At 48.6% G+C, this 103,683-nt stretch overlaps 1 protein-coding gene across 6 annotated transcripts; it reads left to right on the forward strand.

Moving 5' to 3' along the window:
* The first annotated feature begins 7,290 nt into the window (after positions 1-7,290).
* On the forward strand, positions 7,291-102,387 carry Sv (paired box protein shaven). Of its 6 annotated transcripts, none has more exons than XM_076772793.1 (11): positions 7,291-7,510; positions 13,086-13,115; positions 74,550-74,715; positions 79,060-79,257; positions 90,373-90,629; positions 94,276-94,361; positions 94,750-95,080; positions 96,373-96,471; positions 97,162-97,392; positions 97,760-97,855; positions 98,795-102,387. In XM_076772793.1, the coding sequence occupies exons 1-11, from the start codon at positions 7,291-7,293 to the stop codon at positions 99,022-99,024; spliced, it is 1,944 nt and encodes a 647-aa protein (XP_076628908.1). In that variant the 3' UTR covers positions 99,025-102,387. The 6 variants fall into 6 exon arrangements, with proteins under 6 accessions (XP_076628908.1, XP_076628909.1, XP_076628913.1 ...); XM_076772794.1 differs by having other exon boundaries at positions 97,165-97,392; XM_076772798.1 differs by having other exon boundaries at positions 97,760-97,866; positions 98,795-98,930.
* The last annotated feature ends 1,296 nt before the right edge of the window (positions 102,388-103,683 follow it).

The following is a 103,683-nucleotide window of genomic DNA, read 5'->3' on the forward strand; positions in this document are numbered from 1 at the left end:
ATCCAAGTCTCAACCGACTACAATGAATTTGTACCGTACGATTCCCGTTAATGTACGCGAAACGCCAAGAAACGCGACAAAAATCCGCCTCGCGGAACTTGTGTTTTCAGAAGAATCAACTTTTTCGTTTGGTAGAAAAGACACAGTTTTACTCTTCTCGATAGAGTATAAGTCCTTGTATAATAAATAGGACGAAAGACGTCGCGATTAATTGGATCGGTACAACAAGTTTCTGGCCCCGACGTCGCTTTCTATGCCCACAGAAAACGTCGAGCTTGAAAAATTTGTCGACGAGGAATGCGTTACGCGAACACGACCGGGCGATCGCGGCGAATTAATAACCCGTTAAACGTGCACGTAACACGGGCGCGAGCGAAAGTTCGAATTAGCAGAATCAACGTTGCTCTGACATGTCACTTAACATTACCAGGAACGGGTTACGCTAATGGAACAATAATTAATGCAACCTGTACGGTCGATTAAGCGGCTGGCCTCTCTATCTCTGGGAGTCGCGGAAACGATTTTCCACTCGCGAAGCGCGCGTTCGATGCTCGGAAGCTCGATAGTTTGCGATTTCAGTCCATTAGAGGTGTTGATAGAGGAAAAAGTGGGCCGCGATCGATCGAACGGTCGCTTAATCGGCCACCGTTCGATAATTACAAAGTCGATCGTCTATCGAATCGGCGATCAACGCCGGTAATAGCTGGTTCGGTCACCCGTTCGAACGAGATCGGGGGAAAGGCGTTTACGAGACGTTCGTGACCGGAGGTGGTACTATGACAAATCCGTCGGGGCTACCGGAAATTAATATTGACTTTTTGCTCGCTGCCAGAATCGGGACTAAAGTCGAAACCGCGAGCGTTTGGTCACGGAACGCGTTCGGACCGATTTTTCTCTTCTTCTTCCCTTCCACCCCTCGTTCGAACCGGAACGACGACTCAAGGTGAACCGAAACACGACGTCTACAAAAATCGGGCCCCACGGTTAATAGAGAAGATCGATCTTTCTCCCAAATATACAGCTTATTCGGGGCACGATAATGTTGCTCGTTTTCTTGTAAACAATCATCGAAACAAGTTCCTTCGAAACCTAGCAATTTCTGGGCTTCAAGGGCAGAGGTAATTTAATTAAACGGAATGCGATTAGCGCTTCGCAACGAAATATACTTAGCGGCTATTGGATAGCAAGTGATAAGTAAGTTGATTGCGCGGGTTTCGCAGGAATCCGCGCGATTAATCATCGCGTAATATTTAATGATCGAATCGCGCACCGAATATCAGTTTGTACGATGTATTCGTAGGGTTCGTTTGAAAAGTCGTTTCCGTACATCTGGAATGAAAATCGCATACGTTTCGCGGATGCGCGGCGTAACAAGCGGCGCGCGGCCAGTTCATTACACGGGACTCTTCTTCGTCGAGGCTCCGTCTTCTTATTTCCTTGGAAGTTGCCCCCGCGAGCGGAAAACCGGAATCAGAAGGCCGATTTCTTCGACGAGCCAATCAAGCGGCCGAGAAGCTCTCGTGCTCGAAGAAATAAGGGACCCCTACGAGGAGGCGGCATTATTACATACCATTTTATTTTATACCGTTATATCGTTACGTAATCGAAAGGTGGCCGATCGGACAAGTCCGGCTCGAGGAGGCGCGCGCTTATAAATTTTCTATTCCCGTGTAATGCGTTCGAATCTTCGTTTTCTCGAGGCACGCGTCATCGCAGTAGTACTTGCGTACAAAAAACTACTCGAGGAATTTAATATTTCTTCGCGGCAATGCACGTTAGTTAATTTACGATATATCCGAAACGTGTCCAGACACTTTCTTCTTCTAACAGTTTCTTATTAAAAATAGGGAGGCTCACGGACCATTTTAGTTTTATAATATATCGAATACTTATTTCCAATGTTTCTTTGAATATCTTTCCATGAAATTGGAAGAAGCAACATCTCTGTAATGGTTAGAGATACAGCAAAGTGTCATAAAGTAAAATGAAGGGAGCTGTCGGAGGGAACCAACCAGCTAGTGGGGCTCGTTGTATCGCTAATGTTTCGAATAGGATTCTCAGCGGTCGCGCAAGAATGGCTGCGAACGGTACGTGCCACAGGTGGCTGGGCTCATCGAAATCGTGTCTTTTCCCCTTTACTCGGTCCGTTGATCGATAGAAAAGGCCCGTCTAGACTGATGATGGACAATTGTTCAGGAACAGTGTGTCCCAGAATGGGAATTCCTGGGACCAGCCTGTCGCGAACTGCGACAGAGTCCGACGGATACGCCGCGCCGCGAATACCATCGGCGCGAACGCGTATCTTACGTGGGTTGCTCTCGCCATGCTCCAGTAGGCTCGCGGATTTTTGTTCATTAACAAGACACCACGCGCGCCGTTGGATTGTCGAGCGGTAAGCCGCGCTGGGATCAACGTGCACGCGCGTACACCAACCGATAACGATGCTCAGGATTTACGAGCCGATCTCTGATAAAGCCGCGAACGTGGCGGATTGCCGAACGATATCAGCGCTCGTGTCAATTGGACAACGTTTGCGGAAAATCAGTTGCAAAGTGGATCTCGTTATTTACGTTGTCTTTCGTCTATGATCCGATCGCGATCGTGGATCTTGTATCGCCAAGGAGGAGTTTGCTCCGACTAATTGCCGAGGCCCAGGCGATTCGATCCTTTTTCATTTCTTCTACTTTATACGACGGAAGATAAAAAATTATTAGTCTGGTATTATCGAACTTTGTGTCTCGTAGAATCTACGCTGGATGAGCCGGAGAACCAACTCTTTCGACTTCTCTTTCACCAGAAGGATTTTGGAACCGATTCATTGTCGGTATCAGCTATTCTGTTTTTAAATTGGGGTGATCGGAGAATGTTCATTTCTTACACGGCAACGATTCGAATCGAAAGTTTAAAAGAATAGAATCAATCCGATTGAAGAAGGAACCGTAAGTATGTTGGGAACGTATGATGCGGTGCCACTGCGGGCGTTCAAGTCTCCGAGTTTACACCGGCCACTGTACCCGCTATTAATGTAGATATATGCATTTGTGAATTGCTCGCGTACCGGTACCACGTGCGCTCCCGCGGTGGCCAAGTACGGGTAATGGGGTTAATGAGCACCAGAGAGATCTTTTTGTTGGCTGAAAGCTCTCGATCGAGCGCCGATGCTAATCCCCTCGTTCGCAGATTGCGTCGACGAGGAGGAGGCTACGCGACGGCTGAATATTCATGCCCGGCCGGGCAGGATCCGAACACCGCGCGAAACCTAAGCCGATCGGCGTCGCGTCGCTTCGATACGCCTGCGATAATTGCCCGACCGACGACGGGCCGGCCCGCGGACAAAAAACTCGACTCGTCCGCGAATCTGTCGATTATTATGAATTATTTATTTCTTCGATCTCGCCTACTCCTGCGTCCAAACGAACGGATCCGCGATAAAACGTACTTCTAATTAATATTCGCGTACGAACATTGGCGAAAAGAAACTAGTGCCGGGGAAAACAGACGACGAGGATCGGAAGGCAGCTTTTCGACGTCTGTTACTAAACGATCGACTACCTTGGTGTCCCGTGGCGAACTCCTCGCTTCTGCTAGCCCTAAACCGAGAAGATCGAAGATCAACCGCGATATTTAAAAGGTAAACTCGCTGCACGATGCAGCGCATTAAGAACCGTTCGCAGTTTCCGTGTTTACGATCGAACCAGCTACGTGAGAAAGAATGCAACACGGAAGTTGGAAAATCCTCGTAATGCTCCTCCCGTATTGATCATCGCGGGGATGCCGTGCATTCCACCGAGCGATTCGAATAAATTAATAAACATGACCAAGGGGGAGGGTGAGTAAGAGGCGCCGGTGCGAGTTGCCGGATTCTTTCCAACTTCGAAATCCCACGGGACGAGGGCCGAGAGGGGTAGGGGAGACGCACCGTCGGTGACCGGGGGAGCGAATCCTTTTCCAGGATCCCATCAGAAATACCGAAGGCTCGCGTTCGTTTATGGATCGACCGATTGCATAATGTATCGAGGGTTTTCGCGTGAGACTCGCCGCGATTCGGTTTCGAGTGTTATCCTCGCGAACGGCCCTGTGCGTTCGTGTACCGTGAACGCGAGGACCAATTCCATTGTAGAGACGAGCGTTCGGAAAGCGTGTGCGCGTTCAGCAACGCGTCGGGAGCACCGCGGCCAGAGTTGTTCCTCGGTCGAGCAATTTCTTGATGCATATTGTCACGCGTTGTTAAGCCCCGAGAGCACCGCCATTACGGGTTGGCTGGCCGGGGGATCCGACGGCTGCCGGAGAAAGATGAGGTGGAAGAAGGTAGCTGCACGTTCTGCCGGCTACCGGCCACTTGCTACCGCATCGGCTGGCTGACTAGTTAAACTGCCAGCATCGCCGCCGACTATTACTGTTTACGTAAGGGGACGATGATCGTTGCATTCCCGCGGAAATCGGAGTATAGTACTTCTAGCTACGCCGTTACTCTTCCACTCTTCCCATGAAGATGCCGGTACGGAATGGGAATAATTGAGAGATTTCGCGATTTCCAGTCTCGCGTTCCCGCCTAAGTCTCGAAATTCTTAAGCATATCGATTCCACCACGAGGTTTTCACATTCGCTTGACCTCAACATTTACCTCGACTGGTTTCCACCATTTTTACTTGGGAACTTGTTACGACCGTGGACGAGCTATTTTATTTTAAAACAAAATATTTTATTCCTATACCTAGAATTACAATAATAATATATTCTTCATGTCGATGCACAACCTGCTGTTTCCATTTCGAGTACGAGTCGGCTCGTTCTAGATTTACCAATAGACTTCTGAAACTATCGAGGGTACCAAACGAGTTCCGAGAATCGTTATATATGTACATCGACGTTAATACAAATGCGGTTCGGACCATAATACGTACCGGACATTCTTTACGAAGAAAGGAAGAATAGATAGATAAATGTATGTAATGCGAGCGATGAGACGTTGTCCGCGTTTTTGGGATAAATAGCCCGCCCTGTTCGTCGGGAGGAACGATCGTCCCGACCACACGCGAGAATCCTAGCTGGTTCCCTCTACGCAAACATAGTTCCCGCGCTCGTTCCCGCCTCGAAGTTTGCCCATCCAGCTCCGAGTAGTGTTTAGAGAATGGTCGAACTAGCGGGGGCTAGTTAGCAAAGCGCGCGGCAGTTGCGAGCTGCCGTAAACAATAGTTTTAGCGAGTGCGTAGACAGAGCGCGGGCCCGACTCCCACGGTTGCACAGGGAATCGGAGTCTCCTCCGAACGACTACGAGCAGCCTGGTCTTTACGTGTACTTTGCCCGTCGACGACTCACCCACTTTGCTTTACTTAAGGCCGTTCGAGTCTTGCACCGACCGCGCGCGTTGCACTCTCCTCTCGCCTCCCTCTGCCGAACGATCCACGTCCAGCTTTTACTCCTGACGTTTACTCGGCGTTCTAGCTACATTCCAGGGTCCATTAGGAGGGCCCCGGGTTGCCAGCACGAACCCCTCTGCCCCCGACCACGGACTACACTACACAGAGAGAGAAAGAGAGAGAGAACGTTAGCCGATCTTCGGGGCTACGAGCTAAACAATCATCCTCGTCCTCATTTCCGATAAGTTCTCCGACTTTTTGCTACCCCTCGAGAGCGGCTTCGGCTTCGCTGACGCTTTCCTTTCTTGCCAGCCAGCTCTCCGCGTCGTTTCGACGTGCTCTCATTTTCTTTTCTTTCTGGACGCGAACGGAGAAAATACAACGGCGCGGCGCACAAACGCCGAACGTCTTTTCCGGCGAACGAATCGGCGAACCACCTCTCCGGTCCGCGATCGGATTCGCGAAAGCGGAGGAGCAGTTTCGAATTTCACGGATGACCGCCGCGAACGCCCAATGACAATTCGCTCGTCCGTTACCGATGGACCGGAAGACTTTAACGCCATTCCTGTCGCGGATAACGAAGAACGCGCTTGTTCCAATTTCGCTTCGGCAGTTTTAGTAGCAGAACATCTCGAAGATTAAATTCGATTTTACGACCGAGTTGGGAATGGAATTAATTCGAGACGATTAAAAGGATGCATTTCTTTAACCTTAGGCATTAAATTACTCTCTTGATGCGTCACTTTTCATCGTGATTGTCGGATACAGCTAGAAAAGGTAATTTTGCACGTGTGCATCTGGGTCGGTAAGTTGGTCGACTATCGCAGCCCGAAATAACGCTCCATTCACCCTTTCATTCATCCGGGAATCACTGGGGACTAGCGGGCCTCTCAGCGGCGGCCTTCTCGGGCGTAATAAGCAAAAAAGATCAGCCCGTCGGGCCATTACGTAGAAAGGAACGAAGAAATCATCTACCGCGAGGGCGTAAAAACCGTGGCAAAGGCAATTCTACCGCGGTCGGACCACCGAGACTTATTTTTCTGCCACTCTGCACGCCCGCGACACGGTGCCTTTCGTCGATCGCTACTTAGACGGCGAGGAAGCATTGTCTACGGTATTCTTGCGGCGCTCGTCCGGCCAGGCGGGGAGGAGTCGATCGAAATTGCGTTACCATTTTCTCAAAGGAATTTGCCGGACACCTTTCACCTGTTCTACACAGTCTGTTAAAACTTTCAAAACCTGACCAAACGATACAAAACGTTAAAAACTTTTATCGAGGCTCTCTAGGCTTTATGAACACTTTAATCGCGAATCTAATCTTTTCGATCAATCTTTTAACACTGTTTCTATCCTGGTTTTATGCATATCTATTCAAACCAACCAAGTTTCATCATCATCGAATAAAAATATTTCCTGCTATAAAGGAATTACTTTCTACTTCCATGTTAAGAACCGCGCAAACTTTTTGGCCAGCTTAATATCGGCATACTAGAATTCGTACAAACAATGTTCGTTATTTAGAAAAATTGCTTCTATTTTTGGCTAGCTCGTGAGAGTTTTAGTATACTGTGCTGCGATGTTCGTAATCGAGGTGAAAAATAAAACGTCGGCTTCGCATTTTCTTCACGGCTGTTTTGTTTCTCAGCGTTCCAGAATCTTTATTCTTTCCGCGCAAGCGATCGCCGCGCCGTCGGAATTTCGTATTCTACGATCGAATTTATTATGACGCGTTGAATGGACGGGGAAAGCTTCCTTCTCGAGTAGGAGCGTGTGACTGTATTTTTAAGAACGAAACACGACAATATCGTTTAACTTGGATGTTCCAGAAGGAGACGAGGGGTTGATCAGACGCCTCGTCCAAATCGACGGCGTGCTGTCCGAGGCAGAAGAAGGTGGCGTCAGACGAGGGTTGGAAGGAGGGTGGCGTGCTATGATCAGCATGGAGCTTCCGGCGCACACCACGCAGCATGGTGCTCTTCACCTGGGGGTCGGTGTCGGGGTCGGGGTCGGGGTCGGGGTCAACCCAGGTGACCCAGCCGGAAGTGCCCTGACCGCCATTCATCCGCATCCTCAGGACCCTCTAGCCCTCCACCACCATAATCATGGAGCTGCAACACCCGGAGGTATGAACGAGGACTCCAAGAAAAAACGTATGTTTCTTCTTTCGAATCCATTGTCCTTTATCTTATCCTAGAATAACAACGTCGCAGGGAACGATCGCGTAGAAATACAAATGAAATATTTTAAAATACTTTGCATTTGGAGATGTCGTCGGTCGAGTTTACGATATCCGGATAAAAATGTGTCCCTGCGATATCCTGGATTTATCCAAATAATATACAATTTCCTATTTCGAACGTCAGAAATCTCACTGATCGAACATCGTCTTTTTTATTACGAGTTCGGATCTATCGACATCGATTTATTTCAGATCCCACGGGACGGTAAAATCGTCGATCGATGTAATTGAAATTCTACATACTTGTGGTAATTTCGTTTCCCTAGTTGCCGGAACAAACGAGTTTCGGCGGAGGACGCGCGATCGATGTTTTGTCACCCGTAATTGGTCTTCTTCTTGTCCGCGTTGTCGAGTCGATGTCCACCCTGTAAAAACGATCCACGGAAGATGCCGACACTTGTATACTGGTTCTTCTCTCGCCGGCATGTATCAGCACACTTCTGGACATTTTTCAAATTCTTCTTTCGCTTCTTTCTTCCCTCTCGAAGTTAGGTACTCGATCGACGGAATTTCAAACTTGTCTCTGCAGACTGATGCACCATTCAGGAATTTCTAATAGTCCTTCACTCAAACGCGAGATGCTTCTCTTGTATTGTTGCAATTTCACGCGTAATTTTATCGGCTTTTCTAACTGTTTTCAGAGCCGCTATCGATATCGTAACAGTTTCAAAACCTCGCTGCTGTTCCATATTATTATACGTAAATACATACGTGTTCCAACGCACCTGCAACGAGTCTCTTTTTAGAAACAAAGACGCGAAGAAAGCGAAAAATAAAATCGAAATCTCGGCCGTTAGCGAAAGCATAGCCTATGCGAGTCCATGTAAATTAAGTTTATAGAAAACAGAATACCATGATCGATCGAATCTCCGGCGTTCAACGATAATTAGAAACAGCCGTTAGTATAATCAGAAGCACGGCGATGAATTTTTCGCCGAGCACGAACGACTTAGCGACAGCTAATAACGCGGTTGTATTTCTCGTGTAATCTCGAGCCAATAGGAATGTTGCACCGACAAAAAGCATCAGGCACGTGCTTCGCCAGAAAGCCTCGATAAATCTTCGTCCAGGCCGCGCCGGCCGATGCTTCTATTACGATCTCGAGCGACGATGGTGCATCACGCTCGCTGAAGCAGCGCGGAATTACAAGAATACGTTTCGATTTCATTCGTTCCGACCAAATTTTACTTCCAATTGGCAACGAATACCCAAACTGACTTTCATTTTGATAAATTTTAAGTAGGCTCGTAGACCAACAAAAATTAAGTAGATTCTAAAAACGCGATCCATTCGTAAAAGAGACTATCTTCCGAAAACTACTCGATTGTTTTCGTTAGAAAGGAAATGCACGATCCGTTCGCCAGGTACCGGCAAATTATATTTCGTAAAATGTCACCCATAAATTTAACTGTCTGAAAATATCAGATCGGAAAAAGGGAATTGACATCCTGGAATCCGGTTATCGGAACACAAGCTCGCATTATCGGAACTGGAAATCGTCGCTAGTGGGAGAACCAGTGAACTCCTATTATAGGGACGTATATATGTTCCAGTTATCTGAACTGTCTTGTTCGCCGACAGGTTCGGATAAATGGAGTTCTATTTGCACGTACTTGGAACCTCCGGTGTCTAGAGTCCCGGAGTCTTCCACGTAACAATCGTCGGTCCTCTTTTCCGCGTTGCGGAGGAGTTGAACAGAGGAAATTTTACGATCGGTATTATCCATCTTCTCCGAGACGAATGGATCTGCTTTCAGACGGGATTTGTCAATTAGACGGAAATTGAAGATGATTTACGGCGCAATTGGCCGTTGAATAGTTCAGCGCTGTTCGCGAGTGGAACTTTGCTGCACGGTCGAGCATACGGCGCTATTAATTATGCGAACGACGTCCCGTTTCTTTCCCGCTTTCCGCGATTCAGGCCGATTGATTTTTAATCTCTTGCGCAACGATAATCTATTCGGGTTCGAGTAAATGCTGTCTCTTACGAACCGAGGACTTTCATTGTGATTCGGAATAAAAGTTCTTTGTAAGTTCTTCTTTCGAGAGCCAGAACCGACCGATGTTATAACTGTTTTCAACCCCTGATTGGGAGTTTGTCGTCTATCGGCGCGTATCGCCGTGCTGCGCCGCGCCGCATCGATATCGGGTTAATTGAATCTTATCCTCGCGGGACATCAAGCCAGGCGATACGTGCCGATCCTTCATCAAAGACCGTCAGAACGAGAACCGCGTGAAAGACCTCCTTGTTCCCTACGGAACAATCGAGTTAGCTAAAGTTTGCCCCGAGTTCCTCGACAACGATCTTTTCGAACACACGAACATCTATATACGGTGTTCGAGCATCGTTCGTTCATTTTAGATCGATATATTTATATCTTGCTGGACGGTCCTTGATCGTCGCTCAACAATTTTAAGAAGAACGAGTAAACTGTTTGAAATAAAACTTATACAGTTTCTGGCGGGACATGGTAAGAAATTGTAAAAATTAAAGAAATTCCAACACCGCAGGTCTCCCGTAAATGTAAAAAACATCCTTTAGAGGGTTGGTCGAATATCGGTCGGTCAAAGAGTGATCTCGTTAAGCAGCCACGCGTTCTGTCGCTTGTACGAGCCACCCTGTATACACGTAGAAGCTCGCACACAAAGGGGGGGCCAGGCTTGGGCGGTAGTTCTCCGGAACCAGTGCACTGGTCGCACTCTGGTCGTGGTCGAGTCCTGTACACGTATATAGTCGTTCCGGACGCTGGAAGAGAGTGGCGCTGGTTAAGGAAGATGAAAGGCCGCCGCCGTGCCGTGCCATGCCGTGGCAGTAACCACTTGCGCGGCATCGGACGCGGTAAACGGAGGAAAGGGAGAAAGGGAGAAAGGGAGAAAGCCGGAGAAAGAGCCAGGGATCCAGAAGGGGTCGTTAAATCTAATGATATCAACTATTTGACAGAAAGAGCCGCGATCAGTTCGGAGACCACACGGCCGTGCGACAACTCGACGCGCCCCCAACCAAACGTTTTCCCTCCTTTCTCTCTCTGTCCTTTTGAACGTTTGCTACTTAACCCTTTATTACCGCAAATCCTCTCGTTCGAAACTCTATTTGCGATGCTCGACGTGACTTTACGCTCGATAGATCGTTATCGATCGATGCCAATTACGCGTCCGTTTATTACAACTAGCTAATAATTCATGTAATAACGTTTACTTTTTCTCGTGCTAGCTGAACTCATTCAGGCGCTCCTTCAGTCTGCCATCTCAGATATCTAGATAGATTAATTTATGCACGTGCAATCTGTTCTTACTGGTACACCGTATTTGTCGTTTCCAATGTCAAATTGGGCAAATATTATGAACTTGCATATCTGAAACCAATGGCTGGTGAACGTCTTTCCTACGCTCGGAGAAAAAAATCTGACCGCATACAAGTACTGCATTCCGTTTATATAAAAAGAAGAGTACGGATTCCAGTCGAGTGATTTATATTCCAGCGATCGTACATCCGCACTAGAGCGACCAGATTCTTTTCCCGATTTTAAATCGATTATGGTTAAACGGAAAAGCAGAGCCGATCTTCGTCTCGATGTATAACGATACGGTTATTTTTAGCGGCGACTATTAAATTATTATACGAGTTAGGATTACGATCCTTGCGTCGTCGTCGTCGTTTCTGTTGAAGCTTTCCGTTCGATCGATTATTTATTTATTTAACAATAATCAGTTCTCATCAACCGGTCGATATATCAGGCAATTGTATCGTGGACGATACTAATTGCATTTGCTGACGCTAACGTTAATCAAACCTAAGCCATTGTTAATGCAATTCTAAATATTTGTCGTCTCACGCTGAGCGACGTCCGGCTATTCGAATTAAATTGATCGCGCAGGACCACCTCGGGGCATTCTGCCTACATCTCGATCGTCAGAGATCGATATCGTCGAACCCGCGTGGTCAATGACGAGAGTCGAAGATGATCGACTCGATAGCAACGAACAAAGTCCATATTTCACTGTCAATCGGCAAGTGACAATCCGCCTTAGTTTCTTATTTTTCCAATTTAGCCTCCAGTTTTCCAAGAGAATTTCTGCATCGAAACAGTAACCGTATTTGCCGTGAAACAACCCGAGGACTAAAATTTACCTAAAGCATAATAAATAAAGGACGTAGACAAATTAATAATCCGTGAGGTTTTTCGACGTCTACGGATGTTTTCCATCGGTGCAATTACTAGGGAAGATTCGTACGTGCGTGAAACGAAACGTATTCAGCGAGCGTTAACGAGCGGACAACGCGCTTAATTAACCGAAACGAAAGAGAAACGAAAGTCTCGGGGTAAAAGGCGGCTGTCGATAGTTGTAAATTGGGTTCCTATGCTTTGGCTAATTTTTCGATCTTTCGATTTTCTCGCATCGACCACCGTGCGACAATGTTTTAATTGCGAATCGAGAGTACGTCGGCCGATTGCGCCGACATCGACAACGGCCGATCGGGCCTCGATTATCTCTAATGGCGCGTGATTATCTAGTCGCATTAATTTGTAATTAATACCTGGCTGGACGCAGTGACCGCCGTCCATGGCTCGCTTAATGCCGCCGAGAATTATATGCTTTACTAACCTCGCGATGCTATCATTCCGCCTCGCGGAGACCGCCAAACAGTTTTACCTCGATTTTGTAATCATCGACCGATCTATCGGCGTTCCCCAACCACTCTGGAAAACGTTCAACGTCCAAATAAACATTGATCGAATTACCAGGGTTCGCTCGTGCTATCCAGTTTCCGTCGACAGAGCCATTCCGTATAATAAAATGCCTTTTCTGGTAAAGGGTCCAGTCTGGATGGAAACCGGTAAGCCACGGTCAAAAGCAGAGTTTGAATCGAACGGAGGCGAAACTCGTATTCTTGTAAAAAAAGAATGGCCGTTGTTCTTTCCGTTGGGTGCCCGCGCGGATTGCTGGTGGGGATTCCCATCGTAGCATCCCCAGAGTAACAACAGAGTGACTGGCAGCACGTAATATTTCGCTCCGCGCGTCTGTGTTTGTCTTCGGTAGGAAAACGTTCGGGGTGAGATAGCGACGGGTTATTTATGGGGTTAAATAAAGGAACACAGCGCGATGCTGCGATACCAGGCACCGGTACAAATAGGTTGCAGCTCGCCGCTACGGCCCGTTATCGTTCCCTCTTGCAACTCGTCATGATCTGCAACGTGCAACATTAGAACTCGAATCTTTTGCGAACACGAATATGCCCGCGAGACGACTTCGAATATCGATGCTCGATCGACCGCTCGAAACGAGAATATCTTTGGCTCTCCTTTCGGAAGACACTTTAAGCCAGTATCATCTGGTTCCGTGCAACACAATTATTTATTTCAGAGTCGCGAACCTCTGGATTTTAATAATGATTTCTTAAAATTCGTATGATTAAAGAAAATCGATCAAAGCTAACCCCCGATTCTGAATCCTAACGTAAAATTTTGTTTTCTTTCTTTTGAACAGATGATGGCGGCCACGGGATGAACCAGGACGGTGAGTGAAACTACATATTTGATTATGATCGTTGGTTAAGCCGCGCGAACGGAGGACGCCGATTACGAACTAATAGTCGGATTAAAATCTGTTAGCCGCTCGAGGGCATAGGACATTCTGTATAATAACAGAGAATAGTGCGACAGGAGCTTATCTTGTATGAGTCGGTTATGGCTAAACCACAGGACGATGCAATTATAGTGCGTTGCTAAAATGCATCGAATAAGTTTGGACGTTAATACCGTTATCGATGTTCCCGTTATAATTAAATGCGCGGAGAAACTTGCGAGGGTTATTCGACGCGTCGATTGCTTTATCAGCCTCGGCGATCGATCGTGAGAAATAACCAATTATCCTAACACCCGTTCTTATCGGCGCTTACGCGCTAGGACGCACAGCTTCCGCGGCGATCTAATTGGACCAACATCCAGAATAAACTTTATTTTCAATCCGCGTACGCGGCCGGCGTCGATAAATTATCGCTACGCTTCGATTCGACGAAGACAGAAGTTATTAATCGTGGCACGATAATGATATTTTTTCTACGGGTCGGTCGTCGAGATCGCGTCACTGTGGGGCAAATACATATATCTTCCGTGAATCTGTCGCGAGCGTATCGGCTCGCGAGATCGATACAAAGTTACGTTTCAACGGTGGAACAATTAATCGAGCCGCTGGGAGCACGGTAGTGTCGAGTAGGAGCGATAACATCTGGAATGTTTGCGATGTTTTTGTCGACGACGGTCGGCGAAACCGTTGCAGCAATTTTTTTTCTTTCTAAATACACGATTGATAAATTCAATGTTTCGTAGTTGTATCTATCGATTGTTCGATCAGCTACTTACGGCGAATGATCCGTTTGCCGTCAGGCGTGAAGCAGGGATGATCGCGATTCGGAGGTTGAGAGGCGTTTGCTCGTCCCCGAAAAGTGAGGACCGTGCGAACCGGGAAACCGTGCAGGGATAGTTTAAGGCGGGAATAGGGTCCTGGTAGCATCGGGATTTTAAAGGAGGGATCTTCAGTTTATCGAGGCTCTCGATAGGCCGCGGTTGGTTGTGAATCTGGAGACGCGTGAGCTGGACGGATAGCTCTGGGATATGTGTCGGCCAACAGGCTGCGGATCCACCGTGGCAGCACAATGTTCACGTAATTTATGCCAAATGACGTAGACAACGACTCCGGTGTGTGTACACGTGGTTCGCCGCGGTAGGTGGAAGGTGGAAGGTGGAAGGTGGAAGGTGGTGGATGTAATCAGAAGTTTAAAGGGTAAACGGTCGTAAGGTGCGAGGCTAGCGCGAGGCCCCTCGAGGTTTCGCCGCGCTCAATATTCAACAGGTATTTACATTCGCAAATTGTTTACGTCAGCCCACGATGAAATCTGTCAGGATTTCGTTCCCTCGGCAGCTTAACAGCCTCTACCTCCTCCGTGTTCTTCTCCTTCTCGATCCACCTCTTCTCCTCGATCCGTCTTCTTCTCGCGACCCTCGTCGCGTTCTTCGTTGTTGGTCGTTTCGCGCCAACTGCCCTCTTCTCTCTTGCCTGCACCCTTTCCCCGGCCAGTAATTACATCTGGGTATTAATCAACCGTACGTCGAGAACGAGAACCGCGAGATCTTGATTTTCGCGGGCTCGCAAGCATCGCGTGGAACCGAGGCTGACGTAATCCCGAGATTCGCGTTATTAATTTATCGGAGATGCCTGGTTAGCGCCAAGCGTTTTGATTTACCGAACCACGAACGCGTGGCGTCGATTTTCTTTCGACACAGATCCGTTTCATCCCCTTATTCTCCTACTTTTTCAGCAGGCACGATATATTATTACCATTAAATTATTCGATGCTGATGTTTTTTGATATTTTATATTATATGAAGCCCCGTATCGTTCCACTTAAAACAAAAAAGGAACGACAGAAGTTTGAAGGAATGCAAAGTTATGATTTTTGTTCGGAACAGCCATGTTGAGGAAAGATCGTGGGTCGGTGGAAAGTAAAAGCACACGACGTAGCGCGGCGTGGCGTAGCGTTTCGCGTGGAGCGACGTTAAGGATCGATCAAAACCCGCGCCCTTTCACCGGCGCTGGCACTCGCGCGCAGTATCTCGAGCGACTCGCTCGTTTTTGTACGCCTGTTCAGAGGACCCATCCTCGGTTCAGGTTTATCGTTGGTCGTTAATACGGACGCGGATTACACGCCGGGCGTATTTGCTTGGCGGTGGCGGCGGCGGCGTGGTTATGCCAGGCCAGTCCTAATTATAGCGTAACACAAGCGTACCGTATGCCGCGCTTACGTAATCTCGCGATAATGCGGCTCCAGGCTCTCGCATGCCTCGCCTGCCGATCCGAGCTATTCGCGCGGCCGCCGTGCCGGTATTATCTGCTGGCCTAGGATAATGACATCGGCCACGACGATTCGCGCGCGGTTATAAAAATCGCGTCGTCGATACCGCGAGATCCTGCCTCCGATTAGGCGATTCTGACCGTGAACGGACGAGCAAACTCGCGAACGGACGATAACGGACCCCGCGGAAGTCACTGACACCGCCACTTTATGCCAACAACAGGGGATTAGGGTTCGATTCTAAGCCACTACCGTTTCTTCGTGCCAACTTTTGTTTCGAAACAGTTACAGAATAACTTTGTTTAAATCGAATCGTACAGAGCGATTCTTCCGCCAGTAGACCCGAAAGGAACGTCGTCGCAATCCCATGTATGTTTACAATCTGTTTCTCTCTTAGACGTACAAGCTAGAAAGGTTCTATCCGTAATAAATGTCGCATTTTGTACAAATGGTACACTTACGACCGTTAGGTATTGCAATCATCCTGTAGAACCTCGGTACTTGTATCTCATAGTAATTACGTACATTGCATTCAGAACCGAAGTTTAACGTGCATATTTTTACCGTTTAAAGTTGTAATAGCGGATATTAGAATACTTTGGTGCATCACCGTAGGTAACTATCGTTCGATCCGAGAAAGACGTTGAACGCGCGCGGCATCGACTATGCCCGGTCGTTGATAGCAGTCCGGGGTAAATGATGATCGCGCGAAGAGACTAATGACCGGCGATTATTTCCAACGTATTCCGGGTCAAGCAACAAAACCGCGGAAACTGTGTGGTGCGGCGCGGCGTGGCTCGGGCCTCGGACGAGATGCTTCGCGAGGACTCGGGAGATACGTTCATGGTTGATTTCATCGAGATTAACTATTTTGTTGCACGAATACGAGTCGGACGAAGTAACGCTGCCTACTATCCGTCGAACGATGCCACCGCCCCGCACGATTCAGGAAGCGAGCCTGTTCCACGTCGATCCGCGTTCTTCCCTTTCGCTCGCGCTGATTAGCAGCAGCCACCGTGATAACATCGATCCGACCGACGACCTTTGCGATAAAGCGTTATCGGAGGATCTGCCGGCCACGATGAGTCATCGAACGAGCCCGGAGGATCGTAATGTCCGGACGCGTCTCTATTGCAAACGATCATCCTCGCGTACGCGGAAAAGAGATCGAACCGGTGTTCGAACGCGCTGGCTCGTTTGCAGTTTCGTGTCTCGATATCAGTTTATATTTCGTCCCTTTGCTTACTTATTTATATCTACATTTTGTGAAAATGAACGCCCAACTTTTGCGCTACGAGCAGTCTTTGGGACAATGTAATATTCCCGTATGCGAGGCAGAGGCCATTTTTATTATATGTATATTTACTAGTAGGTAGTAAGGTAGTAATACATTTTCGTTTTTTTATTTTTGTATTCGTTTGTAAAAGAAACGATACTAAAAATTGATCGGGTAGATACGCGTGCAACCAAGTATGACTTGGGCATCGGCTCAAGTAGAAATAGCTAGTAATGGACAGACGCAATGGCACGCGTAGTGGACACATTCCGGCAATTATTCCGTCAGGTGCAATATATTTCTTTTGTTGTACAACATTACGTCATAGGACCTCTTCTTTTGGAAAATTCGAATTATTTTCCAGTGTACATATGTCAGGTGCATATGGTAATTCAGCAACACCGCTAATGTATTAACAAACGAATAGCTTTCCCATAGAGTGTCGAAAAGGTAAAAGGCGCGAGGAGGACAATTTGGTCCCCCGAAGAGTAATTTGTCCGGAACGATTTCATTTGTCGGCAAGAACGTTTCCAACGACAGGCAAACAACGAGCATGGTGTTTTTTTTCTGGGTCGCGAGCGAAACACGCCGCTCGAGCCGGCTAGAAATTTGCTACGGCGCTCAAAGCGGACACCGCTCTTGGAGCCTTGTCTCTGATTCTAAAGCGCAGCGCGTAGTCGAGCCGATAAAGCGGAGACACGGCCGAGGATATTTAAGCCCCCGATCCGCCATAACTCTCGGTAGGGAGCATTTCTGCGATTCGACAAAGTAATACAGCCGGTTCAACGAGCTCGCTAATCAACAAAACTGTTTCTCCGTTCGGCTCTATCTGATGCACACAGCCTCAGAGCAGTTGCACGCGCGCGATTCGCGTGTTTGTGCGGCGTGTACGCGCGTTCCGTTCGCCTCTCGCGCCGTAAGTGGTACGTACCACGCCCGCGCACGCGAGAACCCGCTCGGATACACTGGCTGGAACGAGAGGGACAGACGAGCACAGGAGATAGAGCTCGCGCACAGAATGATTTGTATTGCTAAATAATCAGCGCCAGTTGTCTAGGATACTGGTTTAATGACGCGCGGCCGTGGAGGGAGGTTGTAACGCGTTCAGCAATCCTTGTGTCGGTGGCCGGCCGCCACCGAGTACACTCGAGATAGGTTCGCCAGCCGTGCCAACTTCGATCCAATAGTCGCGCCTAACTTTTTACGATCGAACGGTCGGCCATCCTCGATGCCAGCGACTTTTACTCCTCGGCGTACGTACTTTGCATAGCTGGGATGAATCACTGTTCCGGACCGGCCGGGATTTCGCCGATTTCCGCCGTCGCGTCGACGCGATCCGAGAGAACATTCCCCGATGAAATTAGAATGTTTCGCCGAGACGGAGGAATTCGTAGATTCGCCGTTGAACGGCACCGTTGCGTCGAGTCGCGTCGCGTCGAAGGATCGGTGGTTTTGCTTCAAATTCCACGCGACTCTTCCCTTTTCCACGGCTCTAGCGCGTTTGGACGCCGAGATACAATCGGTACAACTGCTGGTGTACACATAGTCGCGTGTATCTGCCGCGCTGCGCCGCGCCGGTTCCATCGCGCGTGTATAGATGCCCGTGTGTACGAGCAAGGGTGTGGCTCACGGTTCGCAACGGTATCATCGTAGGCGCATACCTGCTCTCCGAACACTAATTTTTCACGGATTTCGGCGGCTACCGTTCGAACTGTTGACGCGCAAGCCACATCCTTTTTCGAAAACATTTTCTCGGACGTCCGATAAAGTTACTTGCAATATCGACCTGTCTATCGACGAACGCCTGAATGTTTTCCGGCGAAAACACAGATTGCGAAAGCTTCGAGAACATTACCGTGTTAACCTTTTCGGTACTAATTAATAAGGTGGTGAAAGTTGAGCCGGTTTTGTTACTAGAGAAATAATACCCCAACTTGTATTCGTATTTGTTCGATTAATCACTGTTTGAATTTTTTTAAATTTAAATTAGCTTACGCTTATCGAGGAGAGTTTCTTAACACCGAATCGTACTCGAATGCGTGTTGGAACGCGCGGTAAAAAGTCTCCGGAGCGTTTGTTAGTCGCGCCATATGGTACGCTCCGGGGTTAAGGGGCTGAACAGATTTTCAAAGTACCCTCGACGGAGGCAAGTTTGAAGGTGCCCGAAGGTGGATACGGTGGTAGCCAGCGACTCGGAGCAGTTGCGAGAGACAGAAAAATCGGCCTTCCGACTCGGTCGTTGCTGCAACTGCGCTTCGTCCGACTCGTTGTTTGCGCAAGTATCTCTGCGTAGTACTCGAGCGTAGCTTACGTAGCGAGGTTTACATTGGCAGAAAAGCAGGTACCTTCGAGGTTGTTATCCGTGTGTACACACTGGTCGCGGGCATGCGCGCGCGCGCGCGCCAACGCAGCAGTTAAGCGGGGAATTCTGCAAGACCGCGGGCTTCGAATTAAGTGGGACTCGTTGTCGATCGGACGCAACGCGCGTGGGAGGTAGTGGTATAGATTTCGAGGAAGCTAGCACGGATGTAAACGACACGTGCAACATTGTTGGGTGAATCGTATCGAGCTGTTTCGATCGACGATAGTTGATCGTAGAAAATTTGTTCCGTCGTACTGGAAGCGTGTTAGGTTCGTTAATTACAGAACGCATCGCGAATGGATTTTTAATCGGGATCATCGTTCCAGCGAATCTCGCTCGCCTTGAAGCGCGTCCCGTTACGAGCACGAGCCTAGAAAGCCCGGCTCGTACGAGTAATATGATTAACACCAGGCAAATCGATGACACACGGTGTGTCGTTGCCCATCGCGATTACCAGCCGTGCAATTATTCCCTCCTATCTTGTCGTTACAGCAACGGTGCAACCTATGCCCTCTCTTTTATTTTTAGAAAGGCTAGAACGGCTAGATGAATTTTCGTATTGAAACAGGTTCGTTTGCAGCGAGTAGCGTTGTAAAAAGCTTATTTTGGTTTCCAAGATCACGGTACATCCCTTGTACCGTTCATTACCACAGAGTCTAAAGGGTTCCATTGACTCGCGTTCGCAGCAGGCATTGCTTGTCGGCTCGAGAGTAGTCTGCGGGGCGCCAGAGCATGACGCCATTAACGTAACGAGGCCACACGTTGCACCCTCGCGAGCACTGAACTATATCAGCCCCGAGTGCTTAGGCTCGCAATAGATTCCTAGACCTAGACCTCCGTCTAGTGGCCGATATCTCGCAATTCTACCCTGACCAAGGACCACGGGGTATTTAGCTGCGAGCGTTACAGCAATTGCCAAACAACCTCTCGTAACCTAATCTTAATTTGGTATGTTATTATTCGAAGCATCATCGTGTACTCGATTTTCTTCGAATTTTCCACGCGACACGCGAGATGTTTACGCGGACGTCCGCGCACGTGCACGGTCCACGTGAAACGTAAGGACTCCCTCCTTTCGCGTGCCAGTTTTCCGGTTGAACTGATTACGAACTGGTTCTTGATCATCGAACCGTTCGATCAATGGCCGACGCGTTTCTTCCGCAGTTGGATTATTTTGTCCGCTCTCAGATTAACAGACTCGACCGCCAGGAACGGACGCCGGACCGTGTGTACCGTCGCGTCACAGTATCGAGTATCACCAAGTTCGATGGTGTGTTTGCTTGCGGTTATTCGGGTTCGGAATGAGTTGGAAATTCGTCGAGGTCAAGGCAGACGGAATTTCGAGTGAAACGGGGCATAAAGTGTTAGGATATGAGTCGAACGATTCTTGAAACGTCCTCAAGATCGGTCCGTCAAAGTACCTACTCTCGATGGATAAAGTTCTCCAGTGTAAATTGCTGCCAGGTTACCGAGACTGCTGTGATTTCAACAACGTCGCTGTACCGGAAGAGTGTTTGCACACGTATCGACGCGTAAACGACGCTCGTCAGAAGTCATTAGCCTAACGACAGATCGGTCGCGCGATCGCTCCGGGATCGATCCTATGCAAATTGACTGATATTCGAGCACGGTGCGTCTAACATGCGCATCCACATTGTTTAGATTTCACGTGGTACGTTCGTTGGGCTATTTACATTTATATTTGCTTCTAATCTTTCTCTTTGCGTGTGCTGGTTGTTTTAATTTTAGGCGTCGAAACGTTATCGCGGTATTGGAATCAGGAAGAGAACCCGAGAGCAATCGTCACCGTCGGTGTATACAGGAGAAATCAGCCGCACTGCGGACTCCTTCGGGAACGATGATTTCGCGTCTCTGACAATGCTCGTTTCATATTCGTTGAACTATGTAATGCAGGAACAGAGATTAATAATTTGCAGTTCCCACCCCGGTATTATCGGGGCACGAGGCAGGCGGATTGCGAACATGATGCGCCGAGAGAGCGAGCGGTGTGTTCAGCAGCCGCGGCTGCAGGGTCGACCGGTCACGATGGCTCGGGTAATGATAGCCTGCCCTCGCCTCATAATCAGTCCCCCATCTTAATTTATGTTTGCCCCCGCCCGTCCGTCCATCCGTCCGTCCGACTCTTCTCTTCGATGTAGGTACCTGCTGCTGCTGCTCACCGTTGCCTCTTTACTACCGCTAATCTACCGTAATTCGACCGCGGGACAGCCAACGTACTTTTGATTCTGTCGCTGATTTGTTACGGCAGCGTCCAACGACCCAACTGACCCCTCCGATAGACCACGAGATTCTTGCTTCCGGTGATCGAGCGCCCGCCCGACCCGGCTATACTATCTCTGCTTTCCGTTCCCAGGATTTTAATCTCTTCCAAAGGACTTTGTTCCTGCGCGTCCGGATCTGTCCTGCTTCGGAATACAAGTTACTTTACACGTTGCTCCGAAAATCTTGTTCGATTCGAGGACCGGTCCGTACCGAATAAACCTGCTCTTTGCTATTATACGTTCAACGGGTTAGGTTCGAAATATTCATCGTTTCTCCGAGTCCAAGCGCAAAGTGTTTGTAAACATTCGCTAATACGACCAAAGTAAATGAATACTGGTTTTAACGGTAGAAGCGAACGTATCAAGTAACCGTAACGATAAAGTTTAGTAATAGTGAAAAGCGAGATATCCATCTCGTCCTATGGTGTGCGCAATTTTGTTGTTTGTACGCGGGAAACGATCTAAAGTTTAGTAAACGGCTGTAGATACTTGGGTGTTCTTGTTGCTCGGAAGACGGCGAATAGGTATCTCGGGTTTCGTAAATTAATCACGCTTATTATCGAATGGTGGAAAAAATACGGCACGATGAGATCTAGTTTACAAGTGGCAGCGAGGGAAAGCAGCTCGAGTTATCGTCGCGTTATCCTCCGGTTGCGCGGAGAACCGGGCGTTCGTCTATCCTCGAAATCGCGATCTCGATCGCGCGAAACGAGCGTGGCCGCGCAGCCGGTTACGGAATCGCGATCTAAAAGTGAATTCCAGTTGGTGGCATTTGGGAATTCTGGAGAAAGGCACGTCACGGTTACGGGGAGCTGATTATTGCGCGGCAGGTGCGAGCACGCCTACGGGACGAGGTCGCGACGAGGACGATCGGAAAAGGACTCGGTGGTGGCGTGGCGCGATTCGGAACGACGCTCAGCTCAGCTCGGCTCGGCTTTGCTCGGAGAAAGTTCGCGACACGATCGGTGACTGCTCGGCTTTTCCCTCGCCAACGGTCAAATCGTGTCGAGCGGGTTCTCTAAGCCGTCCAGGTGGCAACGGGGTCCGACGAGGGGGCCCCGAGGAGCGGGCCGAGGCCGATAAGGTCCGCGAGCCCACGCAATTTCTACGCGCCAACTGTTGCTCGTTTTTCGTTGGCTCCGGTGCCGTGGCAGCGCCTCCCCCCCCGCGGCTACCAAGTAGGCCGCTGCTTCCACGTCTGGTCGCGGCTAACGCTGCCCGTGTAATTTCCGGTGAAACCCAATTACCAGATAGTTTGCACCTGATCTGCTTCGGCGGCGGAGGTGATGATAATTGGAAAACGCGGAGGATGCGACGCGACGGGGACAAGTTTACCGAGACTCTTCTCCTCGGAGCACGGAACACATCTCGCTTCGGCGATATCGTCCAATCGTCGCGACGCCTCGATCCGGAATGCGTCTCCGATGCAAATCCTTATTGGGGAACTGGGCCGTTGCGGACACATCCTATTGGACGACTAACTGTACGCATAGTTTATCTCGCTTGTTTTAGCGATCGAAGCGTCCGTCCCAAGATGCTTCTTGATATTTACCTTCCTTCGGAATCTGGTTGGCGTTCCTTTGACCGGTTCGCTCGTCGACTATTTCACTCGAACGAACAAGTTTGTCGACCATGTTATTATCTATTTAGTCACGGGATGGATCCTTTGATAAAGAGCCACCAACGGCTGTTGTGGAGAACAAGTAAATGTACACGGTAGATCGCCGTATAATAAACCCCGGTGCTCGGGATTCCCTTTGCCAATGTTCTATTTTACGCTGCGCCGCGCCGATACGTATGCAGAATCGAAAATAGAACGGGGAACGAATTAATTGTCAACGTATCGATATACTCGTTCCTTCCGAAATATTGGAGAATCATATGCGTTTGCGTTACTATAATCGCATCAAATCGCTACATCGACCATTTTGAATTTACGTAATTCCACTCTGCGAGCAACCAGCCAGCGATCGTTACCAAACTGGATTACGATTAACTCGATAGCGGACAAATTTGTTTCAAAAGACTGGCATGGCGTTAACGAATTTTATGGCTGGAGGCAGTTCCATGGAGGCCTGGAGTTACTATAAGCGACGTAAGAATCCAGCCGGTCGGGACAGGCAATACCAGGCCACGTTACTTTTACAAACAACAAGAAAGAACGTTTCAATCGACATTCAAAGATCGACAAAGCGATCGATCGATAGCGGCGCTCGACAGACCCGTAACGACCGTGCGTGCTCGCGATTCGCACAGACATACGCGCGCACACACAGGTTCGTTTGCATACGGACTGAAACGTTGCGCTACGACAGCAGCCGGTCTCTGATTATTGCGAAACAAAGTACGCCCTCCCGTCGCGACGCGTCGAGTAGCTTTTCCAAGCAGTTCTTCGATGGTAGCTCCAGCAGTGACCTTTCACCTCGCGCGCACCGTGGGCCTCGCCTCCGATAGCAAAATCGTATCCAGGCCCACCGTTTTCGACTGCAAATTTTATTCGCGACAAACAGATAACAACAGGTTTAGCTTCCTTGCGTGGATTAACTTATTTAGTTTACAGTCGCGGTATGTGCTTTTCAAAATCCGCGTAAATTAATTAAATACCACCTTGCATGTTTATGTTTACATTTCGCAGAATAGTATTTCGCGGAATGCGGTTCGAGCAGCCTTCTTTAACGTCGTTTTTCGTTTCTCTTTTGTCGGCTCGTTCCTACGAGGCTAAAGTCGTTGTTTTAATGTCTACAAAAAACATATTCTTTACCTGTTGCTCGTACTCCAACTACATTTCTGCTTCCTTCTATCGAACGAAGGCATACTACGATATTATCGTACGAACGTCTTAGGACTCGTTAAACAAACCCAAAAGTCCTTTGACGATGTTAAATGGTCTTTAATCAAATTATTTCGGAAAAGGAGCACGGAGAATTACAGGAACGCCTAAAATAACGCCAGAGGCAGAGATTCTGGAATTCGCGTACGAAGTTCGGGTTTTATAGACGCGATAAAATTTATCGATGCTCGATGATGCCCCGAGCCGTGGCAATTAACTGCATTACACCGAGAACGATTCATTCGGCTTTAATACGCAACTAAATCTCCGGGGCTGTCCATAAATTACATAATGCACGACTATTAGCCGCGAATCGGTTTGCTTCGGATGACAATGCGAGTATGTCGTTCGTTCAGGATGCATCGAACGAATTAAAGCACGACGACGCGAGGCGACGCGACGCACGGAGGAGCACCTTCTCTTAAGCGTCCATCGTAACGGGACAACGTATATCCGAACTCGGTCATTCCGTTTGAACCAACGGGTCCCGGTTCGAGCGGCAACGGAATCCCATCAAATTTTTTATTATCCATTAACATTGAGCTAATAACTATAATCGAGGATGTAATGTGCAAATAAATGTCGCTGGCTACTCCGGACAAGAGTCGTTCATTGTAAATCGTGGCTGACGCGACCAGTCAGTCGCCGAAAAATTCGCTACGCCGGTCCAACGACGGGAATCGTCGTTCTTTATTAGATTTTACGCGTCACGCCTCGGCTACTGTGCAAGCGTGTTTCTCAGGCACAATAAAACGCGACACGAGACGGTTCGCTTTCATAATACTGGAGAGCAGCGGATAAAGAAATCGAGTTCCTCCCTTATGGCTGTATAATCTGAATATAAAACTCGAGAACGGTACCGGTAGCACTAACCTCTCTCGACCATTAAGCCCGTTTCGCGGAATCCCAATTACTCGTTCTTTAACGGAAATTTACGACTCCCGGCGTAATTAGCGAATTCGAGGATCGTCTTATCCTTTATTGTTCAGTAGCAGTATTTCAAATTGGAGTACGATGTACGCTTGCGATCGAAATAAAAGAATTGAAGCCTAACTATTCTCGAACAGCTTAATTTCGAATCGAAAAAGTCAGGGTCCATTAACCGGTATCGGCACGTTCGATTATACGATAAAAATCGTCGCGAGCGTTTTATCGCTGGCGTCGATCGAATCAGATTCGCGGCATTGATATATCGATAGATAGGACGGGAGAAAATTTTCGTCCACGCTGCACACGGACGCCGGAAATTATCATAATCTTGTCGCGCTTGCGGATAATGCGGCTGATTTGCTTGAAAGCCGGGGGCAATCGAGCGGCTCTGCGCAAGAATATTCCGTAGGCGGCCGGTGGTGTTTGAAAAAAATTCCACGAGCCCGTTACAAGATTACGTTAGACCAGCGATGTTAAACATTTTTTTTATTTTGCGACGCGTCTACGTTAATCACTAAATTTCTACGGCTCAACAAAAAGTATACTAAATCCTTTTACTACTTTTACCTACTCGACCGACGGAACTTACGAAACAAAACAAGACGCGTAGAGCGGAACTAAAACTAGCGTAAAGAGATAACATACGATCGATGAAAAATAGGTAAAGTTAATAAAAGAGGGTACAACAATATCAGAGTAATCGCGAGATGCGCGCGAATTTTAGTTGACGAGGCTTCAGCATCGTTGCCATACGTTAAAACGAGACTGGTTGGCAGAGGCGTTCGCCAGAAGGGACTTACGGTAAGGTCCAGCCACGCCGTGAATGTTTTCTCTGTAAAAAGAATACACAAGCGGTCGAGGAGGAAAAGAGAATGAGCTAAGGCAGCGAGGAGAAAGAGAGAGAAAGAGGTCTATTTGCATAACCGCCTCGACTCACAAAAGTCTATGATAAGTTGGCCCGATAAAGACGGCCACTTGTAATCCTTGGCTTCCGCGCTCGCGGGATCGTGCACGTACTATACATATATCACAATACATACTAGCAACTCGCGGTTATTCTTGCATTTGATTCGATTAATTCGTAAACTAAGGCTTTCCTTTCGTACGGACGGAATAAATTCGATAGAAGCAGCAGATTCGACAGAAAACTACGCAGAAAAACCGTCTCGTTTTGCGAATAACCCATCGATCAAAGCGCGTAACGATTAAAGTTCTAACCGTCTTCCGTTTCCTCCAAGAATGGAAACTATACGCGTATTCCGGTGGCAAGGCATAGATAGGTAATTATACGGCGAGTTAATCCAACTGAAGCAATTAGAAGTGGCCGAGGAATCGCGGACGCGCCTTTATTTTTAAAGTTCAATAATTCGCGGATTACGCGGTGCTAATTTCATTGTTTATGTCAGTGAGGGGCGAGTCGAACGGGCCAACTGGTTCTGAACCTCTCTCTCTTTCTCTCTCTCTGTCGTAGAAAAATAGGTATTGGTGTAGACCGTGAATTTTGTTGTCGGTGAAACGGTACGGTACCCACTCGGTCGGTCTGCTTTGATGCACCGCCTGCGGACACGCGGTCGCGCGACTCCACCGAGTTTTAAAGGGACAACAGATCCGCGTTCGGTGTGTCGTATTAACAAACAATCTCGTAAACAATGACCACTGTGTTTCGCCTGGTAGGTGATAGGTGGACTAGGGAGCAAGTGGTAGCCGACCGCGTATGGTGAACGCACAACCGAGAATACATCCGCTTAGCAAATGCATCCGCGTGTACGGTACGCTGTTACATATGTACCGGGTGACGGAACGTGTACGAACATCGTCAGAAATTTTTATAACCTTTATGGAAAAATATTCTATCCTTAAATCCCGAATTTAATCCTTCGACGAGTAATGTTTCTTCGCATTGCATGTGAATTTAATTACATGAACAAACTTAATTTTCATTGCCCCTTAAAATAGCTATAAACCCAATGCATAAACAGTAATTTACATGGAAGGTCTATTCGTGCAATCTTAGCGAAACTAAGGAACTTACGTCGATGTACGTTAACTGGCTTCTTAAACGGGGCCGAATCGTCGACAGGATTTCGTTAAAAATATTCAAGCTCCGTCCCTCTCCTGCTTTCGACAAGATGGCAGATAACGATCGAGATCCTATCGAGCGAACCTGGACACCTGGTGTAAGAAAGGAACGCGGGATCACGGGAACACGGGGGCGCGTGCTCATGCGTTTGCAGGTGACAATCTTGTTTGTGTGTCGGACGATAAACGCCACTCTGTTCGCGTTACCAACGTTTCACCTATCTTACTCTGACCGATGTACCTACATCTGCTGTCCGCCTAATTTTTTCGTAAAAGTTCCTCGAGACGCTCGCGAGACGATCTTTGGTTATCGATTCACGTGAAACCTCGTATCGGCCATACTTTGATTACTTTTTGCAAACTAACGTAACCAGCCTGTGTTACGAGGGAATGGAAGATGTCTAGGAGCAAAGTCGGCGAATGTGCTGTCGATTGGTTTCTTCTGGTGCGTGTTCGCACGATAAAGAACTCGCGAGGGTATTACTAGGACGTTTCGTATAGCCTACAGCCGTGGCAGCAATCCGCGTACACGCATACCTGAGGCCTCGTTCGGCCGGCTTAGTAACGCCGTCGTCCCTTTTCATATCCGCGTTAACCTCGGCGCCGTTCAGTTAATTGATCCGGAATACCATCGGAGTCTCTACAGCAGCCAACAGCTCTCGTCGGTTAGTCCTTTGATTCGAGCAGTGGAATTTTCGATACGGTTCAGGGTTCTTTGGCCTTTCCCATACTAACATCTTCCAACCCCAACGATCTATCCAATTTTCCGATAGGAAAACCACGAAACAGAATTTTTTTCAACAGAGGGATGTTCCTTCTCGTTGGAGGGGTTGCTATCGAACAGTTTAATTTATCTCTGAATGCTTGATAGTTCTACCATCTCATCGACGACAGTCGATTAATAACACTGTACTTAAAAGTCTAACAGAAGTCGAGCCGATCTCTTATCGAGGATTTGTTTCGCTGCTACCGTTATTCCCGGTTGACCAGCACTCGATAAAGAACGAATACTATCTTATTAATGAACGAGAATACGGGAACACCCAGATTCGAATCTGCCGCGTTGGACAGCAGCACGGTGTCTCGGAAAATCCTGGACGATCGAACTCCGTTCAAACCAGCAAGATTATTAGTCACTTTACAAGCTAAAAAACGAAGCGATCGACGATGCTCGATTAACGACACGATGCGATCTGTCGTTACCATTTATTCCTGAGATCGATGCAATTCCATCGTATAAGTTTTATGATTGTGAAATGTTTGTTGATAGTATATTACAGTAGTGTCCGGATATATACCAAAGAATCAAACATAGCAGAGTATCGGTACGATGAATCTAATGCAAATATGAAATTCTTTTGCTAATTACACAGGGTGTTCGGCCATTCGTGGGAAAAATTTTAATGGAAGATTCTAGTGGTCAAAATAAAACGAAAATTAAGGATACTAATTTGTTGATTGAGGCTTCGTTAAAAAGTTATAGAAACATTTCCGGCCACACAGTATATTTTCGGTAAAGAATTTTTTTCTCGAAAGTATGTAGGATTTAGGGGGTATGTGTATTCACCAAAAATGATTGCAATTGACCCCCGGAACCGAAAATAATTTTTTCATTATGATTTGAAACTTTTCAATTTTCAGGGTAACAGACAGTTTTGGTCAGACATTAGATTTTCGATAAGGAATTTTTTTCTCGAATGTGCATAGGATTTCGGGGGTATGTCTATTCACCAAAAATGATTGTAATTGATCCCCACAACCGAATATAATTTTTCCAGAATCATTTGAAATTTTTTAATCTAATTTTGTTAATAACTTTTTAACGAAGCCGCAATCAACAAATTGATATTCTTGATTTTCGTCTTATTTTATCCTCCAGAGTCTCTCATTAAAATTTTTCCCAGGGTTGGCCAAACACCCTGTATACATCAAGATCGCTTCGCCTATTCCAATCGTCTCGAAATACATGTCTATTGTCGAAGTTTTTATTCCAGGTTAAATTTCAGGAATCTCTACTGTGTGTAAAGTTTTTCTACGACTGTTAATTCAACGCGTTCTAATTTTCCGTGGACGGTGGGTAGTTGTCTATAATAGTTAAATGTTTGCTAAACGCTTCGTGGGTTTTAGAATCTCGTAAGATCGCAGACATCGACCGATCTGCGTGGTAGTGCGTCCGCGGACCGCTGTGTGACCGGTCTATAAATCTAGTAAATCTTCGAACGATAGCCATTTTATTGGCCAACAAACAGGTTAGCAATGCGCCGTGAACCAATCGCGGGCTCGAGCGACGTTCTGCGTTTCACGATGAACCTTTCATTTTCGTTTTTTCGACCTCGCCTTCCTTTTCTCTTTTCTTTCGCGCAAAACTATATTGCAGTAGCATCATCATCCTTCGATTCAGCGTTAAATTCTGCGTCGGTGCCAATCAACGCACGAAAACGAGAAGAAAGATCGGCAAATAAACGTTGATCGATTCGCACGTCGAGCTTTCCTCCGTGCTTACCGTCGTTTCGTGCAAGCTTCGACGAATTTCCATATAGATTGGCATTGACCACTGCTCGGGTAAATTACGAATGACATAAACAGCACGTAATTGCACCTGTTCCGAGCTAGATTCGATATTCTCTTTATTCTAGAAGAACGTGTTACGTGCAAGGTATTTTATAATATCAACGGATCGATGGAACTCGATATTATAGCAAATGGTTTGTCACAAATTTGTATCGTCACTTACTTGTCTGCAACAAAATTGATGCACATACAGGAAGCGTAAAATCTAGTTTCCTAACTAATTATTCATTATTCGTTGCAAAAGCTATCGTGCTGCAGATTCTGCCGCCATGTGTTTCTATTTAGAGTTGCCAGAACATGCACAAGTATTTGTTTACTTATTATGTATGTATCTCGTAACATACTATTCCTTCCGCAAATTTTCTCCGTTGCGCCCCCCGGCCCGTGCACTTGATACAATTATCCTGCACTATTTCACGACAGGATAAAAAGTTGTCACAACGCAATTTCGCACGAGTCCGCTCGGCCACATGTGGCTGCTTATCATAAAACCCCCGGTGCCATTAATTGTCGCGATAAATCCCGCCCGGTCTCCGTAAGGGGATTAATAATTAGGCGATTACGCGCGGCCGAGACTACGTGCCGGAAATCGATCGTTGACCACAATCATTTTTCTCTCCTTCGGCTTAAACGTGATTCTGCGACCGTGACGTTAAATAATACTCGCAATTATGGGTACACAAAGTGTAACGAGGGACTGAAAATATTTTTCCTACCGTCCACCGATTTATCCAATAACAAATACAATCCAATATTGAAAACGTAACTGTCCATAAGATCGGGTTCTACGACAGGATCTCTGTCGTAATAATTTTATTATTCATTATAATAAGAAACAAAATAAAAAATACTATACTCCTTTCTATTTTAATATTCTATCGTCTAAATAAAAATTGTTTTAATTCGAAGTTGACAACGTGTACAAGGATAACGTGTTTTCGAGTTGCTTCGTATCTTCCGTGCCGGTTCCACGAACCAGAGCGCATCGTATTGTCGCAAATTGTTCGAAAATGCTGCATCCGCGAGGTAGAAAGCATGGCGACTGGCGAAAATCTGGTACTCGTCGGTGCTGGTTAGGTTTCCTCTCCAACGAACGCGTTGCCTCTCTTCGAATCAAATGAAATACGGCACGAGGAGCGTTTCTATCTCTAAAAAAAATTAATCGCAGAACGGGCCGTGATTTGTTCGCGTTTCTCACTAAGCATACTCGAAACCACAATGCGCACAAGAAACGCGTGAGAGTTTTAAACGCCTCCACTGCGTTGCTTCCGACATAATTCGGACGCGCAACGTCGAAACGTTCTTGGCTGGCCCAATGCTGACACGATTCCATAATACGGAGAAAATTGTCGATAATCGACCTCCCAAGATAATCCTATTACTCGATGTTTGCAAGAATGTTTGACCAGGAAGCCGATTCCAACCAGTTCGAGCTAATATTGGAAGCCTTCGGAGAGAGGAACGCGAGGAACGCGAAGAAAGTAATCCGGTAATTACAAAGGCGTCGAATTTAAATGTTGATGGTGTTTGGCGTGAATTGGACGCGGGGTTCGCGATCGTAGTTTCGAAACACTTGACCGGACGTGGATAATGGTTGGCGTGGCCACAGAGCCGAGTCCACCGACCCATCCGTACTGGTACGCGGGTGTACAATAACTGGGATTGCGGTTTCAGGATGATAGGCTGTCACGCCGCGTTGCAAATGATTTTCGGTGGAAGCCACGGTGTTCGTTCTTCCTCCACCCAAGTAGTTTCTCGAAATTTTCGCCTGGATCGATCGTCGCGATAATGCATTCGCGCGATCGATAAATCCGGACCGATACGATGCACGCCAAAATAAATGTCACAAATAATTAAATATATGTTACCAAAATCGAACTGTGTTTCTCATCAGTTTTGTGCTCCAAGATCAATTTAAACATCGATTTTTTCTATAACCTGGAAGATATAGGAACATTTTTTCCATCGCTTATCGAGCCCCAACGTTGCTATTTTTCCACATTTACGCCATATTCGAAAAACAACACGAGCCTCCTCATCAACGTAAGCGTTCACGGGTCGAATGTTACGAAGCTTCGAAGCGTGTCGTTATCGCGTGGTTCGACATTAAGACTTTAACGAACGCTAGCGTTTGGCGGAGGAAGAACAGACACGCGCGCGTACTCGCGTGCAAAAAAAAAGACGAAGACGCACAGTTTGCGGGGCGCGTGAATGCCACAACTAACATTACCGATTATTAAAATTGGCGAGAAGCGTAACGCGTGCGCTCCTCGCAATGGCTCGTTGAGTCCACGCGAACGCACTACATTCAAGGCACCTTAACAGCCGCGAACAATGGTCCACCGATCGTTATTACGCTCGCGCTCGTTATTATCTGCCGGTTTATGACACGTTTCGCGACACCCGTGCTCGCGGCTAGCGTAGAATCGATTAGCGTGGATTCGTCGGGTGTAAACGAAGAAACGAGACAAAACGGTGCTCATTAAGCTCGAAGGAAAATGATCGAGATAAAAATAACAGAAAGGAAAGCCACACTTCAACTCTATGCGTATACGTGAGTTGGTAGATTTTTGAAGAGTCGTATTCGACGAGTGCATCTGAATTTTAGTGGAAATTTAGCACACAATGAAATACTTTTGCGATTGTTACGACAAATGGAATAGTTTCTGAAGAGCGTATGTGAAACTATAAGCAGAACGCAGCCATTAGCTCATATTATTTGCTGTAGTCAAAGAATCGCGAATAATTCGTACTTCTCAACTCATATGCATTTACACGCTAGTCTGTTTGCCTATCATACTAATTCAGTGAGTTTCTCAACTGACCGTCATCCATGAGAAGAGGACGCCAAAATCACCTCTTAATTTTTAGGTCGGTATGACGGTAAATTTGGGCCACGAAAGTTCATAAGGTGTAAGGTCAGCTCGTATATCTTGTCTCTGACGCTAGCACCTAATCGGTAATCTCGTTTGCTCGGAATTTCGATCGAAAGAACGCGCAACAAAGAGAATCGATCTCGACGCGTCCATCGCCTTACTTCCGAAGGTTTCGTTCAGGGTCGCGCACAGCCAGTAACGATCGCAATAAAACACCGAATTGGCGTTACGAGTCGTTCTTCGAATCGCGTGTATCGATCCCTCGACAAAACGATCTCTCTTGGCCCATTAATTTCAGCCCTGAATCATCCCCGATCTTCGTACGGTCGTTTCTCAAGGGTACAAACGGATCCGTAAATCATCGCTCGCGATGCAGTTTTCCCAACGTTGGAATTTTTATCGTCCCGAGCGTAGCGTCGAGCAACCATCGACCAAGGAAACGAGACAGCGTCGAAACGCCTCGCGTCTGACCATCCTCCGCCGCTGTGGCTCACTTTTCCCGCGGTTATTGTCGCAGCCGCTGCTCGTAAACATAATTACGGCCGGTTTTTATTTCCGCGGCGAATTTTTTACGTTCGTCCAGGAACGTCGGTGCTCTTGTCGCGTTTTACGACCGCGGGCTTTTTTCTCTGCGAAGGCGTGCAGAGTTATCAGGGAACGTCAGCGTGTTCGCGGTCTCCTCCGGGGCCTCGCGGATTTCATCCTGCGATCGCAAGGAAGCGACGAAAGTTTACGACGTCGAAAATGCAACGTTAAAGGATTAAAGGGAAACTGACGGGTCAGAAGGAAGCTGAGCACATAGTTAAACCGAGCTACCTTGTTCCCTCGAATCGGTCTGGAGCGTTCGCGAGTTGCATTTCTCGAAACGTCTTTTTATTCGCGATAAAGAGCACAAAGTTACAGCTTCTTCGACCACTCTATTACTGAAACGTAATACCGCGCGGGGAGTGCAATTGGCCGTAGATTAAGAAGCCTTCGTTAAGAAGTGGAAAAATCGTCGGTGTTAAACAGCGAGTCGACGCAAGGTAAAACAGCCTCGAACGCAGATTTTATAGCTCGTTACGGGGTAAGCGGCTGTCGCGAAACCACGCTGCCGAGCCTCTAAGCGCAAAGTGTATTTCAACGCGAATATACTTTGGTCGCGATAACTTGCCGCGATCGAGCCCGAACACGCCTGCAACCGCTAGCTCGCGACAACGGAGAAACCGAGGAATCGAAAGCCGCGATCGAACCGAGCCGACGAAAAATCAGAGAAAGAGGCTTAAGAGGCTAAAAATTAATGAAAACGTCAGCCGCGACAGACGTTATCGACTTTACGGCATGTAAAAGGAAAGGGGGAACATTATCGGAACGACGCCGCTGCGTGCCTTGTAAGAGTTACGAGAAACTTAAGGCTAGATCCGCGGCCAGTCTCGTAAATAACACTCTGGCCAGGATCCGCAATGGAACTCGAAGTTGTCCGTATTTCAGCCGGACGCGCGTTCAATCCGAGGGAAAACTAACGAGGAAAAAATCCAACTTCCGCACTTACGCGACGCGTAGATTCGAATTAACGAGGCCCTCGATAACGCCCGCGCCGCGGGATCGCGTTCGCGCTCGCGCGTCGATCGTTTCTGCGTTGCGGCCTCTGTGCCGAATCCTTAAATAATCGTTCGGAACAGTTATTGTACTTCCTATCGAGTACTTATACATGTACATGGCCTCGGTATCATTGAGACTCGGTTCTCGCGACAAAAATAATTCCAGCAGACCGATCGTGGGTGGATAAAATATTAGCTTGGAAGACTCGCGATCTCCGTAGGTCGACGTAGGTGCTCGTTTAACTGCTACCAGCTTCCTATACTTTGATCGTCGTCCAGCCGAAGGAAAGAAACGAAATCGTCGAGAAAAGGAGGATCGCGAAGAGGGAAGCTATCTAAGGGAAACCACCGAATAGAGAGAGAGAGAGCTATCCTAAACGTCGGTTAGGATCGTGTCCGGTAGATCGCCGGATCGATAGATGCCAGGTATCGCAAAAGTCATATCGTACAACGCGTCTACGAGCACGGAATCATGCTCATAGTTCTCGATACTCATCATCCTCCCTTTCCACGTTCTCCCCGGTACGGCTCGAGCCCAGAGATCCTTTCGCGATCGTCCGGCAGCGGGCAATCATTTTGCAACCACCTGTAGGTATATAATCAGCCGGTACCAGGCATAATGCACGTGGTACGTAATAATAACGACGATAAACAACCGTTCTAACGAGGCGTCGTAGGTAGGCCGTGGCCCGTATAGGGAAATATCAATGTTATTTTATTGACCGCCGCCGCACGCTCGCGCTTTACCCTCCACCGGGAATACGGCCGAGTAAATACGCAATTTACCGGCCGCTACGATCATCCACGTCGTAACAAGTGGAGGAGATTCGCCGGGGGAGCCTCTCCAAGAGACGAGAAGCTGCCCCGCCGTCTGATCCTAGTACAACGGATTCGTACTGGCCGTCAGTCCGGGCCAATTAGATCTCCGACCATCGGATTACGACTCTTTTATCGTCCAATTTCTATCTTAATGCCGTTATTACGCGACCTTAAACATTTTATCGAATCCAATGATCGACGCCAGGAACATGCGATGTAATTAGCACTATCGATGCTCCGAGAATTGTCCTCGGCTTCGTCGTTAGCATCTCGCTGCCAGCGTTCCTCGATCGTAAATCATCGTAACGTCGCGAGAACTCGAGGAAAACGATCTTACGGTCGGACAAACTTGGCTGCAGCGACCAACAATCGCCGGAATAATTTTCAAAAAGTGCAGTACGCGCGATCGACGTCGCGAAAGAGAAAGTAGATCCGCGGGGACCATTCGATTATCACGGATCGTGGATTGCGCGGACAGCGTACTATCGATCGAGCCCTGCTCAGGAACTAATCATCGTCGATCTAACAGCGCCATCATCTTCGTCGTTATCGTCGTAAAGACAGCGCCGACGGTCGAGATCTCACGCTGCCCGGCTCGACGAGAATCGATCCTAGGAAATCGAAGAATTACGGAAAAGAAGAAGGAAGGGAGTATTTTGCCCTGCAGGTCCTCTCTGCTCTGCCTCGATTCTAAGATGGACACTTTCTGCGGTCACAGTCCACGATTATTGGTTATTGCGCCAAGCTACGGAACCGTTCGAGATACTCATGGGAACTTGTTCGCGGCGGTGAAATCATTTCCGTGTTTATTAGGTATCGACGGCTTGAATCTCTCAAGAATTTCGAGATCGACCCTGTCTTTCCCGATAGCGATATTAATTCGCAGAACATTTAACGTATAACTACATATAACAGATTCTGTTAACACTAAACCTACCGGCACTTCGTGTATACCCATTCCTACCATGACCGGTCAAACGACATTTTTCGAACAAGTCGATAGCTTCATTAGTTCCGAAGATATAGCGATTTTAATTTTAAGTCGATGCGGTGGCTAGTTCCGGAGATATAAGAGTCCGAAGCGTTTGTTTACTTTTTTACTACGGCCTTGTCAAGGTCGTTGACCGCACGTGACTCGCACACTACGTCACTCGGTCACTCGGTTAGTGGGTCAACGTGCGAGGAAGAGGTCCGACGCGACGCGTTAGACGGAGACAGCGATAGTCGAATTAAGAAAAATTACCCCTTTACATAAATTACGATATCTCGAAAACGGAAAGTCGGATCGACAAAAACCAAAAGCCATTTTAAAGGGGAGACTTTGCCGCTTCTAACAATGGTCCAATAATTAATAAAACATTAATAGTTTCGGAACTGCACACGTCTAAATTTCAAGTATTTTTAATACGCGTTGTTAGACTGTTCTAAGACAGTGGAAACTGAAAATTCTCTCCTTTCATCTTTGCTATACATGTATCTCCTATTTACATCGAAAGCTAATCAAAATTTGATACCAAACTTTGTCCAGTTTTTTTCAAAAATCTACAAATCATTCAACCGGTCAGATGACCAGTCATGGTAGGCAAGAGAGACTATATATTTTTCTCAGAAAATAAATAACAAGGATAGAAGCGAATATAGTAAAATTCATTGTACGTATACTATAAGAATAGTCGTGAAGTTAAACGGCGCTAAAATAGTATCGTGTGTTAAAAGTTTTAAACGAAATTTTAAAAACGGTCATCTCTAAGGAATTTCAATTTGTGCGTGAAACAAAGGGCACTAATGACGATTGCAATCGACCGAAAATTTGTAGGATCTAGCTTTGATAGGAATCTGTTTGAGCCGAGACGTCTAAATCGGCTCGCGGAAGAGACCAACGACCGACCGGCTCGTCGAAGAAGGGGGTAGGGACGAAAAGGAAAAAGGCTGCAGCTCCTCGCGTGACCACGTCCGAGTAGCCGACACGTAGGTACGCGTCAGGACCTGTCCGTGTTTATCAGCCATCACCCTCGGCGAGCCGCGCCGGAAACGTGGACGAATAGCGGCCCTTCCGAGCTTGCTGCCGATCCTTTCGAAAATACAACCGGCGCGACGCGACGATTCGAGGCCAGCCACCCCTCTGACGACCTTACACGATCTCAACTTTCAAATTCTCAAAGAACCTACCACGATGGAGCCTATCTTTTAGACGGAAAGTTATCGTTTAAACTCTCAAACGTTCAGACATTTTCCAAACTCTCGGTCAAAAATGCACTTTTACAAGCCAATGTATATGCTTAGTACAAGATCTGAAGATATCAATGGCTAGGTAGATCGAACAAACTGCCAAATTGAACTGCTTGGAGGGAACTAAATGTTCATCTCTATCGAGCATCGCGAATCGATCTAGGGAAGACGAGAGCGGAGAAGAGGAACGAATGGCCGATCGTTATTAAATCGTTATGTCCGGTTAAACGGCGAGCTGGCGCGTGCTTCGGTGTGAAAATGATACGCGGAAGCGTACGGGGACGAGCTTTAAGACGTTGCACGGAGGATTAAAGATGCGGAGGAGGCAACCGCCGACCGCCTCGAGACTCGTTTTAATGCGATGCACTGTGCAACGCGGTTACATGCAAGATCCAATGCGATCTCGTGTTTAACAACGGCATAGCCTCGCTCGCAGCGTCACGATACTGTTAAACTTACAAATTCTACGAGCGGAAGGAGGATGGGTCCGCGTTTATATTATTATGCGATGCCTAGCGACGCTGCATCGCGTCCGCAAGAATCGATGAAACGCGTGTACCAGAAAATGACGGACGCCAGAAAATTTCCGCGAGAAGCGAGGCATCTCGATAACGCAACGACTTTAAATACGTAATTGAGAAATAGCACAACGAACGATGCATTAGTTTTTCTTTTTAGTAACCGCGATTCTCGCCGCGAGTGACCGTCGAACGAGTCTCGCTCGTTAGTGCTATCGATGCAGAGCGTGCACGTAAAATATTAAATTAAACGTGCGCGCAAGTTTCGCGCGAAACTTGGCCGCGGAAGAAGAGACCACGGTAAAGTCTCTCTGTCGAGGAGACCAAGGACTTCTCCGAAGCTCTCGATCCGCAACGATGGGAATTTGTCCGAGGAAACAGACAAGACCGAGAAAGGGACGAGAAAGGCGTCGGAGATTAGCGAGTCTCGCTTATACCTCGAGGAGAACAGCAGAGCGAAAAGTAAGGAGAGATACGCTATTACCAGGTTCCCGGTACTTGGATTAATTGGCGTGTACAGTTAAAGGAGGGCTGGAAGGGGATCTTGGTCGATCGCCCGCGGCCCTCTCGCGGTTAATTTATTGCACCGTCCACGGTGGACCGTGTCGCGGTTGTCTCGCTCGCGATCACGACACTGCAAATGAAGACTTTTATGTTAAACGCCGGACCGAGCAGGTGGAAATGGCGAACGAAGAACGTGCCGCGAGGATCCATTAATTACGATTCCCGGGAATACGTGCGCGCGCGAAGCCAACCAGAAGGGCTTCCCGTCGAAGCGATTTCGAGAAACATTGCTCCGCAAGCAACGCGACCTACGGAATATCCCAACCGATTCCGGCTCTCCTTTCTATACGCAAATATGCAATTATATGCCGTTCCGCCTCGATTTTTCAATTAGCCCACTTTTTTCCCAGTTCATTAATGCGCTTTCGATTCCCCAAGTATCGTTAACTCGCTAAAGTATCGTTGAATCGGCTCGACGTTTTCACCTCCGGGTACACGAACAACTGACGCACGAATTTGAATTTTTCCCAATTCGATCCAAGGTGTTACCGAATTTGCACCGGCATCGCCTCGGGAAACGACGATTAAGAGGCACGATCGGGCATACGCGGGAACGAACGTTTATCGGTAGCACGCATCGTTGCGCTCGATCGGTCGACCAGTAGCTGCGCGCCTCGCGTCGAAATTATCAGCAATTTCAAAGAGCTGCCGAGAAGACGAAGTGGAAATGATTTATCCGGCGCCTGTCCATTAGCATAAACGGTTTATTTTAGGCAGGCGCTCGCGGAGAAGGCGCTAATTCCCCCGTTGGACGCTGGAAAGGTTCGATAAATTCGCACTCGAGTGATCTTACCGCTCAATCAACATCCCCCGTTCACGCCTCGACTGAGTCACTCGGCTGAATCTTATGTCACGACATTGTATAATCTTTGTTCGGTCAAGCATACGCGCGTATACATGAATAAGTAACCGAGATCTGTTTATCTCGACCGACAGTGTCGAACGTGACACGGTGGCTGCGTTTCGTAACGTCCCCTCCGTCGAATGCTAGCTTATTTCTCTTTAGAGAGAAAACAAATTTCTTGCTTCGGTAGGATTGCGTAACGGAAGCAGTTTCTGGCGAAAAAATGCGATCGTCGATTCGAGACACTGAGGTCCAAGCATCGACAAATTTCAAGCTATCGACAGGTTCGAAAAAGGGTCACGCTGGTTAAAACTAAAGAAAAGATATCGACGCACATGCGCGGACGTGAACCGTCTCAAGAGAATAGAATCTAGCGAGATTGGTGCTCGTTTTGCCACACAACAGGCATTATTTACGTTAAGAATTAAATCAAGGAACGCGTTGTTGCGAACAAGAACTTGTAACGTGGCTTTAGAAGAAGCATGGGACCTTGTAAATATTTGATGCAACTCTGTCTGACACAGTGTAACAAACGGCCAACGTGGGAGTTTCTTAATAGTTTCTGCTTGGTCCTTGAGCGACACACGCGCGAAGAGAGTATCGGTTCGATATCTGCTTAATAGATACTACAATCCCGATTTGCAGGCTGCCGAATACGAAATGTAGAAATCGGGAAAACTTATCCTTTCTCAGTTATTACAAAATGTCAAAGAATACACGTTTGATCAGTGTTAGTTGAGGTACAGGTCAGTCGAACCGTTTCGGGACCGTTCTTAACGGCTCGAGTCTGAATTTCGGACCACCCACGCACCCTTACCGATTATATCGAGCCATTGTCGGACGAACGGTCCGTTTGTCTCGGCCGGGCCAGATATTTTCAGGGAATAAAATGCGAACAGGACGGATCGTACGAGACGGCGCGGTACGCCGTAGAATGCACTTCGGAGACCTTGTCAGTGCCAGTTGTCCGCGTTGCACCGTCGCTTTATTTCCCAACAGCCACAACGAAGTGCGGATATATCGCGTTACTCGTAATTTCCCGAGTGTCCGGTCTGCATGCGCTGCGAAACAGACTCTCGAGGCGGGAGAGGTCAAGGAAACATCTTAACGCGCGAAACTACGGATTCCGACGATTGTTTCACGCGTGATTCGCGTTTTACGAGCGTGATTAATCCAAAGGTATTATCGGGAATCGTGTCCAGCCTTGAATTTTTAATTGCACGGTATATCAGGCTTCCTGCGACGACCGTGCATTTCACGCGAAAATCGAACGCGTCACGTTCGCGCGTCTTCGGCTTTCATTGGTGGTTTGCTGGAGGCTACGAGGATAAATCGACTCAGATCGACGAAAGAAACGATCCGGTTTGTTGGCCCGTTGAAACCCAATCGGTAACCCAATCGTCAAGTATTCTATTACGATTACTTTTCGTCTCTTATCGAGACGTGGAGAAAGTGCAGTGTCCGGTCGAAAGTCTTATTCGAAACGAGAGTTGTACCAGATGACGAGCTACTATCGATAGATAAGCCGTTTCCTTGTGTCTCTCGCGTTACAGATCACCCGACTCGTTGACAGTATCAGCGATATCGATAAACTTTATCGATACGCGTCGATGTCGATCCTTCGTAGAGTCTACATTTTACTTTGCGGACCTATCTCTATAAACGCGTATACATGCATGACGTTTTAATCGTGCTGCTAATGATCCGGTAGGAGGACCGGTAGCCTGATAAAAAGGAAACAAAAAGAATAACTTGCGCGAAATGAAACGTCCATCGAACGACCCGAGCGACCCCGTCGCGAAGCAGTTTTTCTTTTCTCCCAGGGGCAACGGGGCTCCTATATACGAGGGTTGTATCGCGTTACTCGTAATTCTGCCGGCGCATCCGCCACATCGAATGTTAGCAGGAAAGCACACGGTGGGAAACGACGCGAGAACGAGCCGAGATAGCCAAGAGGATAGTATTAGTCGTTCGATCGAGTTGCTTTTGTTGGTGGCAATGCCGCTCGGGTAGCGGAATGCGCGAATTCTTTGGAAAGCAACAGGCCGTTGCGTTTGCTGGCCGGTGGTGTTCAGGTGCTTGTCAGCGAATGGGACCTGCGAGCAACGATCGGGCAGATGTTGAACGAGGCGAGGGAACTCTGGACGTCCTTGCCCCGGGGGACGGAGACTCGCAGACCCTCGAGGAGTGCGGCTGCTAACCTCTGAAACGGCACCGGTTCCCGTTTATTTACACCTGATCCTTACAGGGGACAAGACTCTAATCCATACAAATAAGTCGTTTTTGTAGCTCTGTCGCGACGCTAAGCATTTAGGCAACTAGGTTCATTCCGTGTACACTCCAAGGCTCCAAGTACATTTTTACGATCCCTAATTCTTACGAGTACAATGCCCGGAATCTCTGTACTATCGAACGAACCTCGATTAACCGCACGAACCAGTTACTCGGAACCAATTGCACGGAATCCGCAAAGTTCGTTTAGCGAAAATGCAAAGCGCACCGTTCGCCGTTCGAGGAGCAGGATCTATCGTTGCGGGTGCATCAACCGACGAAAAGATCGAAAGCGAGAGCGCTACCGGTGAGCCCAGGTCAGGGTTGCCCCGACAGCTACGATCGGCTCGTAATTCGGCGAGACTCGTTCGCTCGGGCAACTTTTATTTGCTCGGCGTTGTTCCGCTATGGAATTCCTTCCAAGATACTAGCGGCGCTAAGTCTCTAGACACGCGAACAAGAAAGCAGATAATTGCGCGATCGTGTCTAATTATTACCAACGAGTCGCACCGCTGAAAATGTTTAGACAAAGAGCAAATTATCCAGCGATTATCAAAATGAAAGTTCCAATATTGATCCTAGCTACTCAGTTACAATTTCTAAAAGTCGGCTGTTTACGATGCAAATACCTTCGAGTATCTAGCGTTGAATTAAAAAATGCGTCATGGTTCTCGGTCGTTGACACATGACAATCGCTGTCAACGGGTATATGCATTCCAGTCGTCTCAGCTATTGCGTGTCAGCAACAGCATGTCGTCGGCCGTTATCCTACTCTTCCGTCCGCGATCTGCAACTCATTGCCTTTCAGTTATTATTATATTTCCTATCCGCGGAGAAAAATTTGCACATCTTTTCGCGAAAATGCAGCGTAAAGGTATCCAAATTATTTTTCTTTGACATTTCCTGTTACACTAGACACAAACAAGTAGGGGGGGAAGCTTGATCGTAAAAGCTACAAGCGATTATCGAAAATTTGTTGGCCACCGCAATCCTCTAGGCGTTCCTTTCTATGCAAAATTTGGTAAAAATAGGGAAACGCTCGCTCGCTGGCGAAAGACAAGCAGAGGTCTGGTCGTTCTAACGACGGTACCTTGTAGGTCCAATACAGTCATTAGCCCGAGGCGAACGTAGCGGAGGCCCTAATGACGATGATTCGCGCAGCTGCTCCACGAGCCTCGACGGATCGGGCACACGCTCAGCGTGCTGTACGACCCTTGGCACTCACACCAGCGCGGCAACAGTTGCTGGCATGATTTTATTATCGATGGCATTGAATACACTGCCTCGACTGGTGTACGTTCGCTCCGACGAACCTTCTTCCGGGCTTTAAGGTTTGTTCGTACGTTGCCGCGCCTTTACCGAGCGGATGCGGCTCGTTCCCGTTTCTAGAGTCTAGTTGCTGCAACACTCTGCTCGAGATATGCAATCTGGCCTTATCGCGCATGGCGACCTGAAATTCCGCCGACCGAACCCTGATCCTACCTGTCGTGGATCTCCGATGGAGCTTCGGGACGATCGAGACTCCGCACGATAAACGCAACATCTACCGGTACCCTCGTGCTCCTCCCGATGCACACGCACATCCTATAGGCGTATTCCGAGCCATTTCAGAGGCTCGTTATCTCGCAATCGGCGTTGCTCGCTCACCTAACGTCCGACAAGTGCGTCGGTATCTCTAACGGTACAGCTAATTACTGACGCTCGCCACTAGCCCTGGGAAGGGCTCCAACGTATTGAATTCATGCCCAAAACCTCCAAACTTACTACGGTAAAATTCCGATTATCCGACACCTTCAGAACTGGGGCAAAGTTGGAAAATCAAATATACCGAATAATTGAACTACACCTATACATAAAGTGATAAAAACGAGGAATAGAATCACAGACGAGGTATACGAGTATTTTTCTGGGCCTCTAGAGTCCCATTACCACTTTCGTTTCACTCGCAACATTACAAACAGGTTACAGAAATTAACACAAGAGGAAGTGAAACAGAAAATTAAATTACATAAACATTTCTGGCCACACATTATATTCTCGGTTGAGAATTTTTTTCTCGAAAATGCGTAGGATTTCGGGAGTATGTCTATTCACCAAAAATGATTGTAATCAACCCCCGCAACCGAAAATATTTTTTTCAGAAAATTTCTGCGAATCGTGCGATCATACGCTACTGTGCGGAATCCGATTTAACAGCGGGCATTCGAATGGGAAATAGTAGTCGGTCCGATATATCATGTAAATAAGCTGTTCGAGCGGTTATTAGCGGCGTTCCCGCGACGTCGGGAAAAATTTGGTTGGCAGCGGTGAAATATCGCGTTGGCGTTCTCTATTTAGTGGAGAAAATCAAAGAACGACCGGCCATTTAACGCGTTCGTCGAGATTCGCCTAACGAGCCCCGTTGACAATTCAACGTTTCTCGCGACCCATATCCAGCCGGCCATTTAAGGATCGTCCGTTTAAGGTGTTTCAAGTACGCGGGACTCAGGTTTTCAGGTTGGTGGAACCAGTCGGTGGCTGAGTTATAACTCAATCCGATGACCGGTAACGGACGCAGATTTTTCCCTTTCGAATTTCCAAAAGCGACGATTTAGAAAATCATGTTTCGTGGCGAAGGAAAAGAGTCGTCGATCGGTAGTGGGTCGTCGTTGGATGACCCAGTAATAAAATCGCGGAATAATACGTATAGTTGGATAATCAGCTTAACAAAGTAGATAAATTTACGAGCGGGCAATTTCGCCTCGGTCGGATGTAAACGATCGGTGTAATCGCCGCGGGGACGTTGCAGCGAAATGTCTCGCGATGTTCGCTGGTCAACATTGTTCGCGGCTTAACTATCGTCTTTTGAGGAAGCGATGCTCGGTGAAGGTTGCAGCAGGGCTGGGTCCGTGGCGAGATAAGAGGAAGACCGAGTACAGAGCCGAAGGTCTCGAGACCTTAAGGACAACGGTTCTTAGAAGTGCAAGAGAACTGTAATCGTTGCCCCAGCGGCTGTTGTAGTATACGAATCACTGTCGGCAGAAAAGTAGCAGCCCGCGGGCTCCGTAATTTCCGTAAATACACAGCGAAAACACCATCGCCGAGGTTCTCTTTCTCCGTTTTGTTAGTCTGTCCGCGGACAGGCGCAACAAGAGGAAGACCAAGCGAGTTCAGAAAGTGGTTCCAATAGAGCCCACCTCCCCCTACCCGGTAGTTGCATCCTCCGGTGAACGATTCGCATTCAGAAATCCGCGTCGCGCTCCGACCGTCACGATTCGGAGGGTTTGGCCATCGTTTGAACTATAATCCGTGGGACAATCGTAATATCGTTACGGGCGGAACACGAACGCGGTGCATTGTTCAAGTTCGATCGAGTAGACGCGAGAGCAACGAGCGCTATCAGCCAGTGCAACACGGTGGTTTAACCTTTTCCCTGGCTTGGATCGCGAACGGGCCATATTGTCCGCGCGGCTCTATTTACTCTCACCTTTGTATCGGTAACTTTAATTTGTTCTATTTGGAATAATCGCAGACCGGACGTACGCACCGAAGAGGTCGTGTTCTGGCGGGCCCCGTTGCCCGTCACGATCGTCACGGAAGCCAGACCAGTTTCCGTCTCATTGGGCGGGCCTGCGCCGCGGCAGCGACAAGTCCGCCCGTTCGAACGTGCACCGCCGACAGCCGACGTACGAACGATAATTTATTCGGTATGGGATGCAAGGCGAGCGGTGCAAAGTCGTGCAGCTTGATCGGCGACCGTATGACTTTCTGGTCTGCGCGCCGGCTCCGCAGACCGAGAAATCGTTTCTCGGATCAGCAGCCCTATAACAGGCGAGACTGGAGACCGGAGACCGACGCGTGGACCGATTTCAGCAGCTTCCGAGCGAAACAAGAGAGGAAGTCTGTCCCGCGTCGCGTCGCAACGATGGGCGAAACGGAAGATACGTGCTCGATGCAGGGCCCTTTCGCGTTACGTCTCTATCTGAAATTGGCAGTCAACCTGTATCTATGCGAACCTGAAGATTTACAGCCAACGATCGCGGCAAATTGGATACCATTCCTGTTCCATCGTTCTCGCACTCTCGACCTGCCAACCGACGATAACACATAATATACAAGGTGTCCCACCGCAAACAGGACGTCCAATTATCTCCTTTCTTATACCGACAAACGTTTCACGTATAATTACAGCGGTTCCAAAGTTGACACAATTCCGTCTCGAATTAACTGTCTTACTTGGCTAGTTTCTTCAAAAATCTGTCGAAATATAATTGTATCGTGGGTGGTTTTTGACCCGGGTTCCGAAACGCGCGCTTGCGTAGCGCGGCCAGTAATCGGATGATTAATGGGAACGCTTGACGTATTTCTCGAATCGAGTGCTCGGCGCGCACAGAAACAGCCATTAGCCGGGATCGTTGTCGTTACGTTGTTACGCGGTGAATTCATCCGGTTTTTGTCGCCGATTGGGCGGGATCACGAGGCGCAAACGGCAATCCGAGCAAACTTGAATCCTACTAGGTTGTTCAATCTGGCAGAGCAGGGAAGGACTAATGATGAAGGATACCGCTTTCAGTGCGCGGCAAAACAACCAATCGGATCCGGGAAGAGAGGGGAGACAAAAAAGATCTGAAATTACTGCTCGCGAGCCGTGAATCGGCTGCCCTCTTTTCTCGTTGCGCCGCGTTCCGATCAACCAGATTTTCCGTTTCTCGTAGACGCGTAACGCGATGGTCTTATCTTTTAAAATAATCGGAATTTAATCGCACGCGCCGTGGATACTTTGGGCGCGCTGTCTAAATACTTTGTTTGATATCATTTTCATGGGAAAAATGTTAACGAGTCAACTAAATCAATTTCATAACGATAAAAGTAAAGATATTATGGAGCGTACCGGGCGCCGTTGGGTGGTTCACTCGAGCAGTTCTAGGCTTTGGAGGGGAGAGTCTCGCGACGGTTAAACGGACAGAACCGCGCGACACTTAAGCGGGCACTAATGTATTTAGTTGGAAGGGTGTTCGTACATTACACTAATGACCGTGTAATCTCGTGGATAGACGGGAACTCGTTACGCGAGACACGTCGAATCGATAATGTACGGGAGCATTTTTCGAATCACATTTCACGGGGAATTTAATGCCGAGGTGGAACATTAGCATAGCGGCCGGTCGTTGAATGTCTCTTTTTCTGCCCTGTACGCGAAACGCCCGGTAAGATCTTGTCGTGCACCGGCTCCGGCAACGATGGTGTCTTGGGTGCTGACTTCACACGATTAGCATTGTCATTAGCATAAATAGTTTATGGGATCAAAGTGCAGCCAGACCGGAGAAAGGGCAGCCCGATTCGAGCAGACAGCCCGGTTCATTCAAGGTTCGGAAATGACATCGCGCGGTGCACGAGTACGGACACTTGGACTCGAGTACCTCGCAATCCTCGATACGCGCTTAACCCGTATGAATAATTTACCGCGTGATATACGCATCCTGAATTCGAAGGACGCAGCAAATCGTGCGCTACATAATCTTTATCGTTTCGCTGCCGTTCTTGGGCAGTTACCGACGTTTCTACGTTACTTCCGGTACAACGAGACTGCCCTTGCCAGCGAAACGTAATTTACGTGGAAAAATCATCGACTTGAGAGGATCATCCGTAGATTTACAAGTTCGCGTGGTATTAATAATTAACCTCTAATCTGTTCCAAGAACAGTTCCACCAGAGAACGCGTTAAAGTCGAGGATCGTAATGGGCTGGTTCGCGAGCAGCGCAATCGTTTTCTTTTTAATTTAAATCGGTATTTTTCTCCGTTTCGTTCGTCGCGTTGAATCATCATCGTTTCCTTTTCTCGAGCGCCAACCGCAAAACAATTGCGAAAAGAGGAGGTGTGCAATCGCGCCTCTCCTTGGGAACGCCTTGCGAAATCGATGTCGCGCGATAATGCCCGCGATACACCTGCATATGATGATTATAACGGCGATTACTCGTGACCGGGTTTTCGTTTCAGCCACACGCGCGAGGGAAAATCGTATGAGAATCCCTTTGTATGCCGAGCCGGGAATTCCTAGCTAATGACGGACGCGCCACGGCTACCCATTTAACCAAAAACACGCGCGCGTAATTTCTCGCGCGTCGTTAACGTCGTGTACGCGTAAAGTTTCGCGCCCAAAGCCCACTCCGTCCGCTGATCGGATCGACGATCGAGCCTGATATTGATTTCCATTTACAGGGGGCCGTTGTCTCGACGCCGAGCAAACCACGCAAGATAAATCTCCCCTGACCAATAAATCCATCTGCCGGTGCTTACGCAACAGGTGGATATCCTCTTTGCAGCGGTATTTCTATTTCTTTCGACAGACCTCCGGTGCTGTTGGCCAACCGTTCGGTTACGACTAATTAAATTCGCGAAAACGATTCTCGTCGGGTCGGGCCGACGCGTTCGAAGGAACGTTACGCGCAAAGGCAGACCGTGAATCATTCCAGGCGGCATCGAACGATTAAATATGTAGTTCTTGGCCGGTTGGCTGGAGAAAAATAAGCCACTTTCGATGATCGCACGCGCACAGTATTCGCCGCGAGCAAAACGAGTCGACCGGAGGGGAACAATGAGGGCCGCGGGAGCAAACGCAAGGACGATCCCACGTCGTCGTCATCCCGTGTTTTCCCGACATCGCGATACGAGTAACGCGTGTTACAGCCGCGAACCGATCTTATTATGCCATTTCTCCCCGTCGCGTCGCATCGTGCTCGGGGCTCGCCTGTTCGCGTATCTTTCAGGCTCGATCGCGCACGAGGGAAAAGCGCTGATACCGCTTGCTGATTACAGAACGCGTGGAAACTTTTCCACTTGGCCGACGAACCAACGCGCCGCGAAAATTCTCATCGTCGAACACCAAGTTTCGCGCATTCGAGAAAACGGCGATTACTAACCAGAGAATACCTTAACCGGCACGCGTTCCCCGAGTATTATGCAGAGAGATACAAAAAATGTCACTATACCCAGAATGTAATTCATTCGTATGCATTTAAAAAATGCAACCGCATCCCTTTTATAAACGGAACCGTTGAAAACGTTTCAACAAACACGAGTTTGAAGCATTTGTTACACAGAATATGGATTTCGATGGAGATGGTAGTTCGGAGAAAACGTTCGAGACGACTTCCGGAGCAATATAACGTTGTGAAAAGAATTTTGAAACAAAAGTTGGATGCCCGTAATAAGAGGTGGCATAATTGGGCTGCACGCCGTGGCTTCCTCTTCTTCGGGCTCTGCAACGATGTCGAAGTTTCTCAAGGGGGAGCAGAGGGCCACCGTAGCCGCCACCGAGCCGATGGGAACCGCGAGATAGCCCCTGCCACCGCACATTGATTTTCAACAACACCAAATTGCAGGAAGCAAGAGGTCAGATCGACCCGGCGACGGAAAGGCGCAGACCGTGGGGAACCGGCCGAACGTGCAACCACTCTAGGGAGGATGCACCTGTGCACCTGCAACCGACTCGTCCTGCTCGACCTCGTCTGTCGTCGAAGAACGCGAGACTTCCGGGAGCACTTCGTGAGCGGACAATTTTTCTGCTTCGGCGCGGCACGGTGCGGCGCGGCGTCCGTCCGATCCACCGCGCTCTGCCCCTCTTGCTCGAACCCACTCGAAATTCTGACAAACGACATTGTTCGACGGATTTAACGAGCTAGAACGATCAAGAGCTTGCCGGGAATCGAGAAGCTTCATCGATCAAAATATACAGATAAATTGGAAGCTCGTCGCGCGAAACTGACCCAAATTCACTCTTAAACAGTGTTAGTTTTAAGTTTAAAATTCGATAAAGACAGAGTCCCGTTCGCGTAATGCGTCCGAATCGATACAAAGGTAAATCGAGATCACGATCGACTGGCGAGGGCCTGCGGTTGGGGGTGAGGTGGGAGTGAGGAGAGATAGAAGAACGAGTGGGGGAGGTCAGACGAGGTTGCTGGCGTTGTGTAGCGAAAGTGTACATAACATGCCCGCCCTAACCGCGCTATAGATCGCGGAGCGCGTGCTACCACCACCAGTTATCTAATTGCATTAGCGAGCACGAATGGCAGCCACGGGTACGAGTGACACCGATTTACTAGACTTCGGTGTCGATAGGATCTTGCCGGTTTCGCAAACCGTGCCGCTTCGGCACCAAACTCGAACCATTTTCAGACGGTGTCGGATCACGATATCGTGCCTCCGGTGCTCGGGCTAATAAAGGACAAACATGGCCAACGATAATAATAGATTGGTGCATGGTACGTACGGTGATCGTTAAATTCGGAAATCCCAACCTTCGACCGATACGCTGCGATTAAACTTGCAACGTTCTTCCGATCGGAGATGATCACGATTCGTATCGGTACTCGAAATACTCGGTTCCTTTGAAGCTAATAAAATGGCTGTCTGAAAATGTATCCCAATGTAATCTCTAAATTCGAAGCTCGATTTCCATTGCTCGAAACTCTACCGATTTACGTTCTCGAATTCTTCGGGACGACGAGTTGAGCCACGGGCCGCAAAGGGGCGTCGAACGAAAAGCGAGTAGAAGGAGGCGTCGTCGGACATACGACGCGTACAGACGGGTGTGTAGCTCTCTTGGGAACCCGACGCGGAGCACGTCCTTGACCGGGTCTATCGTGTGACCGATCTCTGTACATCACAATGCCTCTGCCCCTTTCCTCGTGTTTCTTCGTCGACCCTCTATCTGGGCCTCTTCACCGCGCTACGCCGCGCCGCAGCCACTTTGTTTCTCTTCGAACGCAACCCTGCATACGTTCGACGCTGCTATGCCGCACCGCGATTCTATTAGGTCATCTCGAAGAAAACTTTTGCTAATCCGTGAGAAAAAGAGTTCATTTCACTAAACGTATCAGAAAATTTAGTCAATTAATGTATTGAGAGAAGATGCAATCAAAGAATCGTGTTATTAAACTTGATTTAATAAAAGTACGAAATTCGGAGGTTCAAGAGTTGGAGGATTCGTACAACCCTGCTACGCAGGACGAATACATTGTAAACCTCAGCGAGCAAAGTCGTCGAGACAGCGCGAAAGATTGATTCGCAATGATCGCGTTAAAAACTGATGTCTCTGTTGATTGCCGTAACTATTACGTGCCTGGCGGTCGTACCTACGTCGTAAAACGTTTCCTGGAGCGTACTGCGTAGTAAACAATGATAGGATCATCGTAGAAACGAGGTCGACGTTTGCAAAAACCGCGGCTTTCGAAGCGAGCAGCGCGGCGCAACGTGACGCGTATCGATGGAGGAACGATCGGTCGACCGCGGACGGTGAACGTGGCTCGTAATTCGTTCGATATTCGCCTGTAATTAGCGTGTAAATGGACGGCCCGCGAGTTCTCGTCGCCGATGGGAACGACAATGGGAATGAGAGCCGCTGTCCATAGTTAAAATAGTGGGAGTAAACTGGGAGTAGTACGGTCTACAGTCAGAGCGAAGCGGGGAGGGAGCGTGGCTGAGACAATGGAGCATTAAAGCCACGGCGTGGTTTTCTAGACAGGAAATTACAGGGATCACGCGGAGATTGACAGAAAAACGGCCCTGGCGAGCTCGTAGATAGCGAGAGCGCACCCGCGCCCACGATAAACCCCCGTTCCTGTTTCCTCCCGTGTTTCGAGCATACGTGAGAACAACCCCTCGTTCTCCGTGTCACTGTTCCTCCACGCACAAGTTGAACGCTTTCGCCTCAGGGATTCTAACCGCGACCGAAACCCGATTTGGTTTTCGCGCCATCCTACAGTTAACCCCCTCTATTGCAGCCTATTCGATCTTCCAACACTCTCGTTCGGACAATTATCCCACGAATCCACAGTTTATTCTCGAAAATGATATCGTGCGTTATCGCGAGCGATCATCCGATCGGCGAACAGGTGTACAGCTATTTCCAGACCAGGAACTGTGCAGCCGTTGCAAGGAAGTTCGATAAGTAAATTCTCGTGGCAGTAGGGTCGTTCAAGGTCACAAGCAAACCGAACATGCCGACTGTCGACGTGCCGTGTAGAATTCGTGCCGAGACCTGGCAGTGATGTAGTTTCATCCTTCACGTGGATCGTGCTCGTCCACTTTGGGTGATCTCCACGCTTGATCCTCTAACAGCGCTGTTAGAATGCAATTCAGGGCTGCATCGTTGCGCCGGCGAGATGGTGCTCCAGCATTATCACCGTCCATACATATACCCTCGGAATGAACGTTGCACTCTCGACCGTACGATAAATTCACGGTAGACTTTAAATCATTCCGCCGATTTAAAGGTTACGTGTAATTTGAGAGCGAGACGTTGCTCCGCAGATTGCGACGATTAAGTCCGTCTGTTGACCGGGCTCTTCGATATTCCGGCAAACTTATTCGGGGAAAAGTATTTAAGGGCTGTTCGAATCACAGTTTCGAAATGATTCTAAATTTTCGAACCTATTCCGAGTGCTTAAAATTCCATCGTTGCACGTAGGTCGAACCCGAAAGACACGAGAATCGCTTCTACACGCGTTTTCGAAAGGGTTGTTTCGCGGATGTGCCCGGCAAACGTGAAAAAGCAAGAGGGAAACTGTCCACGTTGCAGAATCTCGATCATCGAAGAATCTTAACGTAGAACTCTGAACCATCTTACACGAGACGTCGATGACGTACGGCGTCGTGGCTATCCATTACCAGGGGGACGATAAATTCACCCTGGCCAGGGTTGACCGGGTGAACCTGAAGAGCAGCGTGTCGTACTTCTCCTCGACTCGGCCGGGTGGTGGGTCTCTCGGCTAATAAAGAAGGTAAAGGGAGAGAGATAGAGAGAGAGAGGGTGGAGGGTGGTGGTGGAGGATCAAGCGGGATATTGGCAACATTAAGTATAAATGCAACCTACCGAGATTTATGTCTGCCGAGGAGAGGAGAGAGCGCCGGCGAGAAGAAGAAGACTACGAGAAGGAAGAGAAGGAGGATGGTCGTGGCGAGCAGAAGGGATGAGGTCGCCGCGAGGCGTAGCGGAGACCACACGGAGAGCCGGGCCTGCTCGTGGCTCGTGGGGGGCCCTTCCTTCCACTTTCCTCCGGCTCTCTTGCCAAGACTTTACTCTCTCTTACCCCTTTCCTTGTTCGGACGGTATTTTTCTTGGCAACGATATCGGATCGTCTCCGCTGGAATCAGAGAACTCTAATCGGACGCCTCTCTTACACCCTCCAGTTGCCTCCCCTCTACCTTCAACGCGTTAGTTGATATTCGTTGGCGATCGTGTAGCCGCGACGCGCGACTCTCGATGGTCTTCGAATGTACGATGTCACGAAAAATGAAAGTCTTTTATCCACCCACAAGGAAACGTTAAAAGTAACGAATAATCGTTATATCGTTGGTTGCAAATTGCTCGGGAGATCGTTCGACGATGCTCTCTCCGATGTGGTACGAAGGTCGCGCTGGATTTCTTTAGAAGATACTACACGCGGGCATAAATATTCCAGCGAAAATGGCCGACAAAGTGCTTCGTCAAAAAATTATTTCATCCGAATCGATCTCGTTCCTTTTGATTTCGACGGGCGGACGAACGGCAAAGCAAGCCGTAAAACAGTTGTATCGCGGTCGACATCGTGCAGCGTGGCTTCGGGGCCCGGAAGATCATTAGCGAACGACCACTCGATCCCCTACATTTACCTTTCCGTTGCTCTATTTGCCGTTAGATTTACCCGCTCCATTCAATCGACGGCTAAGTCCATGTATGTCATAGAAAACGAAACAGTCGAACTCGAGGTACTCGACCCAGTACCCCTGCTAATAAATTCTACGCATACTTATAACGAACGAAAACGAGAGGCGGCCGAAACACCTGTCCAACAACTAAACTTTTCATCTCTGATCCGTTTAACGGAATCCACTGGTTGGCTAGTAACTTTCCCGAGACGTTAGGTTTCTTCTATCGCTATTTGAGCGTCCGGGTCCCGTAGAATAACGCGTACTCGACAACAAGCAACGTGCGAACATTAAATCGCGCGTAAACAACAAAGACGATGAATTACACCGGCTACGTCCGCTGTGTCCGCAACCATAAAGATACCCTGCCACTTGTGCATACGTAATCGGGAACGTTACGCAACAGTTACAGATATTGCGTCCGATGATGCTTGCTCGAAACGATATCGGCCGCGACAGAATGCGATCGTTTGCGCGACGCGAACCGGTTTGCCGGTTTACCATGCCGACGCTATTCAATAATGCCTCGGCGGTCGTCGTTATCGATTTACCGGGCGATAGGAAAGCTAGGAAAACGCAACGCGGACCGACACGAGGAATCCTCGAGGATGAGTGTTAGGTTCGAGCGAAGGGAACCGGTGATCGTCCCACGTTTTCCGCATTTTCTTGCGTTAACGGGCGAAAAAAGGAATTCGTGAAATTTCACCGGACGCACAGTCTCGTTTGACTCGAACGCGCTGATGCGCTGCTCGTGATCCGAGATGAAGACATTTAATGGGCTTATCAACGACCGAGATACCGGGAGGCACTCCCAGCGGAAGCACTTCAAAAACCGATCCGAGCCGCGAGGAGAGCATTCCTCATCTCGAGGATCGGGAGACGTTTCTTCCGTTATAATGCGCTGCCGCCGCCGCTACCACCACCGCCACCACCACCACCACCGCCGCCGCGTCGTTTTTCCAGCGGCGCGGCAACGGTGAGCTCGCTATCTCCCCGACCTAGGCTACTTAACAACGACCATTTTACCGTGTAGCAACGCGAGCGTGCATACCGGCGGCCGTATCAATTAGATTAGAGGATTTATTCGCGGTTATACCGGGCACAAAGTTCTGTATCGGTATGCCTACTCGGCCGGTACCTCCTGCAATACGATCGTGCATGCTCGCGTGTGCTGTGCTTGAACCGCTGCTACGTGCCAGTATCTTATTAGGGAAAGGCCCCTGCGAACTACCTCCCCCCACCCCCTCCTCCTCCTCGTTGTCCTTCCTCAACGACCTCCTCCTCCTCCGCCTCCTCCTCCGCCCTGCTCCGTACGCGTAGAAGAACGCCGCGTACCTAAGCTAAGGAAAACATGGAAGGAGCGTGTGTGGAAGGTATGCAATCATGTCATTACACCGGGCCGTCTGGCGCGGGGAAGGGAAACGGTCGCTGGTAGACACACCATCGGTAGTTATTTATATGGGACACCGTGATCCTCTGGCGATGTTTCCCGGTAGGGCGGACTCTCGCCGAGACGTTTCCTCGAGAGGCTTTCTCGCGAGATTGTCCACTCTCGTTAGGGGAATACGGGCTACGGACACGCCGCGCGCTGACGTAAACTCTACCTTTAGCGAATATCCGTCCGTGGTTGCAGCTTTTCTATATTACAAGTTACATTAAGTTTGCGCGGATTGCTGAGAAACTAATGCCCTCGATTTTCGTCGCTAACGTCATTAATCGAAGAATTTACTTCTCCAGCATCGGAAATTGTACACGGTATATCTGAAAGTTTTTATAGTTTTTTACAGATATCAAACATACGCGACAGGTAATAAATTACCGGAGGTACGTGCGAACAACATCCAACTGTACGGTTATCATTCGCACAGTAACAGTAATAGCGTCCGACTTCGGAGAAGTCATTTGCATTGAGCTCATAATCGATGTAGCATTTATACGTTCTGTTACCGATATATCATGATCTAACTTCCAGCTTGAATGTGTTGCTTTTTTTTTAGACCGTGGAGACTAATGTTCTTTTCACTGATCGTTCGTTCTATACAAATAGAAACGAACGAACAAAAATACATTTTTAATTTCGATTACCCGATAAAAATGGTGAATTACGAATCGTCCGTAACATCAGGATCGTTGCATCGAATAGGAAAATGTTTTATTTAAATTATTATCCTGCGGAGATAAGATGTAATCGCGATAAGTAAATCCGGGGTCAGATGCAGGATCAAACGCAATCCGCGTATCGAACGACGACTCCTTGGTGGAGCAATATTTTCAGAGTTCATAAAATGCGAGTAACGAAGCGTATTGGTCTGTTTGGACCGCGCAGATATACTATTCCGCGTTCTGGGACGAAGGACGGTTTTAACGTATCATCGCGCACGGATGCGATCGCGCATGCTGGAATGTGGTGCCGGGGCGAGAAAAATCAGGCGAAACGTAGCGTGTCCGTTATGGAAAATGAGCATTCCTGCGGGTAAACAAATGGGCCGATACCGGGGGACAGGTACGCGCAGCTTGTAATTAATGTCCGCGAAACGATGATCGTTCGCGGAGGAAGCGATTCGTTATTGGGAGGAGTCGTTATCGTGCGCCACCTCGCTTCCTCGATATATAATTGAATTAATAGAATCGAGACACGGCCCTGGCCGTGAGATATATATCAGGCCCTGGCGTTAGTTGTATCTGTCGCTGGATCGCGGCAACAAGAATTCAGCCACGGCCGTTTAACGCCGCCGCTGGATCGACAAATTAACGCCGACAGATCCGGCTACCGATACGCGGACGCAGATGCCGACGATGGACGCGTATGAAGAAGCGCGAACATTCGATCCGATGCTCGGAAAATATTATCCGTCGGAATGGATCCTGTTCGAGAGATTACTGGCATCTGTTAGCCGGCGCGCGCGAGCCGCCTCGCATCGCCTAGACCACGAACTCGGCGAACTCGTTCCAAAAAGGATAGCGCGATAACAATTTTAACCGTTGCCAGCCAACCAGCGATATCAAAGATATGTATTTCCTACTGTCCTCTACCAGACGGCCAACAAAATTTCTAACAACTTACGAAACTCCATGTTCCAAGACCCGGAACATTGACGTGTTCTCTTATGTAAAGTGTACTGGAATCGATCCACGTTTGTTTCCATTAAAAAAGAAAAGAATTTATCCTGTGCGAGACCAAAGATAAACACACCCAGGTACCCGAATATTTTTTTTATTTTCTGTAGGTGTACTTAGGACTGAGCAAGACGAGAGCGCAGTTGGAAAAGCGCGTATTTTTCGTTGCTGAAAACTGTGCGACTCTATATTTGCGTAGGTTGCAATTTTTTACGTAATGCAGGTAATTCGAATCCATCGATTATAGAGTGGTGCTCGCTGGGAGGGAGAAATAAAGTCTGTCGGGACAAAGAACGAGGCAGACAGCACCTGGCGGAGCGCGTGCCGTATTTTATCAAATTGGGCAAAAAGTTCCCGACATCGTCCGCGAAATGCCAAACCGTTTTCGCATAACGTCGCGTGCACGCGTTCAGCGCTAGACGATTGCACGACGCATGCACTCGAGCGTGAGATGCGTTGTGCGTCGTTGCACCTATACAGCCGCGAGCCCGCGGACCAACACGCGAGTAATAAGATCGCACAGACGCGGCCACGTACACGGCCAAAGCCGCGTAAACGCGAAGGCAGATAGATAGGGATACGGCAGGAAATGATTTGTGTTGTATCTCATCGTCCGGCCGAACAATACCACCATGACTCATCCTCTGTGAGCCGATGCTACGAAATGGACTCTAAAATAAATCCACGCCTCCGGTGAGTGCGTGATTTACAACGAGAACGCCGCAGTTTCGCGTAAAATTTCTCGCTAAAATCACTGCTCACGGGTTAAAGCAGCTACGCCTGGGTAACAAACAAGCCTTCGTACGATCCTATCGACCTGGAAAGTTTTTTTCCGTTTCTTCAAAGATTATGCAGGACGAACCACCTAACCCACACCACGATCAATTATTTTTCCAACTAGCGGACGAATCAACATTTTTTTTAATCATGTAACACCTACCGTGTACATTTAAATAAGTTTAAAATAAAAATCTATATAAAGAAATATGTACTTTTCAATGTTACGTTCAAAATTGGTAAATATGAAGTTGCATCCCTCTTGCTGCAAGGCAGTCAATTTTGCTAAATCGATGGCATCGTCGGTAAAAAGAAACTAGATACGTTTGAAAGTTTGAAGGGAAAGGGGTTTGTAACTGTTTGTAGAAACACGACGATGCATCGGAGGCATACTATCGGATCGTAATTACGGCGGTTAATGGGGATTACGGTTGGGGCGAGGAATCGAAGGAACGAAGGGTAACCGGAACGATGATCGATACCATTTGTATCATCGCGGAGTAATTATGGGCGAGGCAATGGTGATAGGTGGTGGTGGCGGCGGTGACGGTGAGGTGGGGTAGTAGGAGGACGCATTGCGAGGGCACAGGAGTAAAGAGTAAAGTAAAGGGTTCCTGCGGTCGGAGGCGCGTTGTTGCGGTTAAAGCCATAACACGTCGCGTCGAAGCTGCAGCCACTTCTTAACTACCAACCGGCCAGGACGGATACCTGCTTGGTAGCCCGCGCGCGCGTTTATAATGTACGCGTCGGGACGAACGCACCCGGGGTCAATTATTGGCCGACACGACCACAGAACTCCCGACGGTTCTCGATACGCGTCGCGTATCGATCCGGATTCGTCGGCGGTATCCTGAATTTTTCACTATACGGGCAAAAAGTTGCGTGCCACCGCACCCGGAGATTTGGTGAGAACGATTCGAGTCCTCGGGGCCGTGGCAAAAAATTTGCGCGATTATAACTGCACGTGCAAGAACGGACCAGGATCCGCGCGGACCACAGAACATCGATTTTAGACAATTTCTACGCCGACACTTATCGCGCCCGAACCTCCGTCGTACCTATCTAACGACCTCTCGATTCTTAACCCTTTGCGGGTTTTCCCATTCAACTTTTTGCGCATTGCAAATAATTAAACGATCGTTTGCTTCTTAACTAGTCTGCAGAAAATATAAGAAATTACGAGATACGAATAAACCTATAAAAAAGGTTCTTTCGAATATCGATACGCGTCGGAGGCTCGATCAAACCGCAATCGCTAAGGATTCGCGCAAACATTGACTCGAATCGTACCGAACATAGGGAGCATAAAGGCGAATCGTAATCGCTTCGGGACAAACGACGCACAATTATTAGCCCGATGCGAACGTAGAAACCAGCGCAGTTCGGAATCACCGATGATTGGTATCGGTCTAGTCGTTTTTGCCGCGTCGAAAATTCAAATTGTTTCGACCGCAAGGAGCGTTTACGACCAATACGTGTAATTATAAACAAATGGCGGGGTAAACGACGGTCAATTATCGCTCGGGAGGACAGTAAAAAGGCGGGATAATCTGTGCTTCGCAATCAGCGTACGTGCGCTCCGGTGTTCCGAGAATCCGTTCTTAACGAGCTTGATCTCCGAACGTGTAAAAATAGACAGTTGGTTTGGTTTCCGTTCCACTGTCCTTGCGATAATCGTCGAAACTGAAACGTTTCCTGTCCTCGACACTGTCCTTGCGCGAATCTAGGGAAAACTGCTGGTTTTCTCCTACGCATCTAGGTACACGTGCACATGTTTCGTTCCACGAATCGGAAGAGAACTGTTCGGTTATTACTTTCCTTCTTGATTCCTCGAGACACGAACTGAATTAATAACGTTATTATTTACAGTCGGTACCTTTTAAAGTCTTCGTTTTACATAAAAAATGAATTCCCCAAGAGAGAAACGTAATTATACGTTGGCCACCTAATTGTTCTATACATGTATATAGATATTGAAAGGATTAATAATGGTGATTCCGAGAAAACTTTTCCGCCGACCTTCTGCTGCCATCTGTGACTCGGCAGGCCGGCACTGAGAACGTAGTCGTAACTTTTGTCGCCACCGACCTCGGTGGGTAAGAACGAAACCGAAGTTGTTCCGGAAGGTTGGCGAACCGGCTCCCGGATTCGAGATCGACGCGTAAATCGACCCTCGAATATCGAGCAACGGGGACGATTAATGACCGTCGATGCCCGTTTCGCGCACCGCGAGGATTTAATAAAGACTACTCGGACCTTCGAAGGAACCGCGAAGCTACTCGAGAACGCTAATTAAAACTAGTCGTGCTCGTTGACGGATCGACGCCGAAGCTTTCTTCTCGCGATCGCGCGTTCCGATTGTGCTCGACTTATCGATCGTTGTTTAACCTTCTACACCGCGTGGTTTCAATGGTAACCGATCTTGTCCTTTCACCGATCGCTTAGAAAGTTATGCGTAAACTGGGGAAAGAATGCGGTATCGTACGTATAGGTATACCAGGGATATAATATGGGGCGCACTAGTAACGAGTACCGTGCACTTGGATACGCGTACCAAGTAAACAAAAGGTTTTGCAACTCTCGAGGGAACGTGTTCCAGAGTTTGTCGATACGATGTTTCCCAATTAACGCGAGAGTCGAATCTCCGCATCCTACTATTTTCTATAAAACAATTCCGTTTTAACTGCGGTCAAATGGGAAAAAGCCCGGAAAATGTCGAGAGCAGAGACCACGAGCAGAATATTAAATGATCCGCCAAATAGGTTGGCGTATGGAGCACCAAAGGCACGAAGGATTAAAAGCGGCTCTCCTTCCTCGTTTCTCGCGTTTCTCGATCGCAGGATCTCCGCGGTTCTCAGACCGATCGTAATACGCCGAGCGTCCGTGTTCGCGTCAACGTGGTCGCACGTGGGCGGCGCGATATGAGAGATCGCCTCGTTACCTTATACCATACACCCGCTTCCAGAACGGAGCCTGGAAACCGTCGAGAAACAGGTTACGCGGATACGCTTATAAATGTTTCTGCGTACGTTCTGAAATATTGCTTTTCCTGGTTAACTAGTTGGGTGTCCGAGATACCGGCGACCGCGCACGCCGGAAAGTCGCCCTGCGAACCGCTCGCGTCTAGCCCAGTAATTAAAATGGCTTTTCCCGCGGGCGATATGTATTTCAAAGCTGATAACGAGCCGCTATTTATAGTAAGACGAAGCTTGAGCGCGCATGCATCGTGCGATCGTACTAGGGAAATTCACGTCCGGGATGGTTGCGACGCGATGCACCTGACCATTTGTCGATCGATCGATGCCAAAGGAGCTTTCGGATTCTGGAAACGAAGAAAAAAGTCGAAACCTTGGTGTATAAATACTTAGTTTTCGTTTGAGTAAGCGCGTCACAGTAGAAACAGCGAGCAATGGACAGACGCGAGCTGTCCAGCTAATAGAGTTCGACTCGGACATCGGTAAAAGTAGAAACGGTAAGTAATGGACAGACGCGCCCGCCAAATCGTAATAAATCGCACGCGTATCCGATATACATACGTATAGTATATTTTTAAACTAGATTTTCTCGAAAACGAAGCTCCGTATTTGAATAAATGTTACACCTTTTGTAACTGTAAATAAGGTAGTTATTATTCTACGGATGAAATAGTTTAGCGTTTGGTCCCTTGGAACGAAGCCGTTGCAAAGGGCGTTTCGGGACGAAAGGCAGTGTGCAACGGGGTTAATTGCCGCAAGATCACCCTTGGAAAGGATTTTTACGGTGGTCTCGATTCGGATGACAACGGGATGGTCGACGGTTGGTCCCGGGAAGCAAATTCTGCGGTGACTCGAAGGACGCGCGAGCTGGCAGAGAACGGTCGTCGATTAATAATGTTTCCAGCGTCTAATTCTCCAGCCCTTCGGGAGGTATGACGAATAGGCGCGTTATCCGCGCGAGTCCGTGCTTGGGTTTCGCTCGGTGAGACCAAGGGTTAGTCTCTCGGTCTCCCTCTATCTCCCGGTGTTTCTCTCCGTTTCACCCCCACCCTCCCCCTTGGTCTCTCTTCGAAGCAGAGAAGGGGGTTGAAGGGGGTGGCAGATTGATCCGTCACGGAGCGCGAGCACAATCACCCCCATTAGACATTATGTGCCTCCCGGCCACACATACACGCACTTACGCCGCGCTCGCGTAGGCGACAGGACGCGTGTGTGAGTGCGTGAAGCGTTACGTGCCGGCCACCGAAATGCATCCACTCTGTACGTGGCCTCTGAGCTATGATACCGGCGCTGATCTACGATACTGGCCGCAACGGTGTTGCAACAAATTCGAATTCGTGCTGGTTGCCCGTCTTTAACGGCACCGGCTCGGTCATTCGTTCCTTCGATCCCCGCGAATGGGGGAGAAAACAAAAGAGCGCGTCGCGTTTCCCGCCGCTCGATGGAACCTATTATCAAAGTATTCGCGTTTTGTTGTCCAGTTTTCTAGCTTCGCCGAGTTTGCTCGAAAAACCGGGTTCGCCCCGAGAAATCCAAGTACCGGTGGAGCCGCGAGACGATTCGCGGGAATAAATCTGTTTGTCTGTTCTCCAATCCAGCGGAACATTCGTTCGAGTTTGCGATGCGCACGGGCCTCGAGACGTTCGGATTCAGCCCGCATTCGAACTCGATTCTGAAAACCGACCGAACGACACGAAAGCGCGCGCGGCGACACGGAGCACCGCTCACCATTTCCCGCGACCGGCAAAGCCACCCACGTAGCCCGCCGCTCGTTTGTCATCCGACAAATAGCCTTTCTGCCGGTCGTGTTGCACGAGAAGAGTCAAGTACGTGTGTCGACGCGAGCGCACTGCTCTCGTCGCGTGTCTCCCGTCTCGTACCGAAGGATTCGCACTCGTAAGATTATTATTATCTTAACGGCCAGGGCCGTGTCGGCCTGACGATATTTCTCCGGCACAGAAATACTTTCTCTCCTACCCCATTAATCTGGCCGAGGAACGGGATCCCGCATCGATCTCGAATTTTCAATCGTGACGTTGGGATTCGGACGACGGAAGCACGCACCGATCTTCTCGTCTTCACCCTGCCTCCAAAAAGTTAATAATCGAGATAAATAACTGAGATTGAGCAATCCAACTAACAGCAATCGTTTAGATTACTATCGGTTTGGCAAATGAACGTCGGTCGAGCGAAAATATTTGAAATAGTTTAACGAAAGCCGACTAATTTGATAGCTACCGTATTGTAAATCGACGGATGTTGAGTAAACTAGTCCTGATCGTTAGTCTAAGCGTTCGATTAGAAACGGGTTAGAAAAGTTAGAATCCAACGGGCGACTTCTTGGAATCGGTGCGTTAGGGTGGCGCGACGACCGGCAAGGGGTGAAAAGTAAGCTCTTTCGGCTCGCGATGCTCGTTTTCATCGCTGGATCCTTCGTCGACGTACTTGCGCCGCAACATCTGGCGACGAAGTGGCGCGAGGATGTCGCGAGAGGAAAAATACGACGCCGGTAAGCGATACGAGAATTCACCGATGGTTTAGGCGCTATTCGAGAAATGCGCGAGCCTCGTGCCGAGCGAGCCACCGTCTGATCGATGCTGTCTTCTTCGAGCCTGATTATTCGCGCGAACGGATGAATCACGGGGCACATCTATTGTTGGAATATTTTTCCGGGTAAGGATCGTTTGCAAAGTAGCACCGATACACGCTCCGGGACGCTCGATTATCGCTAAATTTACGAACTTACGTAAAATCCCTGCTTAAAAATTCCTTCCGAAAGGTGCATAATTTTTTGACTCGACGAAGAGGACTAATGATGCTGTTTGACAGCTCATCGGGATCTTTCTAGACTCCATGGTTCGCGTAATCGTGAAAATGGAGGCAGTGCCGCCGCGCCGTCGCGCGAGCCTGTACAGGAGGGATGATGGCCTGTGGCCGGGGGAGCAAGGATGAGGTGAGATGAATAAATAAGAGGGTTTTGAAAGGCGCTCGCTGTGGCCCAGGAGGTTATTACGTGGCGTCACGCGATGATGTATCCACGCTGGTTCGGATTGTCTCCGCGAGATGGGACCACCGACCGTGAAATATGCACCAACCCCCGGATTAAACCCCCTGGAGGCATACCGCCCTCTCCTTATTCACCACCGCATCACCACCTTTGGATGCCGGAAGGAAATCCCTTTCGCGTCGTCTTGTCGGGGAGATCGGCCCAAGCTCGCGTCCCCAACCGTAATTTGCATATCAATCTTGTAGCGCCATTGTTCCGAACACATTAACGTATACGGTCAGCCCACGAGTAATGCTTTCCCAAAGATCCTGGAACGATCCGTAATCGATGATACTTGTTATAAATAATAAAGAAATTGATGTAAAAAATGTTTGTTCGACGGTAAAACGAAGACCATGCTACGCGCGGGGTTGTATCAATCGTTATGGAATGGGACATCTAGAGTTTACAACACAAACGATGGATAAAATGCGAGCAATCGAAAATTATCCGAGACACCATCGAGCCCTTGCGGATATTTTTATTTCGGGGCGGTCGACTTTATCGAGCAGAGTTTGCGATCGATAGCTTTTAAAATGTTTTGGCAAATCGAGGCGACCCCCACCCCCTCGAATCGGAGTATCGCGATGGAACATTAGAAGGGATATATTTGGCCGATGTAGCAATAATTTCCATGCATATATATACATATATATGTATGCATGTAGGTGGTGCAGCGAAGGCACATAGATCACAAGGGCTCGCCGACACGCGACAGCACGTGCTCGCTGAAACCGCTTTTCTCTCTTCTTCCCTCCAACTCCCACGTGCCTCTATACTTAGGGTGAACTTCATGAGCTTTCCACCCACCACAAACGACAAACCACTCGAGTGGATCCCCCTCGTACGTATGTGGCATAACCCTTCTTCCAACTATTATCCTAACGCTATTCATCCTTAATACGACGCATCTCCGGAATATCCTCGACTCGCCGAGATTCGGAAAAGCTGATCCGCGTCGCCCAGAAGAGTCTCTCCACGGTTTGTCGACAAATATTTAGCCAAAAAATAAGCGTACAAATAGACTAGTTTTCGCTATCGAGATTAACGCGTTGCCGACCATGCGATCTGCCGGCGGCCGAGAAACCTTCCGACGCTCAACGTTGCGCGGATCTTTACTTTCTACGTACCCGGTACGTAGGCACCGTATCGGAATTATGGTCGCGCGAGAGTCGCGATACGTAAATAGTAAATAATAACGTTGAATCGTGGAATCGCCGGCTCGGTCCATTCAGTAGCGAACGCGTAGTAAAGTTTCCGAGGGGACGACCGGATCAATTGGAATCCGTCGGCCGTGAAGATCGTTCGTCGAAGAAACTTTGGAGCGTCGAATGGTTAAACCGTCCGAGAAGATTGTCTTTTTATAACAGTGACGGGCTTCTGTTGAATGTGCTGCGACATGTCTGTGAGAGTGGACGTGATCGATGCGTGGAATAATGGCTGTCCTAAGTACGGCAGAAGCAAGCGACGGGAGGTTCGATCGCTGGTCATACTGTGCAGTAAGTTTACCTTTTCGCAACAATTCGTTTACGCAATATTAGGTAATCGTCTTACCTAACGGTCTTTATTCCAAATCGTCGACAAAATCGGTAGAATTAGCAGCGCTTATTTTCTATCGGCGATCGATTGCATCAATATTGTACATTCGATCGGCATCGACATCCGTAAACATTGTTTATCCCTTTGATTTGTAATCGTAGCTTCTTGCGCGACCGAAGCGTTTTTCACCGGAACCGAGCGCCGATAATATCGCGATTCCCACACTTTCGCTGCTTAATTAAACCGCGGCGATCATTCGATTTAATTAAGCCCGCGAACCGACGATTGTCGTTAAATTCCAAAGTGGACAAGGCGAGAGGAAAACGAGTCGAACTGTTTGCCATTCGAGCCGAATCGAGTCGGCGCCGCTCGTACCATACAATAATCGCGTCGAAACGAGGGGATGACGGACAGCGCGTAATCATATTACGATGCTATGGCCTTTAGCTCTCCCGGGGATCTACGAGGGCCGTGTGTTTGACATTTACCATTTCCCGCGGGAACCTCGGGACTTTGTCTATCATCGGAAGATCCCATTCTCGTAACATTTACCAGATATTTCGCTGGCAAGATCTTCTTTGATTCGATTTCCGCGGTACCGTCCAGAATCGTAACTAAAATCACCCTACACTTACTACTCTCCTCTAAGTCTTCTAGATAACTAATTTGCAACCGTTCGACTCCATAATCGTGCAAGTTTCCGATTCTATGGGCGATTCAGAGTATTATTTTAAGAGAAACGATCGTTCGATAATGGAGTCAGGGTGGTCCAGGGTGCGTCCTTAGCGGCAGCCAAGATGTATCGCAGAGGATCGCAATTTATTTTTGTATCAAGTGGATGTGTCTAACTAGTTTGTCCCAGCGAAAGTAAGAGCCTCTCCTTCCAAGATTAACGATACTTTAGTGCTGTTTTAAAGAGGTCCGCTCCCCTTCTCCCGTACTTTTGCCCACGAGCTGGGGATACTCGCACCCCCTACGGAAAATACTCAGGATTAACCTGCTCCACCTCTCGGTTCTGCTCTCTCTCTTTTTCTCGCTCGCGTTCTCTCCGTCTCCCCTCCAGAAATCCTATCCGTAGCTCCTCCTGAACTCACCACTTCGTTATTTCCTACCGCCGTGCGCTACCCTCGAACGGGAGCCAGGCGCCGGGGAAAGAACGAGAGAGAAAGAAAAAAAAAAGAAAAAGAGTAGCAATCGTCGGAACTTGAAAGCAGGGCATTTTATGATGACTACAAAAGTGGTCCGGCCACTGTTAGGGTGGCGAGAAAGAGGATGGCAGGGTGAAGCGAGGACGAGGTTTCGCGAGACCGAGTTACTACCCCCCACTCGGTTTTTTCCGGCCTTGGTCGGATCGAGGTAAGAGGGAGAAACGACAGAGAACCAGAGAAGCTGGATCGCGATTCTCCCTCGGCAAAGGACGCTAGAAGCAGGGACTTGAATTGATTGCTTTCATTACGCAAAAAAGTCACTTCCTCTCTGTCTCCTTCTTACTCCCTCCCCCGCCTTCTCCGTTTCAGCATCCTTCACCTTGGCCCCCGTATTTTTAACTTGTGCTGCGCGACAGTGGCGAATAAGTAAGTGTGCTATTTACATCGAATCCCGTAAGTTATCGCCGCCCGCTTCGCTCTCGTCCCTCGGTTCACGCGGTACACCCAAGTAATACGGTTAGGGGTTAATCTTTCGCGGTGTAGTTTCCGAATTCCCTAATACCACGCGTTAACCTCTCGGATCGACGGGATCCTTCCCAGAAACAGAGGAAATTCGTCCCGAATCTTTTCTCGCTAATGACAACCACCACGTTATGGAAACATTGTCCGCGCTTCTAAACTTTTGATCAGCACGAAATATTGTACAGCGTATAGAAACGTTGCGCGTTACGTTGCTTTCTATTAATTGTTCGCCAAGTAACTTGACAGCCCCGTATCGAAATTCGCACCTAGCCCTCCTCGAGCTATCCTACAGACAAGGGAGATTAATGCAGCGGTTTACCCGACGGATTAGGAAGGATAGAGCAGGTCGCCTAGAGTACCGATTAGGCAGTCAAGAGCACGGTGCACCCGCATTACCCCAATGATCGATGCATTCAGAGTAGCGTGATCATCTGCATCTGCCCACGCCGAATTCTGGCACTACCACAGCCAGCCGGTACACTTGGACCCTCTATATCCAGCAATGCCACGGGAGTTCGGATTCGACTGTAAATGTGTCTCACGTCGAGTACCGGCGGCGGTCATGTGGACGACATATTGCCCGTCAACGCGGCCAGAGCCGCTCGTTCGTTCTGGCAAATGATATGCCAAAGTGTAATCTCGGAAGATCCTCCAGAGATTAAGGTCGTCCGACGCGGTAATGACGAATAGATCTGCGCCGATGCTCGATCTTTATACGCGAGGATCACGCGTCAGGTGAACCAAGAACTTTCCCGAGGGGGAGTCGACCGAGAAGGGTAACCCGACCCGGTCAAACGAACGATCGTCCGTTCGTGCGTTTAACCTCGCCTAGTTTGCCTTTCGGCTCGAAACTTGCACACACCGGTCGCGCAGAAAAATAAAATAATTTCCACCAAGAACCCAACAGTTGCGAAGGATGCAGAGTGTACGCGCTCGATAAGTACGGAGAATCGGCAGTAGGATCGTAATCGTCCGGTTCCTCGCAACAATGTACAACGCTCGAAGGTGAAAAAGTGTCGGGGCGGTAACAGGATGCGGTGTCGGTGGAAATCGATCTGGACGGAGTCGTAAATCGTAAAGGCGAAATCGGCCGGGTAGGAAATAACGCGAGGGAGCCTCGGTTGACGGGTGTCGGGTGCACCGGTTGCGCAACGACACCGTTTGACAACAAGACGCGGGTTTCCCGATCTCACGTATCTAATGTCGGAGGCCGGCCGTAGACCAGGAGCGGGGGAGGTGCGCGGCCCAGTCGGCACGCTGGAAACGAGGAATGAAATAAAGAAAGGAGTCATGAAAGAACGCACTCGAATGTAAACCGGACCCTTGTGAGATTCGCGGCCCGGCGACGGTCCCACCGACGCCGATGGCTGACCGCACCTTCCGGGCGATCCAAGTCGCTCCCAACGATGCCGAGACCTTCCCAGCCCAACATTTAGATAGGTGGGGGACCCTGTGGTATCTCTTCTTCGTTCCGGAGGGATCAGAAGGCACAGCCACCGACACGGCTCTTTCCAAACATCCCGATACACTTTTTTACCTACCCTCCTGCGAATTCTATCCGTTTCATGCACCATTGCCCGGTCGCGAAGGCATTGCACGATTTTGGTTCTTACCGTAGTCTCGGGGTTTCCGGCGACGCGTACCGGGACGCGTTTTCGCAGCCAGAATAGACTTATTTTCGTGTTGCGTCCAACGATTCTACGGTTGCGAGAACCTCGAAAGAAGTCCGTTCTCGAATAAGGTAAAAGACCCGATACTTGAACGCGTTTAAGGCGTCGACTGGGTGGACAACCAAACACACAGTGGGACTCGGTGAATCCAACTGTCCCTTAATCGCGAAATATTCTGCGAAACAGAGTTGGGTACGCGTTCTCGTTTCAGATTTTTGACGCATGGCCGTTTTACGACCCGATCCGGATCACCGTCGCGCTTTTCCATAAATTCTCGTGCGAGTTTCGTGAAACTTTACCGTGCCCCTCGGGCGCAATAATTCGAACAAGTATATCAGGAAAAATTGAAAATCCCCAGAGACGAGTAATTCGACTCGTTGAAGGGTAATTGGAATGCATCGTGCATTGCCTAACTTTCGAGTTATAGGGTGCATAAAAATGATAAGTTCCTTCCGGTGAATAAGCATCGATAGATTACCGTAAATGTTATAGTTGGATATAAGTTCCCAAGGAAAGTATCCAGCGCCGTGCCCGCAGCAGTTCGTAAACCAGTATATCGTCCCCACCTTCGGCCCCTCCCCACTCTGTGACACGCGTAACTTGCGGATTCCTAGCCCTTTCCTCCCCCGTTGCCTTTTCCGTCCCTCCGGGGACTAGGAGCGGTGTCCACGGTGTTTGTCTCGACGTAATCAGTCTCGTAATTAGTCGCGTCGGAGCGTGATAGGGTCCAACCGTGCCCGTGCGTGCACCTATTTAAGCGGGACGAAGGTTTCCGTCCTCCTTCTCCTTCCCGACGATTTAAAGAAATTTCATTTTCGAAACGACGAGGAATTCGCGGAAGATAACGCGGGTAAACTTGCTCCGTCCGTGGCCCGTCTGTCTGGCCAGAGGTTTCGATCGGTGATCGAGGTTAACCGCGGAGGAGGTGTTTGACGAACGAGCGTAAAAAATAAGACCGGACGAAAAGTGGAGGAAGAAGAAGAAGAAGAAGAAGAAGCAGCAGCAGTTCGGAAAAAGTGGAGCGACAAAGGGAAACTCTTAAATAAATAAAATCGATAAGGCGAGACATCGTATCCAAGGAGCAAGGTAGAACCTCCATAACCTCCCGGAGAGGGACAGGTTCATGAATAAGCAGTGCTCACGGGGGTGTGCGCCGCGTGATTTCGCGTGGGACTGTTGGCGGTAGACCAGCCGGCGAACGTTTATTTCGCAACCTTTGCCTCTTCCATCCCGATTCTGGCTCTTTCTCTCCCTGGGCCGATCTCGGTCCCACCAAAGCCGATGCCAATAACGACGTTATCCCGCGCGACGCTGCCGCCGTTTCCGTAGAAACCCCGCGTCGCAGAGCGCCCCACCTCGGCCACACGTGATCCCGGAGCGACCAATAGCGGCTCGGATCCACCGCTGGATGCTGATCGAGGGATGCGAAAGGCGGGGTTGCGTGTCCGCGTGGGGATGAAAGCTCGGCGAACGAGGCGGGGGTCGAAAAGCTTCGCCAAGTCACGTGTGCCCGTCGGCAGAAGCCTCGTTCGTGCTTTCGCGTCGTCGTTACGCGTATGACTGTGCCGGTTTTTTGGGATCCAACCACCGTGTCACCGCGGCTGATAACGATAACGAGAGTCCGGACACGCTCGAGAGTCCCCAGGCCTCGTAATCGAAAGGACCACCGGTATCGACCACCGGTATCGACCATCGCTATCGACCATCGTATCGACGATAGTTTCGCGGTATCGCGCGCGACCACGCTACCACCAACGATTCCGGGAAAAATAAAATCCCAATCAGAGAAATCGACGATTTTGGACGATCACGGGCGACGATGGACGACCGTCCGCATCGGACAAGGCGTTCGTCGTTGAGTGAACGCTGAAAACCCGGCTTCTTGGATACGGTGTTGTGCAAACTGTGCTCGTGGCGGCGTAAATTCTGTGCAGTGGCTGTTGCGTTTCGATAAACGATCGATTCGAGGATCAGAAACTGATTTGAAACGTTTACCGGCGAGAATCGACGGGGAAATCTTTGAGCGCGACTAGAGAAAAATGCGCGAAGATCCATCGGCCGGTTCTAGCTTGGTTCGCTCGTTGCGAACAGCGTGCGAAAGTGTGGTTCAGTGATGCCGCGCCGCGTACTGTGAGAAAAAACACTCGAGGCTCTAAGCGTCTCGTAGATAGAGTTCTCTGCCCGACCACGAGGATTCACGCTCTCGATTCACGAAGATGAAGCGACGGCCGACCGGGTGCTCGCCGAAGCCACCCGTCGTCCGGTACAAAGACGCTCCTGATGACAGTCATTGTACCCCATCGCCATAGACCGACCCTACGCGCTCCTCTAAAAAAGGAGACGAGAACTACTTCTGGAAGCGTGGACGAGGTCTTTATCGGTGGTCAATAGGACCGACCGTCCTCATATTATATATAAATCTACGCGGCCGGAGGAACCACCTGGATTCCCATAGCCGACGGCCGTCGGCTTCTGAGGTGCCGCGATGGACCTCAGCACCGCCTACCGTTACAATCAGAATATGATGGAATATTACACCTGTAAGCCACCGATATAACTTTGTCTTCTGTGAAAAATTTACTTGTTTATTTAAACTTTTGCTTCGATTTCATTCGCGACTAACGGATAAACATTTTACATTTGCTCGTCAACACGATCAGCGGCGATTAGTACTCGTTTAGAGTTCTATTCGTTAATCACGAGGAAACGTTTAGAAGTTTGTTTTGAAATCCGTGCACGGTTCAGTAACCTATTGCCCCCTCTTGAAAAACAGTTTATCCGATTCGAGACCTGGAAGCATCGAAACGAGCTTCGGCAAGCTTTTAACTCGGTAGATCGAAGGTAGAATCGCTAAGAAACGACAGGAAAAAGAATTCGAACGTTTTCCCGAATCGGAAGAGTAACGTTCAAAGCGTGAAGATAGATTTCTCTTGAGGGTCTTCTGTCGATTAAGCGAAGCGTTGAATAGATATGAAAGTTAAACGATGCTCGATCATTCGACGACAAATCAGCATCGTCGACGAACAAACGAGACCGCGAGAACAAGAAATCTAACGACCTTCGTTTGCTGTTTGATCCGTGACGGTAGCCGATTCGATAAAAAAAAAAAAGTTAAACCGCAATCGTTGGAGTCGTCGATCCGCGCAGGAACCATTCGCGGAATCGGTTGGCTCTCTCTCTTCCCCTAAAATCGCGACGAAATCTTTGCGGATCGCTCGACGAACGGTACGATAAAATTTTCCCTCTTCGTCCGGGCGAAAAAACGTTACCGCAACAACCGAGATCCTACGCACTTTCGTTTTCTCTAGCTTTCTTTCCTCTCTAAACGGGACAAGAACCAGCCGGTTTCCTAACGTAGAGAAATTCGCGTCGTCGTATCCGGCTGAAATTATTTCCCGAAAAAAATGGATCGAACCGCAATAATTCCCCCGCGCGTGATTCGCGCAAAAACTGCCGGTCGAGGGTAAAAATCGGTCTTGTTCGCTTAATCCGATTAAGTCCGCGCCGCAGCCTAAAAAGTAATCGCCGCGCGAAGGCGGAAGAGCGAGAAATTTATCGCTCGCGACGCGACAACTATTTCGCGCGAAACACCGATCACCGGCAAACAAGTCGGGCTTCCTGATTCGCGGCATTTTCATCTAATTAGCGATCGGACCGTATTAATTTGGCGGATTCGAGTGTCGTTTTAAAGCGCGCAACGATCGAAACCACCGCATGATCCGTGCGCTCGTTTATGGCCGCCACCGCGATTCCGTTCAGACTAATGGGATGATAATAATTATGAAGCATTAACAAGAACGGCGCGGTCACTAAGCGCACCGTAGCTGAATCGTTTCCCAACTGGCCCGTCGATATCTTTCTCTATAACAATAATAATAATAATAATAATCTGTGAAATTGTCACCAAGTACTTTGTCGATGCTTATAACTCTTTTCGATTAAATTTTTCTATATAGTCAAAGGTAGATGATACTTTTATCTGTACGTTTCTTGTATCGAATAAATATTTCCGTCTGTTCGATATAAAATATTTCATTGTATACTTGCAATACTTATTCTTATTCAACGAACAACAAGAGATTCGAAATTTTTATTTAGAGAAGGATCCCTCCTATCTCTGTGTCGGAACAAAATTATGTAAAGACTGTCCAGTTGCTATAAATAAACCCGCAAACGAAACATGGCGGAATAATGGGCAATAAGCGACCACTTTTTTCTCTCGACGAGCTAGTTTCGTGAAACTTTTCCGAATTACGCAAAAATTTCGCGCGTACATCATAACTTCCGCGGCGCATTATTATCAAACGAGACAGTGAAACGTTTCTGGTTCGAAATAACAAATTTCGGAAAATAAGTCGCGGAACAGCGGCGGCGTATCGCATTTTTCCGTCTATTTTTCAAGCAACCGAGTAATAAAGTCTGGCGTGCCTGCAATACGTAACGCCCGACCGTAATATAATACAGGAACAAAGCTGCCGGAGAAATATCGAGTGACTGCTCAGAGAATCTATACGAAAGTTGCTGGCTGATGATGAACGCTCCCGCGTACCTACCCGCGACCGGAAATAGTCTTCTTTTTCGGTGCGTGCGAACCCAGTCGCAACAACACTGTCTTTCTCAGCAACACGGAAAACTAGAAGAAGCGGGTTCGCTCGAATAACGCGAGAAATCATCGGTTTTTGATCGCCGATATCTCGATTCGTTTTACATTTACCACGCTGTTTAATTCGGCTAGTACGACCGTGTATTCGTTTGAAAGAACTCGCGATCGTCGATTAATAAGAAAAAGCATAGGGTCGAGACGAGTAACGATAGAAACGAGAGAAAGGATAGCGTTAGAAAGGAAAGGAGATTGGTCGTAGGGCAGGAAGAGGACGCAGAGCGGACGATAATAAGGTTGGAACGATGCAGTGGCTGGACAATTCGTAGCGCTGGTAGCCCTGGATTCGGGGTCTCGGGGGTGGTCCAGCCTGAATTCAGAGACCTCGTATAGTTGTGGTCGGCAGGCGTGACGGCGTGTGTGCGCGCGTAGGGTAGTCATGGTGCTTTTGCCGTGGCAGTGCCACCATGATTCCAACGATATCCCCCTGACTACCGGCCGCACCACGGGGATGCGACCATAAACGCGAGAGCGAATTGATTTGCGACCGGAAAGCGCGTATCGTTTCTGGTAATGATCGCGGATCCCTCATTGTCTTGCTGCGCGACCCGGAGATCGCAATACGATACACGCGGTAACTGCGGAAGAAAAAGTGCGGATCGGCGTTCACGCGTCGCGGCGCGCGCGCCGTTCCATCCAACGATGACGCCTCCGATCGGAATAGCAGGCTCATCGAGATAATTAGCCGCGATTGTTTACACGTATCCGCGTGCACTGGGGCCAAACACGGGAATCGTTTGCTCGATTCGAAAGAATTTCCCAAAGGAAAACTGCAATAAAGTACTTGAAATGCATGGTAACGTTTAATGTAACATCTAACAGAAAAGGAGTTATTAAAATTGCAGAATTTCTCGCAAATTACAGGGGAATAACGAGTCGCTCCTACACAGACGCGAAACGAAGGAGTTACAGCCTGTTGGCGCGATACGGTCTTCGATCGAATCGGTTATAGCTGAAAGCAACGTTTTCACCTTTCTGTATTTTGGTTCGCAAATCTGTGAATTAACCGATTCGCTGTGGTGATTTGCTAAATTAGTTATTGTATCGTTTTCCACGACGAAAACGAAGATCAAATATTTTGAAAAGTTTACAGTCAGCTTAATAAACAGTACCGCCCGAGTGGAAACGTAGTCGATCGACCGAGGGAAAAGAAACAGATCGAAGGGGGACGAATCGCGTGGCCCGTTAGAAGTCAGGAGAAGCGTCGCGTCGCGTCGGCAGGCGACCGGGTTCGCTTCGCGTTAGGGGTTGGAAAGACCGGCGATCATCGAATCGTTGGTGCACTGGCTCGAACACGGGGACATATGTCGTGGTCCAGGACCCTCCATTACGATATTAGATCGAAGTTATCTAGTTAGGCGGATTTAATGCGCGAAAATAGAGTTGCGAGCGAAGCAGGAGGCCGGCCTGCCGAGGAAAATGAGACAACAATGCCTGCGCGGCGATAAATCGAATGATCCGGAACACGTTGCGTCCATTATTAGCAAATGCACTATGTCGGAAGACGATCGCCAGACACGAACCTACAAGTGCACCCAAACCTTTCTTTAATTAACCGTGTATTTTTCTATTTACAATTCAAATTTCATCGCCTAAACATTCGTTCAGCAACTTTCTCTGACATAATTCGATAAAAAATTACTAAAATTTAAACGACAATAAAAATATGCGCAATCAATGTCCGTAAAATCTGGTAACGAGGGAGCCCGTCGATGTTTCCAACTTGGTACGCTAAGGGTTAAGCAACGGACTCGAAAGTTGCTCGCGACGGCGTGAGGGAGGTCGTAGGGTCAGGCGTCGAGATCGACGGCGCGGCGTCCAGAGCCGTGGTCGGTTCGGCGTCGCGATTTCACGGTACAGGATCGGCTTTTGGCTCGCGGAAATTCGCCCTCGCTCGTCGCAGAAGGGTTCGCTCGACTAATGCACTATCGATTTCCATTTTCCAGGCCACGGCGGAGTTAACCAGCTCGGCGGCGTCTTCGTGAACGGAAGGCCCCTACCGGATGTAGTCAGGCAGAGGATCGTCGAGCTAGCGCACAGCGGCGTCCGACCGTGCGACATTTCCAGACAACTCAGGGTATCTCACGGCTGTGTATCCAAGATACTGTCGAGGTGAGTACCGACACCGTTCCGGCGCCATCCAGGTCCCCGTCGTATCCGTTACAACCGCAGCCCCCGCGGTGACTCCTGCTTCGACGGTAACAGCCTTGCTTTTTCTTCTTCCCTCGTTTGGCGCTCCAACGATTTTACCGATCGATTTGTTCGGTTTCGTACGAGGACTTTGCTGCCGTGTTCTCATGGATCGGCAACATATTCTGAGAAACGCGCTCAGCTTCGAATAGGAACGCGTAAAGTCGTGTCCAGAGCAAAGCGAGTATCGCGAACGAGCGCGAATCGTTTGGTGTGGTACGTGAAAATATTGCCTAGTATTTCTGTTAGAAAATTAATCGAATTAACAAATGATGCTTGTGAAAATATCGTGGAACGTGTTCGAACGATCATGGCCAATCGTCGCGTTCGCTGTTGTTTGTTCGCGTTGGTCTGGGCGTAGCTCATTGGCGAAACCGCGAATGATTTACTGAAGATCGAGTTCGCGTTGGCAAACGTAAAGCCGTAATTTCCGCGCGGCGAAGTGGTCGAGTCCGCTCGGATTGGGGCTCCAAGCGGCAAGAAAAGAAGACCGGCCGAGGGAAAAACAGACTGAGAAGACAGGGTTGGACAAAAAAGGAGACTATTCCTGGTCGGAGTGATTTAATTAAAGACGCTGTTAGGACCACGAGGCGAACGAACCCCAGGACGAAATTGCGACGCCGGAAGGAAGGAACCACCCTTCTTCCTCCCTCGGCGGGGAGTGCCAGCGGGTGCGACGATATGCGGTTTCCATGTTTTTTCCACCCTCCGCCCTGCGTTACGTAACGGGTGGCCTCGTGCCGTTTTGATGGCCCGAATGTCATACGTCCCCGGTGCTCGAATATCATTGTCATACTCTCCGCTCTTTCGCCGTATATCCCGCATATAATAGGCGCGCTGGATTTATTTACTACTCTAACGTTACTCGAGTTGCGACTCTCGCTATTCTCCTGCTATTTCCGAGATCGCAAACCGAATCTGAGTCTTCCTCCTTGGAATTAAATGCACGAGGGCCCTAAGCGTAGTGAAATTTTGGATTAATAAAAAAGGAAACCGGATCGGAATTTTTTGCGATGGTCAACGAGACACGGTGGATTTCGAGTCCTCGTTCGATCGACGTGACCAGCTATCGACCATCCTCGAATTTCCAAAGGGAATGTCAAGCTCCGAAGAAGAACAAGAATCCATACGTGCACGGACTTTGAACGGAATGACGCCGACACAAAGGAGACGCTATTCTCCGGCGTTTCCCTCGAACGGACCTTTAAAAGCCCTTTCTGTCCTCGCCGAGACAGCCAAAGAAGGTTTTTCGGTTGAGCGGGGCGCGCTCCAAGGGTCGCGAAAACTTTTCACCGCTATCTGCCGCGACTTTACGAACCCGAGCTTCTAGTCGGAATCGGCCGCTTCCGTTCCGTTCCGTTCCGTTTAAGCACGCACGAGTCGAAATCGCCGCGATTCCGCGAAAAAGCAACGCGAGCCGTCGCGACGTATCAGCAGCGCGTGACTGCGTAAACCTACGGCGTTAACAGCGTCTCGTCGACGCGACTTAAGGCCGTTTTCGTCTCTGCTTCGCTTTTTCAGGGGGCCGTAAAGTTACATCTGTACGAATAATAGAAACAAAGTGTTCGTTTCGATCGACGACAGGTTCGCCTTCCGCTTAAACTTCGACAACGCGTGTTTCCTTTGAGTTTCTCCGAAACGAACACGCCGTGTATGGAATAATTTCAATTCGTGACGTCATCGAGGGATCGCGTACCGAGCGAAATGTGTTTATAAATTGCATTGTTTACCCGATACCCGTAACCACGGTCGTCGGTGTTACGTGATCATACGCGATGAATACAATTTCAACATTGAGCTATCGAATACAACATGGTTAGGGATATACTTGGTCATATATCTTGCGTTTGTTCGTTAGAGCCCGGAAAAATATGGGTCAGGAAGCGCGGATTTCGCGCGTCACAGCCACGGTTGCTACATTTTAATCGAACGCCGCGATCGAGGACACGCAATATCCAGAAAAAGGTATCCTCGTAAAAAGATTACTCCATCTTGGTCAGTTTAATATATTCGTGGTGTTGTTTTTGAATAAGTCATTAAGAAATCGATTGCGAAAGGGAATGGTTCGACTTGGTTTCTTTCCCCTTTGATTCACACCTCGATCGACCGTACCAGCGTAGAAACTGAACGACACGGTCCAGATTATCGATCGGATCCACTATAAATCGGTTTTAAAATAAATGCACGTGGACGTTAATATAGCACTTTGCACACTATCCGTTTAATATCCACCGTATCGTACGTTAATACTTATCGCACTCTCTGCTGTAATTATTGTATTATATTCCAAAGGGCATTCATCCGTTAAATAAACAAGCGAATAAATTATCGGTAACACGATTCTCCGAGCAGAATGGCTCCACTTTCGGATAACTTTGGGATCGACTTGATTTAAAATCAAAATTAATGCGGCAAGGGTGAACGGGGGGTCCCGGTGATCGGGTCAATTCTAAAAACAGCGTAATGACCATTTCACGGTGGAACTATGGGGGAACAAAGGGTGCGAAATATCAACGGGTGAGCATTGCCATGCGGGCCGGGAATGGGGTTTTACGCCAGATATAATCGTAATAATTTCGAAACGGGTTGACACGACCTCGTTCGGGGGAACCCTCCAATATTTTTAGCTGCAGGTTCACGGGCAATTGTGCTTTTTTTTTCTTCGAAACGAATATCGTCGAATATTGTCGGGCGACGCATTGTTCGCTAATCGTAACAAGATTTAATGCCGTACTCGGTATCGACTGGACGACCACTTTCAGCAAACTCCGCCGAATAAACTCGCGCGAAACGAAGAAATCTCGATTATCCGTTCCCCGATCTATGACGAATTTTGATTAAAACGGTACCACTGATAATCGAGTTCCAGCGTGCAGGATCAATTTCGAGCTTTCCCCAAATGATACCGATTACGACCGCTTTCTCTTCGTACCATTTCCTGTCCACTGACCATGGCGACGCTTGTCTTTCCTGGAACACTGATCTCTTTGTCGAATTGACACCAGACAACCTGTATCGAGAAGCTCCGATCAACTTCTCACGCTTTAAGAGCCACACCTGTCTACCGATAACCGTGTCTCTAGCCAGTGATGGGCGACCGGTCTTCCGTTGATCTTGAATCGCTAAAGGATTCAACTATCACTTTCTCGTACAAGTTACTTTTAAAAAACATTGTTCGCTAGTGGTCTCGTTTTCTGTATCAAAATTCAAAGCCCTCCATTAAGGCGTTGCCTTAAGTTTGTTTTAATAAAAGATTAATCGGTTAAAATTCTTAATTTTTCGAACCAGTGTTGGAAGTACGTTATAACTAAGACTACATACGTAACGGTTGTCCAATGTCCAAGAGCAATGTTAGGGGATGGTTCGTAGATAGATCGGTAAACGAGAAGAATACCGATGCGTTTCGTTGGACCATTTTGGGTTAGCGATTTAAAATCCGCTAGCATGGCGGTCACGGCGTTGAACGCGTACAAAATTGGCGAGATATCCAGCGGGTATGAGTCGACGCCGGCGGCGGTGGCGGCGGACCCACATCCATCAAGGCGGCCCACAAGCGGACCATTATTGCGGGCTTTCTGCCGTAATTGAATTTAAGCACGAGCGAAGATATTATTTAACTAATTAGGCACAAAGGGCGCGTTCACGGCGGGCCAATCGCGATTGCCCATCGCGCGCATATACGCGGACTGGTGGGAGGCTGAGAGACAGCGGAAGCGAGAAAGAGAGACTGAGAGGTCCGGGGGTAGAGGAGAGGCGACAGCAGGGGGCAGAAGCCGTTTGTTTTAAAACAGCCGGTCGTTGACGCGCCGCTGGACGGCGATTCGTTATTCCGACGTTGGCCGCCCGCCGCGGGAAAAACGATCGCTCCCGTCTCTCTTTATCCCGTGTTCCCGGTGCTCTCCACCTTTTCGACTCTGTTCGATCAGAGAGAAACGGATCTGAGTACGGCAGATCTTCCGATATCGCGTCTTTGAGAGCACCGTGGCCGGAAGACGATCGTCAAACGAAGAGAAAACGAGCAATTATAGCAGATTTTGATCTTTATATTGGAACTCACGCATTTACGAATCTATAAATTTACTCGATAAAATTAGCTTACTAGTTCGAATTAAAATTAGTCGTTTTTCAATTGATCGTTCTATCGAGGCTGTAGTTTTCCCCAAGAGCTACCGATTCGAGAAATAATACGCCCAGTGTACAACTCGAGCTGCAGATCGTAATAGAATCATGGCAACGATCTATCAGCTCGTTCGTTGGTGTTCGCAGGTATTACGAAACGGGCAGCTTCAAGGCTGGCGTTATAGGTGGATCCAAGCCGAAAGTAGCCACACCACCGGTAGTAGAGGCGATCGCCAACTACAAGAGGGACAATCCGACAATGTTTGCTTGGGAGATCAGGGACAGACTGCTCGCAGAAGGCATTTGTTCTCAAGACAACGTGCCATCCGTCTCTTCCATCAATCGGTGAGTTATCATTTTCATTACTATTTATTACCGCGGTTTGTCGATTCGAAACAAGACCAGAGATCGGTCTGCAGGTACACCGTTGTTCGTACATTTCAGAAGAATTAATTGTACGCGTCAAGGGGTTAAATAACGGTAGACAACGTCGTCGCAAAAATACCATCGAGTTGGATCAAGTGTCACGGAGTGTAGATTATGGTTGATAGATCGAAAGAATGTGTAGGTTGAACCCTTGGAAGCGTTAGAATCGATAACGACGATCAATCATTGGGTTTCCTCGGCGCGTTAATCGACAACATCGGACGGAACGAGGAAATCTATCGTCCAGAACGGACGAAGAAATTAAGGGCTCGTGGCATATGGTTCCAGCGATCGCCAATGGGACCGATTAGTTATCTAGCGCCGGGGACGCGCGAACGCACCCCCGAAAACTGCATCGAGATAAGTGAACACTCGGCGCGTCGCGTCGCCCCGATCCTATTGACCTTTCGCAGGTTCCTTCGGGAATGGGCCGATTAATTCAAGTGTTTTTACGTCGCCCGGTAGATCAAGCGATCGGAGAGGGAGAAGGGTAGTCGGCACGGCTAGAACACGAGTAGGTACGGTAAAGGGATGCCCTAGGAAACAGGGAGCGTGCTCCCATGAGACGGCATTACAGCGTATCAGCACCGCACAAACTGAACGAGTGGATCCCCTTTTCGAGCAACAGAAAAGCCATCGCGAAACAGAATCGAGAGGAAAGAGAAAGATAGAGACCACCGGGGTACCATTGATCGACACACATATGTCCCGAGATTTAATCAGTCGCTACTTAAGACCTTATCTCCCGCTTTTATCCGACATTCACTGTACGCACCTACTTCATAGTTCCTCCCCGTTTTCAAGTGGCTCCCTACAGGCCGCAGGCCTGATAATGTAATCGAGCGTAATGCGGATCGAATTGCCTGCAAGTGAAATCCACTAACGCGATTTCCGTCGGCCACGGACGTTAATGGAAACGCACGCAAATTAGTTGTCCCGTGCACGTTAGACGGCGGAACCGTTGCCCGTGTGGATTTAAATCTTCGATCGAAGCCACGGATTTTTCACTCGCCATTCTCGCCATAGATCGATCTTCCTACATTCGTTTCGATACCGTTTAGCTCGTGCCTTTAGAGGACGAGCCGCCTGCGAGAAAGTGAAAAGCGATCTCGGAAAAGCATTTCAATGGAGAGCTTTATTCGGTCAACTATCTCGATTTGAAATAGTTAAACGATGAATCGTAGGGCAGTGACAGGCGACTCGTCGCAGGCATATTTCCGTGATTTCGCGAGGATGAGGTCGAGAGTATAACGTAGCGTAGCGTAAAAGGTGAGCGAGCGTAGGTGCAGGAATTGCTTTCTGGTCGAGGTTCTCGATGTGTCTAGGATTGCAACGGAGGGTGCGGGGCGGTGGCTTGTTGCTCGAGTGACTCCTCCAGCTTCTCTCACCGATCGGTCTCCCTCTCTGCAACCGTTGGTCTCTCGGTCTCTCGGTCTCTCCATCCACCACCTTCTCCTTTTCCTTCTTGTCCGTATCCCCCGACCGAAGGCCCAGATGGCGGGTATTGATCTGAATCCGGAGAACAGATCGCCTGGAAAAACTTACCCCGCGGATACTTACCTACCTTACCTCGGTCTATCTACATGCGCACCTATCCAACCTGCCTTCGCCCGCTCACGTACACCGAACCCGCAACCTTCCGCCCTCTCTACGTGTAGGTAAACGTATTTCCGCTCGTCGAGCAATGGATAGAGGTGCGCGCGCGACGCTCCGCTGCCTGGAAACCACTACACGGGAAACGTGACCGCCCTTTAAGTGATTGTTCACGCCGATTGATCGCGGGAGGATCGACCGTGTGCTTCTGGATTACGATGTTTCGAATAATCGACCAAGTTTGCGCATCAACTTCGCGGGGAACATAGAGGACTTTCAACGCGCCCTCGAGAATTCGTTCCAACTCGAAGATTTCCTAAACTCTTTACACTTTATTGCGTCGTATCGATCGTTAATTCTTTTTTCGAGTTGTATCGGACTAATACGATAAATTTTTAAAAATTATTCGTCAGCGTACGGATGGCCCGCGAGTCACCGCGTTAAAGCGCAACGAGGGTTCAAAGAGCCGAAAAAGCAACGCGAAAGGACGCCGTGATATCGAGCGAGATTTCTCTGCGGTAACAGGAACCGGGAATATCAGTGGCCTGGCCGCGGCTACGCCGGGATTTCTCCCATTATGAGCGTGTCTCGGTTTTTCTAGCCTTCGGGCTAGCTTTCGTACGGAGAAATAATGATACGGCTAATATAATGTATTGTCCCGCTTCGCCGAGGTACTTGGAAATAGGACCGTCTGCGAACGAGAGACAGAAGCGGAGAGAAAGGAAACGAGGCGGCGGTATATGTATCGGCGTGGTGAAAAAGCGGACGAGGAGAGCGAAATAATGGAGTGGCTTTCGCGAAAAATAACAGTTATATATCCTGAGTATGAAGCGGGATCGAGGAGAACGGAAAAACAGCCGAAAAACCAAGATAAGATGGGACGCTAACTGTTTAACGATTATTTCTGGTTTGGTAAATCAACAACGAGCTAATCCTTTCTCCTCTCCACTCTCTTATAAAGATAGAAAGAATACTCGCGAATCGCGTCTTATGAAATCTCAGCCAAATTAAATAGGACTTTTTGGTCGTATGGAATTGCGTTTTATTTGTGTGTCACGGGGTTAACGTTCGGTAAAATATGGGTCGAAAACAGTGGAATAACAGAGCGAGATAAACGTTTCTCCTTCCTCAAAGAGAACGATCAATTAGCTAAGACGAAGGCGGAGACGTTCGTTTTACTCGGATTGGAGGAGTTTGAGAACAAAGTGGATGTTAAAAAGATCAAAGCAAAGAAAAGTAAGAAAAGAGGTAAATTGCCGATGGTACCGCGTCGGATTTCGGGAGGAAATATTGATAGGCTCGGCTTTGGGTGCGGAGTCACGGTCGAGTAGCCAGCCTGCTCTCAGTCGAGGTCTATCTTGCACGTACACAAACTCAGCCGAGAGGCTACGCTCTCTCTACTCTCTGCTTCCAGGCTCTCTTTCTCTTTCCGTTCCTCCCCGAATCTCGTCGGGTCTCCTCGTCGTTCCTTCTTGGTCGGAGAAGTCTCAGGGGCAGATCGATAAGGAGCGAGGTTCGCCCGAGGGCTTTACGCCGGGTTCACAGCCTCCTTCCTTCTTCTCGTTTCCTCGACGCAACCCCCGACGTTACGCTCTCGCGTGTGCCTCGCGTTCGCCCTTTCTTGCGGCTTCGATCGAGTCGATACCGGGGCTAAGGGAAGACGACTCCCTTCGCTTCCTGTGTCGTTTCCGCTCGCGAATGCTTATACCCGCGAGATTTCTATCTCCGACTGAAATTACTTTCTTCTCTATCGCTTCGAGGCATTCTATCGTCGTGTTAATCTAACCCCTGATCGCTCCACGCCAAGGTGTAAAGATCCAGAATTAGTAGCCCTCCAAGTCTCCGAGATAGGACGCGTCGCGATTCATCGTATCCTCCCCCGTAAGTTTAATTCGACGTAATGACCAGCAAAGCAACAACAGTTGGTAGGAAATCTGTCGCGTCGAGTCTCGATGGAATCGTATCAATCTGTCATCGCTCTCTCCGATGAACAGCAACGCGCCACTCTACTTTCGCTGCTATCGTACGGGTCAATCTCCCGTGGAGGCGCAACGGGGTCTGCTTTGCTCTCCATTACTTCCATATCATTTCGCACCCCCGGAACCTCCAAGTGCCGAGAGCGGCGCAGGAGCAGCCGAGCCATATGGCCGGCTGGTTCCTTCGCGACGGCAGAGACAAGGGTGGCCAATAGGATGGCTGCTACTTTCATGCCACTTTCGGCTTTCCGCTCGGCGTCACTGGTATCTCTCCCTGTTCATCTTTCGGTTATTAAATTACAACCCCATAAATAACGCCTGCCTACCCGACTGTCTTATTTACCATTCCATCGACTCCGCGGAAAGAGGAGAGGAATATCTCCTCCCCGTGGCGGGCCAATCGGTATTCGTTCCGTGTTCATCGAGAATGAGAAGAGACCACCTTCTTCTGGTCCCTTCTCCTCGATCGCGGTGCATACATATATATTTCATTGTGTTAACTGCCCACCCGCAACATTTCTTACGATTTTACAAATACATGTACACGGTAGCTCGCTATCGAACCATTAAACGATCAAAACATACACGTTAGACTCCAATTCTAAACCGTAAACATTAACGGACTCTGACTAAATGATAAAATGCAGACACGCCGAGACGAAAGCGAGAATAAAGTACGGCCGTGTTCCGGTGGTGGTTAAAAGGTGCACACGCGGCCGGAGGAAAACAATATGGTGCACCGTGCCGGTGAAGTTTCGTTAAAGCAGCCATATTTGCAGAACGAGCAACAGAGAGCCGACAGACCCCTCCTACCTTATCCGAGAGCACCCTCGGGGTTGGGCGGAGGATCCGGCGATGACGCTCGCGTTGGGAGCGTCGGCGGTGGTAGCGGTGGCGGTAGCGGTGGCGGCGGCGCGTATCCATAACCGCCCTTTGTCTGGATAACGCAATTATTACCGCGTTTCATCATACCCCCTCTCGACCGAAATTAGCCTCAAATGAAGTTACAATTACGGGATCCTCCGTATCCCCGGCGTTGCGCCGCGTCGGGAGAAAGGAGGGAGACTTCAGGGGTTGAACATCGATGCTGACGACAAACAGGACGACGACAACCGCAACAATGACGGGGAAGACAACGATGAGAACGAGGACGACCATGCCGGCCGAGATACGCAATTCAGGTTGCCGTGGAAACGTCAGAGGACAGACGGAACCGCAATGAAACCGGATGGCCGCCTACTCTGCCAGCCCATAATGCTTCGTCCCCTTTTGTTCTTGGCCGAGAGTTGGAATAGCAAAGTTACTCGGGCACAGCATCGACAAAATTATCCTACATCGATGCTCGATCGCGAACCTCTAGAAACGATCTTTCTCCTCGTTACCGGAAATAGAACGTTCGCTCGCGCGTCCACGTCCGGGGAAAATTCTCTAAAGCTGCGTCTACGTTACTCGACAAAAGATTTACACGTTTTCTTACAATCTGTTCCACTTGGGGTTGCGTTTGATTCGTTGCATCGGATCTATTCTTTCATTACGTATCGTACAATGTCCAAACAGTTCATCCACCGGAACGCTACGGCGTTAATTTAGTCACCGATATTGTAACGGAACGATTGTAACCAACTTTAATAAACCAATAGTATGTATTCGCGTTCCTTTCGAGTACAATTTATCATATAAAACTGATTTTATCGCGTTAATTCGAGGTAAAAATGATAATGATTTTGTGAAAGCGCATAATCTACTACCGAGCGTCGATCGAATTTACGAGTCGATTGCCCAAACGGCGCTCAACAGATTTTACCGCGATGCAACGTCGTTGTACCATGACCGACGCGAAAACTATCGCAACGCCGCGCCGCGACGTTGTATTATTAACAAGTAAAAGATGGAATTTCTACGCGACGTACGATGACTCGCGGAAACAGGCGTTTAATAGCTCGATAACGCCGGTGATCGACAGTTAATGAGCCGTCGAATATTCCAAGATTAATCGGCGATCTGCAATGAAGTAATCACAGAGAAGTTTAATCGAATATTATTGTACAGCGCATGGCTAACGTAATATGCCTAGTAATCGAGCGTGGCACAAAATGGCGACGTCAGTTGCCGCGACTCGTGTGCTGGCACCGAGGTTTCGCGTAACGGCGCCATTTCAAAATGCAAAAGTTAGAAATTTATACATATTCGAGTAATCGATGGAGATACGAATTATTCGTTTGCCGCACGTGAAACAGAAACTTTAACAATCGCCCTCGGAAAGAAGAGACCGACTGTACTCGAGGAACTCGAGATTTGCATAGCAATGCAAATTACCGAAAATACACGCCGGATAAATGTCGAAGGATCGACGAGTTTGCGCGATTTAGAGGGGATCGGTTCCGCGATGCGAGCATAAATCTTGGAGGTTCGAAACGCATAATAGCTCGTAGATAGACAGTGTATCCTCTTGACTCGATTCGAGGGGCGAGAGGTGTCGGCGTAGACGATATATTATAAATCGTGTGTTACATTGTGCTTAGAGGATCCTCGTGACTGTTGACTCGCCGGTATCATTGTTGGTGGAGTACCTTTTGTTGCCCGTATTCCGTGCATCGCAAACAAACACACAAACACGTTCTCGACGAACGATATAAGCGTGAACGTCGGGGCCTAGCGACGGTGGATGGTTGTACGGTGTCGCAGTTAATATAGTTGTGTGTACGGAGCAGGCAGCTGCTGTTTGACAATGCGAACTACGTCCCCGGATATAATAATATACTCGTCCCCTGGTACGAGAGGGGGACACTTCATCAAAATGACTAGGATGCGGTACTGGGGTGTCGTACCGCGGAGCTCTGCTTTAATTCAACCTATACCTGGCTATCTACGGCCCGTGGGCCACGCAGAGGCTAAACCTTGCGGACTTGTATGGCATCCTTTCCCTTCTCGTGTAATAAATACGTAGCACCGCCTAGCTACTTCAAATAATAAAAATCCGTCGAGCGATTTGCTTCCTTCGCCGCAAACTATCCGCGCACCCGTACCGTTTACATATTCGAGGATCAACGTTTTCCAAAATGGAAAAGTACACTTTAGAAAAATAGTAACCGAATCGTCGACGAATGGACGAATTCGTGGATGTGCGTAAAAGTTGCGAAAAATAATTAACAGCGACGCGGAAAGACAAGACTGGCAAGAGAAACGGTAAACCTCGCGTCCTCGAGAGTAGCTTTTGTTCAAGAATCACACCGTAGTATACCGAGAAGCGGCGAGTACAGCACGCTCCGGGGTATATTACAGCCTCTCGAGAGGTGGTGGAATATCAGGATACACCTTTTCCAGCCATTGTGTGCCACTGAAGGGCGTACAATGGCCGTGGACCGAGTCCCGTATTGTGTCTACAGCTCGACGGAATAGTTCTGCGACTCTCTCGCGCGGCTTCGACCCTCTTTCTCTCCTCTCCACCCTTGGTCCCATTTCCATCTTGCTTCTCTTTCCTTGACTTTGGGTTAAAGAGAAAACGGAACCCCCGTTCCGATGCTGCACGGTTCAAGCATCTGCCCAGAAGCCCGCTAAATCCTCAAAAGTCACCTGAAATCCCCCGCAATCCGCTCTTGAATATAATGGAGCCTAATAACTTTAAAGTCTGTGTTAGCACCGCGAATGAACCGATTTGACGCGACTTTGAAACCGTAATAAAGCAAACTGTTCGCGGCGTCCCTGGATTCCTTCGGAAGTCGTTCGCGACCAAATGACGCTACGATCAACATTTTCACTCGAAAACGAAACAACAGACTAGCCTCGATCGTTATTAAAAAGACCTTTTCTGGATGTCGGAGGGAGAAGACTGATATTAAACCCGGAGAAATTAACCTCGATCCACGGCAGAAAATTGAAGTCCGCCCAGCCACCAACCCCCGTCGACGACGGGAAACCTGTCAGAGGGTGGCGGAGGCCAAGAGAAGTGGCGGCGCTACCAGCGAAATGCGATAAAGTTGGCGTAGAGGTAATTTGAGTATAAAGTTTTATTCGCAATAATTTAGCCGCTCGTAGGAACGGGGGCTTGGTGGAGTGTAAGAGTGTGGGGCTGGGGGCGGTTCAGAGGTGCTCGCCCCCTCGGGAAGCGTACAGGACCGCGGGTCATATATTTGATGGGATACTTGGCATAAAGTCGCGCATAAAAGTAATGCCAACATTAAAGTTTGTGGTTCCAGAGCCGTGGCACAGCTGAACTCATCCTCTGCCACCGTACCAACTATTCTGCTTCTACTCTCGGAACGTCTCTGTGTAGCGTACCGACTTTACGTTGCTCCTGAGAACCTACGAGACGAGGGAGTATTTTAAGCTATCGACCTCGAATATTCTTACTTTTTGTTCTTGGAATCACGAACACCGTGTCGTAAACAAACTTGCTACAATTATAAAATGAAAGAACGAAAGATTGCGGTCGAAGCACCGATTCAAAAATATGTAATTCGTTAAAAATAATAGTTTTTTTTGTAATTTTAAGGACTCGAATGTTCGAAGCTGTCAGGTGGCCACTTATTTTAAAGGTATCGACACGCGGTGTTCATACGCTTAAAACAAAGGCCAAGGAAAGTTGAGTTTTAGAGGTTGCGGGGCTGGTGGCACTTCAGGGTAGATAGTAGAGCAGTTTAGTTCAGGAGTGGCCGTTGGGGAGCGATCCGATGGCGCCGTGGGAGGCATAGCTTCTTCCCACGTGGCACCCTCGACACGCTCTACCCTCATAATTCTGCTCAGCCTTCCTCCAGGCGCCACCTCTGGTTTCTCCAAGGCGTCGTGGCCGTCGGAGCAACGGAGAACCTGAAGGGAGTTTGCCGAGCGACGAACAGAGAAACAGAGATTTCTCTGTCCACGGAGGGACAGAGAAATTCCTCCTTTTCTACTCCCGCGAAGGATTGGCGAGATTCCGTACGTCCATCCCCCCTCGTGAATGGAAACCGCCATGTGATTTTCCAGCAGCGACAGTTTCACCCTCTTTCCGTTTGACAGCAGAGTTTCGAAGCCACAATAAAGACCTAAAAGCGTTGCTGGAATTCGACGAGGGAATACGCGAACACGTAACGTTCGAATTCGAGTGGTTAAAAAATAGAATGCTTCTCCTTAACAAGGACCGAAATACAAATCTTTATCAAAGTCTGTCGCTATTTTTGAACCATGTTCGCAAAGTACAGTGTTACAAGAGGATCGACTGTACAAGAGCCACGAACGAGCGGAAAGAAATAGATAAAAAGACGAAGAATCGTAGAAGAAGGGAGAAGCATTTATGCTGGCAGCAGAATATTAAGGGTTTGTACGGTCCTCGAATTTCCCGCCAACCTCGGCCCCATAAAGGTCTCCCCGCCATCTCAAACGATGTTTTTTGTCTTCGTACGAATCGATAGCGGCCTTCGAAAGCCGCATCGTTCCATCGATAGGTCGTCAAATACGCTCCAAGAAAGAGTTAAATAGACTGCGTCCAGTATAAATTTCGCCACGGCAGAGTTACATAAATCATGCAACATGTTGCACCGAATCGCTAACGGTCGTTAATACTTATAAATGCATCGATAACGAACAAGCACATCGAACGCGATGCTAATTAGAAGACAGAAACGGCGCTCGGCCGACGAGTTTAAACGAAAAGCTACCGTTTATTTGGCTCTCGAAACGTACCATGTGGCAACGGTTCGCACCATCTGTACGCCGATAAAATCTGCACCTGTTGTACGAGCACTCTCTGCTGGCGTCGTTGCGCTTATTAGATCGTCGATCGCGCTCGTTATGCAGCGGCTGAGGCCGTCACGTTTTACCGCGTTTCGCGGAAGCCACGCGTTCGATTTCCATCGTTCGCCGCGCGAATCTCGCTTTTCGCTTAAGCTAAATCGACGACCCTTCGCGTAAATCGAGCCCGAAGGGTCGATTCTCCAGCCTAAGCTTCACTTATGGATCAATTAACCCCGTTACGATAGACGAATTGGACACCTATTCGAAATAACTATTATAGTAGTTGAAAAAAGTCCGCTGCGACCGAGGATTAAAAGAGAAATGTTTAAATCACGAGTCGATGTATCTTGGGAGGGTTGATGCGTATTTCGTTAGGACACTGGTACTATTCCGCCACTGAACGATTTAGGATCGTCGGTATTCAACCACCCCAAAGTCTAACCCTGATAAGGATCGTTGCTAATTGTTGCGAATTGGCGAAGGTGGCGAACGAACCAGGGAGATTGGGCAACAGGTGTCATCTGATTGATCGCCGTAGCTCGCACCCCCACGATTACCTAGCCCGCAAACACATCCAGGACAGAAACGGAGGACTCGACGTCGATCCGTTGCGCGCCGGCTCGTCTCGATACAAAACCACCGATGACCTATTACGAGCGATTAAGAGAAACGAGAACGGTATCGACACCGGAATAAACAATTCGAAATTTGCCGACGGGAGTCGCTGGGTTGCTTATCGGGACTTTGCGTTTAAATCGGTTCAGAATGGTAGTTGGAATAGTGAAATTGTTGCGCGTGATTCTTCGACGAACCATCGCGACGGTTCCATTGCCCTAAACGCGAGTTGCTAGCCGAACTTCCCATCTACGAGCTCGGTCAAGAACGTAAAGGCGTAACCGTTGGTCATCGGCGCCTCGCCACCGACTTGTTCCGCGAAGCTCGATAGTAGTACGCGTCGAAATTAACAATGCCACTGTGAATATTCTTCGGAATAATTGATGCCGACGTCGGACTCACTGACCATTAAAACCGCACGCACAATATATCATGGATAATAAGTAGTCGGTACGCGGCGGGATGGCGGTTTATAGGTGACGCGACGAGAAAGAGAAGAAAGAAACGTTCGTTACAGCCGTTCGATGCGATTATGATACGCGACTGTTCCGCAGAGTCACGTAGCTATTCCGTATCGAAGGTGGAGGCACTCGGTCGGCTCTGGCCGGAACAATGGCGAACGACTCGCGTTCCTCAGCGACAGGTAGCGACGGACTGCTCGAAACTCGCCTTCGAAAGTCTTAAAAGTCGCGAGTCTTGAAACCAGGGACTATATATAAATTTTCTATAAAAACTTGTCTTCATTTTAATAGAGGATTTAAAACACTCCATCGCTACCCATGGGAGTGTTGGACGCCACGGAACGCAGTAGATGCGTGGCAGCGGCCACGGGGGGAATGAGTGTGCGCGAACTGACCCGCGTAATCGTAATTAATCATCCGATCGGGCCGTGACTAGGGAAATCGGTGTCTAGAAATATCTAGTTATCGCTGGAAAAAATCGAAATTCGGAGGTGATTCACCGACTCGTAACGCGCATCAAACGCTCGCATCAGGATCTAAAGTCTAGTTTAAACGACGCGGTTAACGTGAAAATAATTGAAAAGAGTGTTTGTTATTAGGTAGCCGATAAGTTGTAAACCGTGGGGCGTGTTTTTTAAGGGGGCACGGTAACTGTATACACCGGGATCTATTGTCTGCAGAATCGTGAGGAACAAAGCGGCGGAGAAGGCGAAACACGCGCATCAGCAACAGCAGGCGCAGCAGCAGCAAGGTCAGCAACAAGGTCAGCCAGGATCAGGTGGTTCCGTGTCGGTGATAGCCCATGCACCTGCTACGGCAGCGGGTCATCCCGCCGCGACCGCTCCCAACGCTTACAGCATCAGCGGCATCTTGGGAATCCCGGCGCACCATCAGGATCCCAACGGCAACAGCATCAAGAGAAAACGTAGCGACGACGGTGAGTCATTGAATTCTTCGTGTCGATGATCTCTCGACCCAACGATAACTTTGCCGCCGCGGCACGGCATGGCTCGAATCGTCGACGATGACTCTCTCTCTCGATCGGGAACTCGCCGCGCGAAAACGGACGCGACCGATGAAAAAATGATCCGGGTACTTGTGTAAACGCGTCTCGAAGGATCGCAAGGCATCGCGGCTACGTTTCACTTACGATAGTCGACGGCGTTACGTAAGGTGAAGCAAGAAACAAGATATCACTTGTTAGATCGACGTCACAGCCGAGTAAATCGGCACGAGTTTCGCTGATTCGCGAGAGAGGATTCAAGAACAATGGAGAAGTTGAACGATTTCGCGAAAAGCAACGCGACGGTTCCGCTGATTATCTTGCCCTTGTCTCCACGAAACTCGAAATTCGGTCGTTCTATTTAACGCGGAAGAAAAGGGACGGGGTCCGTTATTATCTGTCCCGAGGTAAGCGCGAACGACGCTCGGGAAAATATCAGTTTACGAACGGCACCGTTGTTCGAAAACTATACGGATCGGGTTATCTTTACCTTGTCGGCGATTATTTCGCAACGAGGAGTAAACATTTCCCGATCCGATTCGAGCCGATGATTTTGTTTGCCAGCAATCGAGCGATTTCGTGTCCTCCTCTCGTTACGATCCGACCAAGATTAGCTACACGCGCGGCAAGGTTATCGGTCAAATGTCGAGCAGCACGTGCTGCGATTCATTCTGCTGTCATTGCGTGAATAACGCGTCCCGAAATATTCACGACACGTGTCGCGTGCACGTGACCGACCGACGTTGCTCCGGCCAGGAGCGAAACCTCCGAGTTACACTTTGAAAGCGCACGCCAAACTCGAAACGATTCGCTGTTAATTTTTCGAGGTGCGAACGAACCGCGAACGAACAACTCGTTTCGATCCGAAACGAATCGCGCAACGCGTTTCGCGTTTCGCGTTACGCTTTTATTCCGCGCCGTTGATTCCTCGATCCGTAACTAACAATTGCGCCCCGTTTCGTTGATTCGCGACTAAATCCGCCTCGATAACGGATAGATTTCGTATACAGGCTGTTAAAAAGGGGCCCCGTGGCTTTCAGGACTAGTATATTACGAAAAATAAAATAAACGAAGAAAGCAGCACACCGAGGATCTTTCGTTCCGCGTAGAGGAATTGTTCGGAGGAAGAGGCGCGCGCGCCTCGATCAAAGGCTCGTGGATGCGTTTCGCGTCGAGCAGTGTATCGATTCGTACGTACTCGCGCGGCGAGCGGTTCGATGCCGATGGTACACCGAGTAATTCGATATAATCGGATTATGAGAGCAGCGATATGCGGTCGCAAAAGTGGCCGCATCCGCGGCGAGAGCACTCAGCGTTTTGCGGCCGCGGAGGGTACGCGTATTAGATTATAAACTTCACAGACCACAGCGGTTCCTATCTCGACCCAACGACACATTAGTCTCCCTGTCCTCCTGGGAGATCATCGATGTATCCGCGCACACCTTTTAACTGGCTGGAATTTTAACGAGCGAGCCGATAACTTGTCGCGCGAGCGCGGTTTGCGGCGAGAGGAGAAATTTCACGGAAAAACCATACGTAGCTATTCGGTTTTTCTCGAGCGAGCACTCTTACTCGAGAGACCACAAATTTTTATTTTATTCCTTCTTTTTTCGTAGTCCGTACGCAGCAAATGGGCGCATAGCTCCCTCCATGGGCATCGTAGATCGCGATCGTGGTAATAAATTTTGATGGATAAGAACGTTATTCGATTAGAATAAAAATTAAGAGATGGTCGTTAAATCGACTCTTTCACCAGCTAGATCTTTGACGATCCGTCGCGTTGCACGAAAAGTGTTCGCAGAAAGGAAAAATTCTCAAATCTCCGACCGTGTATCGGCGGCGTTATTTATGTGCCTTGGACAGGAGCTAAGACATCCCGGAATCGAAGAATCCCCGGGGCTTGTTACGAATTTACTCTCGAACCTCTCGAGGGAAGCATTGCAATCTATATCGGGGCTGTTTGTTGTCGCGTTACATCTGCGCGCTTCTGCCCCATGCGGAATCCAAAAGGCCGGCGTGTTCCACCCTATATTCGCGGACGTAGGGGACACACCGGGACCAGATTCACCCCAGAGTCCATTATTACCCGTGTATTGTATTGCTTAACATTGACTCAATTGCTTTCGAATAACGCGAATGTTCGGTTGCTCGCGCGCGCACGCGGACGTTTTGCCCTTTCGGGCATCAATCGAATTATTCGATTTACTGCTCTTTTCGGGCTGGAGGGGGATAGGGGGAGAAACGCTGACCTTCCTTCCGCCATAACTCACAGCCACTGTCAAATCTGTCGAGGACCAGCGACCGTAATTTCGCAGGACCTACAAGAATTTGCATTAGGTTGCTAGATAACGCGTATGCTCGATGAAATGGGAATGAACGAGGAAATGGTTGTACAAACTCACCCCTCGAGAGAAGATTGTCTGATTCGGAAATTTAAGATTGCCTTTTGTATTTTTAAACGACGAACGCTGTACCCGACAATCTATCGCTATAAATTCCCAAATGGTACGTTAAAAATATAGAAACGACAAAGAGAAATCACGACGTACGGATAACCCTGTCGATGTTCCGTATCGAATTACCGGATCGTTCTCCCCAGTGCTACATTTTCGATTCGAGTTCTTACCTATTAAACGAACGGTCGCGTCCTAAACTCTAATGAAATCTATGGTGGAAACGTTACGCGAAAACCAGCGCCCCGGTAGGTAGATACCAGAGAGCACACGATTAACTCGGCCGATCGAATCGTAAAATTCAAGCAAGTTCATGGAAGCCCAGGGTGCTCGGTGTGCGGCGTGTTTGAACGGGGGTTTTATAGCGGTCCAGGAACAAACCCTGCCGGTCGAATGGTCGGGACCGTCGGCCGGCCAACCGGCCAGCCGGCCAGCCGGACAATCACAACTTGACAGGGAGGTTTAACGAGCCCTATGCTAGGTACTCCACCCATCTACCCTCGGATGGTCATTTAATTATTCGAGATACCCGAACGTTGGACCACCTACCCCTACCACGGGTTCGTTCGTTTCCCACCCCCTCCCCCTCCCGTTCTCCTGGCTGGAAACGTTGGTCAGTTTCATCCTTCCCCGTTGGCCGCCCCCGCACCGCGACCCGCCGCGGCGGCCACTAAAAGGGTATAGCGGTGACCGTCCCCCCGCCGATGTACCGACACTCGTCCCACGTGCTTGTTTCTATATTAAACCGCTGGGATGGCCGGGAGATAATAAAGACGTATAATGGAATCGAAATTGTTTCTCTATCTATCAATGCCATACACCGTCTATGCGCGAGCCGCGTTCAACCCGTCCGACAGATTCAATTTAGTTTCGCGCGGCCACGTTTAATTTGTGTCTTGATTCGTGGGTTAATACGCGGCCATAGGCCGTCCGCGTATGTTCCCTGACGTAGATAGCCACGATCGCACCCCGAACCCGTTCTTTTCCCATCGCACCGTGTCGCCGATTATCCCGCGGCACCACGCGACACGCGACAACCGAATGCGAGTCGAGGTTTTCATTACCCGTCGCGTTATTATATTTAAATACGTCCGACTCTGTTGCAACGTTCGATCCTTTGATTGCAGACGACAATCGTGACCTCAACGATCATCCCGAGGATGACTTGAAGAGACAGAGAAGCAATTACAACGGCGACCAACTATACTCGAACGTACGTATTCGACGAAAGTAATTTCAACGGACACGTATACGCGCGTATCGTATTCGTTACACCAAACGCAATCTCGATGGTCGTTTAAACGGTAGAGCATTACTAAAAAATTGTACTTTCTCGATAGGTTTACGATGAATCGTTAGGACATATCTTCCAAAGTACTGTTCCAAACTTTTGGTTCTGACGTTATCGACTATCTATTACGAAACTCTCCGCGAATCTATAATCAAGCTATAATTCGGTTTTAAGCGAAAGAACAACGAGGAACGTTAGTAGGGTGCCGGGCCGGGTCAACACCTAAGTCAATGTTAACCGTTCGTCGTGAACAAGTAGCCCGTTCTCCCGGCACTCGAACTTTGCCTCGAGCATCCGGTTTCTGTTGCAGCTGTGGTCGAGTAAATGGAGCATCAAGGACGAACACAAGCTCCTGAGCGAGCTCGGTGGCGGAGGCGGCGGTGGTGGTGGCGGCGGCGGCGGCGGCGGTGGCGGTGCGACCGGTGGCACGAACGGCGCTGGAAACGGCGGAGGCGGTGGCGGCGGCGGTGGCGGAGGTGGCGGTGGAGGTGGCGGTGGCGGAGGTTACTACGAACACGGAGGATTCCCCGGGAACGCTATTGCCACCTCTGCCGAGCTCTACGACTCCCTGGGCACCATCAGCACGATGACGCAGGCGCAAACGCCCCATCTCTACACCCCGCCCATAGGGGGCACCATAGGTGAGCGGCTCGTTCTCTCTCTTTTCACCCTTGTGCACCCTCCTTTCCGTCAACCCTCCTTCGCACAAAATCCCGGACAGTGTGTGCACCACAACCTCTTGTATATAATATTGCGTCCCCTTTGCCTCGACCTACCAAACACCACCCTTCTCTCCGTCCTTGGACGTTCCACGCGCTGGTTCTCCATTCTACGATTCCTTCTCTCCGCCTCTTCTCCTCCTGTTCGTTGTCCTACCCTCTTCCCTGTACGCTTATTATTGCGGCTTACGTCTTGCTTTGCACACCCATATCGGCTAAATACATGGCTTTAATAATGCATGAGCTGTGCTGAGCAGCGGCTACGGTGCCAGAAGAGGTGGCGGAACGCTCCACTCGGTGGTCTCTCTCGGTCTTCTCAGCTTAGGGGTGGAACTTTCTTACCTCGATATCTCCCACCTAGCCACCTCGTCTTTTTCCTTTACACGAACCACTTTCGCTTACGACACCTGCAAACTCCTGCGTAGGCTGGTGATAGGAAATCCTGTCCGATCTCTTTATTTTCTTCTTCTTTCTTTAATCTCTAACTGGTTGCCCCTGTTCCATCGAGTCTAGCCTAGCGTGCTCTCGATCGCTCTTTCGTTAATCGTTCACACTTACTCGTTCCCTTTTCGTTTCTATCTTCCTTGCGCCGTTTAACGGCGACCGATCAACGGCGGAACGTATTGCTGGAAACTGTATCGGCAAAGTAACCATCGATAAGCACGTACTATCGTACACGGACACACGAGGAACACACACGCGGAGAACTTTCTCCGGGTGGGCACGTGTTGCGAGGCAACTCGGTCACGTCACGCCGCGCCGCGGCGCGAGTTCTTTTTCGTTCGGTGCTTTTCGGAATGGACGAAGCGAGGCGTGTAACGGTCGCTTCATCTCATGAAATTCAATCGGGGATCTTCGGCCCGAGATCGAAGAATTTTTGAAGGACGACGCGATCGGGCCAAGTCGATTCCACGGTTAGCTGGTTCGCCGTTAATATATACGAGGACGAGCGTCTCGATGGAGAGACTCTCGATCGAGTTCGCAAAAGATGTTCTCGCCAATCTTTCGTCGACGATTAAAGAAACGAGAGACGTTCTTGGAGGGATTCCTCGGATCGTAAAGACACGCGGGTGGTCGATAATGGAAAGCAAATTTACGTTGAAACTTGAATAGAACTTGGTGAATACTATTCGCGAGTCGTTCAACGTTCCGCCTTGATCGCCAGCCGACGATACAAAAATCGCAATAACGGAAACATGGGGATCCCTTAATAGCAGGTGGTACTTTGACGCCGCTCGCACCACTGACGATGCAAGAACTAAAATTGAGCCAAACATTGGACGGGGCTAACATGTCTCCTTACCACACCACCGGTGAGTTCGCCACCTCTTTAGTTTTCTTACGGTCACACGCGCCGTACATTTATATTTTTAAACGCCAATCATCGCGACAGACCATCCGATTCCTCGAACCTACCATCGCCGATCGATCACCGGTTCATCCGACCCGAAACGAATCCCAAGTACTGATAATAACTGCTAGAGACTATGGTCTCGTATCACGCATTGAATATCGGACGATTAATTTTCTATAAGCAACGCGGTGCCATTAACGTTATTTTTCACCGCACACTGTCGTTTCGGAATTCCTTGATCCCTTACCGATCACGTATAATCACGCGAGCATCGGAGAAAAGTCAATCGAAATGTTCGGAAGAGCAGAAACCTTGACGCGAAAGATTACAGAGACGTTTAAAGATACCCGAAGGAAAACCTAATTTCTGTCTGAGCGTTAAGGGGTTCGAATAGTTCCGAAACGTGTTCGGGTCTTAGTTCTATTTACTCGGTAATTCATGAACATCCCTAACGCGCTGCATAAATGTAACCGGGTTTCCTTGATAATTCGGATTTTATCGAGAGTAGATGACGACGACCAACTCCATACACGATCACCGTCCCGACGTCCATAGTCCCAAAGAGAATTTATTTAAGCTTTAGACGTAAGGCGCTGATCGTTAGCTAGTGCTTGACTCGAATGTCGTGTTGTGTTGTGCATGGCCATAGCAGAGAGCAGTACCGTCGCAGTATCGTACGTGGGGGTGGGGGCCGGTGGGGGCGAGCAAAGTCCCCCGATTTCGTTGCAGAACGAGACAAACGCAACCCCCGCGGCCCCCAACACCCCCGGAGGGGATCCCGGACTGACGGTCTTGCAGCCGCCAGTTTCTCAACCCCAGGTAGCCTCTGCGATACCGCCGTACTCGACGATGCTTCCCAGTTTCGGACACTACGCCACCGGTGAGTATCAACGGGCAGCCTGGCTGTTCCTTTACCCAAGATAAACACATCCCCGTTACCCTACCCTCTGCGGAATCCTCGATCACGCAGAGGGTAAGTCAGGGCCCTGTAGGGCTGCTCTGGCTTACCAGCTTCGCAACCAGTCGCGCAGACAACAATCCGTTACTTGCTCCTTCGATACTTTTCTTCTTTCAATTTCAATCGAAGGATATCGATCCACATCGACGTCCGTAACAACCCGTTCGCACGATACGGTTTTTTTTTTCTCCTCGATTCACCGTTCACGCAGTTCGAATAAAGCTTTTTATTCCTACGAGACACCGCCAGAAATCATAATCTAACCAGATCTCGATGAATATTTGTTTAGGTGGTGGCGACTACGCGTACAGCGCGGCATATTCTCAATACTCGAGCGCACCGTACAGCGGCTATGGTTATGGAGCAGCGACAAGCGGGTTGCTCAGTAAGTAAACAGTGAGTATGAGTGCCGATTAGGTTAGGATCAACGAAACGTCAAACGTTAACTCGTCGATAGAGTACGAGCTCGTAGGAACTGATCGACGTACCCGAACCACGGGAAAAAAACAACTCCAACACGATGGAATCGGACTTTCTAAAACCGAAGAAACCCGCCGACTATTTCATTACAATTCGAGATATCGCGGATAAGATCGAACCTCGCAAAAAGCTCGCCGGAATCCGTGGACCGGCGATGGGGGGGAGGGTGTCCTGGTTTTAAAGTAGCCACGAGCCGATGCTCGGCTTTCATAATGGACGATTGCAGCGTACTTCATAGATCGCGATACCCACCTCCGAGTGAAATGCGTCCGGCGCATAAGAATCAACGGAATAATAAACAATTTTTTATCCGACACGCGATACGTTGCTTGCGCATGACGTAACGACGTGTCTGTATTCGACAACCAGTACAACTAAAGTTTCGCAGCCGCGAGTTTAACTTTTCCCCTTTCTAGAACGTTATTTCGCAACGAGCCGCGAACGTACTATCATCGACGATCCGAAAATAGCCCGGACGCGCAAAATTGAAAGTAACGCGAAAATGTCGTTGCCGCGAACTATTGAAAACAATCTCGCGTATAGTGGGTACAATGGATGCAACGAACTCGAGGTACAGAGCGAATATTTCTTCGATCAAAAGAGAATTCTGGAAGCTCCCTTTACCAAACCCACAATTTTGACAACAAATAATAATGATTCTGTTAGAATTCGCTGCGTATCTTGTACCCATCGCAGAGTATACGACGTAAAATAAAGTCGGCAACTCGATGTCTGCCGGAAAGAAGATTTAACCAAAAAGTACCTAAGCGTCTCGTAGCTTGATACGCGTAATAGCGTGCGACGATGCAGCCTGAAAATAAAGAATTTTAATCTCATTTTACAGACTCGACGTACTACTATTGCAACGGTGACCCGCTGGCGTCTTCCCACAACAATTCGCAGCAGGGCGGCGGATGTAACAACGGAGGGCCAGAAAACAGTACGGACGTGGCCAGTCGATCGCCATTGGCAGCTACCAGGGCAAGTAGCGGCGCGAGCGCGGCTTCGCCGACCGGAAGCGCGTGCACTAAACCGGATCACGCGTCCACGCCGACGGATCTTTATCTGGCCTGATCGATCGATGGTTCGGAAGATTAACTCCGAACGGAGTGTCTTCACGGAGTGGGAGAAGCAACCAACGACGATAGACGCCATATCACGAAAAACCCACGCTGAAATTAAGCAATGATCTCTTTGATGAGTCGAATCGACGAGAACGATCAATCGCGGAATACGATCGGAATACGATACGGCGAGAAGCATGGCTAATTCCCGTTGTAAAGCGCGATGACTGACCAGACACCGGTCGCGTTGACGCGCCACACGACGTTTGCAAGACCGAATTCGACGATCGCTAACCCACGACGCGTCGACCGTAGAACATTCGCATCGATCCGCGCGATAATCCCGAGAGAGAAATAGACTTGGAAGTTTTATTCGATTTAAAGGATGTTAAACGATTCGATCGGCAAAGCAAAACGATCGAGCATCGATGCATTATCAGAAATAACGGTTAGAAATCGTCGGTGGCAAGGAATATCTGTAAACGACGCGAATCTTGCCGATAACCGATCATTTTTATTAACAATTTTAAACGAACGGTGACGACACGACGAGTGTCTGGTCCAGCAAGCTCGGAGGTCAACTCCTTCGAAACGCGCGGTCGGGATTGCAGGTTTTATCGCGGCTCTTACCGACGGTGTCGGGACGCCGTAGAGCGCGCGTAACCGTAGGTAGTTTAATTTAACGATCCTCAGTTAGCATAATTTCTACATGATGCCCGCGATCGGTTCTTCCTTCGAACGTGCCCGTGCATTCCTCGCGCTTATCCCGCGAAATCAAATCGCGAATCCACGGGAATGCAGTTGGACGCGTTTGTTACCGACGCCGTTAGAACGTGTACATATATATAAAATGGAAAAATATATACATATACCCGTGTAAACATACAGCGTCAACTCCCACGAACGACACGTTCTTTCTCCTAACGAGCACGTCGAATCTCACCCTACCCCCGTCCACCTCCCATCATCCTCACACGCCTCACGAACCATCGAGCGACGTATAGTATACATATTAGGTATAGTCGATAAGTTTATTGAGATTTTTAAATCAGGAATCGACGTAACGATCGCTACTGTTAAGGATATTATATATATTTTTTGTAGAAACCAAAGACCACAGACGGATTGCCGAATGAAAATTGCGTGCGTCGCGTAGCTACGGCAGAGACAGAGTTTTACGGCGGTTTTATGCGAACGTTTTAAATGTAAATGTAACGCGGGTCTGCGAGTGACGCGTGTGTACAGGATCCTGCGGAGCAACGAACGAATGCAAATTGAAAATCGGGAAAGCGTGAAAGGCGAGAACAAAGTCGAGCGATGCGATCGATGCGAGCGATCGATTCGCGGCGGGCCGCAATGGCGCCAAGTTAGCTTCGTTCGCGTCGATCCCATCGATCGCGTAGATCGTCCGTAGACCGTTGCGACCGCGAAACCAAAACCTTCCACCGATTTCGCGAACAGGAGTTCCCGGCGTTCCGTCCAACGCCATCGCCGCTCTCGCGCTGCATGCAACTACGGAAGTCGAGTCGCTTCCGGCTTCGCGTCGTGCGGAACGCTCGAAAAAAGAAAAAAAAAAACTAGAAATATCACGAAACCGTAATTAACGTCCGATCGCGGATAACTTAACGAGAAGTTACGTGCTCGCGATCTCTCGGTGATTAACGGGCAAAAATGATAATTTGTAACCTTAATAAGGAAATTTACGCGCGAGCCTCCGAAGCATTTGATTTCCCCCGAACGAAACACACGGCCGTACCCGCGCTACCGATCGAAACATTATTCTTAAACGTACAATATACATATATTTATTTATCGATCCGTTCACTCTTTTAATTTAATATTTATTCGATGGCAAAGAAATCTTTACGACCGTGCGCGATACGAACGTACGCAGTGCAATGAAAACGTCGAAAGACGAGTATTTTAATTAACGATTTTCATAATCATCGCGATGAATGAGAAAACGCGCGTAACGCGCCTAATGCGCGGAGAGGATTATCAACGTATCGCGTCTCGCTTGAGAAATTCACCGTGAAATGGGTTTCCTAGCGCGCATTCGTTCGCATCACAGTTATCTCATAATTAACGAATTATTTTCGAGCGCATCTCGCGTGAACGATAAGAGCCCGATACACGCGAAACTCATTGCTAGTTTTATTCATTCCCCGTTCTTTTTAATCGCACTTCATTCCGACGTAATTTATTCTAACGTCTAACAAACGGCTCGCACGTTCTTTCGCCTTTCCATCCTCGTTATACATTTTTCTTCGTCGGACGAGTCTTCGAATTTTCCGTTCGACGCGATCATCGGATGCTTCGACTTTCCCGCCCCTCCCCCTCTCCTCGCCGCTTCCGTTTTACGTATAATTGCATTCTCGTAGTATCCAGGTCCACCGATGCCAAGACGAAGGATCGTCGTAGCCAATCGCTGTTTTAAAAATTCACGTATCTTGAAACCGCGGGCAGAAATCAGACGTGGAAAACGCCGCGACAGGGAAAGATGAATAGTGCGATACTGAAATTTCGAAGCTGCGAGGTTCGTGCGTTCGCGGTGTTTCGTCGAAATCGCGAATATCCGTCGCGGCTCGAACAAAGGAAGCGTCTCTTTCGGCTTTTCTCGTTTCCGCGTCGAGCGTTCGAAGATGCGTTTTATTTCTTCTCCGGGAAACGCGTCAAGATCGTATTTGACTATTGCGTACTTTACATTGTTACTCTATTACTGGTATCGCAACCACGATGATTATTAACGATTATTATTATTCTATTTGCTATTATCGCTATTTTTCATTATTGTCACGATTATTATTATTATTATGATTATCATTATTATTATTACAATTATTATTATATTATTATTATCATTATTATTATTATTATTATATTATTTAATGTCATTATTATTTATTAATTGTAACGACGACCTATGTGTAATAAGTTTTGCCAAAGAAACCCATTGGAAGAGCAATATCGCGTTAATGTTTTTTTCTTTTTCAAGCCGCCTCCGTAGGTTGGAGGCGGATCTTTCAACGAAGCGAAAAGAAAGGGAAGTCGCGAAGCAAAACTAGCGGCAACGCGAGAGGAAGCGCTTATTCGCGTAGCATTCGAACAAAGGGGATGTTTCCCCGTGGCAATTGCGAGGCACGCGCGAAACCAGAACACTTCGGTTTCGATGCTGCGCCCCGCCAACTTTTTAATCGAAACGTAACCAACGGTTTTGTCTTTTTATCTTTTCTTTCGTGTTCCGTACTCCCGTGTGATATTCTTGTTCCGTGAGCCGCTCTTGCCGAGTCTCGCTGTTGATACTTGCAAACAAAACTCTGTACATCCTTTTTAAATAAATATGAGGTTTATACGAAATTCGTTCCATAGTTTACTTACTCTTCTCCTCGAAAGAATGGAACTCCCTACGAGCACACTTCGCACCACTCTGCGTGAGCTATGTAATATAACAATACCAGTAATGTTAACGAGAACGATAATATCATAGATCGGTAGAAGAAAAGATTTTTTGTTACGTTGAGTAGAGTCGACGTCAAAAGACTCGCGTCGCGTACGAATAAGATAAATTGTCATCGAAATCTCAATGAAAAAATTGTGTAATTAACAAACCGAAATATTGTCCAACGATACTCTAGGTTGAAAATAAAATACTATGCTATAATCGGTGCGCTTGAAATTTTATTCCCTGTCTATACGATAAGCCGTAACTCGTGGATTTAAGATCTAATCGACGGTCTGTTTATACGAAACGAGCGTACATAAAATAGACCTAATCGTAAAGATGGAGAAAATTAGAAAAGCTAGTTTGGAACTGCGCGCCTAGTGGAAACACCGCGCACCTCCATCCACCTTCTGAATGCATCCTACTATACCAGCGGTAAATATGCTTAAAAACGCTCGGAAGATAACTTTTCCTCGAAAGGCAATACAAATTCCTGCCATCGCCGTAGTTCGTACATATCAACTCAGACAAGATGTACCAGTAGACCCTATCAAAAACGAGATATACGAGTAAACATTTCACCCTACGTACTTTTTCGGTCCATTTTTCTGGGGCTCTAGAACCCCATTACCATTTTCGTGTCACTCGCAACATTACCAACAGATTTAGAAATGAATTTCAATCCCTTCCCCATAGTCAACTCGCATGTATTTACGCACACGTTACAACTGTCTGTCCATCAATACTAATTCAGTGAATAATTTCTCAACTGACGAGGACGCTAAAATCACCTACTTTTTCGCACGGTATGGCAATTGTTCGAACTGATGTTCAAAAAGACACGTATTAACAAAAATTAATGAATAGAAAATGGGCAATACTACAGATACGGAAGTTATGCATACGATTTTGAGTCTCAACTGCCCAGGCATTTTTATTTTCCAACCCATGTATACCTATTACACATAAACGAGATAAAGAATAGACCTATCGTTAGTGGGATGAACGCTATCGCTGTACCACAAGTGTCTTATAACATGAGATACACTCTTCCAAAGTGGAACAAAATGTTAAAAAGATCATGCATCAAATTGTAAGGGGATTCTCGTAAGAAGGCTTTAGTCTTCATAATGGTTTTAATGGGTCGATGATCAACAATGACTAACTTATGGTCACTGGTGGTCAGCAGTGAGGTGGACATCAAGATCAGCGGTCCAGTTAAGATCC

Source organism: Colletes latitarsis, chromosome 9, assembly GCF_051014445.1.
Source record: "Colletes latitarsis isolate SP2378_abdomen chromosome 9, iyColLati1, whole genome shotgun sequence".
Taxonomy (NCBI): Eukaryota; Metazoa; Arthropoda; class Insecta; order Hymenoptera; family Colletidae; genus Colletes; species Colletes latitarsis.

Coding starts and splice junctions, on each gene's coding strand:
- Sv (XM_076772793.1), top strand. CDS start 7,291: ATGATCAGCATGGAGCTTCCGGCGCACACCACGCAGCATGGTGCTCTT. Junction 90,630..94,275: donor GAGAAAACGTAGCGACGACG/GTGAGTCATTGA, acceptor CTTTGATTGCAG/ACGACAATCGTGACCTCAAC. Junction 94,362..94,749: donor GCGACCAACTATACTCGAAC/GTACGTATTCGA, acceptor TTTCTGTTGCAG/CTGTGGTCGAGTAAATGGAG.